This window comes from Labeo rohita, chromosome 1, assembly GCF_022985175.1.
Source record: "Labeo rohita strain BAU-BD-2019 chromosome 1, IGBB_LRoh.1.0, whole genome shotgun sequence".
Lineage (NCBI taxonomy): Eukaryota > Metazoa > Chordata > Actinopteri > Cypriniformes > Cyprinidae > Labeo > Labeo rohita.
This window is the reverse complement of record NC_066869.1, coordinates 26,688,477-26,829,531: the sequence shown is the minus strand read 5'-3', so window position 1 is coordinate 26,829,531 and position 141,055 is coordinate 26,688,477. Positions and strand designations below refer to the sequence as shown.

The 141,055-nt window shown below is 36.0% G+C and overlaps 2 protein-coding genes and 2 pseudogenes across 12 annotated transcripts; 3 read left to right on the top strand and 1 right to left on the bottom strand.

The window, feature by feature from the left end:
• Positions 1-126: 126 nt before the first annotated feature.
• LOC127163179 (serine/threonine-protein kinase pim-3-like) lies at positions 127-2,207 on the bottom strand (annotated as a pseudogene).
• A 1,736-nt stretch (positions 2,208-3,943) lies between these two features.
• On the top strand, positions 3,944-5,284 carry LOC127163170 (serine/threonine-protein kinase pim-3-like; annotated as a pseudogene).
• A 31,402-nt stretch (positions 5,285-36,686) lies between these two features.
• On the top strand, positions 36,687-50,909 carry usp38 (ubiquitin specific peptidase 38). Of its 2 annotated transcripts, XM_051118777.1 has the most exons (12): positions 36,687-36,717; positions 36,804-36,863; positions 38,939-39,672; positions 40,997-41,132; positions 41,444-41,573; positions 41,820-41,921; positions 43,249-43,407; positions 43,943-44,136; positions 44,390-44,483; positions 44,583-44,689; positions 46,635-47,913; positions 50,070-50,909. In XM_051118777.1, the coding sequence occupies exons 3-12, from the start codon at positions 38,991-38,993 to the stop codon at positions 50,229-50,231; spliced, it is 3,045 nt and encodes a 1,014-aa protein (XP_050974734.1). In that variant the 5' UTR covers positions 36,687-36,717; positions 36,804-36,863; positions 38,939-38,990; the 3' UTR covers positions 50,232-50,909. The 2 variants fall into 2 exon arrangements, with proteins under 2 accessions (XP_050974734.1, XP_050974725.1); XM_051118768.1 differs by lacking the exon at positions 36,687-36,717 and having other exon boundaries at positions 36,730-36,863.
• A 2,123-nt stretch (positions 50,910-53,032) lies between these two features.
• On the top strand, positions 53,033-138,917 carry gab1 (GRB2-associated binding protein 1). 10 transcript variants are annotated; one of them, XM_051115564.1, is made up of 12 exons: positions 53,033-53,712; positions 53,801-53,922; positions 112,343-112,640; positions 119,059-119,284; positions 121,841-122,484; positions 124,277-124,368; positions 124,467-124,761; positions 128,190-128,273; positions 131,896-131,989; positions 132,521-132,647; positions 134,061-134,136; positions 135,300-135,427. In XM_051115564.1, the coding sequence occupies exons 2-11, from the start codon at positions 53,851-53,853 to the stop codon at positions 134,133-134,135; spliced, it is 2,007 nt and encodes a 668-aa protein (XP_050971521.1). In that variant the 5' UTR covers positions 53,033-53,712; positions 53,801-53,850; the 3' UTR covers position 134,136; positions 135,300-135,427. The 10 variants fall into 10 exon arrangements, with proteins under 10 accessions (XP_050971521.1, XP_050971494.1, XP_050971512.1 ...); XM_051115537.1 differs by lacking the exon at positions 132,521-132,647 and adding an exon at positions 138,127-138,917 and having other exon boundaries at positions 53,034-53,712; positions 135,300-135,428; XM_051115527.1 differs by lacking the exon at positions 134,061-134,136 and adding an exon at positions 138,127-138,917 and having other exon boundaries at positions 53,036-53,712; positions 135,300-135,428.
• The last annotated feature ends 2,138 nt before the right edge of the window (positions 138,918-141,055 follow it).

The following is a 141,055-nucleotide window of genomic DNA, read 5'->3' as shown; positions in this document are numbered from 1 at the left end:
TTCAGGCATGTTCTCTCACTTCTGCTGCTGCTATGCGATGTAATCAATTCCAGAGTATGCCCGGTCCAAGATGGCGGCCGCATTTCTCGTTTCCAGCAGGCAATGCGGCGTCTATGTCTATTATGTCTATGATCTGAGCGCCGGTTTCAGCTGGTGCTGTGTGTTCAGCTCCTCCAGCATCCACCCAGAGCCAAAGCTGTTCTCTACAGTCACAGTGTCAGGCCTGGTCACCCTATACAAATAATCAAAATCATTTATCCAGACTGATCCAAACAATACAATCCAACCAATGACTGCTGTGATTCAGATGAATATAATGTCATTGGCCACCTGTTCAGTGTAACCAGGGGTGGCGCTCATTCTCGTCTAAACTGGGGCGATCTGCCGCCACGACACTGAGACACCAGCTAATCAACTGACGGCACTCTGTTACACACAACACAGTACTTGTGTTCAGCAACACAAAACAACAAACTTCGCCTCATTCTGGACAAGATTTTTAGCTCTTGCCTGTAGACAGCTCTCTAGGAAAGTGCAGTATGGTTTTGGAGGTGACCCTCCATGCGGTTTTGAAGGGCAAACAACCGCACAGGATTTTGTAGAGCGTCACCCCCACTGACCAAACAGTAGCCGGTCCTGCATGATAGCGGCGCCGACGAAACCACTCAGGAGGGGCGTACTGAGGAGTGCCTGAGAGATCCAACAAGAACAAAAACATCCACTAAAAGGGTCCAGTCTAAAATATCTTTAGGTAAGAATAAATACATCCAGAGAGTGTTGTGGTGAGATCTTTCCTGCTGTAACACAAAACAACCTTCAAACAATCTGTAGGCTGAGTCCTTTAGTAGATCTCCACAACCAAAGTCTAGCAGCTTGATGTCATGTGAGTCTGTGGAAATCAGCAGGTTCTGTGGCTTGACGTCCCGGTGCAGGACTCCGCGGCTCTCACAGTGTTTCAGAGCGGTGATGAGCTGCAGCAGCACTTTCTTGGCCAGGCTCTCATCCAGGCAGTCGTTCTCATCACAGAAACTCTGGAGATCTTGGCAAGGAACTGGGTGCTCCAGGATCATGCTGTAGTGAGCGGGACTGTCAAACCACTCCAGCAGCTGCAGGACATTGGGGCAGGCAGGAGCTGAACTGACCAGGGTCATCAACGCCACCTCCAGCGGCAGCCGACCATGGCCTTCCTGCAGTGACAAATGACAAATTATATCCAGGGCTGAATGCGGATGTGTGCGAGTGTGCAAACCAATGAGATGTGAAACACAACAACAGATTCACTTACAACTTTCAGTCTCCTGTGCATCTTGCGTTTAGACACATACTTGATGGCAAACTGTAGACAGATAAACCACAGTAAATCACACCTGCCTAACTGTGACATTTACTGATATCAATTCTGAGAATGAATAATGGAAGAAAATGTCTTACTGGCAGTCCATCAGATCTGCGTGTCCCAGCATAAACAGAGCCAAATCCACCTTTTCCCAGCAATGGGCCCTTCTCATAGGCTTTTGTAACATATAAGATCACAAGAAATGTTTTTAAGAGAAAACATGTTGCAGTATCTAAAACTGTAAAAGAACATCAACCAGTTTAAGGACACGTTCAGTGACAAATCATTTCATAACTGAGCCATAACTTTTTTAATATAAGTCTATTCTGACCTCTGCAAGAGCGTTTGGCAGGTCTTCTGCATGAGGTGGATGGACCTTCATCTCCCTGGCTGCCGCTCTGCCGCTTCCTCTTCCTGTTGGGCTGATCCGTCGATGCAGAAACGGCCAAGACTCGGAAGACAGAGGTGCTATATAGCCAGGTAGGTGGCTGGGTTGGGTTTGGCAGTGGTTCCTTATCGTGGTTTCTCACATCTCCCAACCTCCTTGAATGGCCGTCTGGGGGGAAGCAGCACTCCTGCATGTGGAGCGGCCTGAGGCTGAAATATTTCATACATACAATACTTTAAGTTAAGTAATATTAAACATTACTTAAATTAGTAATGTTTCATTACTTATAAATACTCATTTTCACTTCAAATTGTGTTACTTCATATTTTTCAACTTTCTTGAGTAAAATAAAATAGTTTAAACCATTATTATAATAATTATGACAAAGAATAAAATGCATTTTACTCATTTATTTCAATTAGTTGAAATAAAAAAAAAATTAAATATAAAACACTCACCTCGTCGTTCACTCATGTGAGCCATTGAATCCTCCTCAAACCTCCGATAAATGAAAGAGAACAATGTAAATAATAAATAAGTAAAATAACTAAGGCAATAAAGAAAGAAAGAAAGAAAGAAATACTTTCCTTAGAAATACTCCACAAAAAAAAAAAAAAAAAAATGAATAAAACTCCAAATGTCTTCCAAATTAAGAAAAGCACAGCAAAATAAAGGTGTTCTCAGAAATAATCTGAACTTTTTCCTCCGAAATCCTGTAAAAATCACAGATTACGCACAGAAAATAGTCTCCAACAGTGTTTGTTGTCTCCTTGTCTCTCACCAACAGATTGCGATGGGTTCCAAAGTTTATATATTTAGTCAGTCAGATTCATATCATTACACAATCAGGCATGTGCGCGCATCTAATCACATGCATTGAATAGTTGTTAAACAATTAATCTTCACATTTTCCCTGTAATTTCTGAGATTTATCTGAACACGTAAACACGTTTTTTCCTCTGTGATTTTATATTGGGTATTAAACATTTTTACATTTGTTAAATGGAGGATTTGTGGGTACAGTAACAGTTTATTTGTTTTTGGTTTTAATAGTTTATTAGTTTATTTATATAATTGGGGTACTAATTCAGTTTTCAAGATCTTTTCAAGATCAGATTTCAAGATTTCTAAATTATTCATCATAGCCCTAAAGATAAGATAAGTGATCTGAATCATCTTCTAATCTAAATTCATATGGAAATCAATTAAAATATAGTCCTGTAATTTATATATTTGTTGACTGGGATGCTGTTATTTGATTTATTTGCCATTTACAACTTAATTTAAATTAAGGGCAAAATGACCTTCTGTTTGCCATCCAAACGAAAAATGTAAATTACCAATTTACTACTGAATACTTTGTTCTCATATCCAGTCTAAACTATGGAAGAAAGGGCACAATATGTTGCCAAACTAAAGTTAATAGGTGGTCAAGATACGTACGAGCAGTATTAATTAAGATATTTGCCCAAAATTTCACCTACCTGACCGGAAATGATAAGAACAAACACAAAAGCTGTCGAGATTCTTGCCCTGGTTCAGTTTGGCCAACCACAAATGGCTTTTGTTGACAGCTTTTGCACTCTTCTCCTTGATTTGTTATAACTTTTGGCAGTCTATAGTACTCCAAATGTTTTTCCCGGTCTGACTGATTAGTACAGCCCAAAACATGACAATAACTTACCATTTTTAGCAGCAATAATCAGCAAAATATGCAAGTTTCATTTGGTTCAGTGGCATTTTTTATGTTCAGTGCTGCCAATATGGACAATTGATGACGCATTGTGAAAACACTCTATATCATCTAGGCTAACTTCTACTCACGTCTGCTTGATGCATAGAGGAATGTCATTCTCCACTCACTTCTTCAAAATAGTTTATTTGCATTTATCAAATTCATGTTTTTAATTTGGGGAACAATCGTAATTTGGGGAATATGAAGTTTTCTCTTCACTAACCTGTACTACTAACTGATTTTATGACGCATGACTATACTGAAAGCTGACTGGCCTCTTTTCAATGATTGGTTGTATATGGAGAAAAAGCTATTTTAATTTAGCCAGATCTTATAATAAATCATCTCTGATTTATCCTTACTTTTTGGATGGAAGCAATTTGACCGAAAGTGCCCTGTTAAGTTGATTACGCAATAAACTGTGAATTCAAAATCTTCAGAGGACCTCTAGCAGAGGTCAGAATAAGCTTTTATTACAGAGGTTATGGGTTAGTTATGAAATGATTTGTCACTGAACATATTCTTCAGCTGTTTAATGTAAAAACCCCATTAAAGTAGCAGTCTGTCACAGTTTTAGATACTGCAACATGTTTACTCTTATAGACATTTCTTGTGATCTTATATGCTACAAAAGCATATGAGAAGGGCCCATTGCTGGGAAGAGGTGGATTTGTTTATGCTGGGACGCGCAGGTCTGATGGACTACCAGTAAGACTTTTTCTTCCATTATTCATTCAAAAAGCCTTTAGAAATGTTCTCAGAATTGATATCAGTAAATGTCACAGTTAGGCAGGTGTGATTTACTGTGGTTTATCTGTCTACAGGTTGCCATCAAGTATGTGTCTAAACGCAAGATGCACAGGAGACTGAAAGTTGTAAGTGAATCTGTTGTTGTGTTTTATATCTTTGCATACTCTCACACATCCGCATTTTTCCCAGGATATAATTTGGCATTTGTCACTGCAGGAAGGCCATGGTCGGCTGCCGCTGGAGGTGGCATTGATGACCCTGGTCAATTCAGCTCCTGCCTGCCCCAATGTCCTGCAGCTGGTGGAGTGGTTTGAGTCCCGCTCACTACAGCATGATCCTGGAGCGCCCAGTTCCTTGCCACGATCTCCAGAGTTTCTGTGAGGAGAACAGCTGCCTGGATGAGAGCCTGGCCAAGAAAGTGCTGCTGCAGCTCATCACCGCTCTGAAACACTGTGAGAGCCGCGGAGTCCTGCACCGGGACGTCAAGCCACAGAACCTGCTGATTTCCACAGACTCACATGACATCAAGCTGCTGAACTTTGGTTGTGGAGATCTACTAAAGGACTCAGCCTACAGATTGTTTGAAGGTTGGTTTGTGTTACAGCAGGAAAGATCTCACTACAACACTCTGTGGATGTTTTTGCATATGGACATTTTTACCTTCTCAATATTTCAGACTGGACCCTTTTCAGTGGATGTTTTTGGTGTTGTTGGGTCTCTCAGGCACTCCTCAGTACGCCCCTTCCTGAGTGGTTTCGTCAGCGCTGCTATCATGCAGGACCGGCTACTGTTTGGTCAGTGGGGGTGACGCTCTAAAAAATCCTGTGCGGTTGTTTGCCCTTCAGAACCGCATGGAGGGTCACCTCCAAAACCATATTGCACTTTCCTAGGGAGCTGTCTACAGGCCAGAGCTAAAAATCTTGAATGAGGTGAAGTTTGTTGTTTTGTGTTGCTGAGCACAAATACTGTGTTGTGTGTAACAGAGTGTCGTCAGTTGATTAGCTGGTGTCTCAGTGTCGTGGTGGCAGATCGCCCCAGTTTAGACGAGAATGAGTGCCACCCCTGGTTACACTGAACAGTTGGCCGCTGGCTAATGACATTATATTCATCTGAATCACAGCAGTCATTGGTTGTATTGTATTGTTAGAATCAGTCTGGATAAACAATGTTAATTATTTTTATAGGGTGACAAGGACTGACTGTAGAAAACAGCTTCCTGGGCACCTAAAGAAAGAAGAGTAGACTATAAACAATATGGAAATAAAGTGTAATTCAAAATTTTGTCAGTGACTATCAATCAGTATCAATATCAATTTTGACTAAAATCATGCATTTATGGAGTTAACACAGTTAAAAGTTAACACAGTTTTAGCCACTGGGTTTTAGAACACATAAAATGAACAGGTAATAGAAGTTGATGCAGTAAATAAGAAATAAAAATTGTATAGGTCAAATAGGCCCAGCAGGAGGTTGTGCACATCTTGTGCACTTTGAATGCAATTCACAAATGCAAATCAAAATACACTTTATTAAGTAAAATCATACATTTTCATTGATAGGATAAGCAAATTAACAGATTATTGAACAGAAGGTCTATTTCTTTACCCATACCCATATGCTTTTGGTTTCATTTTATCTAGCTTAACCTTCTTCAGCATCCTGACTGCTGACACAGAAAATTCTAATTCTACGCCAGCATCATCTAGTTTGTTTATTTAAAGAAGCTAGAAAGTCAGACAGCATTTTCATCCAACAATGAAAAATATATGGTGTAGAAGTCATTTTTACTCAGAAACTGATAGTAAATAAATAAATAAATACCAAAAAGTAACAAAATAAGTAGCACATTAAATTATACAAAAATTTCTGAAGTATAAAAAACTGAAATAGCATTTTAAATTATTAATTTCATTGGATTTTTTTATTATGTTCACAAAATATTCTAAAAATAAAGCAATGAAACTGCAACATTTTAATATTTTGTAAAGGCACCTTTTGATAGTTTAATGTTATTTGTACCAAACAAATAAAAACAATGGTGTAGAAACAAATTTCACTTAAATTTTTTTAGTAAATTACAGTTACAAATGATAAAAAGAGCAAGTAAGACATTGAATTAAATGTGAGATTTTGATATTTACAGCTTTGAGAAATAATTTTAACAATAATTTTAACTTTACCAACTCTGTACAGGCTGATAATCCCAAACATATTTGCTCCAGGTTGTTTTTGTTTGTAGGATGAAGTTTAAATACATATAATAATAGGAAATTACAGAAATTGTGTATAATTATTCTGCCTTATGTTTTTACTTTTGAATAAAACTGCATTTTAACATTAAAGTGTAATAGAAACACTTAACAAACAATATTTATTTGCTTAATTAGTCAGAATTAGTCATGTGATTTCAGATATGCATATCAGCATATGAACAATAGAGTTTTACATTCATGTGAAGGGTTTCATGCAGTTAATATTAACCCGTTAATAATATAGACAGAGATGCCCTTTTATAGGTCTTTAACATCTTTCTTTTAAAAATGTAAAAGTTTTTACTTTTTTCCAAACAGCCACACATCTGACTTTCCAACTTGTTTAAATAAACAAAATAGATCTGCTGATTTGAATGTTCTGTGTCAGCAGACCAGTGAAGGTGATGAACTGTTCAGTGCTCAACCATCCTTAAACCAAAGCAGTTCCCTACAGCAGAGATGAAGATGACTCTCACTGGACTTCTCCTCTTTGTCTTTTATGGACCAACAACAAACAGTATTGGCGCTGAAGTGTGACCACTCCAGTGACCTGTGCTTTTGCCCAAATGTTTTGCAAAGAATATTATAACAACCTGTCTATAGTCTCTAACAGTGAGGATCTTAAGATGCTTGAAGAGGCAGCTAGAGGAACATATGGTGAAAACTCCTGCACGCTGCTGAACTATAAGGACACAATTACCTCAGCAGTGGGATTCCTATTAGAAAATCATCCATTTTGTACAGTCACTAGTGTGGCCGTTGGAAATAAGAATCATGTTCGAATAACTACCCTTTCTTCTGCCATGAGCACTTCATTCCGGTGCAGGAGAATAAGACACTGATGTGGCTTCTTTTCATTGTGGTTGGCCAGTAAATCAGATTAAAAGTAAGACTAATAATGCCTTGACAGACAGTGTGTGGACAGGCCTGTGCTTTCTGACTGGAAATTGGCTGAATATGATAAATGCTCAAAACAACCTTCGTTTACCCTCATACCCACCTGAGCCGTACTGTTGTGGAGCCTGCAACACCAAGACAGAGCGATGGGAAAACAGAGACTGCAAGGAGAAGCTCAACTTTCTTTGTAACAAGAAATAAAGGCAAGTAATGAAAAAAATGTAAATAATAATAATTAAAAAATGCTTTCACTTCATCTAAAGATTATGCTTGATTCTAGCAATGCATGTCAAAAATATGAAAGCACATAAAAGTAACATTTTTGTACAATAAAATGCATGTTGGTCACTAATATATCTTTTCTATCAGTAAATAGACTTGTGTCTTTAAGATCTGTGCATTCTAACCTTACATTCAAAATCCTTAAAATAAAGCTTTATTTACAAGGGGTCATCGGATGCCAAGTTCACTTTTACATGTTGTTTGAACATTAATGTGTGTTGGTAGTGTATGTACAAATCTACCCTATAATGATAAAAATCCATGCAGCGGTTTTTAATTAATCTGTAAAAATAATATTCCCTTTTTCAAATCGAGACGTTCTCAGATGCCTGACGGTGTGGTGTCACACCAACAGAGGCCGCTCCCACGATAGTTGATTGAAATGAGCGTCTTACCTCAGACCCGACCTAAATCAGCTGTAACAGTCCGATCGCCATTGTTTCGATGCCGGAGCAGGGATGTAAGTAAGACAAGAATATCTCCAATTGAGGTGTTGTGTTGCTGGATGTAATAATGAACATCGTGGGTGTCATTTACTCCCAACATCTGAGCAGCTGAAGATGCAGTGGATTGCGTTTGTTTGTGAAGGGAATGCACTTCCCGATCTACATATATCCGTCTATGTTTGGGCGAAGCAGAGCTCATTAACATTTAAAGCAACCTCGACCAGAACAGGATGATTTTTGCAGAGCTGATTTTGACAAGGTAACAAAGGTATTATTTACACCAGTGGTTCCCAACCACGTTCCTGGAGGCCCCCCAACACTGCATGTTTTCCATGTCTCTTTAATCAAACACACCTGATTCAGATCATCAGCTCATTAGTAGAGACTCCATAACCTGAAATGGGTGTGTCAGACAAAGGAGAGATACAAAATATGCAGTGCTAGGGGGCCTCCAGGAACGTGGTTGGGAACCACTGATTTACACCATTAAGAAATTTTAACCAAAGCCTGTTAGACTTTTCATTAAGACCCTAAAGAATCATATCAACTTGTGGAAAATGGCCATCCAATAACCCCTTTAATAAAAATAAGAATGTGCTTAGAGCTAAGTACAAAGGCATCAACACAGCAGTATGTACAAACAGGGTCGAAAATGTGATTTGTTCACTTCATATCAATTTTGACCACATTGTGGTGTAAGTACTGTGACGAGTCGACTGCCTCCCCCCTTATTGTCAGCTGCACCCCGTCGGTAATCGCCGCCCTTCACCAGGCTCCCGACGGGAGTGGGCGTGTGGGAGGAGGAGGGGCGCTGAAACATCCAGGTCTGGCGGCGTGTGATGGGGCACACCTGATGTGAATGAAGCCTCATCACCGCCGCTGTTAAAATGCCGAGCGCGCCTCTCCTCAGGAGACCGGTCTCTTCCCCGTGCATGCACGCTGGTGTCCTCGTGGGTCCAGGAAGGGGTGAAGAGGGAACCAGCGCCGCAGGACGAGTTGCCGGACCCCGCGGGTTCGGATGAGGACCGCACCCGTGACGGCTGACGGGCCAAGATGCCGGGCCGTGATATCCCCCAGAAGCGCCACGTAGGTGGAGGAGGACGATGCCGCTAGAGAAGCCGCCGCCCCTCGCACCCCGGACCTGAGTGGGGAGCGCGTGCGGCCGCCGGACTCCGCCCCTTACCTGGACCCTTCCCTTCGGAACACTACCCCTCCTTCACGGAACCCCGTCACATCGAGGACACCAGATCCCCCTTTTTCTTTTGGACACTTTTTCCCCCTTTTTGGACACTTTCTGTTTTATTGTTTAATAAAAGCCTCTCCGAGGCCTGACGTCACACCCACTGTGTCTGTCGCTTTGCTCCGCCCCCGTGACAGTACAAAACATTGCTGTACAAACATCAGCACAAAGACTTAAAATGTGTTCAGTATGTCTGAAGTACAGTGATCAAAAATGTGTGAATCACTCCACTAAATTTACTGATGTTACAATTACCAAACATTTGTTTTTAGAATAAAAAGTAACAAGAAATATATTTAAGATATATTTATATTTTATTATTTAGCCCTTTAACTGTCACCGTCCCCTCTGTAGGATGCCTAACTTTACTTCACTATATTACAAATAAATCCCAATCTAATCATGACAAACTGTACATTGTTGGAAAGGTCTAAGACTCCTAAATAGATATTTTAACATATTTTTTGTGTTACAAATTATGTAGGAAAAGTAATAGATTAATATATGTCAAGAGTGCAACTTAAAAAAATCTACATCATATCATGAGTTCTGACCTTTATCACAAAAGACTTTCTTCATGGCCTTTTTCCCTATTACAATTTAGAACTCATAAGAAATGATATATTAGTTCAAAACTTAAAATTTCAAAATTCATCCTTTGAAAGGCATTTTAAAATCAGACATTGCATTACCATGGAAAATGTACATTAAAATCATATTACAAAATGTTTTCATTCATGAATTATAAAAAATTAAGTCTGGATGGTGCATTTTTATGTCAGTGTTCAAAAATGGGAGTGACAGTTAAAGGGTTAAGATATATTTATGTATATATTTTTATAAATATATATTGACTTTTTGCCCACCTGTTTTTTTTTACACACTGATGTATTAAATGATGTATGGCAAGTTTTCATATTGACATATTAATGTTTTTGCCAGGTCTAATTGGAGTTTATAATAGTTGTATAAATGTGCCTTATGTGTTGCTTACAGCTTAAAATGATAGCTAAGCTACTTTTTTACAGTAGTGTTTATTAACATGCAATGTCCCTGTAAATCTAAACTAAACAGTGTTAATGAACAATTATGTCTCCTTGATTACAGTCCAATGGTTTTCTACAGAACTTCTCCAGAATGAGACCAGTGGTGCTGCAGCAAACTGAGTCTTATTGCAAAACTGATCATGAATCATACAATAATTATATGATTCCACATTTCCTTTTCTTCATATGTGAAAATGAGTGAAATTAAATTGTAACTGACAACCTGAAAGAAAGAAAGAAAGAAAGAAAGAAAGAAAGAAAGAAAGAAAGAAAGAAAGAACGAAAAAGAAAAAGAAAGAAAGGACTCCTACAAAAACCCTGTCCATATACCAGAATATTCCTGTTGCCCTCATGTGGCTATGACTGGAAGCACAAACACTTCTAGTAAATAATCAATGTCAAATGAACTGTGGAAAAAAAAAAAAAATACGGAAAGCTTATGTATCATTTTCATTGAAAAAAAAAGTGGGTTTCTTTCTGACAAGAGATTATTACAGTGTCTTGCTATGATGGATTTTGTCAAATGCAATATCATTAAAAACATATTGTGAAAACAACATAATTTGTGAAGTATTACATAAAAAAATAATGTTTTATATAGCAGATACCTAATGTGAGAATAAAAGTTTAACCACTAACCATCATTTTGGGAATAAAAATGTCCTGTTTTATTTAGAATGCCTCATTCTGTGTCATTAACACATGCCCTTTTATATTTAGAATCATTATTCACATCATCATCAGTTATCTAAAAAAAAAAAATATCCAGATGAACCAGATATGTCATGCAGTCATGCTTTATTCATTTCAGTCACAAAATTTCTGCTTAAAAAAAAATAAATAATAAGAGGAACCAGTAAACAAATGATGATCATTCCATTGAACTAATAAATTATTAGTAGTGCATAATTACATTCATTGTGTATATCCGTTACCTTTATCAGTATTTCTTGAATTATTTATTTAACAATATGGATTTAAATAATGTATGAAATGGAATGAATGTATATAGTAGTCAACACTTAAAATATTGACTACTGTTACGTTTGAGCACAATCAGGCAACAGGCAGTGGGTCCAAATGCAGTTTAAGATCCTTTAATGATAATCCACAGAGATACATGTCCAAAATACATGACAGAACCAAGCAGGTGTCACAAGAAACACAGAAGGTAACATTTATCAAGAGCTCACAACCAACAATGGCAGACTGGAGCTTAATATACACACACATACAGGAAATGGAACACAGCTGAACCAGGTATACACTAATAAAAAACACAGCATGATGGGAAATGGAGTCCATGACCAAAACAACAGGCAGGAACACAAAACCACACAGGAACACCCTCTAGTGCCTCACAGTGGTGCAGGCAACCGGGTGACATAGCCCCCCCTCTAAGGGCGGATTCCAGATGCCCTACACTATCAAAAGTCCAGGAGGGCAGTGGTACAGAGGCAGATACGGGGGAGGGAAGGAGGGCCAGGACCATGGAGAGGCATGGGAGGCAGAGGTGGAACAGCGGGTAAAGGACACAGATGAGTCCACAAAGCAGAGGGTTGAGACCAGATCAGTGTCAGAGATGAGGCTGACAGAACTAAAGGCAGAGGCCATTGGGTAATCAGCGGATCAGAGGGCAGGAACCAGAGTGAAATCTTGGGCAGAGCTGATTAAACTAAAGGCGGTGGCCATGGTGGAACTAACAGAACAGAAGGCAGAAACCAGAGTAAGACCAGAGGTGGAGTTGATTGGTCTGGAAGTAGTGGCCATGGTAGAGTTAGCAGAGCAGAGGGAAGAGACCAGAGTAAGGCCAGAGGTGGAGCTGATTGGACTGAAGGTGGTGGCCATGCTGGAGTCAGCAAAGCAGAGGGAAGAAAACAAGTTGAGGCCAAAGGTAGAACTAATAGAGCTGAAGGCGGTGGCCATGGTGGAGTCAGCAACGCAGATGAGACTGAGGGCGGTCTGGACGAAGCTGGTGGAGCACATGGTGGCTTAGGTAGATCCGGCTGGATCGGCAGCAAGAATGGAACGGAGACTAGATTGGATTCAGTGACCAGACTCATTTCAGAAACAGAGCCTTGGACTGAACTTGGTTTAGGACCAGAGACTTGAACTGGACTTGGCTCCGGAATGGATTCTTGGATTGAACTTGGCTCAGGAATGGATTCTTGGTCTGGACCTGGCTTAGAGGCAGAAACTTGAACTGGACTTGACTCAGGAAAGGATTCTTGGACTGATCTTGACTCAGGAAAGGCTTCTTGGACTGAACTTGACTCAGGAAAGGATTCTTGGACTGGACTTCACTCAGGAAAGGATTCTTGGACTGAACTTGACTCAGGAAAGGATTCTTGGACTGAACTTGACTCAGGAAAGGATTCTTGGACTGGACTTGACTCAGAAACAAATTCTCAGACTGGACTTGACTCAGGAAAGGATTCTTGGACTGGACTTGACTCAGAAACAAATTCTCGGACTGGACTTGACTCAGGAAAGGATTCTTGGACTGGACTTGGCCTAGGACCAGAAACTTGAACTAGACCTTGCTCGGGAACAGAAATTCGAACTGAACTTGGCTCCGGAATGAGAATGCAATATACTGCCCAGACACACAACATAGCCACTGCCATGACTGGAAGCACTACAGACAGAGGCACCACCTCTATAAACTCCACTGCTGAAGGCCTTGGAATGGCAGCTGCTCTCACCGACCTTAATGGTGGGTCTGCTAAACAGGATACTAGCCTCAAACGCCCAGAGAAAGCCTTATGGTCTCCAAATGCAACACTCCTGAAAACGGTGAACTCTGGTTTGGTGTCCATGACAACCGAGAACTCTTGAGTGTTGTCCATGGTAGCTGAAGACCTTGGTGTGACTTTCATAATGGCTAGAGGCTCTGGCATGGCGGACCAGACAGGTAAAGCGGCAACTCTGGCCGATGAGGTGGCAGGTGAAAAGGCAGCTCTGGCAGGTGGTGACTCAGGCTGTGGCCTGGTGGCCATCTTGATTGCTAACTCTAGCTGATGCATGGGGGCCATCTTGAGCGCTGACTCTGACTGGAACATGGTAGCCATCTTGGAAGTGAACTCTGGCTGTGACATGGCGGCCATCTTAAGTGCTGACTCTGGCTGATGCATGGCGGCCATCTTAAGTGCTGACTCTGAACATGACTGGAACATGGCAGCTGTCTTGGAAGTTGACTCTGGCTGTGACATGGCAGCCATCTTAAGTGCTAACTCTGACTGATGCATGGGAGTGGTGACGAACACTGGACTTGCAATCATCAGTGTGTGGCATGGTGGCAATCCTGACTGACCAGACTCCGTGGCCACTGAAGCCCATGGCCTACTGCCTCCCCCCAAATAATGTTTAGGGGACTCTTCATCTTCCGCTTCCCCCAGAGTGAATTCGGAGCCACAACACAGTAAAACAAAGTCAATATATTGTGCCAGGGTCCAGCCTGGATCCTCATCAGGCAAGTTAAGGCTGATATCCAGCTTAAGTCCACTCCAAAAACAGTCCTTTAGTTGTATCATCACCAGGTACAAAGTGGCAATGCAAAGGAAACTCCTCCACATAAGCCTCGATATTACGTCCTCTTTGATAAACGCAACAGTTAACAGTTAACAGATAAACACGAGTTTCTTTATAGGGTCACAATGAGTACTTTGTCGTGGGCGCATGATGGAAACTGCTGGATCCCTTGTTGCGGTGAGTTGTTCTGTTACGTTTGAGCACAATCATGGAACAGGCAGCGGGTGCAAATGCAGTTTAAGATCCTTTCATGATAATCCACAGAGATATATGTCCAAAATACATGACAGAACCAAGCAGGTGTCACAAGAAACACAGGAGGTGAAATTTATCAACAACTCACAACCAACAATGGCAGACTGGAGCTTATGCTGCGCTCATGCCATATCGTAATTACCGTAATTTCGAGATGACAATATGTGACGTTCTACTCGGAGCTGTTCACGTCCTCAGACTCAGAATTATGCTTTTCTATGGCAACACCATCAACGCCCAGACAGAGGCTACGTTGGTCAGCAGTCATGTGGTACAAGTCGTAGCTCTCAGAAGACTCCCAGTTCACAAGTTGTAATTACGAGTTCTACGAGGACATGAACACTTTTTACAAGTTGGAATCTCGTAATTACGGGAATTCTGATATGGCGTGAATGCACCTTTAATATACACACACACGATCAAACAGGAAATGGAACACAGCCGAACCAGGTATACACTAATAAAAAACACAGCATGATGGGAAATGAAGTCCATGACCAAACAGGCAGGAGCACAAAACCACACAGGAACACCCTCTAGTGCCTCACAGTGGTGCAGGCAACTGGGTGTGACAACTACTGTAGTTCAACAAAGTTGTTTTTAATGTAATTCAATTGTATCATTACATATGAATGATAAATTAAAAAAAAAAAAAAAAAAACAGCAGAACATTAGATTTTATGCTTGGGTACACCTACAGTATATAAATAGTGAATTAATAATACAGTTAGCCATGTTTTAAAACAAAAAAAAAAAAAGGTCACTAACACTGCTATCATGATATACTTATTAGAGATCTTATTTTTATGATTATTTAATCTTTTAATTTCTGTTCCCCTAGGTCAGATTTCTTTACAGCACTGTAGCAGACTGTGATCATCAGGAAGCTTCTACAGGAGCCCTGACGTCCTCCCCTCTTCTGAGGACCAGCAGATGTAGGAGCATTTTCAGCCTCGTGTCCAAGATAGTCCAGTGCGTTTATTGCTATAACCCAAAATATACAAACATAGGCCTACTTTGCTAATGGCTGCTTGATATGTAACACCATGAACTTTTTATTAACAGGTTTGTGTATAAAGGAAAGTATATGTAATGGTAATGATTAGGTAATGGTCAAGTTTGTTTGAGATTTTTCATAATATTTAAAGTGCCCCTATTATGCGTTTTCAAATATGATCTTTCATGTAGTGTGTCACGTAGCTGTATGTGAACATAAACTATCTGCAAAGTTGTGAAGCCGACAGTGCACGATACATAAAGTTATTGTCTATCAAAAAAAAGAGTCGACTCACATTTGCCTAAACGAGTCGTCAGGATTTCAAATCTTTCTCTGTTATGGCCACACGTCACGAAGTAACAGATTTGCATAATGTCCACCCACGTTCTACGTCGCGAACAACTTGCCCGCCCATACATTTCCATGGGGTTTAGGTCACATGGAAATTTACACATACATTATACGGAAGACGCTGTATCCTACGCTGTGAGTAAAACTGTTTTATATTCACTTCTAAAAGATGATGAATCTACAAATATTGTATTTTCTAGTGATCTTTCAAAATACGTAGTTGTGTATGTTGTTGTGTAACAACCCTGCACATATCATGCTAACCGGCTAAATCACGCTTGTGTAGTTCTGTTGTTCAGCTGTGGACCCACTGTAGTCTGACAATTTGTGATTGATGCAGGTTGACTGTCTCATTAGTTGGAGTAATGATAAAGGATGGCGTACGAAGCGGCTTTCACACCGAATGTGGAAAGTGCTGTGCTATGAAACCCATTCGTTTCAATTGCTTCCGCCCTGCGTGGACGGCTTGTTTCTGCCTCGACTAAAGCGGACGCGCAGCGGAGCAAAGTTCAAATGAGTTGTTCAAATGAACTTTTGTCGCTGTGCTCTGAAGGGCTGCACTGAACCCAGCGGCCAGCGCAGCGCTTTCCGCGTTCGGTGTGAAAGCCGCTTAATGCATTATACATTGCTGAAGTTTACAACATAGAGGTGTGCCCGGTTCGGTTATAAAAGCAAATTGCGAGCACTTTCCACGGTAGACCGTGCTAACTTGTGGATCAGCCACTTTAGCCGTTTCATCATCAGACTCTGGCTGGAATCGATGCCATCTTTTTTATGTATTGACAAGTATCCAGTGCTGTCAGTCAGTTATGGCAATGGGCGTTTCGTTTTCCGACACACCGTACGCAGTAGACCAATCATAAAGGACTGCGCTATCTGACCAATCACAGCAGTGAGGGCTCACGGAAAGGAGATTCTTCGAACTGCTTCGCACGAGTCGTTTAGGAATCATTTAGAAATGGGGTAAATTTAAATCTATTTTTGGAGAAAACTAAAGTGTTTTTTGACCTTGCATACATGTAAACCTGTTTTGGGAGTCTATTAAAACAATATTAGCAACCTTTAAAATGGCATAATAGGGGCACTTTAATCACCATTTAGGTTTCCTTCCAAATTAATATTAATATTTCTTCAGTGTAATTATTGGATTTTTAAAAGCATAACATGTTCATATAGTATCCTTATTAATATTAGGCCATTAAAACTTCTCACATATATGAGAATTAGGAAAAAATGTTCAGTTTAGCACGTCATACTGCAGAAATTTAATCTGTCTCTGAAACTGAAAAAAGTGATTATTTGAAATGTTATCTCAAATCCCAAGTTCTGTTATGAAACAATAGATTGGTTGTTAAAGGAGAACTCCACTTTCAGAACAACAATTTACAAAAAATGTACTCACCCCCTTATCATCCATGATGTTGATGTTCATGTCTTTCTGTCTTCAGTCGTGAAGAAATTACGTTTTTTGAGAAAAGCATTTCAGGATTTTTCTCCATATAATGGACTTCATTGGTGCCCTGATTTTGAACTTCTAAAATGCAGTTTAAATGCAGCTTCAAAGGGCTCTAAACAATCCCAGCCGAAGAAGAAGAGTCTTATCTAGTAAAACGATTGGTCATTTTTTCAGAAAATTTGTTCACTTTTTAAGCACAAAAGCTCGTGTAGCACAGGCTCTGGGATGCACGTCCACGACACTATGTACTATTGAATCACACCGAAAGGTCACACGGAACGTAGGCGGAACTACAGACCCAGACAAAGCGAACACGCAAAGACTAAGGAAGTGCATGTAAGTCAACCACTGTTTACAAACAAAGAGGCACAACTATGTCAGACGATTCTGAAGTTGCAGGAGATAATGGAATGGAGTTTTTCACTTTTTGAGCCGGAGTACAGACGATGAACTTAGGCATAATTCGTAGTGTTGTGGATGCGCATCCCAGAGCCTGTGCTACATGGGCTTTTGCGCTTAAAGTTTTAATAATTTTATTTTTCGAAAAAAATGACCGATTGTTTTGCTAGATCCCTTATCCTCAGCTGGGATAGTTTAGAGCCCTTTGAAGCTGCATTTAAACTACATTTTGGATGTTCAAAATCGGGGCACCAATGAAGTCCATTATATGGAGAAAAATGCTGAAATGCTTTCCTCAAAAACCATAATTTCTTAACGACTGAAGAGAGAAAGACATGAACATCTTGGATGACAAGGGGGTGAGTAAATTATTTGTAAATTGTTGTTCTGGAAGTGGAGTTCTCCTTTAATGCAAACTGATGCAAACACAATGTTAAACTACTTGGCACAAGCTGATTGGTTCATTTGAATATGCAGCCAGTGAGCTTGCTGCTTTAAATGGCTGGTTAGAATTCACTAGACTATTTCACAGCATGCTTTCAGAGTTACTCTGAAAACCCTCCACCTTCCCCAGCTCCACCTGTATAAATCTGCTACAGATTATTTAATATGCTATTTGTGCAGCAGCAGAATGTCTTAAATACTCACAGCAGTGTATCTGCGTATATATTGGGAGTAGCAAGTTCCTGTTTTTGCTTTGTAGCAGCAGCAATAATCTACAACAACAGCAGTAACCAACAGCAGCAGCAATTAGCAGACCTATTCCACCAAGACCAAATACACTAACATTGTCATATCCATTACCATGCTAAAATATTCCAAGAGCTGTCATGATAGAACTACAGTTATTTTTTTATTTTTATTTTTTTAATAGACATGTTTAAATTACAACAATAGTATCTGCCCAGGTTGTCAAAAGGTAAGATCTTCACAAACAAGGCCAGGAGTACTTAAAATAATTATGATCAAAATGAGCAGGTGTAAAGGAAGTTGAAGGTAGTAGTGAAACATCTCTCTCGTCTTTCTGCTATGCAGCCATTTGATCAACGTCTGGCTGCATCCCCATCCTGAGAATTCCAGTGGAATTAAAAAATAAGTAATTTCACATTAATTTTGTTCTGTTGTTCTGCTTCAGAAGTCTGTACAAAATGAGTTTTGTCAAGTACCTTCATGCACAAATGCTGCAAGCAAAACCTGATAAATTTTCAGATGCAGCCAGTGTAGCTTAGGAGCTGAAATAATGAATGCCATGATGAAAGAGTGACAATATATACATATACACTTCATCTGTAGGCAGTCCAAGGACAAACAGAAAAAGTCCAGTGAGAGTCAACTTCACCTCTGCTATAATGAGCTAGTTTGGGTTAGGAATGGTTTGTTTAAAACAACAGCATCTACTGTGGCAGTTTTGTTTATGTAACATTTACATTGCATTACATTTATGTATTTAGCAGACATTTTTATCCAAAGGGACTTACAATAGAGCAGGGGTGTCCAAACCTGCTCCTGGACAGTCAATTTTAAGTTCAGTCAACTCAAATAAGTTTAGTCAACTTGAAATGTTAAGTTGTACTGAGTAACAACTTAGATACTTGTGTTTGTTAAACTTAAAAGTTGGGTAAGTAACCCAGCTGCCTTAAAATTTTAAGTTGAATCAACTCAAATATCTAAGTTGTCACTTAGCAGAACTTAACATTTCAAGTTAAATAAACTTTTTTGGAGTTGACTGAACTTAAAATTTTAAGACAGCCAGGTAACAAATTTTTTTTAAGTTGACTCAACAAATTGTTTTTACAGTGAACCCTATATACATCTAATCAAGTTCTTCAGACTTACTAGAAACAGAAATGATTTTATTACTGGGAGATACGAAGGTCTGTATTACTTACTATTGGAGAAAGCATAACGATTAACTTGGATCAACTGTGCCTTAATAACATCACATTACAGCCTTGAAGTCACTGAATTTCAGTCAGAGTTGTACAACACTCAGTCACATTTTACAGATACCATAGAAATAAATAAGAAGTGCCGTAAGCTGAATCCCACCTGTAGCAGAAAGTCTGTGACTTTTCTTCCAAAACAGCATTTTTTTTTAAACTCTAAAAATTGTTAATTTCAAAACCATTGTTTATTGTGCAAAATGTTGTAGATTGATTAAATGATAAACTGTTTCCTCATGAAAGCTGTTTATTCAGCATAGTGAAGCCACTGAAAAAAAATCCTGATAATTTACTCACCCCCATGTCATCCAAGTTCATGGTCAGTGTTCATGTCTTTCTTTCTTCAGTGGAAAGGAAATTGAGGTTTTTGAGGAAAATATTCCAGGATTTTTCTCCATATAGTGGGCTTCAATGGTGGCCAATGGGTTGAAGGTCCAAATTGCAGTTTCAATGTAGCTTCAAAAGGTTCTACATGATCCCAGCAGAGGAATAAGGGTCTTATCTTGCAAAATGATCAGTCATTTTCTAAAAAAAAAAATGTGTATACTTGACCTCATTTATTATGTAGTCACGTTGGAAAGGTCACGTGTGATGTAAGCATGAATGTGTATAGAAAGTTAAAACAACGATGTTGGACGACTTTAAAGTTGGAGGACAAAATGAGGGAGGGAACGGGGACGTTATGTCGTGATGACATTAGGGGACACATCCTGCCTGTAGGGAGGTGACATGTAGAAACTCAGATATGGACTGACCCAGGCCTGGGGCAGTACTACATATGTAATGGGTCTCTGAGGCAGGTCCTACCTGAGAGTAGGGATGGAACGACTGCCGACAGAGACTGACAGAGTGAACTGTCCAAGGGAAGACATGGGTTCACTGAACGGGAAACCTCACCGTGGAAGAATACACATATGGGACTGCTCCACCCAGTCTGACTGCTGGGGTGTTGGGGGACTCCACCAGGGTTTGCGATCAGGAGAACTTCACTGGAGGAGGACAAAAGGCACTTGTATCCCCGGGTGAGGGGGAATGGCACAGCAAGCATGACACCAGCCTGTTCTTCCCACTACTTACCTGTTACCACCTGATGGCATCCACTATCCAGTGGGCCAACCTCTGCTTAGAGACAGGCTTCCCTTTCTGCTGACCTCCATAACAGACAAAGAGCTGCTCTGAGCTTCTAAAGCTCTGGGTGCGGTCCACGTATATGTGCAATGCTCTTACAGGACACAGCAATGCCAAGGCTGGGTCTGCCTCCTCCAGGGGCAGCGCTTGCAGGTTCACCACCTGATCTCGGAAAGGAGTGGTGGGAACCTTGGGCACGTATCCAGGTCGGGGTCTCAGGACAACATGAGAATAGGCCAGCCCGAACACAAGGCACTCTTTACTCACCGAAAATGCTTGGAGGTCCCCGACCCTCTTGATGAAGGTGAGCAAGGTCAGGAGCGCTGACTTAGCAGACAGGAACTTAAGCTCTTAAGCAACATATTTTGTTGACCCTGGAACAACATTTTAATCCAAAAATTTAATCTTGACCACATCCCTACACCTAAACCTAACCTTACCCATGAGTAATCCCTAAAATCAGAGCACAAACGCCAAACACTGATTGTAAGCCTAAACTTCACAAAAACTATAAACTGTTTTTTTTTCAAATCTGATTGGTTAATCACAGTGTTGTTCCAGGGTCAACAAAGATGTTGATCCAGGAACATGTCGTACTTGGTAAAATCAGGTTATGCTTAAAGTCATATTACAAATGTTTTCATTCATGAATTATAAAAATTTAAGTCTGGATAGTGCATTTTTATGTCTGTATTCAAAAATGGGAGTGACAGTTAAAGGATTAAACATGTTATTATAATTAAAATATGAAAATTAAAATAACGGGTAATAAGACTATGACAGAAGTTTTCCTCAAAAAACTCAATTTCTTTGCAACTAAAGAAAAAAAAAAAACATGAATATCTTGGATGACGTGGAGGTGAGTAAATTATCAGGACATTTTTATTCTGGATGTGAACTGTTTAAATTTGATTTCTTTCAAAACTAAGAACCAGTAGTGGGACCATTTGAAATTAAATTATCAATCAAATCTACAAGACAGGTCCTTTAGGTAGAAACTAAGCATAATAGGTAAAAAGTGATTAAGCTGATCATATACACACCAATAAAAATGTGTGTTTTTCATCAGTGCAAGGGATATCTCAATAAGAAGTGATCAGTCTGACAGTGATTATCTATCGTGCAATAACCGATGACGTCATGTTCATGTAAATGTACACAAAGGCAAATCTTCATTTCTTTACTTTAAATAAGGATCGTGGATATGGAATTTTTTTGCATGCAGAATTGGATGAAAAACAATGCAAACAACAGCTACATTTGTTTGCTGTTTTTCAGCTGATGCTTGACAAACAATCTATTTTTCAGGGCAGTCAGTGTCACTGCTGTGTGCATTTCGGTGACCCTTGAATGACAGACAAAGTCAAACATTGAGTTGATTGTAACTTGCAGAGGCTGATCTATTAACATTTTTAAGAAAAATTTGCATTTCTCCATCCATTCTGCCTGCAAATCATTCAAATCAGCTGGATAGGATTGAAATACAGTAGATTGACGCCACTAAGCATGGGTTTAGTGAAATGCCTATTAGAGTACAGTATTTTTTTTTTATTATTTAACATTTTGCTTTTACAGTGGTTTACATGCTGTGTTACATGCAATATTGCATTTTATTTTATTGTTTTTGATTAACTACCTTTACCTATAATGTGAGTGTTTAATGTTGCCTTTGGTTTGCCTTGATGTACTGTTTCCTATTTAATACTGTACAGCCGCCTTGTCACAATTCTGTATTGTTAAAGGCGGTATATAAATAAAGGTGACTTGACTTGACTTGACATGCATTCAAATCAGTTTCTGCTTCATTAAAAATACAAAGTGCTTGTATTCGTTTGACCCAGAATTTTAATCTGTGAACTGTTTCTCTATGCTACATTCTGAATCCTGAGCTTTGTAAGTATTGTAATAAGTAACAGCATATATTAATTTAGTTCATACTAATGCAGCAAGTTTAAAATATAGAGTATACTTATTTGTCAGTTTTGTTACTCTTTCTGCGTTGCATACAATAAAGTTATAAATGACAAATGTACTAACTACTGTACACTGTAAACAACAACAACAAAAAAAATCGTTAAAAATATGGTAGCAACTTTTTTTGTTTTACGGTTTTCACTTAAATTTACAGGTAAATACCATAATTGTATTAACTGATATAATATTAATGTACCAGCCTTTTGAAATACTGAAATCTGTTTTGTACCTTTGTAACACACTGATAACCACCAAAAGCAGGTGGTGAAGAGAAAGTCACAAGATGAACCAAAGCCATCACAAGCAGCTTTTAAATATTAACATATTAAGAGATCAGATGCAAAACCAGCTAAAAGCCATCTCGGTCAAAAATGAGATAATGATACTGAGTGAATGCTCCTGACACATAGTATACATCCATCAAATACTTTTACTTCAAACTCGCTGAATTCCAGCCTCAGCCCAATCAGAAGTACCAGTACTTACATAGAAACCTATACAAAGTAGCCAGAAAAAAATGCTAATTTTAAAGAAATACGTCAGATGGATTTAGAGGCTTTTGCATCTGACCTCTTCATACGTAGAAGGTGCACAGTGTCATTCACACAAACACTAAACACCATCATGGTAACACACATGAAACTGAAATAATGGAATAAACATTAATTTAACAACATTAGGTGTAACACACAACTCTAATCTACGAAACTGCTAAGAAAAACTAAGAAGATTTAAGAAGTTATTTCAACAAAAAAACATCAAATTAAAAAAACAAAAAAGTAACACAGGGAATTCTGGGAATGTCAGTTTATGGTAAATTTTACGTTTTTTACCGTTAACCATTTACTGGTTTTTACTATAGCATTTTTACAGTTTTTTATTGTTAAATTCACTGTCTTTTATTACAGTGTACATAAATGTCTTATTCAGTACGAACTGTCTCCTTGGCGGTGTGGCTTGACATTTTGTGGTCAAAGTATTTTTGTTTTTTTCCCCCTTTAGCTTCTTTTGCTGTTATTTGTATATTTTCCGAAATGTGTCCTATTCAAACATTTCATTCCGTAGTTTCATTTTTGCATCAGTGGACTTGAGTTGTACTTGAAATGCTCTTTTATTTGGACTTTAACATTTTTCCTTTAAAAATGTAAAGTCTTTTCAGGCTGCAACATCTGACTTCCCAAATTGTTTAAATAAACAAAATAGATCTGCTGATTTGAATGTCCTGTGTCAGCATCCCAGTGAAGGTGATGAACTGTTCAGTGCTCAACCATCCTTAAACCAAAGCAGTTCACTACAGCAGAGATGAAGATGACTCTCATTGGACTTCTCCTGTTTGTCCTTTATGGAGTAACAACAGGTCAGACTGGAGTTAAAGTGCATGTTCATGTGCCCGATTCAGTGACCTGCGCTTTTGCTCAGAGTTATTGCAAACTATTTTTTAGCAACCTGTCTACAATCTCTAAAACTGAGGATCTTAAGATCCTTGAAGAGGCAGCTGGAGGGACATATGATTATAGTTGGATCAACAGCCAGGAAAACGTTTGCAAAGCACTGAAGTCTGAGGATACCACTATTTCAGATGTCAAATACTTACTCGAAAATCCCCTTTTTGTGCATTCACTTTTGAGGGCCACTGGAAAAAAACATCATGTGAGAATACCTACTCTTTCTTCTGCCACGAGAACTTCATTCTTGTGCAGGAGGAAAAGACATGGGATGAAGCTCTGGTGTACTGCAGGTCTTACTACACTGATCTGGCTTCTTTTTCTTATGGATGGCCAGTAAATCAGATTGAAAGTGAGACTGATAATGCCCTGACAGACAGTGTGTGGACAGGGCTGCGCTTTATGAATGGAAACTGGTTTTGGCTGAATGTGATAAATGGTCAGAACAACCTCCCTCTGCCCTCTTGCCCAACTGAGCCGTATCGTTGTGGAGCCCGCAACACCAAGACAGAGCAATGGGAGAACAAAGACTGTGAGGAGAAGCTCAGCTTTCTTTGTCTCTATAATTAAAGGCAAGTAATAAATAATGTGAAAATTGCTTTCACTTAATTTGCAGATTATGCCTGATTCTAAAGTAATGAATTATATACAATATTGTTCACTACAATTTACAAATGTGTCTTCCTTTACAGATAATGAGTACAGACGCATTTCGGAGGAAGTCACTGATTCTTTTGTAATATATATATATATATATATATGTGTGTGTGTTTGTGTGTGTGTGTTTGGTTGGTAAATATGTCTTCTGAATCTTAGATCTGAAAGACAAAAAACTAAGGGGATAAGGAAATTTGAAAATGAAAATTAAAAAGTAATGTCTTCCTTTAAAGAAAAGAAACACAGATCCATTTTAAGCCTAAAAAAGACAAAGTAAGAAAGTATGTATTTAGGGCCCGAGCGCTGTATTTACATTTAGTATTTAGTATTTTTATTATATTTTGTATTTCTCACATTTTTTTATTAAGCATGCCAACACTGCAGCTGGTTGTTACAAGTAAAGTGAACAGAGTATTTTGCCAGTCTTTGCAAAGTTTAGTTTAATCTTGTTAGCATTTCTTTTCCATTTGTTTGCCTATTTTGCCATCTGTTTTGGGTTTGGTTGCCATATTTATTGATCTATTGGTTTTGACCTTTGATTGTTTGTTCTAATAAACTCATACAACTTCCATTGACTGGCCATTAAATAATCAGCCTATCAATTTACCCTTTTCTCTACCAATTTCAAAATGATAAATGGATTAGACACTTTTTCGGAACCTCATCTTTTTCACTTTTTTTTTTGTAACTCAGATGAGATTTGTTGGTACGTGGTGTGAGTAGAAACACAGCCTCTTCTAGCAAATGGTCACCTAATCAATGAGAAGTAAGCAACGTTTCAATGAGCCACAAAAAATAGAGAAAACAAAGAAAATGGAAAATGCTTCAGTTGCTAAATTAACCTGAGATAACGTGAGATAACAGGAACAAGCTTTGCGTGAAACGCTATGGGGGAAACTCCTGTTTACTCTGAATACTGAAGCCTAATTAGTTCATGTTCGTGTAGTTGCATGAACAAATTGCATTTCAGCCCGCCAAAACGGGTGGAGCCGACTGCCTATATAAGTCGGCACTGAATCCTATTTTATCAGAATCTTTCCCCTGATAGTGACAGTCATCGACTTGCATCCAGCTTGTAGCATGACAGTCTATGCAAAACATGTTCCCATTAACTCAGGGAACCAAGGCTACGTTAGTAACCGGTGCATTCCCTTTCAAAAATGGCCTTTCTCGGTGCGCATCCCTGATAGCACACGTTCATCACAGAGACGTCTGCTTGACGTCTGCATTTACATCTGCAAGACATATTTTTTAGAGTGTTTGCTCATCTGCAATACATCTATAGGACGTTGACTATCAGATGTCAAATACACGTCTATTAGATGTCTGTAAGATGTTTGTGATTTAGAATGTATGTAAAACTGACATCTTACAGACGTAAGGATAATCGCCCTCGGGCAACCAGTTCAGTCGGTTCAGGGCAACTGGCCTATTGTGAGTACACCCTAAGTCTTTATCCACTCTCAAGAGGGTGGACAGGGGTGTCCAAACTTGGTCCTAGAAGGTCAGTGTTCTGCAGAGTTTTGCTCCAACCCTAATGAGACACACATGAACCAGCTAATCAAGCTCTTACTAGGCATGCTAGAAACTTCCTGGCAGGTGCGTTGAGGCGAGTTGGAGCTAAACTCTGCAGGACACCGGCCCTCCAGGACCAGGTTTGGACACCCCTGCTCAAGGGAAATCAAGGAGATTAGATGGACAAGATCCATGCCTGAAAGGCTAGGTTCTAGAATCTAGCAAACATAGATGGTGTAGACCAACCTGGGTGCCGTGCAAATATCACCAATTGAAACTCTACTGGACCAAGCCCAGGAGGAGGCCATTCCTCTGGTGGAGTGGGCCCTCACTCAAATAGAATATTGTAAGTCCACTGAGGTGTAAGTCAGGGCTATGGTATCCACTATCCAACGGGATAGTCTTGTAACTGGCAGACCACTTTAGGCAATCAGAGCAGTTCTTTGTACACTTCAGAGGCTGCTCTGATTGCCTGAAGTGGCTAGAGCACTTAACGTAGACTGTAAGGGCCTGAACTGGGCAGAGAAAATTAGGAACCTGCTTGTCCTCTGAACTGGTAAGAGCTAAAAGGGTGATGACTCTGAATAGAGTGAAGAGCACCTTGGGCACATAGCCATGTCTTGTTTTGAAGATGACTTTACAGTCGTTAGGTCCAAACTCAAGACCGGAAATGCTGACCGAGAGTGCTTGGCCACTTGCTTGACCAATGCTGAAGCCAGAAGGAAGGCGGTCTTACACAACAGGGACCATAAGTTGGCCGAAAGGGGGGACCTTAAAGGGCCCTGATGACCATGGAGCAGATGAGGATGTGGTGCTCCTTCTAAGCTGGTAAGAAGGTTTTTAGTGCCAGAAAAACTGTGGTTGATGTGCAGACTGGACCAGGAGCACCTTGAGGTGAATGCATCCCAGATGCCAAGCATGGGGCGGTGCACAGGGCTCAAGCCAAAATTGGAGTATCCTCTGGAAAACTTTGCGGGAGCAAGAAGCTCCCTATGTGAATGATGCCTCTAGCCACTGAATTGTCAGTAAGTTCTTCTTCTTCTTCTTCTTCAGTCTAGCAAGGAGATGGTCTTCACGATGAAGGAGATGAGATGGCATTCAGCACTGATTTATGTAGGAAGTCGGCTCTGCCTATTTCGGCGAGTTGAAGTGTGATTTCTTTGTGCAGCTACATGAATGTAAATAAATCAGGCTTCTGTATTCAGAGTAAACAGAATACTGGAAACAGTTTCCACCATAGCATTTCACGCAACGAGACAGACCGTTTTTGAATAGGAACATAAGATGTATTTAAGTAATTTGGAGAAACCAGTCTATGAAAAGATATTGTAAAGATCAGGGACTCAAAATGACTAAATCTCCCTGATTTCTGCAGAACATCAAAACATAACTGATGTATTTAGCAAACAAAAGGTCAGTATGTTGTTAAATGAATTGTATCTTTTATTTGTATTCCGGTAGGTATATAAAAAAATTGAAGATCAGCGTGGTCTTCCTATTACTGGGTTCAACAATCAGATGGTTTGATTGATTTTTGACAATGAAAAATAGAGGGAAATATTTCCATTCTGCTTATTTTCATTGCAAGCAAATGTAGGTTTCTCTATATCAAGGGATTCTTACAGTTCCTTGTATAATGTCAGAACAAAATTCTGTTATGATTTTTTTAATGACAGTGAAAATGGGAGTTAAGTAAAACACCTACCACAATTTACTACTATAAATGTCTTTTGAATAATAATTTTATTTTATTTGTTCATTATAACTGCCATTTTCTTTTTTTAAAGGCAAGTTTATTTTTATAGCACATTTGGTAGTTCAAAGTGCTTTACATAAACAGGCTAATCAGATATATAATCAAGTATAATCAGATATACTGTATAAGAAAAAAGCATGCATAAGAAATAAAAAAAATAAAAAAAATAAAAGCAATGAACAAAAATAATTACAGATACATTTAAAATGTATTACAGAGGTTAAGAATAAAAAGAATACAGATACAGTGTAATCAGTGCTCATTCAGTAAATGTAATGTTAAATCAATGTGTTTTGAGTTTGGATTTAAATGTGGCTACATAGATGAATTATCAAATTATGTGGGATCTGTAAACGACTGATCCATGATCTTGATTTAAAAGAGAAGTTCACTTCCAGAACAAACATTTATAGATAATGTATTCAACCCCTTGTCATCCAAGATGTCTTTCCTTCTTCAGTTGCAAAGAATTTGTTTTTTTGAGGAAAATGACATCCAGTTTTTTGACATACCCTAACTGAATTAAGTAAGCTCTTTTTTCATTTTCTCGTTTAATGAAACATTGAAATGGAAAACATTTGACTTACTTTTACTATTTACTATTTGTGACAAACCACTCAATTTCATTATCATGTCACAGTCAGAATTCAGTATGTAAAGGCATGAAACTCCAATATTACATTTGTGGATATATATATATATATATATATATATATATATATAATGTGCTCTTTATGTTATCTCCATCTTGGTTGCTCCAGTCCCAGAGCTCTCCAGAGGGTCCTCTTATATCTAAACCGGTGCTAAAGCTTCTTCTTATGGACGCCCCATAGGGTCCACATAGTGCTGCTTCAGAACCATGTGTGGTCTTGGATATCCCTGTCACAGTCACCCCAGTGTTTCCTGTCTTATTCAAGGCCATTCTGATTCCAGAGTCCCTGTCAAAGTTCTTCCAGAAATTTCTGTTATGGGCAACTCTTATGTTTCTGTTGTGACCCCAGCCGGAGCTGCCGTCCCACAGCCCTCCACCTCATTCTCTCCAGTCTTAGAGATGTTCCTCTCCAGAATCTCTCCAAGACCCTCATGCCAGGTTTTCCTTTCTTGTAACACTTTTGGTAAGTGTTAACCACTGCACACTGGGAATACTCCACAAGACTTGACATTTTGGAGATGCGCTGACCTAGTTGTCTAGTTCTCACTGTTTAACCATTTGGATCTTTGGCTTGCCTGTTTTGCATAAAACACATGAAGTTCAAGAACTGACTGTTCACTTGCTATCTAGTATATTCCACCCTTTGACAGGTGCCATTATAATGAGATAGTCAGTGTATTGTTTACTTCACCTGTCAGTGGTTTTAATGTTGTGGCTGATCAGTGTATTTGTAATTTTTGTAAAATTAAAAATTAAAAGTGTAAATTTCAACAAGTTTTCAACAAGTTTTACTCCATATAAGAAATGGAGGGTAGGCTCTGTTCACAGATCTGTTTTAAATTAAGAAGACTTGGTCAAAATGACATATTTATTGGTATTAATAGTTTTAATCTGAAACAAAATACAATAATGTTATTTGCTAATTTGGTATTTTGTTCCGTGGTATAATGTAATCTCACGCCATCTGCTGGACAGTATTTATAAATGGATCAGGGTTATTTATATATTTTAAAACAGAGATTTTTCTCCTTGCTGACATTAGAGGGCAGTGCTGAGCTTTCCTCAGGCAAAGGCTTTTGGTGGCCAGGCTTGCGCCTGTTGACAGGCAACATTTATTTTCAAAAAATCTGTGTAAACACTAAAAAAAACATTAAATATAATAAGTTGTTAGTCTCTGAAAATCTTGCCCTCTGCCCCACTTTCCAATCTAATTTTCTCATGTGCATATTTATTAGAAATTTTAACAACAGCATACACACACACACAGTTTTTTTCCTAATGACTATTCTTTTTTTTGGAAACACACTGCTACAAGTTATAAGTTTAAATAATATTTACAATAATGTTAAAGTTCAAACTGAAAGTCACACATAAATATTCATAAAAATCCAATTTATGTAAATATGACAGTTTATTGAACCTTTATTGATGTGTTATGAGCCACATAGTCTCATATATATGGGGCCTGAAAATATGCTGGTGCAGATTTCGGATAGCCTGTAAACCTTTTTCTTCAAAGCATTTGTAAATTTTATAGGTTTGGCTTCCAATCCACATCCAGCTAAGATGCAAAACAGCTAGTTTTGCTGCTTGAAATGCAAATTGGTGTGTCTTACCAATATTTTAATGTATTAATTATGAAAGATGGTTTGTAACAAAGTTTGATTTATTTAAAAGCCTGGTTTATTTCAAATTTGGTAATGAACCAGAATTAAAATGATTTTTCTAAATCTGTTTGAAGAATAATACATGATAAATTTAATGCAGCCTGATGATTGAAAGAAATGTTCCAGAAATTGAAATCATATTTGCTATTAACATTTTAACATTTTTGATTGTGTTGTTTAAGGTTTTTGATTTTTGAGAAATTAGTATAATTTGTTTGTTAAATATACATGGTGAAAAAAACAGCATAATGCTGGTAGCTATTTTTGATGCTGGGACATGGTTATGTTTTCTGGTTTAAGATATACCTTTGCTGGTTTAGTGGTCTTTGCTGGTTTAATGCAATTGACAATTTAATTGGTACTATTTTTTAACTGGTCTTTGACCAGTAACATGACCAGGGTTAAACCAGCATTTATTTGAATTTCAAAGGAACAGCAAAAAGCACAAAACATTAACCAGCATCTATTTTTAAAACATACCTAAAATAACTGTTTTTTTCATGGGCTTTATAATGTTGAAATAAACATTAACAATATTGAACATGAACATGAATATTGAACATGACTCACATTAATAAATGCTGAAAATTTGATAAATATTTGGACACTTAAATCACATCAAAATAAAATAAAGCAAAATCTATTCAACCATATGGCATGTAGGTAATATATATTAAAGCATAAAAACATTTTTCAAGCAAAGCATTACACCAAAAAGTTGCAGTACGTCCATAGTTATGTTGTGTTGATCTGCTGGAAAACTTCAATTAAATTTAAATTAAAGTGACATAAAATAATGGAATACAGTGGAATAAATTTGACAAACCATTTGGACATTTAAATATGAACATAAATACAATAAAACAAAAACAAAATTTATTTTAACCATACTTGTAAATAATATATACTATAAATAATTGACTATACATAAACATAAACACACTTACAAGTAGTTTACATAATAACTGTGCATGATACCAAAAGGTTAAAATCTATTCAAATCATAGTGGCATTTGGGTAATCTGTTGGAAAAACAACTTGTGTGAAATTGAGCTTCTTCTTCTCAGGCAGTATTCTGTTCAGAGGGACATTTAATTCCGAAAAATTTGAATTTAGAAAAATTCAAGTAAGCAAACCCATTCTTAATAAGCATTTGTATACATTTAATAGAGAATAAAAATGTTCTGAATGAAAACATGAGTGAATTTCTAAATGAATGAATTTCTGTTACTCACTTTCACCTTTAGTAACAGACAAAGTTGAGCCTCTCCTGACAGTCTCTCATCTCCCACTGCTCTGTTCTTTTGTTGTGTGCTCCACAGCGGTACGGCTCTTCTGGACATGAAGGCAGTGAACCCTGGTATGGAATATGTCTGAAAGACTTGCTCATCCAGTGCCATTCTCCCGCCAGGAAACGCAGTCCTGTCCATACACCTTCTGTCGTGGAAGGTTTGGTCCTATTTTGCAAAATTTCCAACTCATACTTGTTTGTTGCGCTGGCCAAGTCCATGAGCTGATTCCTACAGTAAATAAGGGCATGCTCCCAAGCCATATTCAGCATCACAAGTTTCAAGCTGTAGTAGTAGTGGCAGAAGAAAGGACCTGTATTCAGGCAGTTACCCATATACCATTCAAGCTGTGTAGCATATACACAGCTGAAATCCTTGTCATTACTGTTTAACTTAGAAGCTATACACTTCTCCACCAGACCACATTAAGGCGTTTGGATTTCCACCTGGTCTGAACAGACCAATCCAAGCATTAAAGGATATCCCTCCTGTGGCTGCTACCAGCTTCTGATGTTCCTCCTCACTAGTGATGGTGGACGGGGCTGCATAGTATTGACTACAGTATGAAAAGCTTGATTCCAGGTCATTGGAGTTGGCACATAAATGTGTATTCTAACAGTTTCTCCTATATTCAGTCCAAGGACAAACAGGACAAGTCCAGTGAGAGTCATCTTCATCTCTGCTGTAGTGAGCTGCTTTGGTTTAGGGTGGTTGAGCACTGAACAGTTTATTACCTTCACTGGGGCGCTGACGTGGACCATGCAAATTCTGGAACATCATTATCAATGTAGTGGAGACACGACAGTGTCTGGTAGTTTTGTTTATTGAAAGGACATGAAAACTCGCTGCTGCTTACCTTGCTAGTACCGTGTTGGACTCCCTTTTGGTTCAGATCTGCCTTAATTTTGATGGCATAGATTCAGCAAGGTGCTGGAAACCAATCCATATTATACTGGCATGATAGATGCTGCAGATTTGTGGATCCATGATGCAAAACTCCTGTAACATCACATCCTGTAGCCATTTTGTACATTCAGAGATTATCTTCTGCAATCACTGGTTGTAACAAGTGGATATTTGAGTTACTGCTTTTCATTTGGCTTGAACCAACCTTCACTGTAAAAAATAAAAAACACAATTTGTTGAGTCAGCTTAAAAGTAATTTAACATTTCAAGTTGAATACATTTTTTTTGAGTTGACTGAACTTTTAAGGCAGCCAGGTTACAAATTATTTTAAGTTGACTCAACAAATTGTTTTTTACAGTGTTGCCATTCTTCTCTGACCATTGTTATCAAGGCTTTTTTGACCAGTGAACTGTAACTTTCACTTTTCTTTCCCATTCTGATGCTTGGTTTGAAAATCCAAGATGTCTAAATGGCGTATATGATATAATATATATATATATATATATATATATATATATATATTTGAGCAGTGGACTTGCAGAATGGTGTAATTAATGGAAAAATGCAAATAAAAGTCATTTGTTTTTGAGTCATTTTCTTAGTAATTGATGTTTTACATTAATTTCATTGCTGTTTACCTTGTAAAACAATTCCTTGCTTGGGGTTAGGATTACCTTAAATAAACCATCTGTGATAGCACACGTACATCATGGAAACGTCTATTTGATGTCTGCTTTTACATCTGCAAGACGTACTTTTCAGAGTGTTTGCTCATCTGCAATAGGTCTATTGGACCTATTCCTAACTGACACCTTACAGACATCTGTCAGATGTTTGTACACAGCAGATGCTTTCCAGATCAAGTCATCATTAACAGGCATCTTGCAGACATACGTGTGCTATCTGGGATGACTCAAAACTCACAGTCACTACCAGTCAAAGTGGTTAGTCAAAGTCTTTGTGCATAAAATTTATGTGGTATACCAATATGAAGACAAGTGCCATTCGTTACATATTAATCATATTAATCTTTGGCAGTATGCATCATGAATTTCCTTTGGTTAGTAAAGAATAGAGAAACCCCACAGAGACACCATTATGCACATATATCTCCACAATTCTAAATGGGTGTAGAAAATAGGTAACACCTTGTCTACACCGGGCACGACAGTTGTCGTACTGCATCGCAGAGCACCGAACCGCAGCTGTCTGTACACTGGACCGACAAAGCAAATTTGTTTGTACTTTGCAGATTTACTTTGTAATTTTTCTTTGTGTCAATATGTCATAAATAAAACGAGGCATCAGTTTACTTTCGGGGATTAGTCATGTCTTGTTCTGTCGCGCCTCATCCAGTATAGACAGGGTGTAAGAGGGCCTCAAACTAACTTAGAAAACAGAAACCCTATAGTTACATGGATGATTGGTTGATTTAGGCTAATTTCTACAGGTTTTGATAGGTATATAGACAATTCTAGCAACATCCAAACATGCTATTTTCAGGCATGTGATTGGCTAAGGACAAAAAAGCAGGAAAATATACTAAGACAACCAACCCCATCCCCCCTCCCCCTCCATCACCACCTCTCTCTATAACAACAAATAAATTTTAACTTATTTTTGTACACTCTGTGGGTAGTAACTACAGTACTGGTACAACAGTATTTTCTTTAGCGGCTATAGAAAACCATTCCCTTTCGTTCCCTTTAGTTACTGTTGCTATGTCCGACAAGCGACGCATAATATAATAAAATATTGAATGGGAATATACGTTGCACTTGACCTATCACTACAAGACGACTCGACAGATTCGGCAGCATTCATTCGCGGAAAAATCATTAGGCCTACATAGTCTACATGTAGATTCCTTTAAATGTTAAGGGGAAGATTAAAAAAGAGAAACTGGGTCTGTGAATTCAATTCTCACAGAATCACAGTTGAATTCACGATTGAATTCATATCTTGCTACTCAGTCAGAATCTCATTAACCTGGAGTCCCAGTCTCTGTCACAATAATCATATAGGCTATGTGATGTTTTAGGCCTATTTTGCAGACATCCATTTAAAATGTAGGCAATGGCTTATAAAGAAACTTTTTTTCCATATCCACTTAGGTTTCTCAGCTTGCACTCTAGCATTTGTGTGGTCCAGGTAACGTTAGCTTTGCATAAAAAAAAATGGTTATCATTCGCATGGCTACTTTTACTTGAGTAAAGAAGTTAAATCAGTACTTCTACTTTTACCAGAGTATTTTTTAACACAAGTATCTGTACTTCTACTTGAGAACGAGAAGTGAGACGGACTATTTTCTTTAGCGGAAGCAATATAAATCGTTTTTAAATCAATAAACTCCTTTTAAAATCAATATTTTGTGTCAAATTATTGATTTATTTTGTAGGTAGCCATGTAATAAGCGGGATAATGTAGAGTTTGTCTTACATGTGCTTCATGAGGCACACACGCGCGGTCTCTTGCTCTCTCTCGTCATGCACGCGCTACGCGGTTTGGAGCACAGTCTCTGTCTCGCGGGCGCACTCACTCCCTCGCTCTAGATTCCGGGAGAAACTATTTGCGGCCATCAGATTCAGTGAGCTATATATTTAATATAATAATTAAAATATAATTATTGATTTTTCATTAGACTATTTTTGGTGCCCCCTCAGCACTCGGTACCCTACGCACAGTGCGTGATGCGCGTGGTGGGAGCGGCAGCGCTGAATGAACCTTATTGAAAAGTGTTAACTTACCATCTTATCAGTTAACGGTTAATAATCGGACAATGATTTGCGGTTGTCGGCTGGGAAAATTAACCGAAATGAGCGACTGAGGTAACTTACACTGCGCAGCAGGGAGCTTGATTGACAGGTGATCTGACCAATCATACTTCGCCATCTGCCATTTGCGAACGGTCGCAAATACGTCCTTGTTGATACTTGGAAAGGAAGGAAAAATGCATCTCTTTGCCATCTGACGTGTCGCCCGGTGTGGCCCTATTGCTCGGGGACGGCGATTGTGGTTCCGTCCCGGGTTACCATGGTGACGGCTGTGAGATCGCCCCCCCCCTTTTTTTTTTTTTTTTTTTTTTTTTTTTAACAGATCTGCATGATTCACATAGGTCACATTTTCAGGTCGAAAAATCCGGAATTCCGGATTAATCCGGAAAAATCACATCCCTGTATTTTGTCTTTTGTCAATATCTTTGGCAACCCATATTCTTTGCATGCAAAAGGTTGAGTGGAACAGAGCAATAAATTCATGCAGAGAAAACCTGACCCAACATACATTTCTACTCATGATTTAATTTAACATATAGTAACCACTGGAACTGTAAATCAAGTATGCAGCTGAAAGTATTCATATCTGGACCTTCATAACTCTAGGTACACTTGCCTTTACATGTCTTAAAAGCTATCAACAGCAAAATAAAATGCATAAGAACAAGTTTTTCTTCAAACTCGCTAAAATACCAGCCTCAGCCCAATCAGAAGTACCAGTACTTACATAGAAACCTATACATCTGAGCCTGATAAAAATGCATTTTTTAAAGAAAGACGTCAGATGACAAAAAAATTAGCCATTTAAATTTCTATGGAATGTTCCCTGCGGCATCAAGTGGGATGCTGAGTATTAGTCTGGTTTCTGTAAGGTCAATTCCAGTCTGTATTTGTCTTCAAATTTGTATGCTGCATGTTTTTGTATATTAAAAAGATGGAAACATTATGTAAATAGGCATGTATTTATTTATTGGATGACTGCAAAGAGGATCCAGAGGATGCAAAGTAAGCAGGGATTTACAGCTGTGTCGTAACGAAGTTCACAATTCATCTTTGTTGCTTAGTTTAGAATAAAGTTAAATCATTTGAATTTTCGTGTAGTTATACCTGTACCTATCTATAGTCGAGAATTTTTAACTTTAAGTGCCAAATGCGAGCAAATCTGTATAATGTATAAACTTATTTTATGGTTATTAATAAAGACATTAAAGACACAGCCTAGTCTTATGTATTATTTTCATTTTGTTATTTATATGATTTGTTATTATATATAATTGTATATTATTTGATTTATTGTCATTATGTTTAATATTTACTCAATGTCATGAATAGATAATATACTAACCCTGGTGAAAAAAACAGCATATGCTGGTTAGGTAGGTTTTAATGCTGGTTTAAGCTGGTCCTTTGCTGGTTTTTGCTGGTCATGTTGCTGGTCAAGGACCAGCATGAACCAGCAAAGGACCAGCTTAAACCAGCATCAAAACATACCTACCAGCATATGCTGTTTTTTTCACCAGGGAAGAATAGCCTAGCGTACTTCTTTATTATTTGGTAAAATAATAAGGAGTTCATTTGATAGGAAAAAACTTGGAAATGCGTTGGGCGCAAGTGTGGGTCCGGACATCTTTGGTGCGCGTTTTGATGACGTATGTGTGTTTCAACAGCTGATTGAAAGAGGTCGCAGTTTACCAAACAGCTCACAATATTAATCTTCTAAAAATATATATTTCAGGTTTCTGTGGTGATTTATTTCCAGTTCTGTACCAAGACATTTTCGGAATGACGTAATTTGGTGAGTGTCAATGGCTGTTGACATCTTTGAGTAAAGACAGGAGAGTAATTCTTGTTTTTGCTAAGTCAGTGCTGTGGCATTTGTTTGTGTCTGCTTTGTTTCGATACCTGAACCAGCCACTTAGCTGGTGATAGTGTCGGTACAAACAAACCCCGTATTTAACTTATAAACAGTGTGTGCGGTTATTTCTGTTTCGTTTTTTATTGTGTCGTGCTACTAAATGTTTTGTTTAATTCATTGCTACTCTTTGTATTAGCAAAGCTAGCTAGTAGTTAGCAGGTAGCTTGATCTTGACAGCTTCAGAGAAAACGCTCATGTTCTCACATTCACATCTCACATAAGTTGTTGATTCTTTTTAGAGTACTCTGTCTAGGGGAGTAACACAGTAAATACACATTTGTCAGGGTTGATTTATTTTTTGTAGTAAGACATTGTTCACATAGGTAAGAGGTTTGAAATAATGTTAGCAGTTAGTATTTTCTGTCATACTAACAGCTTTGTCATTTTTAGGAGTGCTTTATATCTTTAACTAATTTGAACATCCTTCACATCTTTATTTTGGATGTTTATGTCAGTGTTATATTAATGCCAAGAATGGGAAACATTTACTAACATAAAGACAGTACACAAAATATTATGAGAGGGTTACAATATATGAAATTATTATGTTATTAGAATTACATGACATTCTTACAAGCATCTGAACTTTAAGGGTCCTTTAAAGAATTCAAGTATGTCAACATCTTTCTTGAGAATAAAGAAGAAGCTATATTATTGTTATTTTTTTTTTAAAGTTCTGTATTATTTAAAAAAATAAATTCTACACAGAAGAGTAATAAAATAATTCTAAACTTAATATGAAAAGGGTCTATTTTTAAATTTACAATTTTTTTAAAAATTATTTTCATGTAGTTAATGTATTTTAACTTTTATTCAATCTATAGTTTTAATTGATTAATTTGTGTGATATATTCAATATAAGAATATTTCTTTATTTGGAATATTCGAAAAGGAAAATCAAGTATGTAGTTTAAATGCGTGCTGAAAAGTTGGTGCAGAAATAGTTTTAACTCAAATTGCTATCAAATTTCTTTTTTGTTTATTTGATTTTGTTTATTTGATTAAAATTTGATTTATTTGTTTGAAAAATATTGCTATCAAATTGCTTTTTTTTTGTTTATTTGATTTCGTTTATAAAATAAAAAAATAATAAAATAGTGGTTTTCTGTTTTAATTACTAATTAATTTACTTTCAAATACAATTTATTCCTGTGATGTAAAGCTGAAAGAATTTAAAACAGTTGTGCTGCTTTTTTTTTTTTTTTTTTTTTTTTTTTTTTTTTTTAAATTCGGTACCTGTGATACTTTTTTCAGGATTCTCTGATAAACAAAAAGTTTTAAGGATTTTTTTTTTTTTTTTATAGAAATCTTTTCAACAATATACACTACACAAAGTTTGATAGTTAATACTTTTATTCAGGAAGGATGTGTTAAATTGATAAAAATTAATAGTAAAGACTCATATTTGTTAGAAAAGATTTATATTTTGAATAAATGCTGTTCTTTTAAACTTTTTATTCATCAAAGAATCCTGAAAAAATCACAGGTTCCAAAAAAAAAATGTTTCTAACATTTATAATAAATTATTATTTTAAAATGATTTCTTTTTAAAATGAAGGATCATGTGACACTGAAGACTGGGTTAATGGCTGACGAAAATTCAGCTTTGATCACAGAAATAAATTGTATTTTAAAATATATTAAAATAGAAAACTGTTACTTTAAACTGCAATAATAATTCATAATATTACTTTTTTTCCCTGTATTTTTAATCAAATTAATGGAACTTTGATGAGCATAAGGGACTTCTTCAAAAAATACTAAAAATTGTGCTGATCTCAAACTTTTAAATTGCATATATATAGTTTTAGAAGGTTGTCAGTTGTTGTTGTTGTTATTTTTGAAAAGCTACCACACATGAGGTATGGCCAGATATGACTAATAATTTGACATCAGCAATTGCATCAGAAATAATATCATTTTCTCTTGGGGGGAAACCATTCTCTCATCTACAGTTACAGCTCCATTGGCTTACCTCACCTTTCCTGTGGTGCATACAGTCCAACCATGGATAAGATATTGGAAGCGCTGGTCAGCTCCTCCCATCCTCTGACTGTCAAACGAGCTATTGTGAAAAAAGTGATGGAGGCAGCAGAAAAGGAAGTGACTGAGGAGCAGTGCCAGGCCTTGTACCATCTCACCACCCGCCTTATTCTCCTGGGCGAGGATGCTTTTCAGCGACAGGTCGGCCTCCAAGTGCAAGAAGCGTACGCGCGTTACCATCGCGATGAGTTTGCACGCTTCTTCAGCAAGGAATACGTGCTTGGTCTCCTACAGCAGGGCTACGGCTCTTTAGACCGCAGAGACCCTGCCATCTTGGACTTTCTTCACGGTTCCCTCCGACTGCTCATCAGCTGCCCGGCTGTGTTGGAGTTGGCACCGCTGCTACAGACGGAGGTCCTACGCATCATCTGCGAACGGCCAGAACCAGCGACTTGTGCCAAGCTGGCCACCATACTGACGGACTTCCCTCAGTGTGTCCCACGAGAAAAGGCTGGAGTTCTCTTCTGTCAGCAGCTTGTGCGCACCTTTGCGTATTTCCACTGTCCTGCCACTGAAGAGCGGGAGCTGCGGGAGTATGTGACCCAGGTGACCAGGGTGAGCGTGCTGCTGCAGGGCATCTGGAAGGCCGAGCCGGCAACGCTGCTACCGTCGCTGCAGGAGGTGTTTGCCATCATCTCATCCACAGGTCAGTAAGCAGTGATTCATCTTGTGATGATATATTAAATTAAGGAAATTAGAATGAGTGGGGATGGAGAAGCACTGTAAAAATATCATTTAAAAATGCCCATAGTAAACACATAAATGACAGTAAATGATGATATCATTCAGTTTTCCCAAACAGTTTTTTAATTGTAAAAATGTAAAATGAAAAGACATGTGTAATTTTATAATAAAAACAACCAAAATAATACACACAAATTATGAAAATTTGTGTTACTATTAACCAGCGTCAGAAAACCAATAACATTATTGAAATCTTAAATCTGTGGGGTTGCTTTAACTAAATATTTTAGGTAAATATTAAAAAAAAATTAGTATATATCATTTTTATGTGTTAATATTACAGTATTATAATAATTATAAACATTTGTTTTATATTTTATATAAAAGTTTAATATTATACACTACCAGTCAAAAGTTTTTGAACCGTAAGAGTTTTAATTTTTTTTAAAGAAGTCTCTTCTGCTCACCAAGCCTGCATTTATTTGATCCAAAGTACAGCAAAAACAAAAATTGTTACATATATTTATTATTTAAAATTACTGTTTTCTATTTCAATATATTTTAAAAAGTAATTTATTCCTGTGATTTCAACGCTGAATTTTTAACATCATTACTCCAGTCACAGGATCCTTCAGAAATCATTATAATATTCTTGCTTTGCTGCTCAAAAAACATTTATTATTATTATTATTATATTTAAAACGGCTGAGCAGAATTTTTCAGGTTTCTTTGAATAGAACCTTCAGAAGCATTTATCTGAAAAAATTACTCACTTATTTTAAATATTGATAATAATATTAAATGTTGTTTGAACAGAAAATCAGCATATTATAATGATTTCTGAAGGATCATGTGACACTAAAGACTGGAGTAATGATGCTGGAAATTTTACTTTGCATCAGGACTGAGTGAAGGCAAAACAAAAAACAAAACAAAACACTTTTTATGCTCTTTTTTGACTTTGTTCTCTTTGACTTGTTGGATGGAAACAGTGCTTATTCGCAAATGTTTTATGCGATATTCCATTTTTGTGCATAAGTTAAATTCATAACTGTGGATGGAAACCCAGCTATGGACTGAAAGGGGTAGAAAATGGCAATTATTTTGAAATTATAACAATTTTTGGTGCCAAAAGCTTAGAAACATAAGAGGACCTTTGTGAAAAATCAGTCAAACAATAAGTAAAAGTATATAATAACACCTAAAAAACTCCTAAATATGTTATATGAAATCATAATGTATTGTTGCCTAATAATCTCCCCAAAATGTGTTTGTTTTCATTTCAGACCCTTCATTTGAACCCTCCATTGCGCTAGCTAGCCTGGTCCAGCACATCCCTCTACAAATGATCACAGTCCTCATCAAAAGCCTCACCACTGACCAGAATGTTAAAGATGCCAGTATGACACAAGCGCTTTGCAGGTCAGACTGTGTGTGCTCGCGCTGTGTAAAGCTGGTGAATGGTGCTTTTGTGTCTGTTTAAAAGACTAAGCCCTTGATCAATCTGCCATAATGTTGTTTTCTCTACTTCTTGTGTACTTCAAGTAAGCGGTAATTACATTTATGCAAGTCATTTAGCTCAACAGTTTTTTTTAATAAGTAGTAATTGTGTTGTTGTTGTTGAGGTCAAAATGTTGCCAGTTTTCTTTTTTGTGGTGCTGTTACTCTTATGTAAGGCTTTTATTTTATACATTGCCTGTCCTGACCTTGTTTTCTCTCTCCATCTTTTTTAGGATGATTGACTGGTTGTCCTGGCCTCTAGCCAATCATGTGGACACCTGGGTCATTGCTTTATTAAAGGGACTTGCTGCTGTTCAAAAGTTCACCATCCTCATAGATGTCACACTGCTCAAAATTGAACAGGTTTGTGTGTATATATCAATAAAAGAGCTTTTAAAATCACACATTTAAAGAATTACAGACAACACCAGGATATGGATTCTGATTTATAAAATGTGTTAGGAAGTGGAATGGAACAGAATTTAGTTGGATGTTTTAGTTTATCATCTTTTTTTTTTCTTGGTTACTTAATAATTGGTTGGTGAGAGCTGCCTGACAGGCTTTTCTATGTGTTTGTGTATGAATATGTTTTTGTTTGTCTATTTGCAGGTGTTTAATCGTCTCTGGTATCCAATTGTGAGGCAGGGAGCGCTGGTGGTTCTTTCACACATGCTGCTTAGTTTCCAGCACTCTCCTGAAGCCTTCCACTTAGTAAGGCCACTGTGAACATTGCTTCACTTTCTCCATCTCAAAAACCCTAGTTTTAAAACCCATTATGTCTTGAGATTTACCACTCAATAAGTGTTCAAAGCCCAAAAAGCCATAAAGCTAATAACATCTTGGAAGAGTCAGAATGTTTTTTTTATATAACTCCGATTGTATTTGTCTGAAAGAAGAAAGTCATATACACCTAGGATGGTTTGAGAGAGAGTAAATCATGGGGTAATTTTTTGGTAAACTATCTCTTTAAGCCTTCATTTACCTTGCAGAATCTGCAAAATGTTAATTATTTTACCAAAATAAGAGGGATCATACAAAATGCCTGTTATTTTTTATTTAGTACTGACCTGAATAAGATATTTCACATAAAAGGTGTTCATATATATTCCAGAAGAGAAAATATTGTTGAATTTATAAAACTGACTCCGTTCAAAAGTTTACATACACTTGATTCTTAATACTGTGTTGTTGTTTTTTTATTTTATTTTGAAGATCAGGGTAAATTTAACTGGTTTTGTCTTCTGGGAAACATGAAAGTATCCTCTGTAGCCTCTGAAGGGCGGTACTAAATGGAAGAAAACATGATATTTAGGCAAAATAAGAAAAATGTACACATCATCTTTCTGTTCAGAAGTTTACACCCCCTGCTCTTAATGCATCGCTTTTCCTTCTGGGGCATCAGTGAGTGTTTGAACCTTCTGTAATTATTGCATATGAGTCCCTCAGTTGTTCTCAGTGTGAAAAAATGGATCTCAAAATCATACAGTCATTGTTGGAAAAGGTTCAAATGCACAAAAATGCTGAAAAAAGTATTTGTGGGACCTGAAGGATTTTTCTGAAGAACAGTGGGCAGTTTAACTGTTCAGGACAAACAAGTGACTCATGAACAACTATCCAAAGAAAAAAAAAAAACACTGCTGTGGATCATTCAGTTAACAACACAGTAGGAATCAAGCATACGTAAACTTTTAAATGGGGTCATTTTTATAAATTCAACTATTATTTTCTCTTGTGGACTATATGGATGCTTCTTTTTTTTTTTGTGAAATATCTTATTCAGGTCAGTACTACATAAAAAAATAACATGTGTTTTGTAAGATCCCTCTTATTTTGGTAAAATGATTAACATTTTGCAGTTTCAGCATTGTGTTTGTAAACTTTTGGCCCCAACTGTAAATCTCTTATTTTTTTAGAACAACTTAGAACATTCTAAATGTTTGTAGTGCTTTTAAGGAGCTGTTGTTTGTAGTATTTTAAATTCTGTTTTGCAATAATTTCAGTGTGATGTGAAATATATTACCTCTGTCATTTATACCAGGTGGTTCCTCATATAGTCCCACTTATAAAGTCTTTGAAGACCGATGGCCTTCCCACCAGCAAAACCTTTTTGCTGCAGTTTGCAGAACTCGTCCACTGCATGATGTACCAATATTCCGGCTTCCCAGACCTCTATGACAGCATTCTTGAGTCCATTAAAGTAAGATTTAGATTCTCATTTTAAGGATGTAAACAAAGAATATGTTTTGTGTATCATTGCTGAATTTATTTAGCACTTTGTCTTTGTATGTAATAACATTTTATATAGTATTGTTCAAATGTTTGGGGTCAGTAAGTTTTTAGTAAGTTTTTTTAAGTCTCTTATGCTCCTTGAGGATTTGTTTGATTTAAAAAAATGCAGTAAAAACTCCAATATAGTGAAATATTACAATTCAAAATACCTTTGTATTATGTACTATTATAATATATTTTCAAATGTAATTTATTCCTGTGATGGCAAAGTTGAATTTTTAGCAGCCATTAGTCTTCAGTGCCACATGATCCATCAGAAATCATTCTGATGTGCTGATCTGATGCTGAAGAAACATTCATGTTTTGTTTTGAGTCTTTGAAAGTACTTTCAAAGACTTTCAGTACTTATTTAAAATAGAATTCTTTTGTATCATTGTAAATGCATTTACTGCCGCTATTTCAATGCTCCCTCTGTTTTATATCCACCTCTGGTTCTTTTGTAGGAACTACCTAAACCTAATGAGGAGAAGATCAAATTTGTTCTGAACCAAAGTGCCTGGACCTCTCAGTCAAATTCATTTGCCTCAGGCCTGCTTAAGATCACAGGAAAATCAGAAACGGGGAAGACGGGACTTGTGAATCTGGGCAACACATGCTACATGAACAGCATCATCCAAATTTTATTTATGGCTACAGAGTAAGTTTTAAATCTATTGATTTCTGTCTCAACTGTTTTACTGTAATTAATCCGACTGTGATTAACATTCTGCAAATACCATTACGTTTTTATACCATTATGGTTTTTTTTTTTTTTTTTTTTTTTTGTTAGTGATTGCGTGTAAACACAATGTTATAAGGCATAATAAAATGAGCCTTAGACATTTAGAATATTTCCAATACATTTTTCAACTGCAAGGTATTTCTCAGCTCTAACAGTCTCTCTTTAAAAGTTTCAGACGGCATGTCATGTCTCTGCATTTAAATGGCAGCAACACCCTCATGAAGAAGCTCCAGCTTCTTTTTGCCTTCTTGGCTCACACACAGGTATGTTTACCTTCTGTGCAGTTTTCTGTCTAAGTTGAGAGTATGAGAGTATTAATGAGAGTAAAATGAGAGTTATTTATCTTGTTATATGCCCACCAGAGAGCAGCATATTCTCCAAGAAGTTTTTTGGATTTTTCTCGGCCGCCATGGTTTTCAGCTGGATCCCAGCAAGACTGCTCAGAGTATTTGCGTTTTCTGCTGGACAGGTAAACTCAGAAAGTGGCTATGGCGAGAAAGATGGATGTTTAAGAGTCGCTCTTAGTTAGGTAAATGCTGCTGTAAATGCTTAATGCCAGACTGAGCTGATTTTGTAAGACGCTCCTTCAATTTGACATTAAAACTTCTTTATTCTGTCACATAATTCCTAGAGACTGATCAGAACAAGATGAACATTTGCAAGAGCACCAGCAAGAATCAGTTGTCAACAGGCGTTGACATACACTTGATAAACACAAACACACAATAGTATTCTGGTTCCTGTTTGTCAGGAATAATGGATAAAATACCTTTGTAATTAATTTTTTGTTTTATGTATAGTGTAATTTAATTATTATTGAAGCTCAACATGTATGAAGTATAAGTAAACATCAAGTGAAACACACGTTCATTTGTACAGGCATTAAAGGAAAAGTTCAGTTCCAGAACAAAAACTTACAGATAATTTACTCACCTCCTTGTCATCCAAGATGTTCATTTCTACCTTTCTTCAGTCATACAGAAATTGTTTTTTGAGGCAAACATTTCTCCATATAGATTTTTCTCCATATAGTGGACTTCTATAATGCCCACGAGTTTGAACTTCCAAAATGCAGTTCAAAGGGCTCTGGTTATTTTCTAAAAACATGTACAATTTATATACTTTTTTTTTTTTTTTTTGTAACCTCACCTCAAATGCTCTGTGCATTCCGGGTCAATACAGGTAGGGTATGTCGACAAACTCCCATCTAATTTTTTACTCTGACTTCAAAATTTTAGAGATTAACCGATCGTTTGGCTAGATAAGACCCTTCTTCATCGTTTGGGATCGTTTAGAGCCCTTTGAAGCTGCATTTAAACTGCATTTTTGAAAGTTCAAACACACAGTCCACTATTTGGAGAACATTCCTGAAATGTTTTCCTCAAAAAACATAATTTCTTTACGACTAAAGAAAGAAAGACATGATCATCTTGGATGACAAGGGGGTGAGTAAATTATCTGTACATTTTTGTTCTGGAGTGAACTTCTTTAACCGTCAGAGGACAGCTGGTCAGCTTCAATATCAGCTGTACAAATATAAGGCCATAAAGTGTGGCAAAGTTTTCGTAAGTCCTATTCGGATAGTAGTTGTTTCTTAATTGTTTGGGAAGTAATATAGTTTTTTCATTTACAGGGGTTAGTATGTTTTTTTTTTTTTTTGCCAATTAGAAAGCAGAATGTATGTTTTTTTTCCTGCCACCCGCATAAAAATTCACAGTCCGAATCATATCTCTTGAGTCCAAAAATTGTTTTTTCCCACTGCCAAGCACCATATGGTAACTGTTGCGCTTCACTGTAATGTGCATGCTTTTTTAAATATGACGATTTTTTATTTTACAAGAATGTTATGTTTACAATGTTAATATCATTTCACTGCTCCACAACAGGGAGTAGGAGCTGTTAATGGGTTAGTTCACCCAAAAATGAAAATTCTATCAATAATTACTCACCCTCATGTCGTTTCAAACCTGTAAGACCTTTGTTCATCTTCAGAACACAAGTTAAGATATTTTTGATAAAATCCGAGAGCTTTCTGACCCTGCATAGACAGTGATACAACTGACATGTTTAAGGCCTGGAAAGCTAGTAAGAACATCATTAAAATAGTCCTTGTGACTAAAGTGGTTCAACCGTAATTCTATGAAGCTAGATATATTATTTAATAACTTCAGACTTTAAGTCCAGTGAAATCTAATTCTGTTTGTTGTCTTGAAGTTTTACTATGAGTGTCAGCAAAACGACATTATATTATTTTTAAATAATAACTTGTTAACTACAAATAAATATGAGATTTATTGTATTTTAATTGATTATAGCCCTTAAAACAATAAAATAATGTGTTTTCTTATATACACAGCAGTGGGAGTTTGCATATTCCATGTTTTTTTGTTTCTCTGTCTTCCTGTGATGTCAAGGTTGCATGAAGAAGAGAAGACTCTCTTAGCCCTTCAGGTGACCAGCCCAAAACCTGAAACTCCAACCACTTCTGCTGAAACTCTTCACAATGCTGTAAGTCAGCCAGTCGCTGATACGCCACCACATCCAGATCCTGTGGCAGCCAAGGGAGATGGTCACACTCTAGTGGAGCGTATGTTTGGTGGAAGACTCTCCACAGCCATCCGCTGCTTGCAATGCCACAGCCTGTCAGAAAAGGAGGAGCCATTTACAGACCTCTCTCTTGCCTTCTGCCCCTCAATGTCCAAGTGCCACGGTCCCAATGAAGAGCACAAAAGCTCCTCCACTGTGGGACCCTGCCAAGGAGCAGTGAATGGAGGCAGTGAATCCTCAGAGGGTTCCGTAAAAGAAGGTGCAGGAACCAGGATGGAAAGACCTGTGGTGGAGCCCACACTGTCTGTGCCAGATTTAGTTGACTACTTCCTAGCTCCAGAGATCCTTGAGAATGAGAACTGCTACTTCTGTGAACGCTGTGCTTCATTGCAGAGGGCTGAGAAGGTCATGCACGTGGTGACGGCACCTGAGTACCTCATTCTGACTCTGTTACGCTTCTCGTACGATGCCACCTGCCACGTTCGTCGCAAGATTCTGGACAATGTAGGTATTCCGTTACACATGAGCCTACCTTTACGCCAACACGGTATCTCCGCTTCATTATCTTCCTCAACTGCAGCTACATCTTCCTCATCTGACTCTCCTGAGAGTGGTGAGAATCTAGCTAAGAAGCTCAAGCCTTCGCAAAAGGAGGATGGGATGACAGAAAACGGAACGAATAGCGAGACAAATGACAGCGATTTGGAGACACTGTCGGTGCCGTATGTTTTGAGCTCTGTTGTAGTGCATTCTGGGATGTCCTCCGAGAGCGGTCACTACTACTCTTATGGAAGGAATGTGAGTAGCACTGATGGTTATGTAGCTAGCCCGTGTCCTAAGACCCAGGAAAGCTCAGAGAGCTCGACAGCCTCACAGGAAGAAATGGGATGCGCTGACCAAAAGTCCACGGACTGGTTCTTGTTTAATGACAGCCGAGTGACTTTTACAAACTTTGAATCATTGCAGAACGTTACCGGTCGCTTCCCTAAGGACACAGCCTACGTCCTGATCTATAGGAAACAAGAGGTCAGTGGACAACCAAGTAATTCAGGGCCAGTTGTAAATGGCTCAAGACTTAGTGGAGAGCCACCCCTGCAGAAGGAGCTGATGGATGCCATTACCAAAGACAACAAACTCTTCCTACAGGTGAGAATATAGTACTTTATCTGTGGTGCTCTTATGGGGGTAGTTCACCCAAAACTGAAAATTCTGTCAATGAACACCCGTAAGACCTTTGTTCATCTTTGGAACACAAATCAAAATATTTTTGATGAAATCTGAGAGCTTTCTACTACCACGTTCAAGGCCCAAAAAGGTAGTAAGGACATCGTTTAAATAGTCCATGTGACATCAGTGGTTCATCAGTGGAATATTTTAATGATATCCTTACTACCTTTTTGGCCCTTGAATGTGGTTATTACATTGCTGTCTATGCAGGCTCAGAAAGATCTTGGATTTCATCAAAAATGCCTTATTTGTGTTCTGAAGATGAACAAAGGAACATGTTTAGATCATTTTTGGATGAACTATGACTTTATGCTCACCAAGACTGCATTTATTTGATCAAAATACAAGTAATAAAGGTAATGTTTAATACTATTAAAAATTTAAATAACGGTTTTGCATTTTAATGTTTAAATATAATTTATTCCTGTGTTAAATATAATTTATTGCAGCCATTACTCCAGTCTTCAGTGTCACATGATCCTTTAAAAATCATTCTGATATTTCTGCTCAAGAAACTTATTATCAGTGAAAACATTTGTGCTACTTCATATTTTTGTGAAAACAATAATACATTTTTTCAGAATTCTTCTATGAATAGATTGTTCAGATGAACAGCATTTATTTAAAACAGATTTTTTTTTTTATAGCATCAAAACTGTTTACTGTAAATTTAATGATTCTTTGCTGAACAAAAGTATTAATTTCGTTCTAAAAAACAACAACTTTTAAACTGTAATATATAATATAATCATATCAGTGGCATAACATTTTTTTTGTTTTGTTTTGTTTTGTCTGGGTCTCTCTCTTTCTTGCTTGCTTGCTTTCTTTTTTTTTCAAAAGTACAAGCATTTTTTTCATACAAGACTTCCATACACATTTTCTATCAACATTTCTGAATTACAATGAATTTTGATGTTGGGATAACTCTTCTGATATCACAATGAAGGAAACTTCTAAAAAAAAGAAAACATTACTAAGTAGTAATATTTCAGTTGAAAAGAAATACAATTTTTGAGAAAAACTTTCCAGGATTTTTCTTCATATAGTGGACTTCAATGGGGGATCAATGGGTTGAAGGTCCAAATTGCAGTTTCAATGCAGCTTCAAAGGGCTCTACATGATCCCAGCGGAGGAATAAGAGTCTTATCTAGTGAAACAATTGGTCGTTTTCTAAAAAAAAATAATATTTATATATACTTTTTAACCACGAATGCTCGTCTTGCACTAGCTCGACTTCATGCATTATGTAGTCATGCTACTAAAACGTGCAACAACGTCTAATAATTTGACATTTGTTGAAGAAAATGAGACCACCTTTTTGAACCGAAGTACACAGATGAAGAACCTTTCCAACATGATTACTAGCTAGTGCAGGTTGAGCATTTGTGGTTAAGAAGTATATACATTTTATTTTATTTTATGTTATTTTATTTATTTATTTTTTTTTTTAGAAAATGACTGATCATTTCACTAGATAAGACCCTTATTCCTCAGCTGGGATCGTGTAGAGTTCTTTGAAGCTGCATTGAAATGGCAATTTGGATCTTCAACCCGTTGATTCCTATTGAAGTCCACTATATGGAGAAAAATCCTGGAATGTTTTCCTCAAAAAGCCTTAATTTCTTTTTGACTGAAGAAAGAAAGACAAACATCTTGGATGACATGGGGGTGAGTAAATTATCAGGAAATTTTTATTCTGGAAGTGAACTAATCTAACAAATGCAAATAAAAACTAACAAAGTCATGTGGGGCAAATACATGAAGTGGAAAAAGACACAAGACATGGAATTATATTATTAAAAAAATGACATAAAATTATATTAAAATCCTGCTGAAAACCCTCTGTGACTCTGTCAAGGGCAATACATCTCTTAAAATATCAGATAATTTGAATTTTATCATTTTTAATTATTAATTCAAAAATGTCATTAAATACATTTTATCTTAAAGGATATTAAAAATTAACATTTTTTCCAAATTACGTTTTTAAAATAATATTGGACACTCTTATTTATCAGATAATTAACGTTGAACCTGAAGGATGGATTTAACCCTTCATTTCCTTTATCTTCCAGGAGCAGGAGCTGAATGCCAGAGCTCGTGCTCTTCAAGCAACCTCTGCTTCTTGCTCTTTCCGACCCAATGGTTCTGATGACAATGAGCCTCCTGGCAGCTGCGGGCCCTCAGGTGGAGGTGGAGGAGGGGGCTTCAATACCATCAGCAGACTCGTCTTCTGAGAAAGAGTCACAACAGACACACCCTCAGAGCACTGGACAGTCCCACTGACAACACCAGACTACATTTTTTGTCCTAATTGCCCACAATGTGGATAAATGTGCCACCTCAAAACAGATGTGTCTTATTTTTCTGGTTTGCATGCTTTTTCCCCTTACATTGACGTTCATTTGACATTTAATTGAAGCACTTTGAGTACTATAAGTCAGAAATGGGCATGCAATAAATTTGTACAGAATACAGTAATAATTATGGTCCCATCCTGGAATCGTAATTATTTCGTTTTCTAAACAGAAATCATTAGGCAGAGAATGGTTTTAAAAATTAAAGCAAATATTTTTGGACTATACTATACAGTGAATTACTTGCATGAATATTTTAATTGGAAGTTTTTCAACTTCTGGTTTGAGGATACAGTTTTATCTGTTCTGTCAGTTATTTAATTACAATTAAGTTATTTTATTAATTCAGGGAATAGTTTTTTGATTTGACTTTTGAAATCTTGAATTTTCTTTCTTTTTTTTTTTTTTTTAGAATTTTATGTGCCTTTCAATACTTCAGATTTTACAAAATTATTTGATTAGCTACACACACAAAAAAAAAAAAAACACCATGCTCTTGCTGTACAGTGTTAATATGTAATGATTGTTTTTGCTCTATAGTAAAGACTCATCACTGAACATGGTCTAATTTTATTATTTAAAATGCATGTTACAGTTTATCACTGATAGAGTCCCTGTCATTCACTGGTTAAAACATTTGAGAAGACGGTGCATATTTTATTTCAAGGTTAGAGATGTAATTTCAGTATGAAAGCTCAGTGTTATATCAAAAAAAGCTTCGGTTTTCAGTGTTCGGTTACAATAAGACAACATTTGATTTCAGGACAAACGCACTGATACATTTTCATTACTTTGGTTGACATTGGTTTATACTGACCTCCAAAGCAACATTTAAAACAAGTGTTACTCCTGTGAATATTCTGTGCCTCAAGACATGTTCTAAGACGATAATTAAGTTGAGGTCTGTTTTGGCTATCAAAGCATGAGACCTTGTGGCTCTCAATCCATAAGTCCACCCCCAACCTCTAAGTGTCCTCATTTTGAACCACTGCACTCCTGTCCTTTGGTGAACCCTGACACAATGCTGTTTTTGAGCACGAAGTCCAGTTAAAATCAGGACAACATAATTGTCCTTGTGCATTGGCTTAGAATAGACACTTAAGGCTGTGGTGAAGCACTCCTTAGATGCACATTTCTTACTTGGAGAACTAATACATGTAGCAAAATCAGCCTTGTGGTTTTTCTCAGTCCCCCCTAGAGCCATTAGCTTTATAATGTGCGCTGCAGTGTTGCAGCACTCACACAGTCTCTAAAACCATTTGGTAAAATCAATGACTTTCAATTATTCAAGAACTGAGATCTACACATGTCTTCACTACAGTTTAAGCCACTCCCACTGACAATTTATTCTGTGACATGGAAATTGTTATAATACTGTAATAACCATTTAAATAGCCACTTATATTTGTTGTTTTAAATCAGTAATTGAAGAAAACAACCAAGGTGTTGATTGTAAAGACAAAGACGGTTATTATAAATTACAAGGGTACATCAAATAGCACTTTAAGTTGCATATTGTCTTGAAGTCTCATAACGTCTTTGTTTTTGGCTTCATTCTAGTGTTTGGATCTTGTGAGACCATTTCTCCCGAAAAAAAATATTAGTGTCTTTCCAGTTAACACATAACGCAGTCATATTCTCATTTAAGGTATATATAACTTTAACTTAACGTATGGATAAACAAAATCCTTCCTTAAATTGAAGAATTGTATAACTAATTGTATATTTGAATATACTGGGTTATGAGTACTGGACGAGCACCTTTATATTGCAAAATGCTTTAATTCACAACCTGAAATCACATGATGAAAGATTATTGGATAATAAACTAAATCAATCCTTTGCACTGAGCTGCAAATCACAGAAGTGAGTAGGCACAAAGCTTCAGAGATAACTAAGGCGTTTAGCATTACAATAACATTCCAAAGATACCAATCCCACAAACGTGAAAGTTCTTTACTGAAACTGTTCATTTTTTATCATTACATTGCTAATTATCAGTGATAGAAACTTTTGTACCTTTACGCTTTTTATTGACATGGTCTGCATTTCTGCCATTTTTGTCATTATCTATAAATATGTAGCCTGTGTGTACAATAAACTCCTAAGTTAAAAAAAAAACTCAACTGGCTTTAAAAGCAAGCGTTATAACCGCTTGCGAAACTTCTAGACGTTTGTTCGCAACGCACCGTATTTTGATTGAAAGTCTCTCTCGGATTTTTTTCTGCGATTCGGTTCTTTCGAACGGTTCGTTTAAAGAGTCGGTTCAAAAACAAATCCAGCGATTCTTTTACGTGCTGACGCAATTACGTCGTCATATGTTGAATATTACATGCTTTAAACGTTTAATAAATCATATTTACTTCATTTATTTACTTTATTAAAGGCGGTGTTTATTGCGGTGTTCACTTCAGTGTGTCGCAACATGATTTAGCTTTTAAAACTATATAATATAAAACTATTTAAACACAATTTCGTGTTATTTAAATATACCATTAAAACAATGCAAACATTTGTTTAAGGTTTGGCAGATAAAATAATAATAATCTTATAATAAATCTCTACACCACCATTTATACCTAATCTGTTTTACCTTCAAAATGGTTTTGTGAACCGGTTCAGTCGAGTCGTTAAAAAAAAAAAAAAAAAAAAATCAGACTCGAAAGAACGTCACTGCGCTATTATCGTAGTCTAAATCCGAACTCAAGCGAGTTTTATTTGGGACGTGGGTGAGAGATTTGTTTACACCGATTCTTTGTAATAGGAGCCACCGTCCCAGTGTTTTCCCTCTGACGGGGCAAGACTCCAAGACTACATTTCCCATGATGTAATGTTCTTTATTCTCCGTCTTGACCGACTTCTCCCTGCCTCCATAGGCCAGAGGAGGCTGAGTTTAGGGAAAGTATCGACGTTTATGCTTGTCAATCAGCAAGGAGCCGTGGGGAGTGAAACTGGAGGGAAGGTCGACGCTCGGGCTGGATTTCTAGTTCAAAAAGCACTTCAGTGCTAATGCGACCATAATGTTTTGGAAAAACAAGGAAAAACTGTATATATTTTCAAGGAAACTGTTTTGGTTTACTTTGAAATAAGGTAATCAAGCAAAGCTTTCACTACGCCGAACTTGGCGAGTATCACTCGCTGCCTCGTTGCATTTCAGCTTGGGGAAAAAACGAAAACAGCGGATTATTTACACCGACAAAGTGTGTAAACTGAAAGAGGGCTCAACTACAGAAGGATATCGCTGTGTTTAAACACATTGTGTTTAGCCAGAGGAGAAGACTTCATCCAGAAGAGTTTCTGAGAGCCGTGTCGCTGTCGGGAAGCTCTTCCCGTGTGGACGTGCTGAAAACCAGGAGTGACGGTATTCGCGTTGTTTTCAGACATGCACTGAAAACATTTGGGCGCAACTTCCACCTCATATTTTGGGACTTTGCTTTCATATGTTGCAGGTTGGAACACAAAACTTAAAGCGCCTATTTTCCTGGACGGTTAGGAGAAAATGAGCGGAGGAGAGGTGGTGTGTTCGGGGTGGCTTAGAAAGTCTCCACCTGAAAAAAAGTTACGGCGTTATGTAAGTAACGTTTTATCTTATTCAAATGCACTGACAGCGTTGTAACCGCAGGACTGTTGGGGCAAGATTCATGCAAATTTATAGTACGCTTTCCAACAACCGCAGGTCAATCACTGCTAGCGATCTGTCGCTGAAGCCCTTTCAGTCACAAATTGCTGACGGTCGAAGAATAGTTTGAAAATGGGATCAGTTCCTTAAAAATGTTGAACGCTGCCTGTTTATTCACAGCACTGAAATTGTGAAATTCGCATGTGCAAAATCCTTATTTTGGGCGTCTCGATCTGTTCTGTAGGACACACCTACCGGTGAACTTTTTTTGTTTGTTTATTAAAGGCGCACCAAATATTTTTACGTATTTTTTTCTGATTAAAAGATTTAAACGCATTTTTTTCCTTAAGAAATATCACTAAATAATGTACGCTGTGAGACTCTCACATGCTTTGTAGTTTTATAGAAAAGGCTGTTTTTTTCTACATGGAGTGGGTCTCCCCCCTCATGGGCGGCGCCATGTTGACATCACATGACATAGTTAACCTAGGTCCCAATAATAATAACAAAAATCATGTTTACTTACTTAATATAGAACTTTTAGCTAGTGGTTAGGGTGTAAACATGCAAGTAGACATGCATATAAATAGTTACAAGCGCAGACAGACCACGCATCGGTCACAGGCATTGGCAGGCAGGTTCCAGACAGAGAACTTGTGGTGGTTTGGTCAGTGAGGTGCAGCGGCTAGCTACCAATAATATGTGAAAAATCAATGAAATTGACTCTTTGCAAAAACTTGTCCTGCTTGGTTACTGTTGCTGTGTCCGACAAACAATGTTGCTCTCACACTACACATCATGTTCTCATCCAATGAAAACTACTGAAAGCACGGTGACAGATAAGACAGAGCTGGTTACTTCTCGTATGAAACATTCCTGATAGCACACATACATCACAGAGATGTCTATTTGACGTCTGCGTTTACATCTGGAAGACGTATTTTTTAGATTGTTTGCTCATCTGCAGTACGTCTATAGAACGTTTCCTATCAGATGTCAAATAGACGTCTGTTAGATGTCTTTAAGATGTTCCTGATTTAGAATGTGTGTAAAACTGACATCTTTCAGACGTCTATCAGATGTTTGTACACAGCAAATGCTTTCCAGATCAAGTGATCTTTAACAGACATCTTGCAGACGTACGTGTGCTATCTGGGAAGGTTTCTGTATGTTTTTATGAAATTCAAACATAAAATACAGTTTTGTGGCTCTTCAGTGACAACAGAACTGATCGTCTTTTCTTCTTTATATAAAGCACGCGAAAAACATGAATGAACATCAGAACGTTTTTCATTTCAACCACGGAAAGATGTCAGTACACACATTTTTTAACTTTTAAGTCCACAGAAGTTACTCTACTCTCCTGTCTGATTTGTTTGTCGTACAAAATGGCAGATTCGGCATTATGATTGGTCAGATCGCCTGTCAGTCAAGGTGTTTGCGAAGTGTCAGTTGAATCCAAGAATGTCCATAAGTGGATACATGTAGTTTGAGATATAGAAAAATAGACAAAAGGGACCAAAACTAAATATAAAAAACAGAACAAACTCCAAAAAGTCCAAAGCCACCGGTACAGTTGGAAACGATAAGAGCCAGCTATGCATAAACTGTAGAGATACTTATTGTTTTAATGGAATGTGGCTTGACCTGCAGACACTGGTATCATACATCTAAATATAAACATGTTTATGTTCTGTTTACTCATGCAAAAGTTATTAGCAGGATTCTTTTATTCAAAACAATAGTGTGCCCACAATTAGTTTGAAGTAGGCATGGCTCTTTTGAAACATAATGACAACTTGTAAGTATAGATCAAGCCAAAAACTATTGTTTAGATGCAGAAATCAGTGCTGGTATGGACAGATGACACTAATGTTCGTAGACTTAATTGTATCTATTGCACCAATTATCAAGTATATTGTCACTTTGCAGTTTCAAGGATTTTTATAAATTTTCACCAAATCATACGAAACGCCTTTGTTTGCTGCTACTTTAGTTGCCAAGACAACTGAACACTTAACTCTCCATTCTGTCTGCACCGGATGACTCAATGCATTTAGTCATTCACACATTGTATGTGTACCGTAGGGTCTTCCCTTCCTCTTAGTGGTAATATACACCAATAATCTGTAATGAAATCACTCACTTACAGCTCTGCCTGCTATCGAGCCCTAACCAAACATGTTAGAAATCTCCTCCAGGCTCATGTGATGCTTTTTTTTATTGGATTCCTTTAATCTAGTGGAGCTCTGCTAGGAACATTGCTATTGAATTCATGTTTTATCTCTTTGTGCAATCAGTGACACGCTTTAGACTCAAACAGCTAAGTATTTTGGGGTCTTTTGCCATTGTTTAGAAGGAGCGTTCGAATGGCAACTCTTGCATTTGGCCTTGTCATTAATGCATAGGCTCGAGAGACAGGGTGTGATTTCACAAGCTTTGAGCTTCCAGAGTAAACGGTAGTCTGTTGAATGTGGTGAACAATATTTCATGGCTCCAAATCGAATTAAAATGATTTCTGAGCTCATCCACACAATGCTATAATAAGATTATATCCAAGCAAGAACAAGCGCTTTGTTGTAACACAACGTTCTCACAAGTAATTTTTAGATTTCCTTTTGCTTGAGATGTAGTTAAATAAAGTGGTTGTGGACAGAAGCCTTTGTAGTTGTGTAGTTGGTTTTTTTAGAGTGAGATGAGAAACTTCCTTCCCTTTATCCCTCCTTTCTTGTTGCAGAAAGTTTACAGTCTTGATTTACTATAGTTTTGAGGAGCCGTCCTCAACATTGGCCTTCATTCTCAGCCTGTTTTCTGGTGCATGAAGGTGGAGTTGTCTCAATGTATCACATGTGGCTGATTGGGACCAGACTGTTTTTATTGGAGCCATGTGGCTACTAAAATACTTCTCCTCAAAAGGAGCCCCACGCCAGGTGTACAGGCCTATTAGTGAATCTGTATTTGTTTTTGACTAGTTATGCATTGATGAACATATTGCAATTTCTTAAGAAACCCTGCAATTATTGTCAGCTTCAGACATCTTGTGATGTTTTTTTCATGTCACTACGTACACTACCACTTAGAACTTTGAGGTTTGTAAGGTTTTTTTTCTTTTAAATTGAGAAAGATACAGTGGCATGAGAAAGTTTGGGAACCCCTTGCAGCATCTGTGAAAATATGAATAATTTAAACAAAATGCATGTTATTGCACAATGCATTTTGCAAAATGTGTACAAAATGCATGTTATTTTTTTTATTTACTACTGTTCTGATCAAGATATTTTACATCAAAGATGTTTACGTATAGTCCTCAAGACAAAAAAAATAGCTGAAATTATTAAAATAACCCCTTTCAAAAGTTTGGGAACTCTTGGTTCTTAATACTGTGTGTGGTTACCTGATGATCTACGACTTTTTTTTTTTTTTTTTTTTTTTTTTTTTTTTTTTGTGGTGGTTGTTCATGAGTCCCTTGTTTGTTCTGAACAGTTAAACTGCTCCAGCTCCTGCAGATTCTTTGGTTTTCCAGCATCTTTTGCATATTTGAACCCTTTCCAGCAGTGACTGTATGATTTTGAAATCAATCTTTTCACACTGAGGACAACTGAGGAACTCAAATACAACTATTAAAAAAGGTTCAAACATTCACTGATGCTCCAGAAGTAAAAAGCGTGATGCATTAAGAGCCGGGGGGTGAACATTTTTTGAATTTGAAGATCAAGGTAAATTGTATTTAATTTGTCTTTCGTGAAACATGCAAGTATCTTCTGTTGCTTCCGAAGGGCGGTACTAAATGGAAAAAAAAATATTTCAACAAAATAAGAAAAATTTGGATATCTTTATCCTGTTCAAAAGTTTTCACCCTCGACTGTTAATGCGTCATGTTTCCTTCTGGTTCAAATATGCAAAAGATGCTGGAAAACCAAAGAATCCGCAGGACATGGAGGATTTTTCTGAAGAACAGTGCTCAGTTTAACTGTTCACAACAAACAAGAGACTCATGAACAACCATCAAAAATAAATAAATAAATAAAACAGTCACACACAGTATTGAGCTTCAAACTTTTGAAGGGGGTTATTTTAATAATTTCAGCTATTTTTGTCTTGTGGACTGTATGTAAACATCTTTTATGTAAAATATCGTACTGAGGACAGTACTAACTAAAAAAATACCATGCATTTTGTATGATCTCCCTTATTTTGTTAAAATTATTCACATTTTCTCAGATTTTGCAAGGGATTCCCAAACTTTCGCATGCCACTGCATGTTTCTTGAGCCCAAAATCTGCATATGAAAATGGTTTCTGAAGGATCATGTGACACTGATGAAAATGTGGTGGCTGTTAAAAATGAGTTTTGCATCATGGGAATAAATTAGTTAAAAATGTTTTTCTTTTGAATTGTATAAAATATTAATTTTAAAACTGTATTTTTAATCAAATAAATGCATAAGAGCATAAGAGATGACTTTAAAAACATTAAAAAATTGATGGCTCCAAACTTTTTAACGGTAGTGATTGTCATTCAAAATCCATTGTTTATTAACCCTCATTCTTTGTCCTCTCATGTCTAAATTAAATCAAGCTCTTCTTGGTTCTTTGAAGATACTTTGATATTTTTTCGCTAGCTTATGTCCTACTCATGATTGGAACACTTCTATAAAATCAGAAAAGACATGCAAGCACCAGCCTCAAAACAGGATACACTCTGTTGTTTTATAATTAAAAAAGATGACTATCATTTGCATCTGAACCAGCTGGAAATTTGAATGCTTTGAACATGTTATCATAACAGTGGAAACAACACAATAGCACTTTGTTTCATTATATAAAAGATCTGAAGTGGTGTCTAGCTTCTCACAAAGTTTTTGCATTTTGCATTCTAAATCTTACCATTGTAAGGACTAAAAGAAAACAGTGGATTAGCTGATTTTTCTGACAAATTCATTGCACATTCTTTGAATCCTCCAGCGCTGCAAAGCTTTTAGCAGCGTAAGGTCAAAAGTCTGATGTGTTTCTGAAGGTTTGGCAAGAGTTCAAGAGCAGAGCAGATCATTTGACTCGACGGTTTGCAGGGAATGTTCTTGATGGCTCAAAGTGCACAGTGCTTTACTAAGGGTCTCCTCAGACAGGTAACTAGCTGGTATAGCAGTCAGTATAATAAAAGGGACTACCAGGGTATAAAAAGAGGGTTTTTTGGGCCTGTCCATGTGAGACATGTGACTGGTGGCATCAGAAGATCATAAGTTAATACTCCCCACAATAGCCACACCAGATTCCTCAAACTGGACTATGACGTCAGTTGAAAATGCCCCTGTCGGCTCATTTTTTTAGTGTCTTAGCATTTTCCATTTGGCCTCATCCTCTCTTCTTTGTAAACTTCTTCTTTCACACTCTCCACATAATGCTTTAGAGACTAGTTGCGAAACAGCCAAATGAAGTTGGGAACACATATACGGTACAGTAATGTGGCAACTCACATTGAAGCCTGGAGTGTTAATGCGTACTTCTGCTATTGAGACCATTTCATCTCATGTGATTTTGTACATAGAGCTCATGATGTATATTTGTATTTTTTAAAGAAATAGTTCACCCAAAAATGAAAATTCTGTCATTCATTACTCACCCTTATGTCATTCCAAACCGGTAAAATCTTTGTTTGTTTTTGGAACACACATATTGAGATATTCGAATGAGCTTTCTGACCCTGCATAGACAGCAATGCAACTTAACATTCAAGGCCTCGAAAGGAAGAACATCATTAAAATAGTCCATGTGACTGTAATTTTATGAAGGTATGAGAATACTTTTTCTGTGCAAAGAAAACAAAAATAACAATTTTATTTAACAATTTCTTCAAGTAAGCAGTAGCTACACTGCTGTCCAAAAGTTTAGGATCAGTATGATTTTTAATGTGTTTTAAAGAAGCCTTTCCTGCTCATCAAAGCTGTGTTTATTTGGTTAAAAATACATAAAAATACTGAAATATTGTAAAAATATTATTGCAATTTAAAATAGTGGTTTTCTGTTTTAATATACTTTAAAATAGAATTTATTCCTGTGATGCAAAGCTGAGGATCGGTGTCACATGATCCTTCAGAAATCATTCTAATATGCTGATTTACTCTCAGTGTTGGAAACAGTTGTGCTGCTTAATATTGTGAATGATCTCAGAAATAAATTGTTTTTAAAAAATATAAATTGCAGTAATATTTCATAATATTGTTTTTTTTCTGTATTTTTGATCAAATAAACAGAACATTAAGAGACTTCTTTAAAAAACATTAAATATCTTACTGATCCCAAACTTTTGAACCCTTGGTTCTTAATACTGTGTGTGGTTACCTGGATGATCCACAACTGTTTTTTAGTTTTGTGATGGTTGTTCATGAGTCCCTTGTTTGTTCTGAACAGTTAAACTGAGCACTGTTCTTCAGAAAAAATCCTCCAGGTCCTGCAGTTTCTTCAGTTTTCCAGCATCTTTTGCATATTTGAACCCTTTCCGGCATTTACTGTATGATTTTGAGATCCATCTTTTCGCACTGAGGACAATTGAGGGACTCAAACACAACTATTAAAAAAGGTTCAAACACAATGCATTAAGAGCTGGGGGGGTGAAAACTTATTGAATTTGAAGATCAGGGCCAGTTGTACTTAAAATGTCTTCTGGGAAACGTGCAAGTATCTTCTGTTGCTTCCGAAGGGCAGTACTAAATGGAAAAAAATTATATTTTAACAAAATAATGAAAAATTTGGACATCTTTATCCTGTTCAAAAATTTTCACCCCCGGTTCTTAATGCGTTGTGTTTCCTTCTGGAGCATCAATGAATGTTTGAACCTTTTTTAATAGTTGTGTTAAGGACAAGGAGGATATTTCTGAAGAACAATGCTGAGTTTAACTGTTCAGAGCAAACAAGGGACTCATGAACAACCATCACAAAACAAAAAAAACAGTCGTAGATTATCCAGGTAATCATAGACAGTATTAAGAACCAAGGGTTCCCAAACGTTTGCAAACTTTTTTTAGTCTTGTGGACTATTTGTACACATCTTTTATGTAATAAAAATAACATGCATTTTGTATGATCTCTCTTATTTTGTTCACATTATTTATTTATTTATTTTCACAGATTCTGCAATATTATTTTGCATGCCACTGTATAGTAGAATAAAATATAAAAATAGTTAAATAAAATATCCAATAATCCTGTATTGACCGTTGCGGATAAGTAAATAATAAATTGTGCGTCCCTAAAAAAAAAAAAAAAGAGAGCTTGTCTGTGTCCTGTCCAAACTTCCTGTATCAATAGGAAATGCCCACACAGGACAGAAAACTGTGCTTATCGACCTGTTTAAAGAGGCGTTCATGAACGGCAACGGTATCGACTAAAACATGTCCCACTTACAACAACGTGCTGTGTTTACTCTTGCTTTTTTCAGTTCTGCTTTGCAGTAGCCTTTTTCTGAGATTGTGAAATTATTGTTTATGGTTGGTAGTACATTGTGGCTTTCCACAGTGTAATAAGCGTCAAGGAAGATTGAGAGGTTGGCGCAAAACAGGGAAAGAGAGCCAGAGGGGAAAAAAAAAAAAAAACAGGAATCTTGAGACTTGCACAGCTCAACCTATCTAATCAAGAACACACTCCACCCTTTCTGTTTTAATGCAACTCAGCAAGCCACTAGGTGCTGTAAGCATTTACAAAGCACAGTTAGCAAGCAAGCCATTAGCCGTGCTATGCAATGGCTACCCTCACCTAAAAGCATGCAGTTGCATTTTAAAAGCTTGCTGAGCTGAATTCAGTGGGGTGCACAGAAAAAAACAAAAGAATAGTTCTTTACTTAGTGGTTGAATTATTTCTTTTAGTCGGGATTCATTAAATCTGCTTAGGTGGGGGAAACATAATCGCACAACTTTTTGCTGAAACAAACATGCACAGAGAACAGAAACAAACAGTGTTTGTGGTCAGGGTTATCGGCTTAGCAAGGTGCTGGTGCAGACATTTTTGCTCATTTGTTTTCTCTGTCTCTCTCTTGCTTCCCCTCCCCCTCTTTATGCCGGTTTCTCTCCCACCCCGACTGGTCATTTGTGTCCAGAGTAGTTCTGAGAGGGGCCCTGATAATGGATTGCCTCTGCTATCAATTATTAACTGTAACAAATAAGAAAAAACCTTTTGCAATATTAATGTGCTTCACTCCTACCCAATATAGCTTTTCAATAGCGATGGGCTGAAATGAAAATTCTTGGCTGAAACTGAAATTTCTGGGTGAAAACCAAAACTGAAAATGCTAATTTGAAATTAGCCTTTGTTTTGAATGACTTTCAAAACAGAGATGATGTTGATTCTTGCGATACTGTTACGATGTGCATAAAGAATAGATCAAAGTAATGCATATTAATGTTACACATAATTTGCCAAAAGAACGGTATGTCTCTGCCTTGTCGTATAAAAGAGCATTCCTCTTTTGGTGCTCTGTATTTGACATTGCATTAAATAGCCTCCCAGCAAGCAAACATTATTATTGTGACTGACCAAGAGGGTGACTGTTGTATGTTAAGTTTGGCATAGGGAAATGCAAATACACACTGAATACAAACTAGTCTGTTTGTATTTTTCTCTGAGAGTCTCACCACACACAGAGTGTCTGGACTGAATGGTCAGTGTTAGCATGGTCCAGTTAGCTCCTGCTGGTGGATGTCAAATTTACATAATCGTAATAGTGTATTATGAGGAAAATACACAAATCTTTTTGGGATCTTAAAATGGAAAGTTTTGAAGTTATTTGCATTATAGAAGAAATGCAATGATTCAGCATAGAATTCCAAAAAATGAGAAGAGCGAAAAAATAACTGAAATAATCAAGAATTAGGAAAAATTAAGTTTAGAAACAGTTTTCACTCAAAAATGGCTTGTTAGTTTCTTAAATGATTACATAAGACTGGCAAGTAGCACACTGAATTAAACATTTTGAAGTTGAAAGACAAAATACTTCAATAGTATTTGTTTTTTTTACAACTTTGAAAAATATTTTTTTTTTTATTGTGTAGGGAAAAATTTAATATCAGTTTTTGTTTATTTATTTATTTATTTTGGTATAGGGTGTAGAAGCTATGAGTAAATTGACTTTAAGTTAAATGTACGTATAATGCTGTACATATTTTTATCTAATATATTTGGATGTAACGTAACATTGACTTTTGACCAATGGCCCTCAAACAAGTTTGATCTTTGGCCTATCGTAAGTTAAAAAAACGGGTGCCTCACAATTTATAGTGCAGTATTTTTTTTCCCATTTTAATTTTTCTGGATTCAGGTTTTTTTTTTCTTTTTAAATTTTTCTAGACTCTGTTTTAATGGTTAAATTAAAAAAAAATAAATAAAAAAAATCAATCAAAGTATGTCTAATTAATTAAAATCATGAAACTTACACAATTTAACAGCAGTTTATTAAAAGTTTAACTAAAATAACATTTTTAAGGTCCTATTACAGTCCTTCTTTTTGTTCCTCAAATTCAGTTTTATTCTTACCAAATTGTTTATTTTTCAGTAATTTTTATGGGTTTCATTTTAATGGTTTAATTCAATTTTAATAATCAAGAGCATCTCTTTATTTGATTTTATAAAAACTATTTTATTAATTTAGTATTATTTATGTATTTATCCAATATTTATATATTTATTTTGGTAATACTGTGTCGTATATTTACATTTGTTTGGTAAATTAATTCTGGTAAATATTTTTTTTTTGGTAAACATTTCTTAAAACATTTATTATTAGTAGTAGTACTATCAGTATGTTAAGTGATGGATTTCTGTCACAGTTTCTTCAAGTTAAACTGAACTTTTATTTTGACAATTTGCTGAGGAGACCTTTATGTTTGTTTGTATATGATGTGACTAGTTTTTCTCAAAAGAAACGGTTAAATTCTCATGAAGTGACTCTCAAAGCAGTTCTAGAGATTATGTTTGTTTACATGTACTCGTATATTAAGGCGGCAGAGGCTGAAAACACAGTGAGCATCACACGCGCTTCAGTTAGTGTATTGCAAACAAAAACGTGCATCTGCGGCATTCATTCACACAGAGACCCGCAAAACATGCATGATTTGTACTTAAATAGTATTTTTACAGCTTAATATTCACAGACACCAGTTCATATCGCGTTTTGATTTAAGTGTTCTAACTTACTTTTGATTTATTAGTCCAAAAATTCCGTGGCATTCCGCGTTATACAGTAAATTCATTTTTTATGACTGGATTCCGTGGTCCTGTCCGTGTTTTCCGTTTTCCGCAATGCGGAAATGACAGAGCCTTAAGTATTTGTTTAGTCAGGTACTTTTATTCTGTTTCATTTATTATTTCATACACTTTTATGTAACTAAACCAGCCTTTGTCATTTGCATTACTTCCAATTTAAATCGGATCTTTTCCCACATGCGCACTGCGATTTTCTCTGTCGAAGATTCTGTTATTAGCTGTTAAAGTAACAATTGACATTGCTGACATTTTAGCCTGAAAATGCCATTCGTGACTTCCTCTTTCAGCTGAGGCATTTTGCAACTGAAATCCCTAGTATCCAGTTAAACTTAAAAAGTAAAATTTGCCTGATCCGAATGTGATTTTATCAGAATCAAGATTATATAGTGTCTCAGTATTGTTATTAAAAACACTGCCCAGTGCCATCGTTAGCTGTCACAATTGTAATCTGCATCAACTGTGCTTCTTCTGCACTCCAGGTGATAAGCAGTTTTCGAAAAAGAAAAATAAAGGCTTACATAAACATTGATTTAGTGAAGTGCAATTCAGTCATTTCAAGGTCTTGGCATATAAAGAGCGAGCACATCTAATGGCTGTGGTTATTGTCTGAATGATTTTTAGAGAGGATATAATTGAAACTTTTCATAAAAAAGGGAGATAACAAATAGGTTTGTCTGTATTTTTTGGAACTGCTATGAATTGAGTATTATTATGTTGTAATAAGAAAAGATGATTAAATAAAATGATCATTTGCTTAAACTCTAACACATTAAAATACTCCTGGCAGACTAACATTGTCTGCTAACTATTAAATGTCATACTTTTGTATGCAATACAAATGTAAGTAAGTTTGCATTTAGTTTAATATAGTTATGATATATTTGAATCAAATTTGTTGAAATGTTCAGTGGTCACAGGAAGTTATTATAGCATATGATCAAAGTGTAAAGCCTCTAGTTTTACCCTCTTCAGAAAATGTTTTGAGGCCTCGTGGGAAACAGCTGATATGATGCTTACATTTCAGGATCTGTACGATCATGTAGCTGCATCCAGGGCGATCTGTGCAGTTTGCTCAGTCGAGCTCTAGTGCCTTAGGTGTATGCAGATTCTCACAAGAGCATTACATTAGCATTGGATAAGCATTTGTTGCTCGGTTGATTTGATTTTATTGGCAGGATGGTGTATGTTTTAGGATTCCAGTGGTGAGGGAACAGGCCTCAGCTGTCGTAACTCATTCACACAGTCTGCTCTCTAGAGGGCCTCCAAAGGCAGCCTCTGTCTGGGAGCAGGGAAGGGGACCTGCCCCTTTAAAACACACACACACACACACACACACACACATAACCACACATAGTTTCTCCCTTTACTCTATGACCTTTGCTATTTTTGCTGGGAAGCCCAAGAGTTTTTTTTATTATTATTCATCAGGGCTCCATCAGTTTGGTCCAGAGCTCAGGGCTTTTTACATTCTATTTACATTCCTTATTGGTGGGAAACTAATTTGGAAACAGTGTTGTGTTTGACTTTTCCTGTTGTTGTTATTGTGTTAAACCACTTCCATAGTAAGGCTGCTTGATTTTGACAAACATCTTTATTTACGTGTATTTTTAATCACTGTTATTATTTTCACTGGGTGGAATGTTTTATGTGTGGCAGCTGCATGCTAAAAACATAATGTAGAATAAAATGGGAACTATGTTCCTGTTTATTGCTGTGCCATGCATAATAAATTATTGCTACCTAAGCTCTACTTTCAGCCTCTTAGCAGGATGAAAAACTAAACTGGTTATTTAAATTCTGAATTAATGATATGCAAAAAAAAAAGTGAGAAAAGTGTCACATGGATTGTTCAGAAATCATTGTAATATTCTGATTTGCTGCTCAGTTATTGTCAAGTATTATTGGTGATCAATTATTGATAATGATTCATGTTATCAGTGCTGAAAACTTTGCTGCTTAATATTTTTTAAATTATACTTTTTAGGATACCTTGAATAGCAAGTGTTTATTTATGTTCTTTTGCAATGGTTTGTAATGTTTTAAATATCTTCTCTCAAATTTGATCAATTTAATGCATCCTTTCTGAATCAAAGTATTATTTAAAAAAGCTAATGCATCACCATTTCTGCAAAAATATTAACCAGGATTTTCAACATTGATGATAATAGGCAATGTTTCTTGAGCAGTAAATCAATATATTAAAATGATTCATTAGAGACTGAAGACTTGAGTAATGGCTGCTGAAAATTCAGTTTTGCCTCACAGCAATAAATTACATTTTGAAATATATTAAAGTTGTAATATTTCACAGTATTACTTAGGGCTGCACGATTAATCGAACGATGTCGTGAGGCGCGTTTAGTCAATGAAGCCGGTACGTTGATTAGTAGTAAAGCTCCATCACATGCGTTCAGTACACAGAGCAAGTAATACACAGAGCCGTAAAGCACTGACAAGCTACGCCAAATCGGCCGCAAAATCGAATTCGATTTTGAGCGCGATTTTGGCGTAGCTTGTCAGTGCTTTACGGCTCTGTGTATTACTTGCCGCTCCAGCTGAACGCACGTGATGGAGCTTTAGTACTAATCAAAGTACCGGCTTCATTGACTAAACGCGCCTCACAACATTGTTCGATTAATCGTGCAGCCCTAGTATTACTGTTTTTAATGTATTTTTGATTACTTGGTGGGTGTAGGTTTTTTTTTTTTAAATCTAAATTTAGTTTTTGCCACTTAAATGCTTTGCTAAAAATGAAATTATATATTATCATTTACAGGAAAAAAAAACTGGCAGCTGTGGTTGGCAGTTTTACTGTTAAAAAATACAGTAGAATTTTACAGTACATTTTAGGTTTTACGGATTTAACTTAAATTTACATTTAAAAAACAAATTTCATTAACTGATATAATGTTTGCATTTTGCCTGTATCAAGTAATCAGCAAAATAGTGGAAATGGCACATTGCATATATTAAACTCATTTAAAAATCATAATAAAGCATAATGCTATTAAGAATTCACAAACGCTACGATACAATCAAATAACTACATGCAGTGCAGTTTTAATATATGCGCTTTAATTATTTACATGTGTGTAGGTTATGTATGTGCATCTCAGAGCGACTCCGTTTACAGTAAACGCTGCTACACAACCTGTTATCATTTACATGTGTGAAGCGTCTCAAACTCCATCTCTGCATGTTGTTGTGAGTTTGGGTTTATTATAACGTTCATCTGGAAACGCAACATGCGCTATTTCATCAGATTTGTAAGGTAAATCACTTATAAACCTACGCAAACACAGGAAAATACATCTGTATATTTCTCAAAATGCTAACTGTTAATTGCGATTCCAAAATAAAAGTTTAAATCCTCGTTCTGAGTTTACACGGTTTGATACCTAAGAAAATACAGAGGCTGTAGCTTTTCTATCATAAAGAAATGGCCAAATATTAAAGATTAAGTGAGTGTATATATATATATATATATATATATATATAACCTATAGTATGGTGAATGACGTCAAGTTCACCATTCCAAGATGGCGGGCGCATCTACATGCTTGAATCGGTCAAATGGGGTATCTATATGTAATTTATATCTACGGTTGGCGCCCTCTGCAGGCATTTGTTACAATGCGTAATGTACATTAGCTCTATTGTTTATAATACATTATGTATTTTTAACAGTTTTAACAGTTTTGTTCAGTAAAACCATATGATTACTTGCTTTTGATACTTTATTTGAACTAATCATTATTGCCTCATTGCTATTATATATGTATTTTAAGTCGTTTCAATAGCTGTTGTTCACTTCGTTCTATTTTTATTACTACAAAAAAAAGTAGTTATAATTATCCGATTACTCAGTTAATCGTCATAATCAACAGATTACTCAATTAACAAAATAATTGTTACTGATAGCCCTAATTAGGTGTAATATACAACCCTAACGAACATAACTGATACATAGTTATTTCAGCGAAAAACATTGAATGTGAAATGTAACGCAGGGAATTCTGGGAATGTCAGTTTATGATTCACTGTAAATTGTATGTTCTTTTTCACTTACAAAAACTGTATTTTACCCTAAAATTGCATTTAAATGTCCATTGCTGTTTTTCCACCATATATTCTAGGGGAACTTACCGTTAAGCAGTTAATAGGTTTTTACTGTAGCATTTTTGCAGCCTTTTACTGTTAAAATCACAACCGCAAGTGAAAATCTTAGCAGGGCAATCAAAAATCTGAACTAGTGGCCTGACAGGAAGAGCTGAAAAAAATCTTTGTTGTGCCATGACTAATATGTGTTTAATACACCCAGTCTAGTTGCTCAGGATCACAAACTTAATTAAATTAGTCTACACAACGTGTCTTGGTCAGTTTTTCAAGAAGTGGTTTTATTTCACAATTTTTCTGTCTGTCTATAGTCATATGCTCCTCGTGTTATCTGTAGTGTTTGTTTGAAGTGCTCAGTCATTGAGCGTGACGAGTTTAGCTAATTATAACTTGCTCAGTGGCCCTTTGCTATCGATGCCTTAGACGTCTGATTCACGACACGTTTGATTAGCTTTTTCTTCTTGTGCGTGTCATCGTCTACATATCTAGACTAGCGTTGTTTGGTCAGCTGATCCTGAATTAGCCTTTGGACTAAGTGCTGAACTGCCAAAGTATGTACAGCAATGAGAGGCCTACAGGAAAAGGCAGTTTGTAAACAGATGGGAGCTTTTATTTGCAGGGGATATTTGTTCAGACTTGTTCTTTCCCATGCAGATATTAGATAAGATGGAAATGGAAGTCTCACACTTTCATTTTCTCAGTTTTTTTAGTTCTCTGTTTTCTGTGTAGCATAGTTTGTGTTTTCCCAGGTTTTCTAAATCTATAAATTTGTAATGTACAACACTACAGTATATTGTCACATATTTCAGTGAATATATTATATAACATTTCATATTCTTTCAAAACATCAAGACAGAGACAGTCAAGCCTTACATTGTGTTTTAATAAGTTGCTATTTTTAACAAGACACAATGGCTTAAAACATAGCAATGATGCACGTCTGACGTGACTGACATTTAGAAAATAGCCGAATGAAAGCAAGAATGTACAGCCATTTCTGATAGATATTAAAAAAATAAAAAATAAGCACAAAACTAGCTTAATCATTTTCTTGACACACATACAGCATTGATGAAGCCAGTCAGTTTATCTTGACTGAAAGAAATTAGCAGTTGATGAAAATAAGTTTTAAAGGGGAAGTGGGAGATTTCAGGAACAGTCATTTAGTTCTTAAGGTTGGCAAATCTTGCCATGCAGACGTCTTGGGTGAGCCCAGTTTAAGAATAGATTTGAGCATTTTTTTGGAAGGTGCTATTTTAAGGCTGCAGTTCTTCCCCATAAACATACACTGACAACCAAAGATGGTACCTCTGGTTTGTTCAAGGAATGTTTAGGGCTGAACTGTGTCTGGAATGACTGAACTCTGTCGTGCACTCTGAGTGCCAGAGTTTTTGGATTTGTATGCAGGTAAGATCATCTAAATAACACTGCTGTGCTGTGTGATTATGTATAAGTTATTAATGGCACTATTTATTTATTTATTTATTAATAATTATAATAAATATTATTATTATTGTTATTATTATATATTAAATATTGATAATATAAATATTTAATGATTATATAAATGTGAATAATAATAATAATAATAATAATAATAATAATAATAATAATAATAATAATGTATTAATGTTTATACAATTATTATATAATAGATAATAAACAAGTGTTTTATCAATGATAATATTATTAATTATTAATAAAAATAAATAATATTATTAAATAATTATAATAACTATATTGGTAATGCTAAATAAATGTAAAATATTTGTAACTATTAATATTTAATTTTGAAGAGAGTAGTAATAACAACAACAACAATAATAATAACAATATTTATAAAAATAATAAACTATTTAATCAATTATAATATAATTGTTACTATAATATAAAAATATGATTAAATAATTACTAAACCTTGTTAGTAATGTTAAATAAGTATAAAATGATAAACTAAAATAAAATCATATCATGAATAATAATAAAAGTAATAATACTAATGATAAACAATTACAGCAATTATTTTATTGGTGTTAAACTTTGTGATAAAATATTTATATTTAAAATATTTATATTTATAAATATTTATATAAAATATTTATAACTTAATATTTATTAATTATATGCATTTAAATAATAATAATAATAATAATAATAATAATAATAATAATAATAATGATTATAATTGATAATTGATTATAATAAACAAACTATTTAATCAATAATAATATTCTTAATTATTAATATATCTATATTTTTAATATTTATATGTCATTTTATATTAGTAATTTGGTATTATTATATAATTAATAATACATATTTTCTTAATTATATTATTATTATTATTATATTATTAATATATTAATCTGTAATTATAAGTAAATTAGTAATGTTAAATATAAAATATTTGTAACTATTAACATTTAATAATTAATTTTAAAGATGATGATGAAGATGATGATGATGATAATAATGATAATACTTGTTGTTATTATTATTATATTAATACATAAAAAACTAAGTATTTACTCAGTTATTATTAATTATTATTATTAATCAGCATTAAGTATGTAAAATAGTAATAGTAATAATAATATTTTTATTATTATTATTATTATTATTATTATTATTATTTAATAATATATAATAAAGCAAGCATTTAATCCATGCCATGGATATAATATTAATATTAAATAATAATAATAATTGTATCAGTAATGTTATAGTATTTGTAACTATTAATGTTTTATTAATTTAATTTAATAGTTTATTATTATTATCATTATTATTATTAAAAGCTTGCAAAAGACTAAAGCTCATTTTAGGACAATCCATGAGCTGAAGGATGTAAGGCGTGGAATAGCATTAATAGAGATATATACTTTACAAGGTTTGTTTCAGCGCTACATTTCCCAGAGTCCCATGCTGCACAGGAATGTAGGTTTGTCAAGCTCCTCATCTGCCCTCTTGCGCTTTCTCTCTGTCTTTCTCCTGTTTTCTCTTCAGCTGCTCTTCTGCTCCTGACGTGTCGATCCGTTGCAGTCTGAGGTGCCTGACAGCAGTATGGCGACCATTTCCTGTGCTGCTGTGCTACCACTGCTGATGGTTCCCAGATGGCTGCAGAGAGCTCTTTCTCTCGCTTTCTCTTTTCTTTATTTGGAATAAAGCCTAGTTATGGGCCTGAGTACATTAAGAGGAGGTGTTGGAGAGAGAGCGAAATGAGTAGGCTGCGGGACCTGCGATGGAAAGCAGAGCCGTGTGGGATTGAAGAATCAGTTTTGGCTAATGTAGTGACACTCCAGAATGACTGACATAATAATCCAAATTTACTGTAATAGAAAACACGTGTGCCCTTTGAACATTACATCAGAGCATTTGCAGAGGCCGTGACCAAAAATTCTGCTTGTACGCTATATAAGATGCTGTGCTAGGTAGTTTCACACATCACAGTTTCCTTGCGAGCACGGAAAAACAATCTTCATTAATGCACTAATAATATGTAGGCATATTTGAGTTAGCCGTCTAAGTGCAACCTGCAAAATATTGACGAGACAAGTGTGTTTCTGTTACATTGTCTTTACCTGTTGTACTCAAAAACAAACACAATAGTTGTTGTTGTTGTTGATTTATAAAATGTAAATACTGTCTTGTACAAAGTATGTGCACAGCTAGATTTTTCGAACCTTGCATCCTTTTTGTAATTAAAGTTGTGAAACTTGAATCAGTATCCTAGGGCTGGGCAAAAGATATCAGTTTTTCGATGTTGATAGATTCCCATTTTAACAAAATAATATTGATTCTTAAATCCCAAGAATCGACTGTCTAGTCTATTTTTAGTTAATGAGCGGATGGTTGTAGCGTGCCTCCCGTCCAATAAATCGCAATAAGCTTTGTGCTTTGTTACTTTTGATATGAAACAAAGTCCCAGATTTTAAATTCTGTCCTTTTTATTACAGCATTCAAATAATAAATGCCGTTTTGGCACCGTTTAATGTGGAGTGACAGGCAAGTGTAGTGCCTCAGTTCAAGAGAAACTGAACTGATCGTCTACTCCGCATTAATACCAGTTCCAACAAGAAATAGACATGAATAAACGATCAAAGGTATGTTAAAATAAAGAGTTCAACTTATCAAAATGTGTAATTTTGTGTGCTCGGTAAGTGTTGATGTGTCAGTATAACAGCTTGTAAACATGTCACATTTCACATGACGTCACATTAGGGCTGGGCAATATGGCAAAAAAAAAGATTTTTTAAAAGATTTTTAACTAGTCAACTTGGAAATGTAACTACAACATGATTCAAGTTGTTTTTATTAACCCTTTAGTTAAAGACTGTTCTATTCCAAGTGCACCACACATGAAGTTGTCAACATAATGTAAATGTTAAACAAATCATCTTGTACAAACTTGTCTTATACATATTATATGTTAAGAAATAATAAAATTAACTGTAAATGTTCTGTAAAAACAACGAACAGCAGCTTTCAGCCTGTCATCATGATGCAAACATGAAATATCAGACATACAGTAGTAGTTCTTCACAGGTTTTTTTTTTTTTAATGATTGCACTGCTTTTCCATTGTTTATATGTAAACATGGGTGCGTTTGACGGTTGCACTCATGTCTCTTGCATGAAAGGCCTAGCGATATGAGCGCGTCACATGTGAGCGGTTAATCTCATGCACAGACATGCATTTGGATCGTTCTTATCTCTTTACTGTTATCATTGGCATATTGTCAGTGTGTCTAATTCTAATGTTTGATAATATTTCTATTCTAAATCGTGATTCCTCGATTTCTAAAAAAATAAAATCGCGGCAAAACATTAAATTCAAATTAATTGATAAAACTGGAAAAATCGCCCAGACCTGTGTCACATTTACCTCAGGAAAAAAAAAAACAAACAAAAAAAAACATATTCATTGACCATAATCTCATTAGTGAGATATCAGTAAATATACACTGTAAAAAATAAAAAAACACAATTTGTTGAGTCAGCTTAAAATAATTTGTTACCTTGCTGCCTTAAAATTTTAAGTTCAGTCAACTAAAATAAGTTTAGTCAACTTAAAATGTTAAGTTGTACTAAGTAACAACTTAGATATTTGTGTTTGCTAAACTTAACATATGGGTAAGTAACCCAGCTGCCTTAAAATTTTAAGTTGATTCAAATCAAATATCTAAGATGTCACTTAGTATAATTTAACATTTCAAGTTAAATAAACTTTTTTTGAGTTGACTGAACTTAAAATTTTACGGCAGCCAGGTTACAAATTATTTTAAGTTGACTCAACAAATTGTTTTTTACAGTGTACTCTAGAGAAGAGTGCACCATATATATTTAATATATGTTGGAATAAATCTGTGAAGTTTTTATAACAGTTAACATTTAAATGTTTATATTTCAAAAAACGGATTGGAGTAGAAATATAATTATGTAATTGTAACTTTATTGTTTTAAAAATTTGAGTGTAATTTAAACATTTGTCTACAAATCTGTTAATTTTAACCTTCAGTAGTAATGTAGAACCAACTGCCCTAATCATTACTGACTGGTTGTTCATATGACATTGTGTAGTTAAAGGTACATAGTATGCAGTGATATTTTATTTAAAGCTATGTATTAAATCTTTAAAAAATAAAAATAGAATTGTTAAGTTTTGGTAACACTTCATAGTAAGTTTGTGTTAAGTTAACTTTAGTTTATGCATTAAGTACCTTGAAGTAACAATGAACAAAACTGTGCAATTTCTACATCTTAATATATTTTTAACATAAGGTAAATTATTATGAGCAGGCATGAATTAACAATGAACAACAGTATATTTATACATTAAGATTAACCTAGATTAATAAAAAAGGAATAATAATGTTAACCCACTTTATTTTAGGGTTCAATTCTCGCTATTAACAAACCAGTAACTACGGCTTTTGCCTCAATGAACTGCTAATTTGCTGCTTATTAATAGTCAGGTAGTTGTCAAATTAAGTTATTGGGTAGGATTAGGGATGTAGAATACGGTCATGCAGAATACGTGCTTTACAAGTACTAATAAACCACCAATATGTTAATAATAGGGATGCTGATTAGTAACTAGTTAATAGTGAGGATTGTTCCCTATACTAAAGTGTTACCTCCAAAAATTTGACACTTCATAAAGTTCATAAAGAAATTGCAAAAAAGTGTATATGAATAATGTAATCCAAGTCATCTGAAGAGACATACAGTAATTGCTATATATGATGAACAGATGTAATTTAGGCTTTTATTCAGGAATAAGCACTGACCTGCACACGTGCAAGAGCACAACATATACGGTAAACTGAAACCCAACTGTAACAGTAACTGAAACTAACTGAAGGATAAGTAAATGATAACAGAAGTTCACTTTTGCTTAAATTAACTCTTTATCAAATTGAAACTTACTGTAAACCGTTACTTTTTTGAAATATAGTTAGGACCGGTTAAGTGTTTGAACCACGAAGAGGTGGACGAGGGGCTTCTGGGTTTTGTTTAGGCTGTGGATCAGACTATACGATTCCCAGGTTCTCCCAGTCCCCACTCAGGATCACAGTGGGCTACTAGTGTGTAGGAGGGGTCAGGCCAGAGACAAGCTGTGAAATGCCGCCGCCGCCCCGTGTAATTTCTCAGGTTACCGCGAGTCTGCTGGGGCCTGGCTCACATTGGACTACCCTTCCCCCTCGCTGCGATTGAGCGTGTGAAGGGGAGAGAGCTCTCAGCGGCGGTCTGTGAGAGTGCTCTCTCTCCTGATTGCATTAGAAGGGCTGTTCAATGTGGCTTGATATCTCCAGCCTGGCATCGTGCCAGCAGAGATACTGTTCATGTGTATAGCTGTGAGTAGCAAAAAGACCTCCAATATAGACCATGCAGTGCACAGGCTTGTTTCTGGTGTGAATGCAGTGGTGTGGACACCTCCGTCTACTCCAGAAGTGCTGATTCGGAATGTCTTGTTTCCATTCTTCATTTGATTCCTGACTTATTAGCTCAGTAGCTTTCATTATCCTTTTTTCAAGAACTTTGGATTAAGTTTCACTTCAGTAAATCTGCTCAACACACAAGGTCAGTACGGGTTGTTTTCATTTCCTCGTTGCACGTTTGGTTGATCTTTTGGGTCTTGGAGAAAGACACCTGGCTTACGCTGCAGACGAGTGGGGCTACAGTTTCTGTTGTGGTCTCTGTGTGAGCAGGTGCTTGCAGCCTGCAGGTGTTTTAACTGCTTGACTTTGGAACCTGAACCATTTACTGGGTTATTAGACACTCTGTTTATAGATGAACATTTATATATTTTTCCACCAAATTTTAATTCACAGCAGCTGCATGTGTTAAAGCTTCCACTTCATTGTTGTTTTGTTTTTACCTATATCAGCCTACTGTTAAGTTCGTTTGTAGAATGATTTCCTTAAAACTTGTAGACACTGTGACGCTCTGTGATATTATCAAAACATTTGATTGAGAACGTTTGTTTGAGATCCTAAAATGGCAAACAAAAACAAAAAAAATCAGTCCCACTTAATAATATGTGGGCTTAACTACTATGCACTTACATAAAAAAAGTACAATGTGCTTATTATGTTCATGTTGTATTGCAAAACACTTTTGCTGCTGTTAAGGTGGAATAGTATGGTAATAGGGAAAGGTTAGAGACAGGTTTGGTGGTATGGGTATGTTTAAGGATGGGTTAGGGTGTAAGGGATGGGTCAACAGTGTAATTATAAATGTAATTACAGATGTCATTACATGGTATTTTTTAAAGTATAAGTATAGTGTAAAAACATGCATGTACACAATAAGTGCATTGTATTAAATGATTATAGTTAAGGTCACCTAATATAAAGTGGGACCAAAAATTCTATTTCTATGCTCTTATTTCCCTTAATGTCTTTCTGTCCTAGCTTTTATTGTTTTGAACGATGAATGAAAACTTGATGAATTATAATGAATTGTTTGTTTGATTTCCTCAGCTGTAAGTTGCTTTGGATACAAAAGCGTCTGCCAAATGAATACATGCAAATGCATTTTTGTGACCTTTAGAAATAAATTGTATGTTTTATTGGTTTGCTTGAAATTTAATTTCACATTATGTTTTAGTGCATGTTATTAGTCTTATGACTGATTCATCCATGCATTATTTATTAATTAATTAATTATAAGTCGTATTTTTTGTTGTTAAAATGTCATACCAGCTGCACAGAAATTACGCATTTTAACTTCTAGTTCTGAGTTTTGTATCCTTTAGAAATAACTTTTTTTTATTTTATTAAAGTTTACATGAAAATTAATTTTGCCTCATCTGTTTTCTGAATGCATGTTATGGATATTTTGATTGATTTTTCCATGATTTTATTTTATTTTATTTTATTTTATTTTATTTTATTTTATTTTATTTTATTTTTTTTTTTTTTTTTTTTTTTTTTAAATATCATACCAACTGCACAGAAATCTTGTGTGTTTTTTAACTTTTAGTTCTGAGTTTTCTATCCTGTAGAAATAACCTTTATATTTTAGTGTTTGCATGAAATTTAATTTGACCTAATCTAATTTATAAATGAATGTTATTGATCTTATGACCGATTAATTCATGAATGTTTATTTTGTTTTTTGTTTTGCTTTGTTTCGTTTCGTTTTGTTTTATTTTATTTTTATTTTTTTAAATATCATACCAGCTGCACAGAAATTTTAACATTTAGTTCTAAGTTTTGTATCCTGTAGATGACTGATTCATCTATTATTATTATTTTATTTTATTTTGTTTTATTTATTTTTTATTGCATTTTATTTTTACCATGTAATTTATTTTTTGTTAAAATATCATACCAGCTGCACAGAAAATATGCATTTTAACTTTTAGTTCTGAGTTATTTTAAAGTGTTACCATTTTATTTTATTTTATTTTATTTTACTTGTAATTTTTTGTTAATGTCATACCTTTTCTTGTTTGTTTTTTTTTTTTTTAATTAATTAATTTATTTATTTATTTATTTATTTTTTATACAATCTACTATACATTTGCGTTCACATCTCCCTCCATCGAATCAACTGATGCATAGAACCAAATTTTTCATGTCACTCAGATATGCATCAAAATACAGAAGAAAAGATCTGTAGCTAGTTTACGTCACAATTTTAATATAAAAACAACTGTGTATGCTTTTTAGGGTTCTCATGGTTACGGAAATATCAGGGAATTTTAAAACAAGCCTAGAAAAATCAATAAAAGAGGAAATTAATAAATGGAAAATGTAAGTGCCCGATATGAATAATATACACAGTTCTACAAAAACTTTGAGAAGTTGCTGTTCGTGAGTGCAGTTGCTATGTTTTTAATGCATAACAGTAAAGGAAAGTTTTAGAAATGAATTTCCATGATTTTGTTCAAAAGGTGAGAAAACTGGATTTTGTGGTTTTCATATTTACAGCCTTTTCTAGCTGTCATGTTTGCTTTTGGTGTACTAGATGCAGCCTCACAAGCTGAAAAACTAAGAAAGTTGTGTGAGTTTTCTTCCTGACACCTGAGTCGTGGAGGTCGCAGTGCGTTTCGGGCCCCGCTGCCCCGCAAGTGTTAGGCACTAAAAAAGAGGGAATTGTTTGGGCAGGCGGTCGGACAGACCTAAGCAGTGCTCCAGTCATGTGAAGAGAGGCTGCCAAGGCCAGAAGAATGTGTTGAATGCGAATGACGCAGCTTTGACGGAGACATGTGACTTTGAGAGCGATAGATAGAAAGGAAAGCGGATCGGGGAAGAGGGCAGTTGACTCATGCAGGCAAAGTGCCACCCCGCTGACCTTTTTATGCTAGCGTAACTATCGCCCCCTTGGATCAAAGAGCAGGGATGGAAAGAACTGAAGAAAACAGTGTGCCTAGCCTGCTTGCGTATATCTGAGTTTGTTGATGTCATGCCCCTTTGTTTCTTTTCTTCTTGGTCAGATGACTAGCCCATGCCTTACCACTTGGTGTTCCACAGCTTGTGCTTAGACGTAATCCATAACCTTTGAAATGTCTTTTAGATGGCCTTAGAAAGGGTACACATTCTCATAAAGATGCTTGCAGACTTTTGTGCCTTTGTTTTCAAATGCCAGCCTTATTATACTTATTAGTCTTTAAGTGTTGCAAGTGGACAGGCATGACATGACAATATGTTCTGCTATTAGACCAATATATTGGCCAGTATAATGATATTATCTGCTAAGAACAGTACTTTCTTAGCAGCTAGACAATGAGTTGTATTGTTTCTTAAACTCAAAGGGTTTGAGGGATATTAGCATGAACAGCATATAGCAATAGCGATCACGCAGAGTGAATTATATCATAAATTGGTAAGAAAAAGCTGGACCTTCAAAATTAAATATAGTCAACAAAAAGGGTTTTAGTATGTCATAAAACTCTATACAAAGCATGAAATTGGTTAACTGTTTGATGCAGAACCTTCAGAGGAAAAAAAAAAACCTACACAGTCTCATTGCTTATAAAAAAAAAAATACAAACATTTGATACTACAGATTTGTGTATATATTTTTTATTAGTTGTTTTATTGCAATAACTAAAAATATGCACTACTAAAAATAAAATTTGGAATAGTTAAAATTGATCAAATTAGTGATTATTTCTAAAATAATGTAGACTTATCGAGGATTATTACTTTTTAAGTCGTTTTTTGTAAAATAAAATAGATACAAATATACTACAGATATTTTAATATTTTTATTTATTAATAGCTGTTTTATTGCAAAAACTAAAAATGTGCATTACTAAAAATAAAATTGAAATAAAATTAAATAAAAAAAAAAAAAACAACTTCATACTACAGATATTTTAACATTTATTTATTATTTAATTGCAGTAACTAAAATGTGTATTACTAAAAATAAAGTTAAAAAAGTTAAAGTAATGTAGACCTATCATAACAACTATTACGTAAGTGTTTTTTTTTGTAAAAGAACAAAAACAAATTCTTGATATTACAGATCGCATTACTATAAATAAAGTTAAATACAGTTAATCAAATTATTTTTGATTATTTTTTTTGTAAAATTAAAAAATGATACAAATGCTTGATACAACAGATTTTTTTTTATATATATATATATATATAATGCACTTTTTAGTAACTGCAATGAAACAACTATTAATATATATATATATATATATATATATATATATATATATATATATATATGTATTAATAGTTGTTTCATTGCAGTTACTAAAAAGTGCATTACTAATAATTAAGTTGAAATAGTTAAATTTAAGTTAAAATTAATCAAATTAGTTATTTAGTAATATATAGACCTATCATAAGGATTTACTTTTATTTTTTGGTAAAATTAAAAAAAAAGATACAAATACTTAATGGTACAGATATTTTTTTTTTTTGTATTTATTAATAGTTGTTTCATTGCAATAACTAAAAAGTGCATTGCTAAAAAAAAAAAAGTAATGTAGACTTATAAGGACTGTTACTTTTTTGTTACATAAAAAGGGTACACATACTTGATTCATTGCAATAACTAAAACTGTGCATTGCTAGTTAAAATTAATCAAATTAATGATTATTTCTAAGGTAATATAGACCTATCATATGGACTATTTTAAGTATTTATTTTCGTTTTAAATATTTTTTAAATGTCGTAACAAGCAAATAATAATCATAGTTAACAAACAAAACTTCCTATAATATGATTATTACAACCCCTGGCTCAAAGGAGGAGCAACAAAAAGGGACACACACAACTGTAACTGAACTCAAAGGAGAAGACTTTATTAATCAAAAATTAATTCCCAAAATAGGAACTGTTTCTGTAAGCATCAGCTTCATCGGTGCATAATGCAGGATGTCTGAATGAATGTGTAATGTATTGTTGCGGTGTCAAAAAATGTACAAAGCCAAACAAAGCATAAGCAAAAATGGGGAAATAAAAAGAAAAGGCAAAACAAAATCTAAGCCAAACAAGCCAAAAAGAAGGAAGGACTGAAACAGAGCCTCAAACCCAATTCCCCACGCTAATACATCTATCAGTCTCTTTAAAAGAAGCTCCACAGCCAGCGTCAGGTGCAGCCAATGAACTGCCCATTTAGGTTAAGTCGTAGGCGGGACCACCAGTCACCATGCTCCCAAAACAAAAGTGGAGGGATCGTCATAATTATTTTTTATTTTTCTAAGCTTTATTTATTATTCATACGGGATAGTCAGTGAAAGAAGGTGAATGGGATCATAGAGGATTTGAACTCTGGTCACCTGAAGTGCAAAGACAAATCAGCTTTTACATAATGTACTTTTGTATATCCAAAAAAATTTAGTATGACTGTACTTAGTTAGTGGATTATATCAACTAGTTAAACTGAAGTGTCTGTGTATCTAACAAAAGCCTGAGTGAACTTTACATGAGGTTAATGGCTATTGATCAGTGACCTGGTTTCTACTTTGACAAGCACAATGTAGTACAGCAGTCCCGGTTTAATTGTCCTTCAGAAGTCTCTTTCCTTATCATAGCACGTCACACTAAACTGCTCCAGTGCAAGTGAGGGTGAACCACAGACGGCTTCTTTGTATTCAGCTAACTACTTTATTTGTGGCTCATTCTGTAGCTCAAACTTGTTTGAGTGGCACGTGAGAGAGCTGTGATGACCTGCACTGTCTCTATCTGTACAATCAGCAAGAAGAAAAAGCCAAAGTAAGTGTTTGTTCAGCACAGGCATAGTTTCCATTGTCTTTACTCACAACAGCAATTTTGTTATACTGGTGATACATGTGGCAAGATCAGCACAAAGTGTTATTTATTTATTTTTTAATTAAATAGATAAAATGCCAACAAACATTAGAATTAAACCTCATAAATCACAATTAGTGCTGCAAAAAAAGTGTCATACTGTTCAAAGAAAGTTAATGTCCCTCTCCATTCCCATATGTTAATTAAATCATCACATATGTTTTTTACACTCTTAACGAGTGACTTGCAGGCATGTTTTCTCCCAGTCTGCTCCAGCACACGATGTTCTCTGTAGGGGGTCACTGCTCTAATGGGCTGAAATCATGTGTTGTACACACCTCTCACCCCTTACCACCTGCTCGGACTTTAACAAGACTGTAATTTATGTGTGTGCACAGCCACAAAAAGTTTTTTTTTTATGTCTAGCTATTTATATGATTTCTTTGTTTCAATTATCTTAAGATTTTTCATTGATTTAATCCATGTGAATTCATAGTAATTTAGAAATTGTAAAATTATATATGTTATTATATATTATACAATTAAATGTGACCCTGGACCACAAAACTAGTCTTAAGTAGCAAGGCAAAGTATGTGCAGCAATAGCCAAAAATACATTGGATGTATTTTACATAGTACAAAATGATTGATTTTTCTTTTATGCCAAAAATCATTAGGATCTTATGTAAAGATCATGTTCCATGAAGATATTTTGTAAATTTCCTACTATAAATATATCAGAACTTAATGTTTGATTAATAATATGCATTGCTAAAAACTCCATTCTCAGTATTTTGATTTTATATATATATATATATATATATATATGTATATGTATATGTATATGTATGTATGTATATATATATATATATATATATATATATATATATATATATATATATATATATATATATATATATATATAAAATACACTAACCCTATTGTAAATACGTTACATATATTACTCAGTACTTAAATGCACTCTTACACTGTAACAAGGCCATAAAAATTATTTTAACATGACTGTAACAGACACAATTTTCTATTGTCTTCATAATCAATAAATATTTCACAAGTATTTAATATTAAGTTGTTCTTAAAGGGATAGTTCACCCAAAAATGAAACTTCTGTCATTAATTACTCACCCTCAAGTCGTTCCAAACCTGTAAGACCTTTGCTCATCTTTGGAATACAAATTAAGATATTAGGTCATTACTTTTGTTTTCTTTACATGAAATTACAGTAGAACTACTGTTGTCACATGGACTGTTTTATTGTCATCCTTACTACCTTTATGACCTCTATGCAGGGTCAGAAAGCTCTCGAATTTCAATTAAAAATATCCTCGTTTGTGTTCTGAAAACAAATTAAGGTCTTATGGTTTGGAACGACGTGAGGGTGAGTAATTATAAGGACAGAATTTTCTTTTTTTGGTGAACTATCCCTTTAAATTATGTAGCTCACAAATCCAGTTCTGCTGTTAAGATGTGGACTGTAGTAGAAAATGCCGATCAGAAGTCTTCTGATCCAGTCCGGTGACCCACATCTCTCCTCAAGTCACTCGCGGCACGTCATGCATTGTATTTGCCGTTTAAGAAGTCTTCCTTTGCTGCGGAGTTATATGGCAGTCATAAATAACTGAATGACAAACATCAGACGTGGTATTGTTTGGGACTTATCTAATCAGTGCAAGAGAAGCGTGTGAAGGATGCTCTGGGATGCGGCCTCTTTTTCCTTATCTCCACCACGCCGTGGCTCCATTTCCTGTACCTCTCGCTTCTTTAGGTATATAGGGACAATTAGATTTGGCCAAAATAAATTCTAGTCTCTGCACTAAATGTGATTTGCTGTGGTTAGCCTCGGCTTGAGATTGGATTATGCCGGGTGACTGGGTTGACATATATTATCACAAGAGGCTGCTGGAGAGAAGTGAGAAAGAAAGTGTACACACAAGCATATGCTCGCCCACAAAGTTGTATGAATTTACTTAATGCATGTCTTATTTTCTTAGTAGGGCTGAATCTTGCTAGTACATTCAAGTAGTACTTCTAGTTCATATCTTTCTTTCTTCAATCGAAAAGAAATTAAGGTTTTTGAGGAAAATATTCCAGGATTTTTCTCCATATTGTGGAGCAGGTTGAAGGTCCAAATGGCAGTTTCAATGCAGCTTCGAAGAGCTCTACACGATCCCAGCTGAGAAATGATTGCTCATTTTCTAAAAAAAAGAACAATTTAGTTACATTTTAACCCTAAATGCTCATCTTGCACTGTTGTTACTTTGTTGTTTACTCAGGGTAATTGTTTTATTTTACAGTGTCCTTGTTACACGTTACATGTACTATAGTAATAACAGTAAATTATGCATAATTACATGAAATAACCCTAAACCAAATGCTATAGTAAGTACATGTTGTTAATTAATATTGCTTAGAACTTAAATGTACAATTTCACTGTAACAAGGACTTAGTAAAATAAAGTACATATTAATTACACCTAATTGCAACTTTCAGATAGTGAACTTTATGTGCAGAATGTTCTTTCTAATAGATGTATTACTCCGGCGCTGTCTTGACTTGTATAGAAAAGACCCGGTGAGCTCTTGTGCAATCCTGGCGGAGATACAGGGCAAAGCGCGGAGTTTTGACAGGTATCACTGGAAGGTTTCTTCTTCACTGTGTAGAAAAGGCTGTTGTTGTCATCTAAGGGAAGGTGGAGTGTAGGAAAAAGAAGAGAGGGAGAAAGGGGGAGGAGGTGGCCTCGTTATTTTCAGTCTATTGTGTCTACTTCCTGTAGGTCAGGGGTTATTGGAGTAGGGAGTTGCAGACTAGCTGTGAAGCAAAAGTGAGACAGAACTTCCATATACTCAGAACATCAACAACACAAAGGCAAGATCAGTTTGCCATACACTTGGGACTAGCAACAATCAACCTTGACAGGTAAATACAGGACAAGATGTTGGAGTGATGCTGCTTTGTGCTACAGACTCTTTCCAGTTCTGTGTGCCGCGTGTTCCCGGTCTGCCGGACTGTATCCTGTTTTGGAATAGCCGTAGTATTTCTATTGAATTTTTCTTCCAGTTTTGCTCAAAGAGAGCACCGTCTGTTGTTCTGCAGTCCATTTATGAGCGTTTGTGGTTTTGTGTGCATTAGTGTGCTCACTGATGTGTTTACTGGCTTTGCAGTCTCGTGACCAGAAGTGGAAGAGATCGGAAGAGGTTGGAATTGTTTTTGAAATGTCTCTTATGTAACTCGTGGGCTTCCTGAGAGCAGCCATATTAAAGCCCGGTTAATGGAGAGAGGGAACCTCTTCCACCATTAGCCAATATGGCCATTGCCAAATCACATTAACGCTGGACTGCAGCTCTGCAGGGAAAGATGCAAATCAAAAACACCATCTCGTTCCTTCCAGTCCTGCATCACCTCTTGTGAATCAGGTTGGTGACTGACTACATTGTTTTGGTTAGCCTGGCTCCACAAGTGACTAACTATATAGTCACTGGTGTGATTTAGTGGTTTCTACTTAATTCTTAGTGGGCCTACTGCATGTGATCAACCCAGTTTCGACTAATAACTTATTTATAAGTAATAACTTTAGTTATTAGATCGTAAATAATAATAATAATAATAATAATTATTGTTTGTATATATACTAGCAATATAAAAGTAATTAATAATTAAATCAAATCATTTAATTAAAATAAGATGTATTAATAATGAATTATGATTATTGTTGTTGTTATTATTATTATTATTATTATTATTATTATTATTATTAATATTATAAGAACAAATTGATAATGAAACAGAAGCAGATTAATAAAACAAGTTCATTGCAGTTTTTCTCAGTACTAGAGATTGTAAATAAAATAATAATTATTGTTTGTAATAAAATTAAATCCTAACATATTTATTTATACTTATATTAAATCATTTAATTAAAATAAAATGTATTATTAAAGAAATTATTATTATTATTATTATTATTGTTATTATTGTTATAAATAGGTAATAAAGCAGAAACAGAATAATAAACAAATACGTTTTTCTCAGTACTAGAGATCTTTATTATTAATAATAATAATAATAATAATAATAATAATAATAATTATTATTATTATTATTATTGTTAGTAATAGTAATAAATTCTATAATAATTATATTTTTATATATAATCTGTAATTCAGTATTAATAATTTAATGCTAGAATTTATTATCATTATTATTATTATTATTATTATTATTATAAATGGGTAATAAAAATAGAATAATCAACGAATACATTTTTCTCAGTACTAGAGATCTTAAATAAATAATAATAATAATTATTGTTGTTAGTAATAATAAATTCTATAATAATTATATTTTTTATATATAAGTAATTCAATATTAATAATTTAACAATATAATTTATTATTATTATTATGATTATACATGGATTAATTAAGTTGAAAAATTAATTAAACCATTTAAAAATGGTTTTATTAACAGATTAATAAAACAAATAAGTTTGCAGTTTTTCTCAGTACTAGAGATTGTAAAGAAATAATTATTATTATTATAGTTAATGAAAAACCCTATATATATGTATATATATATATATATATATATATATATTAGTTTTACATAATTTAATATTAACAATGTAATATGTATTATTATTATTATTATTATTACTATTATTAGAAATGGATAGTAAACAAACAGATTAATAAAAAAGTTATTTGCATTTTTTTCTCAGTACTAGAGGTTGTAAGTAAGTAAATAAATAGTAGTAGTTATTATTATTATTATTATTATTATTATTGTTAATAATAATAATAATAATAATAATAATAATAATAACAATAGTATTAAATCCATTATATATTAAAATAAAATGTATTGTATAAAATGTAATTATTATTGTTATTATTGCTATTATTATTGTTATTAGAAATGGATAATAAAACAGAAAGAGATTTCTAAAACACAAGTTCTTTGCAGTTTTTCTCAGTACTAGAGATCGTAGCAATACCCAGAGGTTAGTAGTTGATTCCGGCTAAAAAATTATATTAAATAATTAAGCTAAAATATGTCTTTGAACACACTCTTAAAATGTCATATATACATTTGTTTCAAATTAGAACAATGGTATGTAGTCTTTAGTTATTTCTCAGTTAATTAAACATTCATTAAACATTCAAGCATAACATGTTTAATAGTTTTTCTTCAATAAAAGTAACAAATCATTGAAGAGGTCAGCAAAAAAAAGACAAAATAAATTATAAGTAGAGCAAAGATAACAATACTTTTTAGTATCTACTTTTAGTATCTGTAACAAAGTACAAATATATTTGACATCTGTACCATAAATAGTAAAAACAAACAACAACAAAAAGTATTGTTTGTCACCTTGCACAATGTAATAACATGTATTGTATTTAGAAACATGCAATAAGTCAGGTCAGAGAAATGTTTTGCTCGTTGTTAGTTCTGACTTAAACGTGTTACTGCACAATATTTAGAGAGAGACCGTTCCTTAAACAGCACAGTGTTCCATTTGCGACTGCATGTTAATCATTATTGTTGTTGCAACTAATGTGTAAGAAGCTAAGGATACTCTCCTGCATTTAGAGACCGTAAGGAAGCCTCTCCTTCCCTCTCCAACATAAACCAGTCTAAACTTAGTCGTGACCAACCATGTAACGAACGAGTGACAATGGAGGAAAAACAGGATGTCTTTTTCTCAAAGTGTGTGTTGGGAACAGATGACCAGGAAGATGAAAATTGCCAGCGAAGTGGAAACTTCCACTTTGTATCTTTTGTGTTTTTGCCCAGTTGAGACCGGTTGCTCATCTGTTGTCCCACAGCCAAGTGTGATGGTAAACTGTAAATGATTAAGCCCCTCTCTCCTTCTCCTGCTTACGTTTTTGCCCTGTTCCACACTCTATTTCGCGCGCCTTGGTTAATGTTTGAATCCCATCTCGCTGCTGCTTTTAGACGTCTAGCCGCTGCATCTGTACTGGCTCTCAGATCACATTTCTTCTGCAGAAGGAGAGATAAAGAAACTAAACCAACTGTAGAGAGGAAATAAAACCAGGCCATTCCCCTGGGATTACTGTTAAGGGCTATTGATCTCTCTCTCTCCCACTTTCTCTCTCTCTCTTTATTTCTCTGCTCTAATGATTGATATGGAATGACCTCGGCTTGAAAACATGCTGCCGTTCTTGTCCTGCGTATCTACAACATTGGCGGTCATTTGGAAAGGGAACAGTGTGGAATAAGAGCCGGACATCCGACTCAGCAATCTAGCCCGACAGCCATAGCCAGGATGGTTTTTAAGGACAGTGGATTGTGGGTCGCTTAGTTATTTTGCGTTGAATGTGATGCCGATGTTGCACACACCTGGAAGTAGGACCATGTGCAGTTTTGTATGGAGCGTGAGTTGCGGGACTCTCTAGCACCATGTTTTCATCTTGCGTACTTTTGGATCAGTAGGTGAAGTTTCACAATATCAGAATTTCCCCGAAAAGACACAGCATTCCAGGATCAAGGTGAGAGAAATGTTAATGCATAGTTTTATTACTGAGTCACGTTTCTTTTGATGTGTGTCATTTTGAGCAACCACGGAAGCCATAACCGCTGTATTCAAAAAACATGAGTGCTTGTGGTTTGCACATCAAGTTTGTTATTTTGACTGTTTCAGCTGATGTTATTTTCTAACCTAGTGTAGGTTATTTATTCAGCTGGTCCAGCTGCATAGGATGTTTTCTGTATTACATTTTATTCTGCTAATAGTTGCTGTTGGTGTTTCTCATAGGCTGCGTTCACAGTCATTGTTTGGGATTGTCAACTGTATTGTCTTAAATTGTCTTGTTTATAGAAAAGCAAACCCTTCAAATGTCTTGATAGACATTATTTAGTTGCATATGCGAGTGATTTACTTACATTGTAGAGTGTTGTTCATGACTGGAGAGGATTGCTAGAAAGGAGGGATAATTGTCCTGTTCTTACTGGTGCACATCATCAGAAAAGAGATCTTGTTGTGAGAGACTTTTGACAGCCAGATGATGTTTTGCTTCATTGGTAATATTTTAGCAGTACAAAGCTAGTTAAAAATTAACAAACTTGTCTTTTAACAATGTGAGTCTATTTAAAAAAACTATATCATTTATAGCAAAGGTGCTCAACGTTTTTCATTCAAAGGCCCCCATTGTCCAAAACAATATTCGAAGCATCCTCCAATATAGGCTAATATATTTTCAGTATTTGTGCAATTATGACTATAATTAGTTATAATTAGTAATTATGACAAATCTGCTTGTTTTTGAACTTTTTTTCCAAAGTGTTTTTTTTTTTGGCTTGATTTATTTATTTATTCATTTTTTGCCTTTGTTTTAATAGGTCAGTAAGGCTGGATGATTAATCCAAAAACCAAAAAAAATAAATTCAAAAACTGTAACTGATGCAATTTTCTCACAACGCTTATTTCGTTTTTTTAATCCTGTTAATACTTCACCATTAAAAACATACTACAGTGTAGTCAGCGCTATATTTGATGGCATTATAGTGGAGTAGGCATTGTGCCCTCTGCTTATTTTTTAAAGGGGTGTTTATGTGGTTTGAGGTTCAAAAAACACATTATTTTCCATATACTTTACATTATTGTTGCTTCTCTCTGCCCCACCTTTCTGAAATGTGTTTTTTTTTTTTTTTTTCTCCACGAAGCTCATTTTTCTGAAAAGCATGGTGTGCTTTGATCAGCCAGCTATTCAGTGCCTTGTGATTGGCCGAATACTTTAAGTGTGTGACAGAAATGTTACGCTCCTTACCATGTTGTTATGCGGTGTCAAACCCATTATAAATGAGGCATTTGTTGCATCCAGTGAGGACATAATTACTGATTATAATGACTCCTACTGTCTTTTTACGCATTGTGTTGTTGCGTTGCGCCGTGTAAACATAACACCATGTCTGTATTTGTGATCATAGACAAACAACAGGAACTACTTTACACTGTTCAAAACTCACGTTTGAATAGTCAGTAGCAAATTCTTTAAATATGAAAACGTACTTACAGGTTGTGAGTCAGAAGCACCAGACTGTCCTTGCAAAGTTGGAATTGCCCCACTTTATAGTGTGCACAGATATTCTCTCAGGTTTAGGAAACAGTCCTCCATAAAATCCACTGCACACACTCAAATATTTGCTTCGTACTGTTCTGGAACAGTGTTGTAAATGTAATTTAACCACTGATTTCTAGTTGTATACTCATTTGGAAGGGTAAACACACACCAAAACACACGGTGTCTCCACAACATGGTGGCGGCTGCAACAATACTACAGCGAGAATAAAAGTTACGCCTTCTTTCTTTGCGTATACATTTGGGCGGTGTTATGCAAATCTTCCCACACTGTGACGAAGACATGTGTTTTAGGAATGCGTGGGTGATGACTTCCATAAAGAATATCTCTTTGGCTTTGAGACTTTAATCTTAAGCGAGCAAAGAGCACTCCCTTGAATATACAGCTGTCATTCAGTGGTGGTGCAATTGGCTACAATGCTCATTGATGCAAATCGCGTTGTACTTAGAAGCCTTTAACGGTCTTCAGACAGAACGTGAACACAAGCAAAATAGTCTTGGCTACTTGGCCCGCAACTAGCCTATACCTGTCACCTGTCTGACCCGTAGCCGTGTACAATTTAAAATTTCATTTTAGCTTTTGGACTGATTTAGCTTATAGTTTTAAGGTTGTTGTGCTAGGTTTCATTCTGAAGTGTTTGCGGGTTGAGAACTAGCATGCTAGCTCTCTGGATGACCTTACTAAGGGCTTGGCTTTATTTAAAAAAAAATAAAATGATTGAGAATGGGTGTTCTGTGAGGGCAGGACCGCACAGCTGCCTGAATCATTCCCAAGGTTATTTGAATCAAGGTCGGGACAACCGGCCTATCCCTTCTTATATGCTAACTATCTTTTTTTACTTTTCTCTGTTTCTCTTTTTCTCATGTAATGTTCTGACAGAGAGGGGGATTTCAGATTTCCTCCCAGATCTCCCACAATACTTTAAGCTTGCTGCTTTCAGAGTCCAGGTCATAGAGCATGAAGACAAGGGAGACTGAGGAATTTATCCAAGAATGGAGAAAGAGGATTTTTTTTTTTTTTTTTTTCAACCTCTGTTCCACTGGACTATACTTTCATGTGTTCCAGACCGCACATACTGGATGTGGCTTCCAGAATAAAGCCGTCCAAACTTCTTGTTAGGTTATAGCTCACTTCCCTTTGGTTTGTGCAAAACATATTTTCTCTGATGTTCTGCAGTAAAAATGTAAACACATAGTGCCAAACTGTGTTAGGTGTTGATAGAAACCAAACCCTGCTTTCGTTTAACTGTATGAGAATCTTTTCTCAGAAACGGTAGGTGAGAAAAGGCATTAAAGTTCAAGGTTGGACTTTCTGACTCATTATTCGCATAAACATTCCTTCAGCTACTCACGTGTAAACTGACTCTCGGCTGCCAAGCAACATTAATAATGTGAACATGCACATATTGCCTGGTTTTAAGTAAATGCATGTTAATGTGCATGTATATAATATCTACAAGAAAGATAGGACTGCATTTAGTGAAGTTCCAGGGTTGTTACGTTTTACGCTGGCGCTACATAGCAAGTGATAAATGCTAATCTCTAAATCTTTCCAGTTAATTTGGAAGCACTTTTTTATCAGTTTCCTAAACACAGTACAGGCCAGAGGGGAAAAAGAGCTTCTTTGCATTTCTCTGTCAAAATGTGAAAAATGTAGACAGTTAAGAGACAGTTGTTTTTTTGTTTTTTTTTCTCCACACACACGTTAACACTATGCTAACCAAACAGAGAAGGGAATTGTTTAGTTTGGTGATTTTTTTTTTTCTTTTTATTTTTTCTTTTATACAGTAATATAATGATACAGTTGAGGTCAAAAGTTTACATACACCTTGCTGAATCTGCAAAATGCATAATTTTACCAAAGTAAGAGGGATCATACAAATTGCATTTTATTTTATTTTTTTATGTAGTACTGACCTGAATAATATATTTCACATAAACGTTTACATAGTCCACAACAGAAAATAATAGTTGAATTTATAAAAATGACAGTGTTCAAAAGTTTACATACGCTTGATTCTCAATGCTTGTGTCGTCACCTGAATGATCCACAGCTGTGTTTTTTTTATTTTATTTTATTTTTTTCTCTGTCCTGAACAGTTAAACCCGCTGTTCTTCAGACAAATCCTTTAGGTCCCACAAATTCTTTGTTTTTCAGCATTTTTGTGTATTTGAACCCTTTCCAACAATGACTGTATGATTTTAAGATCCATCTTTTCACACTGAGGACACCTGAGGGACTCATATGAAACTATTACAGAAGTTTCAAACACTCACTGATGCTCCAGAAAGTAAAACAATACATTTAGATCCGGGGAGTGAAAACTTTTGAAGATCAGGGTAAATTAACTTATTTTGTCTTCTGGAAAACATGTGTGGAAATATGATGTTTAGGCAAAATAAGAAAAATGTTCACAGCTTCGTTCAGTTCAGAAGTTTACAACCCTGGCTCTTAATGCATAATATTTCCTTCTAGAGCATCAGTGAGCATCAATGAGCATCAGTAGTTGCATATTATGCAGTTTCTCAGTTGTCCTCAGTGTGAAAAGATGTATCTCAAAATCATACAGTCATTGTTGGAAAGCAAGGGAGAAAAAAAATCATAGTACAAACTACAAGTAAAACTGTATATTTATAACCAGTATTACAAAATATAACATTGAAAAGCAAATAAATCACTCGTTTTTCTAAAGAAACCTTGTCCAGCAGTGACACCAGCAGGTAAAGTTACAGCAGGAGTGCATGTGTCTCTCGCCTCCCCTGAGCCCATTGAGTTTTAACAGACCACCTAAAGCGTGCAGAGAGTTTGGTGAGGGGTAATTGAGAATGAATGGGGGAAAGTCACGCAAGTTTGCCTCCCATCGTGATATGATTGGATATGACTGGTTATGATTGGTTCATACGATAAATCCCACCTCTAGTGTTTGTGCGCCCGTGTTCGTGAATCAGCCTGAATGAGCAATGTAATGACATTATTGGAAAGACTAATTAAAAAAATTAAGTACTCACACATTTATATATAACCACATTATGTTAAAATAAGACTTAAAATGACATGAAAACATGATCTGTGGGAGTTTGTAGTGATCAGCTTGGTGAAATTAAGTAAATATCTGTTCTGTGAGAAGCACTTTCTGTGCATATTTTGTCTTAAGATTGACCAATCCAAAAACTGTAAGATGAATGTAGATATTTCAAAAAGTAGATGAGGCATGTCTAACTTGTATTGCTTCATCCCTGTAGAGGTATTTAACAGGTGACTTCATAATATGGCAGGTGCTTTAAGGCTGGGACACTCCTCTCAGCTCTCATTGGGCCATCAGGTAGCGTGTTCCACACGTCGGGTTTTGTCGGGCTCACGTTGGGGGGAGTTTGCCTGATTCAACATGTTGAATCGGGGTCGGGACCGTCAGAGCTGACGGGGAAAGTGAGAACTCTGATTGGATGCCTAGTTTCGCAAACAAATCAGTGCTGGATAATTGAAGCGAAAGTGATGAAAACAAGTAAGTAAATGAAGGCGGCAGAAACAGAAAGCTGTTCTAATGTTACGTAATCTTACCCAAGCATTCCAATATGCAAATATTATCATAACAACATGAGCCACTTACAGTGAAGAAAGTTGTCAACATAACTGATATCCAAAATGGTTTCTCCTTTTGAATGAAAAACATACACTGTTAAAAGCTGCTGATATAGACTAAATCTTTTCACGCAGGTGTAGAACGCACATGTTAGTTTGCAGTCGGCTGTAGTCTGTGTGGTGTGTTCGAGCACAGCTTTTTGTCCGGACGCTGCCAATGCGAGGTGACAACACTGCCGGCTTTCATCGCTGCTAGTTCTTTGAAGTCAGCTTGGTGCATCGCGGTCTTTATAAATTTCACTAAAGCTGTTCCTTTAAATGGTGTTCTTTTTTTTTGTTCAGCTAAAAGAATCACTGTGTGATAGCTTCATTTGGTGGGTCACTTTTGCATTCGATTAGATTACACAGGCCTGGAAAGCATTAGATTGTAATGGGCTGGTGAGCTGCTTAGGGGGCAGAGCTTGAGTGCTTCAGAATGCTCTGCCAAAAATCTTTGCTTTGAAATATATTACTGGAATAAAGCACCCCCACACACACAAATTCAGGGGATGCACATATTTTAAATTGTTGTGGTTTGTGAAGTCTAGGCATTTAATTTTTGATAACACATACCAGAAAGTTTTGCACAGAAGAGTGCCTTCAGCCAAGGATTGCTTCACCAGAAAATAAAATTCTGTCATTGCTGACTCACCTTCATGCCATTCCAGTCTATATTAACCTTTCCATGGAACACAAAAGATTCACAAAAGAATTCTGACATTTTTCCATCCATATAAAAGGTTTTTTTTTTTTTTTTTTTTTTCCCAAAATACTGTCTTTAAAAAACATGCAATGAATTTTGGTCATTACTCACTGATATTCACTGATCCACAACTTAACTACAGAAACCTTATTGATTATAAAAAAAATATTATAAAAGATTATAAAAATGCCAAATTTCAGCGTTTTTTGCATGTCTTATCAAATCATACTTCTGCATTTAATTTTTATTGGTGCTGTAAGAGCTACAGTGGTGAAGAAAATTTTCAGTGAATTTGTCAGTGAGCTTTGTCAGCTTCAGAAGAAGCATAAAATTGAATAAAGACTAGTTTAATAATAGTTTTATAGTGCTTTTTATTATTGTAGAGCTTGACAACCCCAGTCCATTCATTTTCATTGCTTGGAAAATAGTGACCATGGTAATTTTTAAATACCAGTCAATTTTAGGTCAATGTGAGGGCGAGTAGATGAAGTCAGAATTAGGTTGTTTCTTATTTTTATTTTTTATTTTGACTTCAAAGTTTTTGGCTTGAGGACACTCCCAAAAACTTCAAAAATATGTTTTGCTTTCTTTTTCTTTCTGAAGTGTTCTGTCAGCATGAGTGCGTGTGTTTGTGTTTATTTTCGTGCACACCCTTTCTCTGCTCCTGCCTTCAGTCAACCCCAGCCCCTCTGATTTAGTGGTCATAGTTTTTAAGGCGTTCTGGGAGGGCCTGATTACCCATACACAGGAAGTCAGAGGTGGGAGAGGTCCCTCCAGAGTTCCATGTAAAAAGACTGGTATTCTTGATAAAGACTCACTCGTGCTACACATAACAGACACATCCCTCTCTGCCCCGACGGCCATTGGAAACTAGCCTTTTTAAAAGGTAAGCTCACTTCTGTTGATTGCTTTAAGGTCTGACCCAGGAAGGGTTGTGTAGGGTTACAGTGCTGGTCTGCATGAATACTTTGGCGTAAAGAATAATTTTGCACCATGCCGTCTTGCTTTTGCCTGCTTATTTGCCTAAAAGCCTTGCTATGGTTCCATGCTGAATTGAGGACGTCCTGGTTGAGGGTGTTTTCTTCTGCTAAAGCACAGCAACCTTAGGTTGACCTTTAGTCAGAGAGTTAGGTCACTGCATCTGTGCATTATACTAAGCTGTGTTTAGGGATCAGAATACGTCACACTTTATTTTTGCAATAAATGAGTTGGAGAGGACTCAAATTCCTGGCTTGGTGTTATTGTGAAAGTATTAGAATGTATATGTGTATACCAAATGGGAAGATATGCTATTTTTTAATATTTGCAACATTCTTTTGGAAGCTTTGTGCATGATGATGTGCAAACGTGTCGCAAATATTCACATCACATTACTCCCGGGAAGTTTTTCGTTTTTAAAAACATTGTGCATGCTCTCCTCCATTTTATGATACAACCTGGATGTGTGAATAAACACTTCGCTGATTGACTTGTGTGACAATGGACCATGCTAATTTTCTGCATGAGTTGAAAATTTTCAATGACAAATATTGTAACGTGCATGGAATGCGAATATCACACATTTGTGGCAATTGCATTACCCAGTGTGCATTAGTTGCGTCACCTGGCACAAATTCATGTTTATTTGCACATTTGTATTGACTTTCTATGTATTTTAATCGTGGAAATAATTCGATTCGCTTTTAGTGTACGCGCACCATTAGACAGAGCAAAATATGTTGCGACCCTTGGCATCTTAGAAGGATTTCTGAACGATCATGTGATACTGAAGTCTGGAGTAATGGCTGCCATCACAGAAACAGAATTAAAAACTCTTCTTTATAAATATTTTTTATAATATTTAACAATATTTTTTTCTGTTTTTGATTTAAAAAAAAAAAAAAAAAAAAAAAAAAAAAATGCAGCCTTAATAAGAGACTTCTTTCAAAAACATGAAAAATGTCAAATCGGACTCCAAGACCTTAAATGTTTGTTGCATTTGCCACATCTGCTTCTGGTGCAGATTAGTTTTATGTAATCCAGTGTTCCAGATAGAGTTATTATATGAAATATCCTACACTTTAAACAATGTTGGGTTAAAAACGACCCAGATGTGGGTGAAATATGGACAAACCCAGTGACTGGGTTGTTTTGACTCAGCGGTTGGGTTAAACGTTTTACCCAACATTCTGGGTAGTTGTATTCAACTCAACTATTGCTTAAAAATGACTATAGTTCTTCCTTAAAATGACCCAAAATAGGGTGGAAGTTAACCTTTGTTAATATGTCCAATGAATGAACATTTATTAATAAGTTGAATAAATAATAATTAAATAATAATATAAAAAATAATTACTTATTAATAAACGTTCACCTTTAGATTATTGCTGATGTCTCTAGTAATTATGTGTCTGATTATTAATTTACACCCTATTTTGGGTTCATTTTAAACCAGTCATGTAGTAATTGAATAAAACTACCCAGAAGGTTAAACATTTAACCCAACCACTGGGTCAAGACAACCCAGCATTTGACTTCTAGACCAGCAGGATTTAAAGGGATAGTTCACTCAAAATTGAAAATTAGCCCATTATGTACTCACCCTGCAAGCAACCTAGGTGTATGACTTCCTTCTTTCAGATTTCAAATCGGAGTTATATTAAAAATTATCCTGGCACTTCCAAGTTTTAGAATGGCATAGACGGGTGTTTATGAGGCACTTTTTATTATGGATGGATGCGCTTTATTGGACTGATGAAGATAAACACCCGTCTATGCCATTCTAAAACTTGGAAGTGGCAGGATAATTTTTAATATAATTTTGATTTGAATTCGTCTGAAAGGAGGAAGTCATACACCTAGGTTATTGAGTAAATAATGGGCTAATTTTCATTTTTGGGTGAACTATCCTGCTGGTCTAGAAGAAGGAAGGACGCCATATACACCTAGGATGCCTGGAGGGTGAGTAAATAATGGGCTAATTTTCATTTTGAGTGAACTATCCCTTTAAGGGCCTGTGTAGAGTCTGAAACCACCTTTTGGCATTACAAATGAGTAACGTTAAGACTAACCAGGCTGCTCTTCAAATAACTGGGTAAAAAATAGAATAAGTTCCCATTGGTTGTAGATTTTTTTGACAGAACCGTTTTAGCTGTTAAAAAAGGTTAAGCCTCAAAGCAAAAAAAGCATCCAGAGTAAAATGAAGATTTACAGAGCAGAAGATTTTATCAGTTGGAATGCAGCAAGAAAGACCTTGGGAACTGTTCTCTCTGCCTCATCGATACTGTGTAGGTCTTTAATAGAAGAGTTTGCTCAGCTATTCATTCTGCAAGGCCAGCGGTGCCTTTCAGAACACTGGCTTTTGAAGTCATCACAAGGGTGCAAGATAAGGATAGTAAATCAAAGGTCTCCTCCTCCGTGCCATTGATGATGACAGCGATGACGATGTACCAGTGTGACATTAGGAGGTCGCAACGCACCGCACATCAGCGCCCGTCACTAATGGCGCATTGGTGTGACACAAGTGCGGACGTTAAAATAGCCACAGCTGTATCCCAGAGATCTTTTTTTGTCTTTCTCACAGATAACAAAGGCTGATTTTCCAGAGCTATTGGAACAACACAGAAGGCCTTTGTAGATTCTCCTCCTTCTAGTCTTCCTCTCCTCATGCGCCGTGTTAGCAAGGCCAGGGTGGCCAAAAACTCTTGATGCTCCAGAGTGAAACGCCTTCAAGAACGGCATTGTTCGTCTACAGCCTAGGGGACTTCAGAGTGATTTGCATGGTTGCAATGTGGAATGGGGTTTGGTCTGACATTCAGAATGTTTTGTAGAGAACTGTTAAGCAATTTTAAACATCAGTGCCCGGTTGCATGAAGAACCTTAAGTTTTTCCCTTAAGTATGAAACTTAAGGCATGATTTCCCCTTACCTAAGGGGATGATTTAAGGGTGTTGCATATAATCCCTTAAACACTTCCCTTACTAAAGGAAAACCGTTAAGTGTTTTACGACAGCGATTCAAGGTTTGCCGTTAAAAAATCTACTGTTGCTATGGACACGTTATTTTGTAATGCAGATAGCGGTGTAAGTTTTCACAGAAAACAATATAACACGGATAAGGAGAACAAAATATAAACCAAATATAAACAAGAAGGACCAAGCGAGATGGAAACTCGAACTGATAATTCACTCAAAACGAAAAATTCTGAAAAATCATTTTATTGAGTTTCCGAGGCGATGTGAACACTCTCATGTTGTGTATGTTTCATTCATACTCGAAGCCGGAGGGCGCTCTTGCGCTGAAAGTCCAATCCGGACTCATAGAAGTGTTATGATGGAATACACCAATAATCGCTGCAGCTAAACTGAAACGTAAACACAATAAACACACGATTGCAACTACATATGGTTCATTTGTGTTTTTTTAAGTCATCTCCAGGTAATATGTAGGAATAAAGGAATAAAATATAGAAAATAAATTTGTTCTCGTGTGTGACGGACCCATGTTTGAGGTATTATGTGTGAATTTAATTTAATCAATGGTTATATGTGAATAAATGCCTAAATTAAAATCTGTTTAACATATATGTCCACAAAGAGGACGATCGTGGATTGAATTTGCGCGCTGTGTAACACTTAAGGTGACATTTTCCATACCTTATGTTATACTTAGGGAAATGATAGCTAAGGGGCTTTATGCAACACTTAAAGGTTTTAAGGGATAATTAAGAGAAATACTAAGGGTCTATGACGTTTCAACTAAAGAAACCCTTAAGTGACATTCAAGGGATATTTTATGCAACGCCCTTAAGTGTAAGGGAAACATAAGGGCGATCTTAAGGGAAAATTACACTTAAGGTGCTTTATGCAACCGGGCACAGGAATAATAAAATCCTTAATGATATTTTAAAAAAAGCTAGAAGATGTTCATTTTGCTGCCTTTTTGGTTGCTGCGGTTCGTTATCTTAGAATATTTTGTTTTAGGATGGTGGCCATCTGGTCGACTGTTTACATTTAAATTAATCATTTGATATAATGCACTTATTGTGCATGTTTTTACGCCTGCATGTAATTATATCTGTAATTAATTTCTGTAATTACATTTATAATTACATTGTTACACTGCTGACCTTACACCTTAACCCACCCTCAAACCTATCCATACCACCAAACATATCCCTAACCTTACCCGTATCCCAACTCAATGGCAGCAAAAGTGTTTTGCAATACAGTATGAACACAGTAAGTGCATTGTTCTTATTTTTTGATTTAAGTACATAGTAGTTAAGGCCACCTAATATAAAGTGGGACCTTCTTTTATTCATTCTTTTTGAATGTAATGAAGGACAGGAGTCTTTTTCTTACAGTGTAGTGTTCATCAGCCTTTCAAGGTTCTCCTGGTCTTTATGGTAAAGTAAAGTAAGGCAGAACTAGACGATCAACCTAATGGTTTCCTGCAAGTGGCTGGTTGTGGGCCCAAAACATGTTGACGCTGACTTGAAACAGTATGTGGAAAATGGGAGAAATGAGAAGTCAAATCTGCTGCTTTCAGTTCTCTTTTCTTGTCTTTTTAGTTTTCGAAAGAGAAAATGAACCAAAAGAAGTGCTAGCCAGTTGCTGTAAGAAGTTCTTTTGGTTTTTGATAGTTCACCAAGCTGTTTGCCAAACTCAGAACAGTACTGCACAGTACTTTCTGACTTAGAAAGCTTATATCTATCTTAAAACCATCTTACAATACTCTAGAAACTGACATGACCTGCATCCCTTCAGACTGTGTCAAGCTAACATTGTCAAGACAAACTTAGCTTTTCAACTTTTTTTTTTTTCTGTTATGCTTTTAAGTGCTAGTAAGTGGGAGTCATGTGGTCTGTTTGAGAAGACATTAGGGAAACCATTATAGCTGAGGCCAACAAAAGGCTATCAAGCACAAAGTTTGTTTGCACTGTTCTTATTCCAGCATGATGCATCTGAGATCACAGAACAAGACAGACTCATTTCGATGGCAAATGTTAGTCAAAAACATGTTTCTGTGTAAACCCTTTTAATACCAGCCTGTGGTGTTAATGATTTTTCCTCATGTTGTTTCTGGCCTTTCATAAGAGCTTCTAACAGAGTAGATCAATGTTTTGTATCACAACATTGCAATAGAAACATTGCAGTCAAAACAAATCAGACACTCTCTATTAAAGCGAACTCTTCTAATGAAACGTTCAAAGTCAAATGGCTAATATATGTCTCAGCTTTGAAACCAAACGTTTATGTAGAACAAAGTGTTATGTAAATGTCTTAAGCAGAGCTTAATAAGGATATGAGAGTGAGAAAGTGTGTGAGTTTTTGTGGCAATTGACTTACGTTGTCAAATTCTCTATTCTGCATTGTGACTGGCGTAAAGTTATTATTTATGTGTTTCTTGGAATCAGTTAGAATGGGTTGGAAATATATACTACTATTCAAAACTTGAGCATCTGTAAGATTTTTTTCAAGTTCAGCAGATGCTTACCAGAGCTTTATTTATTTGATCAAAAATAAAGTTAAACACTAAGAGCCATTGTTACAACAGGGCTTTTTTTTAATATATATATTATTTTTTAACTGTAATTTATCCCTAAGATGCATGGCAAAACTAAATTTTCAGCATCATTACTCCAGGCTGTCACATGATCCTTTAGAAATCATTCTAATATGCTGATTTGCTGTTCAAGAAGCATTTTTAAATTATTATTATCAATATTTAAAACAGTTTTTTTTTTCTTTTCAGGATATATATATATATATATATATATATATATATATATATATATATATATATATATATATATATATATATATATATATATATATATATATATATATTTTTTTTTTTTTTTTTTTTTTTTTGAGGTGATAGAAATGATAGAAAATGATAGAAATTGATGAAAATGATAGAAATTAATACTTTTATTTAGGAAGGATGCTTTAAATTGGTGATAAAGACATTCTTAATGTTACAAAAAAAATATTTCAGATAATGCTGTTCTTCTGAACTTCCTATTCATCAAAGAAATCTGGAAAAAATCTACTTAGCCGTTTTCAACACAATAATAATAATAATAATAATAATAATAATAATAATAAATGTTTTCTTTGAGCAGCAGATTAGAATATTAGAATGATTTCTGAAGGATCATGTGACTGTAGTAATGATGCTAAAAATTCAGCTTTAAAATCACAGGAATAAATTACACATTAAAACATATTAAAATAGAAAACAGTTATTTTTAAATAGTAAAATATATATCTATATGTATTTTGGTTGTACTTTGGATCAGATAAATGCAGGCTTTGTGAGCAAAGGGACCTCTATAAAAACATTAAAAATCTTACTGTTCAAAAACTTTTGACTGGTAGTGTACATACATTATTAATCTAAAAAACTACATTTGTGAAAATGTTGGCAATTGTTCTGCCCATATTTCTACTGGCCTACAAAATTCCAATATATGTATATGTATGTGTGTGTGTGTGTGTGTGTGTGTGTGTGTGTGTGTGTGTGTGTGTGTGTGTGTGTGTGTGTGTATGTATATGTCATGTACAAAGCAGCATAAAAACAGTCTTTAAAAAATATATAAAAGTTTGCATGCCTCTTGTGAGCTGAGTACTAGTACCTGACAGTGACCTGACTCTTATGTTGTTGTTTTTTTGTTTTTTTGTCCTATAATAGATAAATAGGAAAGGAACACTGTGACTGAAGTTTTGTTTGTAAGACACATCTGAAGCGTCATTGTAGAGCATCACTATATAGAATGAGATTATACAGTGTCATTACAGAGTTAGGAATCCGGGCTGTTTTGCAGTTTCATGCTGTCACTAGAAATAAAGAAAGTGAGAGAGAGAGAGAGCATGAGTTGGATGATGAACAAACAAGTGGCAGGTGTGACCCAACCTGGGCTTTGCCCTGACATGTAGCTGACAGCGTGTTCTCGGCAGAAAGGCATCCCGACACACCCCTCTTTACGCTGGAGCATTTCAGCTGCAACATATGCATACTTGCACATGCTCTCATAGCTTGTTATTTCTGTGACCAAACCTGATACCCCACTCTTCCTCTTATCTCCCACATCTGTCGGGGTTTGACAAACTCTGACACACTGACCCCACTGCACCATTAACCACAGACATACGTCATTGTATCTGCTGGAGGTCGTTCACGTTGGATCTCATTGGTCTGTTTAATCGGTGCAAAATCAACTTTGCTTTGCCAATCAAAATCCATTTAAATGAATCATCTTTGCATGTGGCTTAGTTGGCACTGACAGTCCTGTTTACTGTGCACGGGACGACCGGCTGTAGCATGAAGAGATGGATGGCAGTGAGACTTGAGAGAATGATGTCATGCAGAGAGCTAGTAGATGGCGAGGGGGAGGTGCCCACATGTGTGTCTTCATGTGTTCAGGTCTGGACAGGCCAGTTCTATTATTATGCACTTAGCCGCCATCCCGTCGGTTACTAGTCTTTCAACCCAAACACACAGGGCTGTTTCCTTCATGTTGCATAGGGTGGTGATAGAAAGGAGCTGGTTAGATTCAGTCCTGTTAAGGAGTGACCAATGAAAAAGAAAATATATTGATTAATCAGCATTGTGACGTGAGATTCATCTCAGGTCACTGAGGGCAGGGCTACATGCTAGACTGCTAGTCTCTTTGTAGTGGATTAAAAATGGGTGAGACACAATAAACTGCCAGGCCTAAAATTAATGAAGGAGAACACAATAAATATTTAATTTATTGGAAAAATGTAGAGAAAACAAGAAACATTCACAATGACTCAAAATAACAAACAAAAAATAAAACCATAAAGAGTTAATTTGCAAAAACGGATAACTTTCATAAATCTTTTTTTTTTTTTTTTTTTTAATTGTCATGTATTGTGTTAGTTGTAGCTGTATTTTTTTGAGTTATTGTTATCTAACTGCAGTTTGATTGGTATTACTTGCAGAATAAAAAACATTATGTTTGAAAATTGTATTATTGAAAGTTATCTGTTTTTGCAAATGAACTCTTCATATGTAACCTATCATAAAAAATAAAGAATTAAAATGCAATCACGATACAATAAATAATACACAAGATCATAGTGTTTGAAAACATTGTTGAAGAAACATTTTTTTTGTCACTATCTGCGATAAAAGAAGGAACATGCAAATAGGGAGTTACCAAAATATCATAAAAGCTGAAGTCTCATGACCCATCCCTAATTTTTGTGGCGTCTGTAATTTTGCAGCCCTGCTGCAGGGTGATTATCATAGCAATTAACGCAAGTTATTTAATTGTAGGTGAATATCAAGTGTTCTAGCCATTGTTTTAATCTGTTTGGGGGCCTTCTTTCTGTAAATCAAATAATATTTTATAATTAAAATAATTATTTTTAATATTACTAAAGTAATTAAATGAAGTGCCTTTTTTTATTATTTTGTACTGTTCTCTGAGGTCCACTTATAATTAGGGTTGGGTACCGAAACCCGGTGCCAATACGGCACCGGTACCCATGTGACCGGTATGTACCGGACCGAATCAGAACGCGAATTTCGGTGCCTCATTTCGGTGCCACTTAAATGCCTGAACTGTCGATTGAAATATGTGTCTTCTGGTGCACTGATTCATCAACATGCATGATCGCTAGTTAAATTTAAATACTGCATTCATGGGGTGTCAGAATGATCAGAAAATGTATTTACTGAATGAGAAAACTCACGTGAACGTCGGAAAGCTTTGATGATAGAAATCCAAGACATGTTTGTAGTTACTATCCATTTTCACATTTCGAATTAAAAGCACAAATCGTCTGGAAATGAGACCATCCAAGAAGCGCGTGAATGCTGCCACTATCGTTACACTTGCTCTGACTGCAGCAGGTGGTTTGCCGTTAGCTTAGCTAGCTACATTAAACGCGTCTAACTTAAAATGCCAAAAACTAAACATTCTAAAGTGTGGCTATATTTCACGAGAAATGATTCAGACACTGCGACGTGCAGCAAATGTTTTACAGCAGTTGCATGTGAAGGGGAAAACGCGTCAAACCTAATGAAACATTTAATGGTATGTGAAAGCAGAGGGATGCACCGTGTTTGACAGTTTGTAGACATCAGCTGGCTCTATCAGGAGAGGTGTTGTATTTTGCCAGAGACGGCAAATATGTGATGCGATCTAGGAAAACCCAACACATGGTGAAGTTTTACCTTTTTTAGGTTTTGACACCATATGAAAGCTGAGTTCAGGCCCCTTTCCAAAACTTGTATTTTTTACATAACCTACGTTATGGCTATCTTAGGTTGGCTGATAGCGATGATTTTCAGGAATGGGATTTTGAGAAAAACGGCTTTAAAGTGAGACGGCTTTCACTTTCACTTTACGGGTTTAACGAGGGCTGTCTGTCAAGTTAGGAGCGCTACTGCATCATTAGACAAACAGACTAACGTTTGTTTTCCGTTGATCACCCATTTTATGTTTGGTAAATAATGCAGCCTACCTTGTAGTAAAGGCGAGCGCAGCGCAACTGTTTGCGCACTGTGCATAAAACAGACTGTCATCGGACGACTCCTCTTTAGTAACTTCATCGTCCGATCCTTCATCTCTGGATGTGAAATAGCCCGTAACATCATTTAGGGCACTGACATCACCAAAACTGAGCAGATTGAGAAGATCGGTTAAGTGAGCAGCTGCAGTACTTTAGACGGCGTTGTTGTGCTCCGCCATCTCACGATATTACAATAAGTAAGTAAATAAATAAATAAATAAAACTTTGCTTGCCGTACTTTACACAGGACTGGTGGAGAATGTGAATTGATACACCTTTATTAAATATGTTATGTGGTTTATTTTGACAGGTTAACTGTTTTTGTGGATTTTAAGGGAAGGCACCTCCGCAGCGCGTTCTTAACATAGGAGAAAGACAGTCATTTCTGCTTGCTGCAATAAATGTCTATTTTTCTGCACTAAACAAATGAATTTCGAAGAGATATTTTCAGAGATGATAGACAAGATGTTATAGAATAATAATTTAATGAAAAATTAATTTTCTGAAAACGTCCCTCCGCGACATCCAACGGGTTTTCCCAGATCTCATCCCATATATCATATATGTCATATTTCTGCAAAAGAATTGCTGAAATTTTAAGCTGTTAAATTATTGTAGTTGGGTTAGATGGCTTAGGTTTTATTGTTGTTGCGTTTTGCATTGACTTAATAATAATGACTTTTTTTTTTTTTTTTTTTTTTTTTTTTACTTTTAATACATTGTTCAATTTAAAGAACTTTTTTGTCCAATAAAAATATATTCTTGTGTCATCCACCACTTTGTGGCTTTTTTAAAAGTATCGGTTCAGGCACCGTTTTGGCACCAGTACCGTTTTAAAAGTATCGATTTGGCACCGGTATCGAAAAAACCCCAAACGATACCCAACAACTCAGCAGCTGGGTCGTTTTGCCAAAGACAGGCTCAACCCAGCGGTTGGGTAGAAAAAAATAACCCAGCGTTAAAAATGACCCAGCACCTGGGTAAAAAATATAGAAAATAACCCAATAAAATGACCCAACAAGTTGAACCAAGCAAAAACAAACAAACAAACAAAAAAAACATAATCTGTTGAAATCCAGAGTTGTTTATGTTTTTGTAAAGATGATTTGATGTCTGGTTTAGCAAAATTGGTATTTCACAACAGTAACTCAGTAACTTTCACTTTGCCTATAAATGCACCCATCAAGTAGCTCTCCAGTAAAGTGCACGCTATGGGTCTAACACACGCATGATATGCGATGCTCTTCACTGTACAGTCAAGATGGAGTGGCTTTGGCAGGCAGATGCGAACATGTCACGGTTATTCCGTCTCGGAACGATCTCACACTTACAAATGATCCAACTGTCAGTTCTCACACACTCTCCAGCTCTGGTCTCCTTAGAGACCACTGATCTAATTTGTACTCTCTTCTAGTGTTCGCAAACACTGAACCATCTCATCTTACTGGTGTGTGTAATATGTGCTGTAAATTGGACCTCAGTTTTGTCACAAAATTTTGGACGCGGTACTACTTATAACACGCATAAAACATTGTGAGAACAATGGAGTTTTGCACTTTGTCATGTTTGGTATGTTTGGTTATGTTTGAATGAATTTTTTAGCGGTACTCAAACCAAGAATAATATCACAGATCACAAATCAAATTCAAACTTTTAAAATGCATGGGAGACTGCTTGTTAAATAAATAATTTTACCCAAACCTGTAAAAAACAAAATAGGCTCATTAAAAATATGTGCCTTTTCTGACATTTTTGCAAAACCTTTGCATACAAACGAACACTAGTGTCAGAAAAAACACCAACAACTTTTATTCCTTTTCACACAAATTTTGTTTATGGGGCAGATTATCTATTAATAAATACTTATATTTGCAGGTTCCTTGCACAGTAGTATGTTAACAAACTCAAAACCCTTGTATCACAGTGCATAATTTGTAAATTTGTACATTTTGTAGTTTTGTGTCACATAATCTGCTCGGTATGTATGATGCAGTAAACTTGCTTGGTAAGTATTGCACTTGCAATATTGTAATGATATTTAGGCAAAATAAGAAAAATATACACATCTTCATTCTGTTCTAAAGTTTTCACCCCCTGGCTCTTAATGCATCGTTTTTCCTTCTGGAGCATCAGTGAGTGTTTGAATCTTCTGTAATAGTTGCATACCTGTCCCTCAGTTGTCCTCAGTGTGAGAACATGAATTTCAAAATCATACAGTCGTTGGAAAGGGTTCAAATACACAAAAAATCTGAAAAACCAAAGAATAGAACAGCGGGCAGTTTAGCTATTCAGAACAAACAAGGGACTCATAAACAACCATCACTAAAAAAAACAAAACAAAACAAAAAAACAGCTGTGGATTATTCAGGTAATAACACAGTATTAAGAATCAAGCGTGTGTTAACTTAAACGGGGTCATTTCTATAAATGTAGCTTATTTTCTCTTCTGGACTGTATGTAAACATCTTTTATCTAACGTCTTAATCAGGTCAATACTAGATAAAAAAACAAAAAGGCATGCATTTTCTATGATCCATCTTATTTTGGTAAAATAATTAACATTGTGCAGATTCTACAAGGTGTATGTAAACTTTGACCTCAACTGTAGGTGGTACATCATTTTCAAGTCAGTGCAATAGAGCAGTAGCCTTTTAGACATTTCATTGCAGGCAACAACCAAAGTAAAGAAACATCACCAGATTTATCTTTATCTGTTTCAGGTAAAACTTTTCATGCTTTTAGTGCCACTCACTGCACATTTCGCTTTGAAAATGTTGCAAAACTTGCAAGAAAAACAATATCATTTTGCAGAAATGTCATCACAGGAACATATTTTCAGTAAACTTGGGTTGTGATTGTACTATATCTTTATTAATTTACTTGTTGTTACTTACTTGTTTTATGAACTAGTCAATTCCAAGTCTTTGTGTCTCCTTTAAATAATGTATTTATTTTCTTGCTTTAATGATCTACATATTCTGCAAACATTTTATACCACTCAGTGCTGCAATTCAGCAATCAAAACAACTTATTCCAAGGAGACAAGTAATAATTACAAACAGCGATGATGAGATCGGTAGGAGAGGATGTTGTGGAGAAGCACAAACACTTTACATGTCTACATGTTTCAGAAAGCCAAATATGATTGTGCACCTCATCTAAAATACGGTGCAGGGTAATGCGCTTGGAATTTCAGGCATGAGAGAAATGAATGCTGATGCATTGGCTGTCTATGCGAGTCGTGCCGTTTCGCTACGACAGCAACAGCTTGTGGTCTCACATTGCTTGGCATTTTTTCGAAGCATTATTTCTTTCTATCTCTTTTCCATCGCTGCGCCTGATTACGTCAATTATCCGCAGAGAGACTGACCAGTCAGTGATTCAGTTCGGATGGCATTCCCCTATAGTTTGTCCCTCAATGGCATCTCTGTTAAGTCAAGACAGTGACACTGTGGCCCTATGCCTCTGTATGCATCACACTTGTGTGCATGTGTGTGTGTGCGTGAGGCAGACAGCTGCTGCCACACTTGGAGGGGCCTCTTCAATTTCGTCCCACCCTGTCCCCACTCCCTCTCCCTCCTTATACACAAACACATTCATTTTACGTACTACTTCTGGAGCTGAAGGACTTTTTTGAGATGTGGACTGGATCTTGAAACTCTGTAGAAGTGTAAGGGTCAGTTTGGATGCCTTCGGGATCTTAAGGCGACCAGCTGTAGTCGTTGCTCTTTGGGAGACGGAGCATCCCACATGCGCTTCTCCACAGATCGGTCGTCTTCTGAGAGTTTTTGGCTTTATGTGCTCTTACTGGCTTACTGACATTAAAGAAAATGGGACAGGCACTTACCACAGGTGGCTAAACACTACACTCTCTGTGCCTGCGCTGTATTCAGGAGCCGGGAATCAAGGTAGGATTGATGTATTCCAGAGCAGGATGGCCGGATTGGATGTCATGTAGGAGTGTTTTTGTCTGAAATGAGGACATCTTGCTGTACTGACAAAGGCGAGTGTGTCGGTTAGATACCAGCGTTGTGTGTAAGTGAGTGAGAGAGAGAGTGCACAAATGGGAGTGTGATGTTTATGGCTCACTTGACTTAGCCACTTTCCTCCAAAATGAAGACATTGCTTCTCCGAAATGAAACAAGTTTGACATTTCTATCCTCTTCATATTTCTCTACTGCAGCTGCCAGAATCAAAAGCTGTTTAAGTCTATTCTAATACTTTGGATTAATTATTTTTCTCTTGTCTGAACAGAGTATAGTTTACATTTTTAAGGGTCAATGACAAGAGTATCTAAGATACAAAATAAATAATAATAATACCAATAAAAAAGAAGTCTGTAGTTTAAAATGCATGAGTCTTAGAAATGTAATCTTTGTATTCATATTGGTTTCAAATGTAATGATTTTTTTTTTTAAATACTAGTTTCAATATATTTTTTTAATTGAATGACTAAAAATGTCATGAAGATTTACAAGTGTAGACTTCTTAATCATTATTTTTTAAGTAGTTTTAATAAAATTCCAATGTAAAAATGTAATTATGTGATCAGTTTTTAGATATTGTACCACGTTAGACATTTTGTTTTGTTTTTTTGTTTTTTGAAGAGACTTGTTGACTTTGACACACATTCGTGATGATTTTAATGAATTTAATTTCAGAAATATTCATGATGAGAGGTTTATGAAACAGCCAATATGTCATTGCCCGTTAAATTGTATTTTATTAGTTTATACATTTTCCCCTCCCATGTATTGATTTAAACTTATCAGTGTTATTCTTGTATGGTGTGAGTTCTCCTGAATGTTCACGGTTCACTGATACAGTTCTCTGGAAGATCTTTTGTTCCGTCTGTGTCGTTGTACCCACGTAAACTGATCCATGTGACAGGTTAGCCGGGGCTCTCTCCTGCCAGTAAACATACACATGCACACACTATCTGTGTAATATGAGCTTCGAATGCGTTGTTTTGAAGCGGCGGGTAGAATCTAAGAGGCCTCCGTGTTGGCTTATCCATAGTAGAGGAACAAAGCTAATGCTGTTAATTGTAGGACTTGTCCTGTCACACTCCATCTGACGTGTTTTTACCTTTTATCATTTCATTCTGAGTCAAGAATGAGAATGTTCAGCCTGTGACTGTTGAGCTTTCCAAACATAATGTGGGTGACATGATGCTCGGATGATACTTCACAGAGAAATTTAGGTCACATCACACAATTAGGTCTATCATGCTGATCAGTTGTTGAGTGTCATGTTGTGTGTGTGTTTGGTTTGGCATGGCGGGGCTGTTGCCTCTTGTGTTGCTGTGCGGTGGGGTGATATCCAGAGGGCCAGAGCTTGGCTCTCTAACAAAGAGAACCCTGTGGATGGAAAAACAGCTGAGAGGGGGTGAGAGGGGGTAAAGTACAGCATTGTTAATCCCCTCCAAACCTGATGGTAAAAAATAAACAACAACACAGATTGAGATTCCTGGCAGTCTGGTGCTTTAATGACAGAAGGCTGTGATCTTTTCCTCAGGGTTAATTTCCTAATCTTGCTTAAGACAGAGTGGTCTGTTATAGTTTAAGGGGAAATCTAAGCAAAACTTTAGGTATTTAGGTCTTATATTGTATGTTTACTATTTTTTACCATCATAAAAAAGTGCTCCACGTGGCTCCAGGGGGTTATTAAAGGCATACTGAAGTGAATCGATGCATTTTAATTAGGAAAAAAATCCATATTTTAAACTTTATAAACAGTAATATGGACAAGAGTAACATTCCAGGGGAGCAGAAGGCCTTTATTAATCCCTGGAGCCATGTGGAGTACTTTTTTTGATGGATTGATGCGCTTTATTGGACTTCTAAAAATCAACAGCCATTGACTGCCATTATAAAGTTTAGAAGAGGATGAGTAAATCATGGGGTAATTATCATTTTTGGGTGAACTATCCCTTTATTTAAACATTATTTAAATAATTTTTTTGAAAAGTGTTTTGGAAATAATTGTACTTTCTTTACAAATGACATGTGATGTGATGATATTGTTTTTTTTATTCTTTTCTTTTTAGATTATGAATATATAAACATTTAAAAAATAATAAAAATGGTTAGCGCACCGACATATAGCGCCGTTGTGCTGCGGGCGTCACGAGTTCGAATCCCAGCTCGTGGATCTTTCCCGATCCAACCCTCTTCTCTCTCTCCCACCTCACTTCCTGTCCAACTACACTGTCCTATGTAAATAAACGCATAAAAATGGCAAAAATAAATCTAAAAAATAAATAAAATAATGAAAAATATTCATAATTAAGACATTAAAAATAAATCAAGATGTAATATCTTATTAAGTCTTGATTTGTTGTAAATATTTTTAGCTTATGTGAGCTTGTTGCAATTTAATATCTGTGAAATATACAAAATATAAATATAACGTGTCATACTATTACTTTTAATCGATTACTCAGTGTTATGTGACTGAAAGTACTTGACTGAAATTGCTCAAAAATGCTTAATTCAAGAGTATTATTTTATTATTAACTAAGGAAGTTTAGTTTAGATACCACTTTAGTTTAGATACCAGTTCTCACTAATTAAAAAAAGACAAAAATAAACCATTCATAATTAATAAATTAAAAATAAAGATGTGAAAAAAATCAAGATTTAAAAAATAAGTTTAATCTTAAATATTTTTATTGATATTAATTTAATATCTGTGAAACATACAAAATATGAATATCACGTGTCATACTCATTATTTTTAACTTATATTTTAATTGGAGTAATCGGTTACTCAGTGTTATCAGACTGAAAGTACTTGACTGAAAGTACTAAATTACTAAATAAATTCAAGAGTATTATTTTATTAGTAACTAAGATAGACTTCAGTTTAGGGACCAGTTCTCACTATTAACTAGTTGCTTATTAGCATGCATATTACTAGCATATTGGCTGTTTAATAGTTCATATAAAGCACATATTATTGCCTTTTTCTGCATGACCATATTTTGGATCCCTTAAACCTACCCCATACCTTAACCCAGGGGTCACCAGAGGGTCCTGGAGGGCCGGTGTCCCTGCAGAGTTTAGCTCCAACCCTAATCAAACACACCTGAACCATCTAATCAAGGTCTTACTAGGTATACTTGAAACTTCCAGTCAGGTGTGTTGAGGAAAGTTGGAAGTAAACTCTGCAGGACACCGGCCCTCCAGGAACAAGTCTGGTGACCCCTGCCTTAACCTAATAACTACTTTACAAAATAAGCAGCGAATTAGGAGGTTATTGAAGCCAAAGTCATAGTTAATAGTTAGTTAATGGTGAGAATTAGTCTGTAAAATAATGTGAGACCATTATGAATAATAATAACTTTCAGGTCGATCATTATACCATGCAGTATTATTATTGTAGTTTCTTTCCATCTTTTTGTAATTGCATGTCTTTTTTTCCACTTCATCTGATGATGCTTTTCATTTTCACATAATGTTGCCCTCTTTTATTTTGTTTCCATCATGTTTTACATCCACCCGTCTGATAGATTCATGCATCCTAGTTTTCAAAGAGTTGAGCTGCTGCCCCCTTCACTTTGTCACAGTCTGTGACATTCTGAACTCTGCTTTTTATACAAAACCAGCATTTCCATTTTCCCTCTATTTTAAATGGGAAAAACATGCATAATCAAGCTGTAATTGTCAGTTACCACTTTTAGCGCGAGTGCTTCGCAGTCTTTTGGGTGGTGTTAAATTAAAGTCTGTCTGTAGAGGGTTTAGCCAGTATCTCCAAGCAGACTTTTGAGTGGAGGCTTGCCAGAGTGAGCCTGTCTGAAACCTCAGTGTCCACTGCATGTAGCTGGATCAATAGGATCAGGTGTCACAAAAACACCTGCAATGACTATTGTAGGGCTGAAACATCTCAAAATGCTTTTCTTTCAGTTAGTCGGCGATAATTTGGTACGGTTCTCGTGTAAAAATATTATTACATAACAGCATGAATATTCCAGAGAGGCCAGTCTGATGAACTATTCGTAGGTTGTGGACATGTTGTAAGTTTAGTCTAAACTCTAAACTCCATGTAGAGATAGTTCACTTGTATAAAAAAGGTGGGAGAAATTGCAATGGTCAGCACGGCTCTTGTAAAAATGGAAGTCTTGTAACAGAGTCTTGTATCCAAAACTTTGTCATGATGGCCATCAGTGCAACTGACTTGCCTCAATGGTACATATTTGCAAAACTGGTCAGGAGAATCATTCAATATGTGGTTTCTTCATTAGTCATGTGACTTTTTATGTGTGTTGTAGTACATAAATCAATTGGTTCTCCTTTCTCCTTTCAGGCATGGAAGAAGCGATGGTTTGTTCTGCGCAGTGGGAGGCTGTCAGGAGACCCAGACGTGCTGGAGTATTACAAGAATGACCATGCCAAGAAGCCCATCCGCGTGATCGATCTGAACCTGTGCGAGCAGGTGGACGCCGGTCTCACATTCAACAAGAAGGACCTGGAGCACAGCTTCATCTTTGACATCAAGACTATCGACCGGGTCTTTTACCTGGTGGCAGACACTGAAGAGGAGATGAACAAGTGGGTGCGCTGCATCTGTGATATCTGTGGCTTCAACCCCACCGATACAGAAGGTAAATTGGGCAACGTGCAAACACACACCAAGGAATTTAATGATTGCATATTCAAACGGTTTCTTTAAACAATTCTTTAGGACTTTTAAGGAAGAAATTTGATGGGAAAAGAAATGCAATTTTATTTCCAACTCATGAGATAATATATTTAAAGCGATGTTTTCAAAAGTATTATGTTTGTAAACATAATACTTATGATGGTTATGTTCATCATAAATCCTATCCAGTAACTGGCCATAACTAAATAGCAATATTAAGCAAACAAAAATATGGTCAAATGTTTCATTCATTTTATAAAACACTAAAGGCAAAACACATAATGTGCTTCTTTAAAGGAATAGTTCACCCCAAAATGATAATTCTGTCATTAATTACTAACCCTCATGTTGTTCCAAACACGTAAGACCTTTGTAAAACACAAATTAAGATATTTTTGATAAAATAAGACATCAACGCGGCTACCTAAGACTTTTAATACTAATAACGCAAATAACTAATACTTTTTGTGCGCTAAGAAAACTAATATGATGCACACGTCCTGTACTCTGAGTGCCAGACGCGGACAAAAATAGATGCTTTTGCGCTCAGAAATATTGATTTGCGAGTGAAATTTTTGCCGAGGTTGACCGTGCCAACTAAATGTACATGTAATGATTTTAATATGTGCATGTAATGTCTTTTTTCCTGATTGTTTTGCAATCACGTTGTTTATGTTGACGTAAAAAAAAAAAAAAAAAACTTAAAAAAAAAAAAAATGTAGACTAAAAATACAGAAAATATATTATATTATGAATAATAATATTATGAAATATTGTTTCAGTATATTTTTAACCTTTATTTATTCCTCTGATGACAATGCTGAATTTTCAGCAGCCGTTATTCCAATTTTTAATGTCACATGATCCTTCAGAAATCATTTTAATATACTGATTTGCTGCTCAAGAAATATTTGTCATTATTATAAGTAGGGTGTAACCATATTAAAGTCTCACAATATGATAATGTCATGATATGAATTCCAAGATACGATATATATTGCGATATTGAGAGAAAGAAAAAAAAAAGACAAATGAAGACTTGGAAAAAATTAACATTAGTACATTTTAAAATTAATTTCTAAATATCTAATGCACTTTGAGAGTTCAAAATTAAGAGCTCCAAACCTTGTTCCTAAGAAAACTTAAGTCAGGAAAAACTCCTCAGTGAAAACAGGCTTACAAAAGCTGTAATCATCTGTCATGAAAGTAAAATATAACTGGTGGCCGTTGCATTCCTAAATGTGCACTTAACTCACAGCACATGCAATAAACAAGTTCACCACATTCACTGTAAACTGAGCTGTTCTAAGGTGTGGAAAACATCGGATCACAAGCTGATTGCCTGAATGAAGTTCGTACTCGCTTTGAAATGCGCAGTGAAAACATTGATGAAGGAATTAAGCCATATTGTACTTTCGGTTTTAGTTAGTTTGAAAGATACTGTGCCAAAGCATGATGCCCCAAAACACAACTTTAAATACGTTTTATGTTAGAATATTTTAAAAATCTACAGCTTGTGCCCAGAAGACCTGTATAGTTTCATATCGTCATGTGACTATGATAATATCGAGACAGTTTTGCTATTGCGATACCACGATATTGCTATCATTATTACATCCCTAATTATCAATATTGATAACATTTCAGTATGTTTCTCCATATATTTTTCCGATTTTGAACTTCCAAAATGCAGTTTAATTGCGGCTTCAAACGATCCCAAATGCGGTTGTAAACGATCCCAGCCGAGGAAAAAGGGTCTTATCTAGCGAAAAGATCGGTTATTTTAATAAAAAAAAATACAATTTAAATACTTTTTAATCTCAAACTGAATTCCAATCATATTTTCTCCTTCAACTTCAAAAATAATTTCAAAATCATCCTACATCACTGCGGAAGTACCGACACAGTCTTTGCAAAGTGAACATGCAAAGATGATCAAGATTTGAAGTTGAGGGAGAACATAAGATGGGAGTTTTTCAACATACCTTAACTGTCATGAACCGGAAAAAAACAATCCAGGCAGAGTAAGACAAGACGAGCATTTGACATTAACAAGTATATAAATTGTATTATTTTTGTGAAAATAACCGATCGTTACGCTAGATAAGACCCTTTCTCCTCGGCTGGAATCGTTTACAACTGCATTTGGGATCGTTTGAAGCCGCATTTAAACTGCATTTTGGAAGTTCAAAATCTGAGCACCATACCATTATATAGAGAAAAATGCTGAAATGTTTTCCTCAAAAAACATACTTTCTTTACGACTGAAGAAAGAAAGACATGAACATCTTGGATGACAAGGGGGTGAATACATTACATGTGAATCTTTGTTTTGGAAGTGGACTTCTCTTTTAATATTTTTGTGTAAATGTATACTCTGTTAGGGTTCTTTGATCATTGCTGAATTAAAGTGGTTTATATTTTTAAAATAAGTATTTTATTGACAAACCTATGGCTTGGATTCTTGCCCTCCCGAGCCCTGCAGGCATAATGGTCATTCACTGTAATGCAAACACTAGATCGAAGAGCCAAAGCCTGAAGTGTCCCCTTAAGATTGACTAATTGTGGCACCTCAGGGTCTCCATCAGCTCAGCAGTATTGATCTCAGATGCTGTCAGCTCACTGTGGCCTTCATTAAAAATGATGTGAAGTCCTAAAGCTTGTGAATACTGTGGTGGTAAATGATGTTCATGTTGGTTTCTAATGAGGAAGTGCTTATGTTTGAGCTACGGCTTTGGAAAACGCTTGTGGTTGTACATCTGGCCTTCACCGTTTCGTGAACTTTTGCTACTTTAGAGCAGTCGAGAAAAGACAGGAAATGTAGGAGAGAAGGAGGTGGGAGAAGGGCTGTAATGGTGTACAAAATTAGTAGTTTTTACCTCAGTTTTGAAGTCACGTTGTATGTTTTAAGTGCATCATACTCATTAAACACTGGTTTAGTGAGTATGATGTGTGGTAACTAAGCTGATTTAAAGTGCTTGTACTTTTTGCTTCCATTTTATTTTGTTTATCTGTTTGATGCATAATTTAGGAGATTTGATTTCTGTCAGGATAAGCCAATATGCAAAAAGGAAATACTTGCATAACTTTCTAGCGTACAGACAAGGATAGCAAAGTTTTATTACTTTTAGGGTGTATTATTGTACTTAAATTGCTTCACTTCCTTGTTATTCCATTATCTATCTAGTATTTTATGGCTCTACAGTACGGATGTCTTCGCGATGGCCTGCTTTTCACTCCTTTCTTTGCAAATAAACAAAATATGTGTTTGCTACTACATTTAAATAAAGGCAAAATGTGTGAATATTAATTTGGTCATGCATGCGTTGCTTGGTAACCTGCTGCGAGCGTCCAGTCGAGTAATTGAATATTCATGAGCAACTTCTCAACTTGACAGCTGATTAGTTAAAAAGTTAAGCCTTCTGGGAGAACATCACGTAATAATTAATATTCATGATTAGTGCCGTTGCAGTAATTGTCTAAAGATATAAAACCCTAATAATCCATGAAGTTAAGCTTTTTAAATTCCAGCGTTTTAGTAAAGTGTATTCAATAGTATATTAGTTTAGTTTTAGTCTGATATGAGTACTCTTACTGAATTTGGTATTGTGACACCTCTGTATTTGTCTGCTTTAAAGTGTAATATTTTCTTTTTTGCTGTATTGATAATGCATTATATCAAGAAAGGACCACAAACTGTTAATTTTGTCTGTTTTGAGACAAGCCTGTCATTATTAGCCACCAATACTGAACGGGGTACTGAGAATGCAAATATGTAGGGGGGATTTTCCAGTGCTGGGATGATTCAGCAGCAAGCCTGACAAACAAGAACAAGGAGGGAGGGGGGGTAAGAATGAGGGAAGGAGGAAAATGGGAAAAAAAAAGTGAAGAGACCGAAAGAGACAAAGTGGCCCTGACAGCCTTGAGCTGCCTGCACTCAGAGAGAGTCAAATGCACCCAGTGAGTGAGTGGGTGTGTGTGGGTGTGAATGTGTGTGCGCACAAGCGATGTGTTTGTGTGCGTTTTACTGAATAACTGAAAGCAGAGTTTGAAGAGAGACTTGTACAAAAACACGCACAACCACCCAGTTAGCCGCACTCCACTGACCTTGAGAGTAGGCTGTTCAAAGAGGGATGGAAATAAAAATAAAAAGTCAGAGATAAAGAAAAGCTCTTTTAAAAGAACATAGACAAAAAGCTTTACAAGCTATCCTAGATGCCACATAAAAACCGAGACTCTGTCATGGATTAGTGGCACTTTCATTAGCGTCTTGTGTTCAGGGTTCCTCTCTACACTGTTCTGCACTTTCACACGGCCTGTGTAGGATGGCGGCCTTAACCTTGAACGGACCCTTTACAAAAACAAGCATTTAATACTCTCTCAAAGTAACATGGTCATCGTTCTTTTTTTAATTTGAAACTCATCTTCAGTCGATTTATCATTTTCAGTTAGTTTATTGTAAAATGTGACCATATAATACAAACTTAAACATTTTTAGCCCATATCTATTAGCTTTAAAATTAGCTAATTAATTAGCTAATCTGTGTTAATGTACTCCTAAGATCAGACTCCCAATCAGCGGTTTCTTCTCTCAGTAACACCTGTAGCTGATTCGCAAGGAGCAGTTCATTATAAGAAATGTGATTTAGCTTAAAGAGATAGTTCACCCAAAAATGAAAATTCTGTCATTAATTACTCAACCTCATGTCATTTCAATTCTGTAAGACCGTTCATCTTCAGAACACAAATTGAGATTTTTGATGAAATCTAAAAGCTTTCTTGACCCTGCATAGACAGCAATGCAACTGAAACGTTCAAGGCTCAGAAAGGTGGTAAAGACATTATTAAAATAGTCCATGTGACAGCAGTGGTTGAACTGTAATTTTATGAATCTTTGAGAATACTTTTTGTGTGCAAAGAAAACAAAAATAATGACTTTATTTAACAATTTCTTTTGCATTCTTCAAACAATTTCATGCTGTCTTTGAACTCATGGTTGTATGCGGTCACTCTTGTTTGCTGTCGCTGACTTTTAGCTTTGAAATCAATGGAAAATGTGTTTCTAATAATGCACTTACATTAGAGGTGTATTTGGAAAATGTTCATAATTGCAATGAGACCAATCTTTAAATCAAGTAGGGTGATAGAACTCAGAGTTAGCGATCAATTAATGGCGTAAACAGATTATAACAAATGATTATCCTGAGATCAGTCTCCCCATGTGTGTTCTGGAATATTTACAGTGGTGGCCAAAATGATTAGAACACTAGTATTTTCATTAGCTAAAAATGGCTTTAGTCAGTTATTTCTATCTTTTGCTGTAGTGTGTCAGTAGGAAATATCAGTTTACATTTCCAAACATTCATTTTGCTATTAATTGTAGTAATCCAGTGAGATTTTTGTCTGACAACAACTAGTGCTCCAAACAGAGATTTGATCTCATCATTATCCAATCTGTCTGGAATGACATGAAGAAACAGAACAAACTGAGACAGACTGAATCCAGAACTTTGGCAATGTCTCCAAGATGCTTCAAGAAACCTACCTGCAAAGCTACAGTACTGTTAAAAGTGAGGATGTAAAATGAGGATGCTGTCAAAAATAATGTCATGAATAGGTTTCTTTATCAATTAACTTCTATTAACTAAATTATATCAACATTTGGTGTGAGCATCCTTTGCATTTAAAGCAGCTTTTGCCCTAGGTGCACTTGCACGTAGTTTTTCAGGTAGTTTTGCAGGTAGGTTTCTTGAAGAATCTTGGAGTCTTTGCCACAGTTCTTCTGTATTTAGTCCATCTCAGTTTGTTCTGTTTCTTCATGTCATTCCAGACAGACTGGATGATGATGAGATCAGATCTTTGTGTGGAGCATTGACTGTTGTCAGACTCCTTGTGCAAAGAAAAATCTCACTGGATTATTACAATTAATGGCAAAATGAATGTGCAAACGGCAAAATGAATGTGCAAACAGCAAAACATAGAAATAACTGATTTAAAGCCATTTTAGCTGGTGAAAATACTAGTGTTCTAATCATTTTGGCCACCACTGTATTCTATAAATATTCCAGAACACAAAAGTCATCGATTTAAGTATGAAATAATCACAAGAAAATAGATGGATGGATGGATAAATATAAATATAAATGTTTTTTTGTTTTGTTTTGTTTTTTTCACATCCAATATAACTTCCAACCACAGCATTGCTTTTTCCCCATTTCGTTTGATCAATTCATCAGCCTGTGGAGAGGCTTTCACAATACTAATTTGTTTTGTACAAGGATGGTTTCAGTAAAAGCTCTTGATTAAAACAGTGCTGCCCTGAGCTTGATCTGATCTTAAGTGTGAAGCTCGGTGATAATCACTGCTCTTTCTTTCTACAGATTCTGCGAAGATCTCTCACCAAGTAAATGTGCCAGGGGGTCTGGTGGTGGATATGGCCCCTAGTGGAGGGCCAGGTGGAGCCTTAGGGGCTTCTGCCCTGGCCAACCTGCCTCCCCCCTACCAGCCTGTCAGCATCAGACCCTTGGGGTCCTCCTCCAGTCTGGATGAGCCTCAGGACTACCTTTGGCTGCTTAACTGTGAGAGCAAGAAACCTGAGCCTAACAGGTAAGACTTGTAATGAGTCACACAACGCCTGGGGTATGTGTATATTGGCTATTTTAGAACATGGCTCATCCAATATTTTGTAACGTAGGGCTGTTACTGTTTTGAGTCTGTTGTTTTTAAAATAAGCTGTTATATAATATGGAAACCACTCCTATTAAGACGCTTCAGGATATTCAGGTGCTGTGGGTAAAGACCTGGATATATGGGGCTCATTGTATGTATTTGTGTGTGTGGTGTAGTCCAGTGGTTCCTCTTGCTCTAGGAGAGGAGGAGCAGGAATACCTGCTTTTGGAGGAGTGTGAGAGCAGGAGCGCTCTTCCTGACTGTCAGTGAGTGAAGAGCATCAGTGTGAAGAATACAATACTAAACGATACACACACATATGGCCAGAAGCCAAAAACAATAATTTTAACTGAAAGTCTGCACACTATAACAACTTACTAAAATATATATTGTACTGAGATTTGACTAAAATGAATTGGTATGTTTCTTTGCGTTCAGTGCTTAGAGATGTTCACTTCCAGAACAAAAATTTACAGATAATTTACTCATCCCCTTGTCATCCAAGATGTTAATGTCTTTCTTTAGTTGTAAAAAAAAGTTTTTTGAGGAAAACATTTCAGGATTTCTTTACATATAGTGGACTTTAATGGTGCCCCCAAGTTTGAACTTCTAAAATGCAGTTTAAATACGGCTTCAAAAGGGTTTTAAATGATCCCAGCCGTGAAACGATTGGTTATTAAAAAACAAACAACAAAAAAAATATATATATATAATTTGTATGCTTTTTAACCTCAGATGCTTGTCTTGCTCTGCGTGAACAGCGTGAACAGCGTGTATATATCCTTTTGTAAACACTGGGTCAGTACTTCTGCAGAGATGTAGGACGATTTTGAAGTTGGAGGAGAAACTGAGATGGGAGTTTTTCGACCTACTCTTAACTGTTGAATACACAGAACCGGAATACACAGACTTCACGCAGAGCTAGACAAGACAAGCATTTGAGGTTAAAAAGTATATAAATTGTCAATTGTTCCTCCTCTTCCTCGGCTGGAATTGTTTAGAGCCTTTTGAAGCTGCATTTAAACTGCATTTTGGAAGTTCAAACTCGGGGGCATCATAGAAGTCCACTATATGAAGAGAAATTCTGAAATGTTTGCTTCAAAAAACATTTTTTTTGCAACTGAAGAAAAAAAGTCATGAACATCTTGGATGACAAGGGGGTGGATAAATTATCTGTAAAATTTTTGTTCTGGAAGTGAACTTCTCCTTTTAAAGGAGTGTGCATGCATAGTTTGAACCAGGGCTTGTGTGAAATGTGACGTGCATGGTTGTATTTGGCACTAACCTTGTCAGTTGTAGTTTTATAGCAAAAAGTTTATTACATGGCTTTCTGGAATACTTGATAACATTGGCCAGTCATTGCATTCTGTGGTCAAATATTGTGTAATGATCGTTAAACTATATTTGACCGTTGTTTTTGGAACCACATGTCTGACATTAAACTAGTAGAGTGTTGTCTCTTTGTTCTATCACAATTGTTTTATTAAATCAATATTTTGTCTTTTCTTTTATAAAGGTGCATTTGGTAGTGAGCATAGTTATCATTGCTGTTCTTCATGTACTTTAACGTACAATTGCATACTGCAAAACTGCCTCAGAGTTTTATGTAAATTACGCTGATGTTAGTGATGCTTTTACACTTTGCACCAAACTCTGGGATGCATCTTTACTTGCCAAGTTGCTGTGTAATAAGCAGGATAATATAGTTGGCTGGTCAATATTGCAATATAAACCACTTCAGGGTTCAATTATTATGCAGTAATGACCAACTGACTATACATTATCTTTTACAGGCCAGTTAATTAAAGGGTTAGTTCACCAAAAAATGAAAATTCTGTCATTAATTACTCACCCTCATGTCATTTCAAACCCGTACGACCTTTGTTTATCTTCAGAACACAAATTAAGATATTTTTGATGAAATCAGAGGTTACTGACCCTGTGTAGACAGCAACACTACTACTATGTTCAAGGCCCAGAAAGGTAGTAAGGACATTGTTAAAATAGTAAAATTTGGTTCAACCTTAATTTTATGAAGTAATATTACCTTCTGTGTGCAAAGAAAACATGGATGTCACATGGACTATTTTATCGAAGTCCTTACTACCTTCCTTGGCCTTTAACATGGTAGTAGTGTTGCTGTCTATGCAGGGTCAGAAAGCTCTTAGATTTCATCATAAATATGTTAATTTGTGTTCTTAAGATGAACAAAGGTCCTACGGGTCTGGAACGACATGGGGGCGAGTAATAATGACTTTATTTTTTATTTTTGGGTGACCCGTCTCTTTAAAAACACAAGGACTAATTCATACTGCGATTTTCATAATGACGAAACTTATTTGCAGGCAGCATGATATCACAAATAACGTGGTATGTGTTTGAAGGGGTGTTTTTGTCTTTGTATTGATGAGAAGTTTGTTTTAATTTTTAAGCTGGCATTTGTTTCAGTTAGTTAACTTATAATCTGTATCTCATGCATGGGCTTCTTTACAGGGCCCATGGCGAATGCTCCAAGTCTACCTCCTCCGAACCCGACTGTAATGACAACCTCCCTTCCCACCACACGCCCACCTCCTCCTCCTCCAAGCACGCCTCGGTCAATGGTTTCTTTCCTACCCAGCATGCCGCTGGGCTCTATGATTCTCCTCCTTCACGCGGACACTCGTTGTCGGCCGACTCGCAGGGCCTGTACCACCTGCCCCGAAGTTACTCTCAGGACACTGTGCTGCTACCGAAGTCGGCGTCCTCTACTTCCGCTACTGACGGTGAGCCCGGTGAACTCTATGTCTTTAACACGCCTGGTCGTAAACCCTCTTTAGAGGCCCAGTTTCGGAACTTATCAGTTAGCTATGATATTCCACCAACACCTGGAAGTAACTGCACCTACCAGGTTCCCCGTACAGCTGGGGTGGAGGCTGTTTCAGGGGCCACAGATGTGGTACCGCCCCCTCGTCCGCCTAAGCCTTTACTGACCACAGGAGCAGTCCCACCTGAGCGGTCACCCACGGACACGTATGTGGTGCCACGGTCAGTGTCTGAGACTGACGGGAATTACTGCGTGCCATCTAGTACAGGAGGGAATAAAGCACTAAGGAGCAACACCATTGGTACAGTGGATTCTTCACGTCTGCGTAAAGGTAGGAGAATATCAGGTATTTCAGTCACCTGTGATATATTACCATCACTATGAAAGCAACAGTGCAGTAATAATACAAGCTCAAAATCCCAAGTAGTGTAATGGTTTAGAATCTGAACTTCAACTTGTGGACTGCTTTTATTGTTTATTGGCCTTTACTGCCTATATATTATATACAGTTGAGGTCAAATGTTTACTATTTTACCAAAATAGAGGGATCATACAAAATACGTGTTATTTTTTTGATTAGAACTGACCTGAATAAGATATTTCACATAAAACACAGACTAGAAAAAATAATAGTTGAATTTATAAAAATGACCCTGTTCATAAGTTTACATACACTTGATTCTAAAAACTGTGTTGTTACCTGAATGATCTTCAGCTGTGGTTTGTCCTGAACAGTTAAACTGCCCACTGTTCTTCAGAAAAATGATCATCTTTTCACAACTATTACAGAAGGTTTCTGAAGCATCATGTAAACTTTTGACCTCAACTGTATATATACTGTATTAGGCAGTAAATCAGTATATCTAAATGATTTCTAAACGATCTTGTGACGCTGAAGACTGGAGTAATTGCTGCTGAAAATTCAGCTTTCATCATAGGAGTAAATTGCATAAACGGTTATTTAAAATTGTAACAATATTTTTCAATTTTACTGTTCTTGCTGTATTTTTGACCAAAAAAAGCCTTGCTGAGCTTACGAGACTTTTTTTTTTTCAAAAATGTTTAAAAAAAAAATCGTACCATCCTCAAACTTCTAAACAGTAGTGTATAATAATTGTTTACATTATAAATGATTGGGGCTGGTTGACTTTGCTTACATTTTTGAACTATTGTAATTACTACATGTTTTCAAATCTTCATTGCGCATATTTGACAGATATGGTAAGCGGCCTGTAACAAAGCGGATAAAGGACTAATATAAACATGTATAAATAATGGGAAGGGCACCACTTTGGTGTTTTTTTTCTTCACAGTTTGCCAGTGTGATTGAGATATATGAAAAAGCACTAAAATGTAGCCCACTGTTGTTGTTGTTGTTGTTGTTTTTAATTAATTAATTAAAATAATAAATGAATTAAAAAATATATATAAATTAAATTAATTAATTTTACAATTCATAAGCAGGTACAATATAAATATTAAAGTCTGTATTGTGGGTATCTTGATTTTTCTTGACCCTAAATCCTGATTTTATTGACTTTTTCTTATTTTCTGGCTAATCTTTCACTCAGGATATTTTAATAGGAGGCCATCAAGCTGTTTGTGCTGAACAATGGGTCATGTAGTCATGAGTGGGTCCCTCTAGTGTTGTTTGGTGGTATTGTGATATTGAGATTGTTTACGTACACTCCCTTCTGCACATATGCCTCCATAATAATGCACAACTATATAATAAATCAATGCACTTACACAGCAAGGATGGAACAATTGAGAAAAAAAGGAAGAAGAGACTAATATTCTGCAAGAATGCATAAATTTGGTCAAAAATGAATGTGAAGATATACTGATTACAAAAGATTTCTGTTTTAAATAATGCTGCTCTTGTGACACTGGAGACTGGAGTAATGGCTGCTGAAAATTCAGCATTGCCAACACAGGAATAAACTACATTTTAAAATGCATTAAATCTAGAAATTTTACATAATAATAGTATTACTGTTTTAAAATATCTTATTGATAACAATAAATGCAGCTTTGGTCAGCATAAGAGAGGTGGTTCTGTGACTTTTTTTCTTCTTCTTTTGACTGCATTAATTTATTTTGTTTTTGTTTTTTTTTAACAGATTACGGATCTCAAGACTGCTATGATATACCCCGTCCCTTCCCCCCAGATAAAAGTTGCTTTGATTTTAATGAAAGCATGAACAACTATTTTGTAAGTTTTCCTAATGAATAAGCTTTATCTATTTTAAGGCTTGGCCCTGTCTTGTAAGAATCCTCAACAGTTTCTTTCCTGTTCTTGGATGCATGTAGAAAAATAAAGGCATGGTGCCAGTAGGAGCTGAAGAGATGGATGAGAACTATGTGCCCATGACTGTCCACTCTTCCTCACATCACCGCTCCGGCAGCCTGTCAGAACCCATTCAGGAATCAAACTATGTGCCCATGACACCGGGCACAGTGGAGTTCTCTTCCCTCGGAAAACAGGTGCCCCCTCCAGCTCACATGGGCTTCCGCTCCAGCCCCAAGACCCCACCACGTAGACCGGTGCACATCCCCGAATGCCAACCGCCACCAGTAGACCGCAACCTCAAACCTGACCGTAAAGGTGAGTCCTGAGGTTTGTTTCGTTTGTGGTGTGTGATTATAGTTGAGGAGGAGTTCTGTTAATGTGTACAGCGCTTGCATCTCTTCAGCAACTCTCATTACCACCTTTATTACTAACAGGTGCCGGCCCATGCTTATGAAACATTTCGTCCACATAAACCTTTAATTGAGTTCTCAGGCTGCAGTCATAACTCGCATTACGGATCTTTCAACTCGCTTAGCGAACTAGTCCGCACTGCTGTTTCAATGACCTTTGCGTTTTAATCGTTAGCATGTGACCTCACAAATAAAAGAAGCTATTGTCTACAGACTCCGAGCTCGGGGTATGAGGGAGCCTGTCTGCGCCGTTAGCCTGGAGCGGTCACCTCTGTCCCCATTGTGCCTTAGTGAAAGACCTCTTTGATGGCCAGACCTGCGAGGGGAATTTCAATCTGGTCTGAGAGAAAAAGGGGACGTGCTGAACGTTGCACAAGCGGGCCGAAACATCAGTAGCCAGCTGGGACAGCACTATTGATCTAAACATTAATGGCAGCAGCTCTCTGCGCTCATCCGAAACCATCGTGTATCTTCAATTACGTGTTACTGTTTCCAAGCGCTGGCTAATGCAAGAGACAGCAAGTTACATGCAAAGGAGAGGCACCACTTGGCCAGAACTATGTGGAAACCTGTGTAATTAACAGATTTGGTGATTTCAGTGACACCCATGACTAGCAAGTGCATAAAATCAAGCAGCAATGCTTTTTAGTGGAGAAAAAAAAAAAAGTATATATATACAGCGATCTACCACTCCACATTAAACAGCACCAAAACGGCATTTATTATTTGAATACTGTAATTAAACGGGCGGAATATAAATCATGAGACTGTGCTTCATATGAAAAGTAACTAAGCACAAAGCTTATTGCAGTGTATTGAATGGGAGGCGCGTTAGAATGTTCCATTCATTAACTGAAAACAGGCTAGGCTAATTGATTTTTGGGATTTAAGTTTCATAAAAATGAGAATCGATTAATCGAGAAATCAACACTTTTTTATCCAGACCTAACATATTTATAAGTAAACGAAATCAGAAACTTTATTTGCACCTTGATTTTTGTACACTATACATGTTACATGTACTTACTGTAGTAATACCATTAAATTATACAAAATTCCTAAACCAAACCCTACTTATTTGTAATTTCATTGTAACCAAAACAAAAATAAAGTGTGACCTTGGAAAAAAAAAAAAGGTTGTTCTAAAAGGTATAAAAAATACATTGACCAAATAAATAGCTGTACAATAAAGTCATTTGACATTTCAAGTCATGTGACTCAATAATTAGCTCAAAAGATTGGCCCAGTCAGACATTAATCTGCCTCATACGTTTAACTGACTGCAACAGCCATCATTTTATTCTCTTGAATAAATGAAGGGTTGCTTTGTTTGCTAATTTGTCAGATGGTGTGACTAGGGCTGCCCCCTAAATGTCGATTAACCTTTAGTCAAGAAGAAGAGGCTTGGTTGACCAAAATTTTATCAGTCGCTTAGTTGCAGAAAAAAATTCACAGGAAGTGGCACGCAGTCCGTGACAGACAGATTGTTAGCGGCTGGTCTATGTGATATAGTACATAGGGCAGGACATCTAAACACTCGCCTATCATTCATCGACCTCAAATATGGCTTATCATCTAAACTATGTAAGCAGTAGCAACTTTACATGGCCGCTCAATCTAATGTTAACCGAGAAAAATGTGCACTATATATGTGTCTGTGTGGAACAGAACAGTAGTGCACTCACTGCATGACAGATGGAGGCGCCAGTGCGGTCACTTAAAATACTCCATCATTTTTGGTCTTACAGATTAAAATAATACGTCTTTTGAGTCTGTAAAGACTCTACATTTATTTGTGTGCACTCAGAATAACAACGAAACGGTGCACTTTTGTAAAATAATGAAAATAAACAGGAAGTGCTTTCTGCCGTCTCAGTTTCTGTGAACTTGAGAGCGAAACTCAGAAACTCTGTGTATACTTGCCTTGCAGACATGATGCAAACATGGATACAAGCGCATCACTACTGAAGAGATGACGAGTCAGTGTTGCCGACTTTATCTCTTAAACCACGGATGTCCAACCCTGTTCCTGGAGATCAACCTTCCTGCAGAGTTTAGTTCCAACCCTAATCAAACACGCCTGTCTGTAATTATCAAGTGCTCCTTCAGATCCTAATTAGCTGGTTCAGGTGTGTTTGGTCAGGGTTGGAGCTGAACTCTGCAGGAAAGTCGATCTCCAGGACCAGGGTTGAGCACCCATGTCTTAAACTGAAAACAGAGAAAGCACTAGTTTATCAATAAATTATTAAAACATTATTGCAGCCTCCTTGCTGTTTTTCCCTGACACACATTCATAATTATGGAGTATTAAGTGCGCTTGAGTGCTATGTAGTCAATTAAAGGCTCATTATTATGATTTATATGGTTTATTAATAAACATGTGACTAAATGTTTAAATGAATGACTACTAGTCAACCAGAAAAAATATTTAGTCGAGGGCAGCCCTAGGTGTGACTTACGGGTGTCCACATGCTTTTGGCCAGGTAGTGCATGTAGGGTAATAAAATAGGTCTTCTTTAAAATATTTTTTCTATTTTCTAAACATGGGCCAAGCACAATACTCAAAATACTTTTCTCATCATTCTCAAATGTCCAGTGTTCTTTCTACTGCTCTTTAGACTGCAGCTTGTTGTATTTGTTTTGTGTTTGCGAGCTTTTTCTGAACATGGTGTGATTCCAATGGCTTTGGTGGTATTTTATAGGCAGTTGTTGGGTACTTTGTGTACTAGTGTGTTTGTTCTCTCTCTATACTTTTAGTGGCTGCTCTGTATTAGTCAAAATATCAGTCTCTGTTCTGTCTGGTTTCTATCTTTTCCTACATCAAACTTTTAACTCCTTCAATCTTGGAAATCATTGTGATATTCTGCTCTTTTTTTTTGTGTTTGGCCTGTTGTTTAATTGTGGCCATCATCACCGTTGACTTCTGGTGTTTCTTCTGGTGGCTATATGCATATAGCAGAAAAATACGTGGTTTAATTTTTCTAATATTACAAAGACATTACCGAACCCTTCTGTCTGGCTGAGCCACATGCTGGCGTGTCGTCGGTTGGTGTGAATGCTTTACTCACCCACGTGTGTCTGTTTAACCCTGTGCATGTCTCGCTCGAGTCCATCTTTGTGGGGAAGCCTTGTTCATCGCATGTCTTAAATGCATGAAGAGTTGTTGCCATGGCAGCAGCCCAACACATATCTGTTCGGCAAAAAAGAAGAGGCACGAGTGATGGAGGTGGCCGTGATTGTGCTAAATTGCATGGGTGTGAAGTTTAGAAGAAGACAAGGCCGATTCTTTCAAAAGGAGACATGTAACAAAGAAGTTTTTTCTCACCAATTCAGGTCAGAGCCCTAAAATAAACAGAGCAGTCGGTCTTGAGCGAACCGACTCCCAAACCATAGGTGAATTCTCAAGACGGCGTAAGGGTACGTACCTCGACAGAATGCTACTCTCACTGTTTACCTCCTCAGTTCTGAGGAGGTGTGTTTTTGTGAAGCTCTGATTGTGAATGATACATTTCCAACAGTAATAGATCAAATTAAATTTCAGCAAAAACTGGCCCTCACTGCATTTTTGATTGACAGCTATCAAAACCTTGATATAAGTGACTTACAAACAGAGAATATGGCTACTTTCACACAGCAGAAGAATATGGTTCTAACTAGGGATGTTTTTGTCAATTTAAAGGTTTAAAGTTCACTCGAAAATGAATGATTTGTCATTAATTACTCACTCTCATGTTGTTCAAAACCTCTAAGACCTTTGTTCATCTTCAGAACACAAATTAAGATATTTTTGATGAAATTCGAGAGCTTTATGACCCTAGTCCTTGTGACGTCAGTGGTTCAACTGTAATGTTATGAAGCTACAAGTATACTTCCTGCATCAGCAGCACCAAAATTTCAAAATTTGGTGTGTTAATATTAGCCATTTATTGGTTATCTGCCGTAACGTGAAAACGGTTATATAGTTTAATGCAAAAGTTTGGGAACCCCTTTGCAGAATCTGTGAAAATGTGAATCATTTTAACAAAATAAGAGAGATCATACAAAATGCATGTTATTTTTTATTTAGTACTGTCCTGAGTAAGATATTTTACAAAAAAGATGTTTACATATCGTCCACAAGACAAAGGAAACACAATGCATTAAGAGTCGGGGGGTGAAAACTTTTGAACAGGATGAAGATGTCCAGATTTTACATATTTTGATGAAATATCTTTTTATATTTCAATTTAGTACTGCCCTTTGGACGCAACAGAAGATACATTCATGTTTCCCGGAAGACAAATTAAGTACAATTTGCCTTGATCTTCAAATTCAAAAAGTTTTCACCCCCGGCTCTTAATGTATCGTGTTTCCCTCTGGAGCATCAGTGACCGTTTGAACCTTTAGTTGTGTTTGAGTCCCTTAATTGTCCTCATTGTGAAAAGATGGATTTCAAAATCATACAGACACTGCTGGAAAGTGTTTAAATATGCAAAAGTTGCCGGAAAAATAAAGAATCTGCAGGAGCTGGAGGATTTTTATGAAAAACGGTGCTCAATTTAGCTGTTCAGAACAGACAAGGGACTCATGAACAACCATCACGAAAGATCATCCAGGTAACCACACACAGTATTAAGAACCAAGGGTTTCCAAACTTTTGCAGGGTGCTGTTTTAACAACTTCAGCTATGTTTTTGTCTTGTAGTTTATATGTAATCATCTTTTATGTAAAATATATTACTCCGGACATGCATTTTGTATGATCTCTTTTATTTTGTTCAAATTATTCACATTTTTACAGATTCTGCAAGGGGTTCCCAAACTGTATGCACAGTTGGCTATAAATGACAGTAATAACTGCATTTTGAACTAAAATTCACTTCCTGAAATGTTCTGAGCTTATAACCATGTATATTACTCAACATTTACTTGAGTAACTGCTACACTGGTTACAGGCATTATTTACACTTAATAGAAAAAGGGGCTTCACTTTGCTTATTCTTTAATACAGAGAGAGTATTCAATCTAGTTTGGGACAACTCATTGTAAATATGGTTTCCAATCCCAAACACAGACTGTGTGAATGTAGCCTATCATACAAAAAGTCACTACCTGTAGTGTATGGAAGAACTTGGGTTTCCACTCAAATATTTTTATAATTAAGTCACTGATGCTGTTGCCTATCCGTTGCATTGTCTGTTGTGTGCACAGATTGCGGTCCCCGTGAAGGCTGTTGGATTTATTTCTCAAATGGTTGGTCAGCTGGTTATTAAGCAAATGAATTTGTGATAGATGAGGTTTTAAGGTTCTGGTTCTGAGTGATGCTTGTGTCTAACCGGTGGAGGGAGGCTAACACACTTGATATCGCAGGTTAAACTAACAGATTAACATTCGACACTCAATCATCAGTGTCTCTACAAACACCTTCACTGTCAAACCGCTCACTGACCTACGAGTCATAAACATTATAAACACTTAACCAACACATTCTCATAAGCATTTTTGAGTCATATTGACAAGAGCTGAAAGTGGGCGGATGAATCGTATTATGACTAACAGTGTGAGGAGCAATCCAGGTGTCTGGATAAAATTGTGGGAGCTTCCTGATGCTGCTTTGCTATCAGGAAGTTCAAAGATACACTGATGTTCAAAAGTTTGTGGTCAGTAAGATTTTTTGATGTTAGTAAAAACAGTAATATTGTGAAATACTATTACAATTTAAAATACAATTTTACAATTTTCTATTTTAGCATATTTTAAATAGTGCTGTAAAGTGATTGTTTTTATTCAAGTATACTGTATATTTATTATATATATATATATATATATTTTATCAGTTTAACACATATTTCCTGAATAAAAATATTAATTTAGTATTAAAATATTAACATCTTACTGACCCCAAACTGTTGTACGGTAGTGTGTCTGCCATCAGGGTGTTTAAATACCGAATATACAAAAAAAAAAAAAGGGTTTAAAGGAATAATCACTCTAAAATGAAGATTTGCTTAATGTGTACTCACCTTCGGGCCATCCAAGGTCTAGATGAGTTTGTTTGTTCATGGGAACAGATTTGGAGAAATGTAGCATTACATAACTTGCTTACTAATGTAGTGGATTGTCTGAGTGAATGGGTGCCGTCAGAATGAGTCCAAAAGCTGATAAAAGCATTGCAAATGAGTTTATCAACTCTTTGGTCTTTTGACGGCACCCATTCACTGCCAACAAAATGCTACTGGAGCAGTTCACAGATGGCTGGAAAAAAAAGTTTGAAACATCAAAAATAAAATCATACATTTTGTAATGCAATTTTTCTAAGAGGTGATCATAGTACCATGTATTATTAGAATATTTTATAACGCACTCAAGATGCATTTTGTGCCCAAAAAGTTCAGTTAGGGCCTTGAGATGCATATCAGTCTGTGGTTTCTTCCCTCGCACACTGGCACCAGCTGGTGTGCGTTTCAGCCAGCTACAGCTACTCCTCAGTTGCCAGATTGGGTGTATCTCAGCTCAGCTTAGTTTTGGGCCAGCTGCAATAACTAAATCAGATGCTGCTTATATGTGAGAAGGGGAAGAGAGAGGATATGTGTGATTATTACTCATTTTTGACCTTCCTTTGGCAGTGGCATTTCTTTTCAACCTCTCCAGATTTCCCTAAGGCGTGATTTCAGTTTTCATGACTTGGTCCTGTATTTGATTTAAGGCTTAAGTGGTAAAAATGAAGTGAAACGTACTTATCCCATTGAAGAAAAGTTACTTGTTTACTTCTGACTCCCAATATGTACTAAGTAGCAGGCATCGCCCTCTACTGGCTAAAAGTAAAGAATCACCATCTGAACTTCATGAAAATTTGTGTCAGTGTTTATAAATCTTTATTAATATGTCCCATTGAATTGCTTCCAAACAGTTTATGAGAAAATCACAAATGTTTGTTCACGTGTCATTTTTAATATTAGTACTTCTCTTGTTGATAATAACCATGTATTAGGCCAAACCTTTGGGTGGTTTTGTATCATCTGGAACATTTTCCTGCATTAAACTGATGGGTTTTTTTGCAGTTAAGCCAGCCCCTTTGGAGATCAAGCCTCTGGCTGAGTGGGAGGAGTATACGGCGCCGGTCCGTTCCCCCGTGACCAGATCCTTCACGAGGGAGTAAGTGCCGGTCATGTTTCCACTCAAACAGATCAGTATTTTAAGCATGGTTCTGCATGGCCTCCACACAACAGACACCACAGGCTAAATAACTAATCATTCATGCATTCCTATAGTCTTGTCCTAACATCCCATAATAGTAAAATGGTAGTGTTGATAGTAAAACGTCGCCATAATTTATGTTCATAAGTGATTCGGCTGTCATCACTACCTAACACCACATAATAACAAAAGTGGTTGTGATGAAAGTCCAATAAAGGCATGAATTGTGTTCTTGAATTATTTATTGAGTTCTTGAATTAATACATTGATGTAGGTGCCATGTGTCTCATGTGTCTGGAACGCTGAAAGTGTGTGAATCAATGCCACTGAAGGTCTTTTTTGACTGCCAGTGTGTTTTGGCTTCCACATTATCAGCCAAAGACTGACAGCTCAGACCTTGCATTAATCCAGACCACGAGTGTTTGTTTTGTTGTTTTATTGTGTGTGTGTACGTGTGAGCGGCAGTGTAAATGTTGTCCCGCTGCTCAGCCCCTCTAGGTGTACTGCAGCCCCCAGACCATCCTCGGGGCATAGCACTGCCTCCAGCAGCGACTCCGACGACTGTGATGAGAATTATGTAACCATGCAACACGCTAATATGTCTGCAGATGAACCAGTATGTAAAAAAAAAACACCACAGCAATTGTTCCACTCAGTTATAAATATGCATCACCAGTCAGAAGTTTTTGGACAGTAAGATTTTTAATGTTTTTTTTTTTTTTTTTTTTTAAAGAAGTCTCACTGCTTACCAAGCTTGCATTTATTTAATCCAAAGTATAGGAAAAACAGTAAAATTGTGAACTATTTTTACTATTTAAAATAACTGCTTTCTTTTTTAATTTTTTTAAAAATGTAATTTATTTCTGTGATCAAAGCAAAATGTTAAGCAAATGTTAAGCCAGTCTTCAGTGTCACATGATCCTTCAGAAATCATTCTAAGATGCTGATTTGCTGTTCAAGAAACATTTTTTTATTAGTATCAGTATTTGAAACGGTTGAGTATATATATATATATAATACTGTTTTTGCTGTACTTTGGATCAAATAAATGTAGGCTTGATGAGCAGAAGAGACTTTAAAGTAAAACATTAAAAGTAAAAAAAAAAAAACTTTTGACTGGTAGTGTAATTCATGCAGTCACAACTGGAATATGTTCAGTGTATATATATGTATATAAAGATATTTATATAAAATAATGTAGAAGTAATGTAGAAGTAATTTGTATACACATACATTGACGGCTGGAATTTTAAAGTCTGTAAGATATTTTGGAAAGAAGTCTCTTATGCTTATCAAGGCTACATTTATTTGATCAAAATACAGTAAAAGTGGTAATATTGTGAAATATTGTTGCAATTTAAAATAATTGTTCTTTTTAAATATTTTAAAAGAAAATAGTTTTTTAACAGCAATGCAAAAGCCTTGACTGTCACTTTCATTTTTTAAGAAAATTTTATTTTAGAAGATTTTATTTTATTTTATAAATTGGCATAAACACTAGATTGAGAACTAAATTACAGGTTCCCAGAAATTTGATGGTGGGTGGTAGGCTATTTTTGTGGTCAGTCAACAGATTGAATTTTTTCCAGGTTTTCTTTTATTTCTGTTGTTGTGTCTTTTTTACATTTCTTTTTTTCCCCCTTGGTTTCACCTGAAGGGTCTTTCATCTTTGTTGTTCCATGTTTGTGTTGATGTTTTTTCTTAAATTTAAATGCATTATTTTCTTGATATGGAGCTTTCTGTGCATGGCTTGTTTTGTTTGCTAACATCTTGGCATGTCAGCAGTAACACTGCACAGTGTGGCTTTTGTTACACTGGTTTCAACTGCCAGTACTTTGGAGACATTTCTCTGCCTCTTTTCTGTTTCTTATTTCCTCCATTCTGTTCCTTGTTTTCTTGTGTGGATCCTCTTGTCTGCCTCATCTATATTTTGCATTTTTCATTTCTCTGTGTGCCTTTGCCATTTTGTTTCCTGTTTACTCTTTGATTTTTCTGCTCCTCCTGTCCTCAATGTCCCTCCATTCTGTAGAGAGGAGTCCTTCTACTGTACAGTTCCCATCACTCCTATAAAGAGAGAAGTGTCAGGTCTAGACCACCTGGATGAGGTGAGCAGGGTTATGAAAGTGAACTCAACTCCACTCTGGATGTGTTTTGAGGGGTAGTTCACCCAAAAATGAAAATTGTCATCTTTTACTCAGCCTACAAAAAAATCTAAAAATACTATCAAAGTCAATGGTGACCATTAGCAGTTATGTTACACACATTTTTCAAAATGTCGTCTTTTGTGAACTAGCCGTTCCACAAAACTTAGATGACGAATGACCTGAAAAAAAAAAACCTATAAAAAAAATAGTGTTGTAATAATATTTCACAATATTGCTGTTTTGTTGTATTTTTAATTAAATAAATGCAACCTTGGTGAGCATGATAGACTTCTTTTGAAAACAAAGTTTTTTTTTTGTTTGTTTTTTTTTTTTTTTTTCCTGTTTAAAATCCTGTTTATTTCAACGTGAGTGGAACCTAAATTACTTGCATAGTTTTATGAGGTCTTTTTACAGTGTATGTCCAGTCCAGATTTTTTTTTTAAGGATGATAGTCATTGTAGCTATACATGATTGTATTTTTTTGTGTTCAATAAAGTGTATACACTATGCTTTACATTGTAGTGTTGTTCCCCAGTCAGCCATTTGATGATTAAATTTGTATTGAGTAAATAAAGCAGCATAAAAATAAGTGTTTGATATATTTTGAAACGCCTAGAAAAACTACATTTATGCATTATTATTATGACTCATACCTTTAAAATAACAGGAAATAAACTTGCAAATTACACTTTTAGAGGTTGGAATGACATCTGCAGAGATTGTTCCTTCAACAGATTCCTCTAGAACTAATAGAGGACTGTTTTGAATTACATACATTGATCATTAATTAATTTGGAAGCTCTCAGGTCAATGTGAATGAGTTTCAAAAGACCTATTTCTGCATATTTTTGCAGGCATGGTAATGCATACAACAACTCATTACCAATTTAATCATTGAAATGAGTGTTTGGTGAACAACAACATGTCACTGATAGATGGGTAGATTAGATTAGTTATTTAGAAAATTCAGACTCTTGACTTACATCATCTAGTATCATTGTAGTAGATTAATATATCAGTAGAATAAATCGTTTAATAACTAATTCTGACTGCAACATTGACTATTGACTTAGCTCTTAGTATTAAACCTTTTTTTTTCAAATATTTTTTTTTCAATATCTCAGAACATGAAGCTAGGAGCACCAATGAATGCTGATGGAGGTGGCAGTCCCATGGTGAAGCCCAAAGGTGACAAGCAGGTGGAGTACCTGGACCTCGACTTGGACCCTGGGAAATCAACTCCTCCTCGAAAGGTAAGATATGACTAATAATTAATCAGGATTAGACCAAATGTAAAAGTAAATATTACGGATGGATGTGTTTGTATGAGTTGTAATCACCAGGGGTCTCCATTATAAATGTTGCGTACGCACAAAATGGCATATAAATATGCGTAAGCAATTTTCTACGTGCATATCCGAATTTAAAAAAAAAAAAAAAAAACTTGCCATAAATATGTACGCACCGTACGGACATTCTAGACCATGCATACAAACTCTTTTAGTGTGAGAAAAGTAATGAAGTAAATGATTTTAAACTCTGTTTTCATTTTGATATTCATTTACATTAAATATTCTACTCTCAGTAATAGAGATAAGTACTGAAATTACAAAAAGTCATTACGCAGAAGGTCGATCACTTTTTCCGTGGCATGCTAAGTTTTAATAATAACGTGTAGTGCTATAAGTGCACAATAATTCATATTTAAACTAAACTGTAGATCTTATGAGAATAGAACTTATTTTTTTAGCAAGAACAATGCGATGCGCACTTACTTCGATATTATGGCGGACACTTTATGGATATTTTCATTTATTTATTATAAAACATAACAAGGATACTTGATCATTTTTAGCAATAAAAAATGGGAATGTGCATGGAAGTGATATGCAGATGAGGTTATGCATAGTAAAACTAGGCATTGTAAGCTCCATATATGGTGACTTAGGGGAGGAGACCGGGATTTATAAAGGGATTTTTGCGCAGGTTCTGGCGTACGCATGGTTTTTAAATCTAAAATATTTTGTGCGTATGCAAAATTGCGCGTGCGTACACTTTTAGGATGGAAACTATGTATAGTTTTATAAATGAGACTCCAGGAATCTAAGCATAACAATGGAGGCGTAATACATGTTGACCCCAGTCGTCTTATCCTCAGGCTCTATGATTACACACCTGCTATAGGTTTTTTTTTGTCATTAATTAGCAGGACTGAAGTCTGTTCTTCTCTCAGCCTAATGGAATATAGATTCCATTCCAGAGGCCTCTCTTATTAACAGTGCATTTTGCGTATGTAAGATGTTAATTATTTTACCAAAATAAGAGGGATCATACAAAAGGCATGTTATTTTTTAAGTACTGACCTGAATAAAATACTTCACATAAGAGATGTCCACAAACGAAAATAATAGTTGAATTTATAAAAATTATAATGTTCAAATGTTTACATATACCTGATTCTTAATACTGTGTTGTTACCTGAATGGCCCACAGCTGTTTTTTTGTTTAGTGATAGTTGTTCATGAGTCCCTTGTTTGTACTGAACAGTTAAACTGCCTGCTGTTCTTCAAAGAAAAATCCTTCAGGTCCCACAAGTTCTTTAATTTTTCAGCATTTTTGAGTATTTGAACCCTTTCCAAAAATGACTCTATGATTTTGAGATCCATCTTTTGACACTGAGGACAACTGAGGGACTCGTATGCAATTATTATCTAAGGCATTAAGAGCCAGGGGTGAGTTTGAAGATTAGGGCAAATTTATTTTATTTTGTCTTCTGGAAAACAAGTACAGTAAGTATCTTCTGTAGCTTGTGAAGGGCAGTACTAAATGAAAAATATATGGTATTTTGGGAAAATTAGAAAAATGTACACATCTTCATTCTGTTCAAAAGTTTACACCTCTGCCTCTTAATGCATCGTCTTCTGGAGCATCAGTGAGCGTTTGAACCTCCTGTAATAGTTGCATATGAGTCCCTCAGTTGTCCTCAGTGTGAAAAGATGGACCTCAAAATCATACAGTCATTGTTGGAAAGGGTTCAAATACACAAAAATGCTGAAAAACCAAAGAATTTGTGGGACCTGAAAGATTTTTTTTTACAGGACAAACAAGAGACTCATGAACAACTATTACTAAAAAAAAAAAAAAAAACAGCTGTGGATCATTCAGGTAACAACACAATATTAAGAATCAAACATATGTAAACTTTTGAACAGGGTCATTTTTATAAATTCAACTATTGTTTTCTTTTGTGTGCTTTGTGTGTCTTTTATGTGAAATTTCTTATTCAGGTCTGTACTAAATAAAAAAAATGTCATGCATTTTGTATGATCCCTCTTATTTTGGTAAAATAATTAACATTTTGCAGATTCTCCAAAGTGTATGTAAACTTTTAACCTCACCTGTACTCACCCGCATGTCCTTCCAAACCTGTAAGACCTTCGTTCATCTTTGGAACACAAATTATGGGGTTTTTTATGAGAACTGGCATAGACGGCAAAACAGCTGACATGTCCCAGAAAGGTAGTAAAGACATTGTTAAAATAGTCCATGTGACATCAGTGGTTCAACTGTAATATTATGAAGCTATGAGAATGCTTATTGTGTGCAGAGAAAACAAAAACAAGGACTTGAGTTAATGTGTGCAGGGTCAGAACACTCTTGGATTTCATCAAAAATATCTGAATTCAGGGTGTGTAATTAATGACAGAATTTTCATTTTTGAAAGGTGAACTGTCACTTTAAATTTTGTACCAATACGTTGTATATCCCCCAGTAAGACATTTAACTTTTCGGATAATTATTTATTATACAGAATTTTAAAAAGTCTGTTTTATACACGACTAATACTGTAGGAAAGTGTTGCATTTTTTTCATTTTACTATCAAATTGGTACCCAATTGTTGGTACTTTGGTCATCTCTCCTGTTTTGACTGTCATATCTTGTCCTTGCAGAAGAAGAGTAACGGGACTGGTATTTCGGCATCAGACGAGCGGGTAGACTACGTGGTGGTGGATCAGCAGCGAACGCAAGCACTGAAGAGCACACGTGAGGCCTGGAGTGACGGGCGGCAGTCGACGGAGCAAGATCCCCCCAACAAAGGGGCCAAATGACACCCATCTCTTTCCTCTTTTCTGCACGGTCGTGACTCGCGGGAGTCCGAGGAACGGAGGACACTGCACACGCTCTGAACTTCCTATCCGGCCTCCACGTTTGATTTTAGATACAGCTGTGTGACAGCGCCTAGGTCACAGCTCGCAGATCAGCTAGTTTACACTGCTTCCTGCTAGACGACAGCACCCGCGCAGGGGAGAGCTGATCCGAGGGATCCTCACGTATAAGCTGACAGACTCGAAGTAGGATGGGACCGCACTCTGCACAGGGGCTGAAGGACTAGCCGAGGCTTTTTTCGGCTGAAAGCCCAGTGAAAAATACGCTAACAGAGCAGCGTTATTCATACTACGTGGATATACACTGCTCCCACTCATCAGTTTCAGATTTTTGGATATTGGTTATCCCACATCGTGGTGTTGAAGCACACTATTCCATGGGCTAGGGGTGTATCAGGTCTGATGAATTTGTCGTCAAGGGTTTTTTTTAAAAAAAAACAATGTTCCATGTTCACAAAACTGCCAAGGTGAGTTGCGTTTTAGAAGCCTAAAACGTTTTTTGTGTATAGTTCCATGATAATCTGAAACTTTTACACATCTATGTTTCATTTTTTTTTCCATTTGTTTTTTTTTTTCTTTTGGGCCTCAGTTGTAATTCGGTAGTGCAATCAAAAGGTTTTGAGTTGCTTGAGCCGCAAATCTACTAAGGTGAGTTAGTTTGAAAATTATTATCGTTTGCATTTGCATTTAAGACAGCAGGCAGACTGTATAAAGTGTTATGTACATGAAAAAGTGTCCTTTATTTGTATCTAATATCTAGTATGTTAAGGCTAAGGTGTGGATTCTGCAGGATAGAAGTCTACACGGTCTGAGATGGTATCAGAAACTATGAAATGTTATTGGTGGAATCAGGAACTGTGATAGTTTTTACCAGAGAAGAGATTTCTCTGTTTTTTTGTGTGTTTTATGTGTTTGGTTTTATTCTCTCTTTTATTTTTCTTCAAAGCAAGGTATCAATTTACAAAAGCGCCAAGGTCAGGTACTCACTGAAAGGTTTTAACAGATTTCGTTTATTTTATTTTATTTTATTTTGCAGCTATAGATGATGTCTTTAGCGTTGCAGTTCATATGTTCTCATAGAAACCTTTTGAAATTGCTAATGATGCAAGATATTATTACAAGGGCTGTGTGCTGTATGAGATGCCTTCTTGGAGGGGAGGAAAAGCCAGTCTGGTAGTTTCAGGAATTTAATTTTGTTTCCGTGTTCTCTGTGTGACTGGTCTATCAATGCATTTTATTGCCACTTCGATAATTTATTTCAGATGGAGTTCTGCAGCTCTTGGAGACTAATTGCCTTACCGTTGCGACTTTTTTTGAATGTTGTAAATATGATCCGTTCCGTAATTTTAGCTCATGTCAGAATACATCTATTCAGAATACATCAGCATAGATCTTTACTGTGTGTGTAAAATAAAATAGCTCTACTAACTACCGTTCTTAAGCCAAGAAGACACTGTTGATGTGTTGCAACACCATTGGTGGCTTCTGCTGTATATATCGATACAGGCTTTTCAAGCATGTCTTTTGATTCAAAGCTGTGCCTATATTGTTTCCCTTCTACTCAAATCTTTTTTTTCTTTGAGTCCTCCGACCCTGATGCTTTATATCTTTTTTAATGATTATGAAAGAAATGTACATTTTAAAATAAAGTCAATAAAAATTATACTTCAGGAGCTGGCATTGCAACTAATGGAATTTGTGATGATTTTTAACCATTTTCAGAACTGCAGTTTCAATTACATTATGGGTTAATATTAAAGGGCATCTATAATGCCCCTTTTTTTAAGATGTAATATAAGTCTCAGGTGTCCCCAGAATGTGTTATGATATAATTTTGAAAATGCCTATTTTGAGTGGAAGCAAAAACACGCTGTTTTCGTGCATGTCTCTTTAAATGCAAATGAGCTGCTGCTCCACGCCCCCTTTTACAAAATAGGGCTGTGCTTTTACAGCTCATACTTCAGATCAGTGTGGCCAAGTCCGCGGTTTTCCTGTGGAATTGGACTATTTTAATACTGTTGCCAGAGTTGTTTTTCTTTTTTTTTAATGGGGACCCCCCTTGAAACCCTCTGTTTTCATGCATGTCTTTTTAAATGCAAATGAGCTGCTGCTCCCTGCCTCCTTTTCCAGAATAGTGCTGTGGCTTTACAGCTCATACCTCAGATCAGTGTTGCCAAGTCTGCGGTTTTCCTGGGTAATTGGGATACTTTAAAAATGTTGCCAGAGTTGTTTTTCCATGTTTGCTTGTTGAAGCTACCCCAAATACATGATATTTATCCTCTGGAATGCAAATTTTGTGAGGGGAACCCCACCAAAAAATGTGTATTTTACCCCGTGGAACGTGAATTGTTAATAGGGGGCCCCCCTCGAAACCCAATTGGGCAAATTTTGAGTACCAATCAGGCGGGTTTTGATGTGAGAACCTGGCAACCCTGCCTCAGATACTTTGATGGTAAACATCTGTTTGGTTTTAATTATCATGTCTATTGCGCTGAAATCATGCTTTTTAAAGCCACAACAGTTTAAACATCTGATATACGGCTTTCTAAGCCCACACATCTGAAGCACGTGCACAGAAAGCTGCCATCACACGGCATGTGAGTGCTAAACTCAGTTCTCTTTCATGTCTTATTGCGCTTAAACTGTCAAATACACACAAGTTTATGTTAAAAACACACTTAAGTTATAAAAACAGTGATGTCTGTAAAGGTAA

Bases quoted from the DNA above. Each gene is read 5' to 3' on its own strand.
- gab1 (XM_051115527.1), top strand. From the start codon at position 53,851: ATGAGCGGAGGAGAGGTGGTGTGTTCGGGGTGGCTTAGAAAGTCTCCA. The intron at 124,762-128,189 runs GTGAGTCCTGAG...TCACCAATTCAG, and splicing joins CCTCAAACCTGACCGTAAAG to GTCAGAGCCCTAAAATAAAC. The intron at 132,648-135,299 runs GTATGTAAAAAA...TCAATATCTCAG, and splicing joins ATATGTCTGCAGATGAACCA to AACATGAAGCTAGGAGCACC.
- usp38 (XM_051118777.1), top strand. From the start codon at position 38,991: ATGGATAAGATATTGGAAGCGCTGGTCAGCTCCTCCCATCCTCTGACT. The intron at 41,133-41,443 runs GTCAGACTGTGT...CATCTTTTTTAG, and splicing joins ATGACACAAGCGCTTTGCAG to GATGATTGACTGGTTGTCCT. The intron at 44,484-44,582 runs GTATGTTTACCT...TATGCCCACCAG, and splicing joins CCTTCTTGGCTCACACACAG to AGAGCAGCATATTCTCCAAG.